This window comes from Scatophagus argus, chromosome 5, assembly GCF_020382885.2.
Source record: "Scatophagus argus isolate fScaArg1 chromosome 5, fScaArg1.pri, whole genome shotgun sequence".
NCBI lineage: Eukaryota > Metazoa > Chordata > Actinopteri > Scatophagidae > Scatophagus > Scatophagus argus.
Window position 1 is genome coordinate 13,061,383 of NC_058497.1, and position 144,179 is coordinate 13,205,561.

Here is a 144,179-nt window from a genome sequence, read left to right on the forward strand (position 1 = left end):
AACTTTGTGGCAACGGTTTGTGAAAGGCCCTTTTCTATTTCAGCATGACTGTGCCCCAATGCACAAAGCAAAGTCCATAAAGACATGGCTGGATGAGTTTGGTGTGGAAGAACTTGACTGGCCCACACAGAATCCTGACCTCAACCCCATCGAACACTTTTGGGATGACCTGGAACTGAGACTGTGAGCAAGACCTTTTCGTCCAACATCAGTGCTTGATCTCAGGAGAAACACTCCAAAATGTTGTGGAAAGTCTTTACAGAAGATTCCAAGCTGTTATAGCTGCAAAGCTGTCTATGTATTTAGAATGTGATGTCATTAAAGTCCCTCTTGATGTAATGGTCAGGTGACCCAGTACTTTTGTCTATATCATCTATGCATTGCGTGTGTATTTGCACGCTCAGCCTCTGCCATATTTCCATCAAGTAAACTCGAGCTCCCCTGCAGCAGAGCCGTTGTAGGCATCAACCCAAGAATTGGTGAGTGATGTCACTGTCATAGGGAAGTGCATGTATGTGTATGACGGTGGAGTCACTTACTGTTCCTTAGCAGTTTGAGCTCAGAAACAATTGAGATTTCTGCTGTGTAAATGTAGCATGTGTGGATGCTATCACTCTGCTTGACCAATAAAAGAGCTAAGCTACTGAAAAACGATTTGGTTCAGAAAGGACTGTCACTATCACCACGCTACTGAGACATATAGCTTACATTTTAATACTGGTACTTGTTGTGCTGCTGCTTTATTACAATACTGTATTGTGTTGAGTGAGTGACTTAAATCGGTTATTTTGAAATCTCAGAACAAGGTAGGATACCAAGGAAAAAACAAATACAATTGCCACCACAGACACTTTCAGCTTTGTTTTTTTTATTCCGCCAAGCCCTGAGAAAATAGGAGTTTACAATGCTGTCTGCCGCTGTGCGCTTTTGATACTAACGCTTTTACCAATTCTTCACACCGTGGCTTTAAAATACCTCATACTGATAGTAAAACCTACATAACAAGTGTTGTGAGGAAAACAACATCCAAAAGATTGACCTCAACACTGAGGAACTATACACTGCACTTTTTCAAGGCCAAATTTGTGACCACGTCCTCATATAATTATTGTCTTAGGACAAAGTTTGGATTTGCCATTTTTTGTGCACACAGCATTTTGTTTAATTTCACATCATCCTGACTTAAAGACATTGTGCGAGATAAGGCTTATGCAAAAAGATAATGACCGTCAGCTGGAAAGCACAGCTCTGTCTTCAAGCCAATCTGCGGTCCTCTAATGGATTTCTGTACATATATACATGCACACACTCAAACACACAAACAGATGCGCCTTACTAGCAGAGAACAGAAAAAGAGGGGAGGAGAGATGGATACAGTCTGAGAGCTGATCAGTGCCTCACTAATGGAGTTCTGCAGAGTCATAGCTCTCTGGTCTCCTAATTGACTTACTGTCATCTGCATATCATTTACATACTGTTACCCTGGGCAACGAGGTGCAGGAGAGCCTGACGTATGTGTGTGTGTGTGTGTGTGTGTGTGTGTGTGTGTATGTGCATGCTCTTGCATGTAGTTAAATGGAGATGAGTGCAGTGTAAACGCTGTTAGATAGACCCATTAATCATGTCCTTAACCTCATCGGGAACTCCACCGACACACACAGACACACACACGAACAGACATGTGCAAAGTGAGAAACAGTGAGAGAGAGAAATATAAAGACTGTCTATACTCCCCTGGGAGAAAGAGACTGAATGAGGAGAAAGCAGAAGACAGCTCAGTGACAGCTGTCAATAGTGGCAGTGTAGCTTAGGTGGTAGAGTGTGAGGGTAGCAAAAAGGCTCTACAAATAATTGAACTGAGTCAGCCAATAGATTTGCTGGTTCAGAAGCTCCACTGGCCTCATGGCAACATGGGGTTCGGTATTTTGCTCATCATATCGTGAGAATCTAAGTTGCTTGAAACCACTGTTGCTTGGAGATTTAACTGAAAATAAAAAATTTATGATCGAACCGCCTTTTGTCTCTTGAAAATACATTTTAATCTTTTTTAATGCAGTCTCATTTCAGATCCTCTTCAACACAAAAAAGTGAATGGAAGCAGGCTAAAAAACAGTACAAAATGAACATTAAATTACTCCAAACTGCTCACGGCAGCACAGTCAGAATAAATCCAGTGCATTATGTTCTCATTAACTTGAACATTTACTCAAGTAAGCAGACATCAGTTTCAACAGTTGTCAAAAATATTATGGGTATTTTGGGTAAAATGAACTCAAACGATCATAATTTCACCAATTAAAACAAAAGCAAATGAAAAGCTTGAATATTACATTTTTAGTTTAGTTTAGTTATAAGGGGAGGGGGAGGGAGGAGGCCCCGAGGAAGGACACACTGGAGGGACTATGTCACTCAGCTGGCCTGGGAACACCTTGGGGTCCACCCAGAAGAGCTGGACGAAGTGTCCGGGGAGAGGGAAGTCTGGGCATTCCTGCTCAGACTGGATGAATAGTTTAGTTTAAAAACAATGAAGGATAATTCTGGTCTTTAAAGACACTGATATATTCCCAGTGTATCTAAAGATACACTGAAAACAAAGGGCCTGTGGAGCAATTGAAAAAAAAAAAAGTTTTGGCTCCACAACAATTAGATTATGTTATTATTTTCTTCTTTATTTGGAATGCTTTCAATCAACTTTTCTGTTGTTTTGGAGAAGGCTGACATTGGATATTTCATATAGTTCAAAGAAAGTTATAAGAGTTTTAAGAAATCACAAATGTTCCCCCAGAAATGGTAAGTATGAGATTGTTATTACGTGTGTGAGCTGTGTGTTTTAAGCTAACGGGACGTATCGCCAGTGCAGACATCTCATTTACAAAAAAGACACGAGTTGGGCGAGAAGAGAGGCATGAGGGGGTGATGGGAGGGCAACAAGGGAGAGAGAAGTGTGATGAATACCAAAAAGATGGAGAGACATTCATCATAAAAGAGCAACAGAGAAACATGGAGAGAGAGAGAGAAGAAAGAAGCAGGGTAAAGTGAGGTAAGCGATGCAAAATTGCTTGAGGAACTTGTTCTCCATATCCTGAAAAAGAAACTAAATCCAGCCTGATCCCATTCCTGTGTTAATCTGCCAGTAAAGCTAAGATGATGGAAAGAATAATGAGATTAACAAACAATCGGACACCACACACCTAGAAATACAGACGTGGTAGACCCTGCTTCTCAGCTGGGGGCCCCAAAGAAATAACTCAGTATTAAGACATCTGCGGTTGATAATTACTGAACACAAGTGACTGTGCTGTCAATGTTGTCCCATGTATACAAAACAAACCGAACATCGAACCATCCAAGAAGAAAATGCTAATCACATTAGTTTACATACATAAATTCAAATCAGCATACAACACTTGAGGAATAATTAGAGATTAAAATTCTGATTTGACAGTAAAGACAAATACATATTTCTACTGTGTATATTCTCATATTATATTCTTCTAATTGTATCCACTGCAGTATCCTGCAATGTCATGTTCTGTTTCTCATCCTTTGTCCCACATATCTTCCTCTGTGAATCCCTGCTGTCAGTCATCGCTACACTTCACTGACACACACTCGGAAGCACCCTGATGGTGTGGTGACGAAACGGCAGTCAACTGGGAAACAGTCCTTTACTTCTTTGCTGTACTCAATCCTGTATGACATCGACCATTAATCCTGTTCAAGTGTCCTTCAGCAAAAACACTGAATTCCATCCAAGTCAGCTCTTCCAGTATCGATCTGAAATATCACCAACACTACAAGAATGGAGCACACTCAGTCTTTTCTGCCCTTGTGTGCGTAGTGTGTAGATATAACATGACTATGAACATGACATACATGACCCTGTATTTAACCGCTGTGTAATGCAAATGCAGCCATGACTTCATATATCAACCTTGTGCATGTGTGTGTACAACTGGCATCTGATCAATGGGGATGTTGTTAATGTGTGTGCATGCATAGCATGGGGTGCTGTGTTATATTGAAATCTTCATCTGATAAAAGGTGTTTTTAGCATGTAATGACAAGATTACCGTGCAGGGACTCAGCAGGAGTTTGAGAGAGACAGAGAGAGAAGCTTAAGAAAAAGCGTGTTTGTGTGTCTGTGTGTGTGCCGATCTAGTGGGAGATGAGAGGGGAGGCTAAAAGAAAGATGAAAGACAACCTGGAGAAAAGCTGGAAGTGGTTCTGTGAGATTGAGAGGGAACAAGAGGCTGGAACAGAGAGAGTGGAGCAAACAGAGGCAGGAGAAAACGAGAGATGGTTGTTAGAGAGGTCTAACCTGAAGTGCTCCAATAAAAGAAACGCTAATTGGGAGATAAATAGAGCAAGAGTTTAGAGACAGGAAGGGGGTTAGAAGACAACAGATGTTGAAGCTGGATAGATCTGATTCAGCTGGGTTTAGCCTTGGTGAGGTGCTGTGCACAAACACACCAAAGTTACCAGAGAGAGAAGAACATTGAGATTTAGGTATAATATATGCAAGACAACACACACTCTGCAGAGTGTGGTATGCAAACTTGTGTTTGCATGTATGTTTGACAGGTTATGCAATGTGAGGCACTGAAAGGGAAGTAAAATAAAAATATCAAAATCTTAGAACAGGCAGGGAAATAATAAAACAAAATGATATGAGCACAAAAATATATACATATAGATTATATAATTAGTAAATTCATGATAGGCAAGTATAGTCAGTGGTTGAATCAGTATAAGTATAGTCAGCTGAGAGGCTGTAAATGCTTTAAATCCTGACATCAGCATGTTGACAGCATCCGTCATGATAATAACATGCTTACAGTACCCATGTTTCTTAGCATAATAACGGTTTCTGATTATTGAACATTAAAGTAAACCTGAGGATGATGTCATTAGTTTCTAAATTCATGAACAAAAGTATTAGATGAACAGAAATATTAATGGGAAAAAAATGTTGCTGGATGAAAAGTAAACTCATCACCAAATACCTGATAAGATTTCATTCATGCATTCATGTCTCATCAAGCGGACACGCCCAAATTTGTGGCAGTTCACCAAGTCAAGGAAAAGTCAAGGGATCCCCAAAGTCAGGAGGCTTTTTTCTCTGGGGATGATGAACATCTGCAGAAAACTTTCATCACCATTCATGGAAGTCAGTGCCTCAATGCTTAAAGTCATGCTGTGATCATGGCTAAAACAGCATATACAATATTTACATATTTTATTGTGGGCAAGCAAGTATATATCCAGTATTTTTTAACAAAATTATGCTGTTAGTTTCATTTGTTTTCCAAAACTAACAAGTCTCACTGGTCTGTTGTTGAATGAGAATCACCTGCTTTCTCACCATCCATTTTGACATATCTGCCTCAATGTTTGTCATTCTGTCTGCCGGGTTATAGGTCTGTCTGTATGGCCCCTGTCTGTCTCTCTTTCTGCCTTGGGTGTCATTTTCTTTCTCCTTCACTGGTACTGTAAATACGTGTCATTCAAACACTATAGACAGCATGAAGTGAGCTTGATGTATTTGTTTGTTTTTTCATGGAGTGCACTGCAAGAATATCATGATGTGAGAACTTTATAATATTCCTAATATGGTACAGTATATGGAGTCAGGGTTCATCGATTGTTTGCAAATTAACACACACACACACACATGCAATAAGAGAGCAAGACAAATTGAATTCTATTGGTGCTCAACACTCATGCGTGCACACACGCACACACACACACACACACACACACACACACACACACACACACAAAACAGAGTCAGTGAGGCATATTAAATGCCTTCATATCAAAAGCACACAGTTCTCACACTTCAAAGAGGAGCAGAGACCTGAGGCACACAACACAGCACAACTCAGAGCCCAGTGTTGCGGCTTACTTGCACTCTCACACACACACACAAACACACACATACATACATACATTCACTTGCATTAAACTTGACCCTCACCATTACACACACAACACACACAGCATAATTAGAAGAACATGTTCAAAGCATCATGTGGCGTATTGATTCGTTTTGTTTAAACAAGTGTGAATATTACACTGTATGTATTCATGCTCATAGATAGACAAACACACACAGAGGTACATATACCATGCAACACAAACTACAGCAGCCCTTAACATTATATTTATACCAGTCTTACAAAAACACACATGGATATGGTCCTTCTCTTTAGAACTCATGTGAGCTAATAGCTTCCGACGCAGAGAAGAAAGGAGGACAGAGTCTGTCATTCACCTCAGTGATTCTCTCTATTCGCTAAAGGAACATTGCATATTACTGACAGGTCAAATCACACAGCACTTTGGTCACGGGAGAGCAGAGAAGAGTGATGCTAGACTGCTGACCATATGGTGTGCTGTGGAGCTTTGATTTTACTACAGTGTATTGCATCACCTCGGTGGGCCATCATGTCAAGGTTATTACCATCACCACTAAAGGTAATAACCCCAAAATGATTGGAGCACCACATTTATTTTCCTTTCTTTTTTTGTTTTTAATGGTTGTTGTTGTGTAGTTAACTTGAAGAAAGAAAGAGTGAATCATTGTTGTCATACCATAAATTCCAACTGGAGAAACCAACAAGAGTAAAGTAGATTTTGAAAGTTTGCTGGCCAGTTGTGAGATATGTTACTTTCCACAAGCTTCCTTAACTTTTTTAGTCAACTAAATGTACATATAAACAAATATGTTAATTATCCCAAACACAAGCAAAATATATATTCCAAGTGTACCTCCGTCTGATGTCTACCAGTTCTGTTTCATGGTTTGGACTGCTCAACAATACAGACTTTGTCATAGTGAGCCACAGTTCTTGACTGTACTGCTGCCTTTAATCTATGAACAAACACATTTTTAAACATTGACAGGAGAGATATTTACTGTTTACTGTTTCTTCATAACTTATACAACTTATAATAATTACAAATATAAAACATGGCCATCATTTTGATCCTTGTTTCAACATTAAAACAGTGAGGCAAGAATATGCTTCAAGACAGGAAGAGAACAGTTTGACTGCCACAAAGCTCTGGAGACGTGCTCTGTCTGTCTGTCAGTGTGCCAAACTGACGCTTACACCAAGCACAAAACATACACTATGTTATATTGTATGTTGTAGCATTGTGTGTGTATGTGTGTGCGTCTTGGTTGTTATTTTGCTCTCTCTCCTATGTCTTCAGGTATTGCTCTCCCCCTCCTGCAGTGACTGATCACAGTACTGACTTGCTCATCAAGGACTGGAAGACCGGAGAGAGCAGTCAGTGGACCTTTCGGCAGCTTGTGTGCCCTTTAGTGTTGCTGTGTACAGATAGTGGCCACTTCACTCCCCTCATATGGAGGAAGTGAGGACAGACTTTTTTAGTGTCTTGTAGTTCTTTGTTGAAAGAATATTCATCTTTATCTTAAGTAGTTATTTCAATCAGGAGAGACAAATAAGAGAGAAAAGTGAAAGAGATCATTTGAGTCAAATGAATTTATTGTGAAGAGCAAAATAGACTTTGGTGCTTAGACCCTGGCAGGAAGTAGATCACCATGGGAACCCCCCCAAAAAAGAAGGTATATCTGACCTTGCAGTGCTAGGCCAGCAGAGAGAGAAAGCACAATTAAAAGCATTTATGAACAATAAAACATTATAGGCTAACAATGAAGACAGTAAGAATGAAAGCAACATCAGGGAATAAGGCCAAGAGCAAACTAAAAGCTGAGGAAATAGGAGTGCTAACCAGGGAAGCAACAACAAAATCATACAGGGAAATGCAAATAATGATGCAGGGATGAAAAGTTAACCAGAAAACCAGGGAAGATTAGAGTAGGAGAAGCAATATGTGGCAAAGAGATGTGGCTTTTAATGCAGGTGAATAGCCATTTGTTGCAGAAAGGAGCAAATGCTGATGCAGGGTTAGAACTTGGTGATGCAGGGGAACAGCAAGAGACAAATGGCTGTTAACGCAGAGGAATAGCCATATATTGCAGACGGGGGTAAATGTTGATGCAGGATTAGAGCTGAATGATGCAGGGGAATAGCCATATTTTGCAGAAAGGGGCAAATGCTGGTGCAAGATGTGGTATACAATGTTAACAAGGATCACAGAATGGAAAAAAAGATATATTCAGACAAAAGGAGAAGCTAAGAATAGAGACAAGATACTAGAAATGCAAGAGAGACCACCACAAGTTACATGCTAGATTTATGGGATTATTCAAATTTGTTAAATTTGCTGTTATAACAAAGGATGTACAATTTTATAGCATAGCATGGATGGAATAGATTGAATCAGTGAGGTGATAATGAATGGACAACGACTGTTGAGTTCGGAATGTTTAAGGAATAAATATAATGGCTAGGCTGGAAAGTGAAAATCATGAAATGAAATTCTGGCAGCACTAAATTAATTAGATTATCATAAATAGGGAGAGGAGCACATCTGGCCACAGGCTGCAGTAACTGTCCTGCTCTGCAGAGAGGTGAGGAGGTCATTTGCTCCCGAGTCTAAACTGTTGCAATTCTGTTATTTTTTATATATCTTATATAATAGTATGTTACAATACAAGTGCAATACTGTCCCTACCTGCACTTTTTGGCTGTCTCAAGCATTCTATAGTGGCCATTCTTGGCTCTATTATTACTGTTACAACCTTATTTAATGGTTATAGCACAGTATATAATCTGTATTTTTATACTCCTTTATACTTATTTATACCCCTGATATACAGGGAAAACAGGCCATAGAAAGAACAGTTGTTAAACATACAACATAATGGGTAGGGCGTCTGTTAACAGGTATGGAAAGGAAGCATTTAGAAATTGGAAGTTGGAATAGTCATGAGACCAGGAATGGTGGGATCTGATTAAGACATTAATCTAAACCCTTAAAGCACCTATCAATATACTCGGACTTGAATTAATGGACAACTTCAATAGATGCTGAAGGAACGAATGGGTTCAAAGAGAATGGGTTTTGGGAAAATTAGGAAGTATGAAGCACTGCAAAAGTAACCCAAGCAAAAATCTTTAGCCTTTGTAGTAGAAGTTACTAAATCTTTCTTCTTAGAACCTAACAACATTAAATACATGTGTAGTGGCCTTGTGCTAAACAGAGTTGGCTCCTTGCGAGGACGGAAGGTTGAGGATGTGAGCTGACCTCTCGACAATTTATTTTTATTTATCATAGAAATAGAAAAGCTATTCCACTGATCTAATGACAGTGACCTAAAAAGATCAGATTGGCTAACAACAACCAGTATTAACCATTCAGACTGAAACATACAAGGCCAGGTCGACCAAAAGCAATTCTAACTGCCATAATAATGATTTATGTGATGATATGTTATTTGCTAATACGCATGCAGGGAGATAGCCATGTGTTGCAGAAAGGGGTAAATGCTGATGCACTGTAGAGCTGAATGGTGCAGCAAAAACGCAAAAGTATGGAGCAGGAGAGTAGAAGTTTTACTCCACTTCAATGTTAAGGGCTGCAAAGTGACTGATCTGAAGATTTTGTGCCTCCTCAAGTGGTCTCACTCCCTTTTGGTTGGTGCAGCCAACCAATCTGTACATATCTGCACCTTGTACATTATGTGAAAAGAGATTAATTGTCCTGTGTTTAAGAGTTCGATGGTGGTTTTGGTGACAAAGTGTGATTAAGATGAAAAGAAAGCGCCCATGAAGTACAGGCGTTTTCATAAAATTGATGCATATGAGTGGATTAAACCTCAGTGCCACGCTGTCAGCCATAGTGCGCAGAAATGGGAGGCCTAATATTACCGCAGGTGGCACATGTTCCTGCCTTAACTCAGAATGAATCACCGATCAGAGCTAAAACTGCACATCGGTCAAGAGAGTGAAACAGATTACAACTCCATAGCTTTACTCATGGCAGAAAAAACGGAGAGATGGAAAGTCTCTTATCGCGTTCTTGTGAAGGGGAGAATGAGGGGATTTTTATTTTTTTAAACCAGGAAGAGATGATACAGCCAAAAGAGTGAAAAGCTTACCTAAACTGATTGAACTGAGGAGCAGAGGAGCTGCAGGGGCTGAAACATTTTAGAGCATCTGGAGACGGTAATCTGTGTCTTGAAGGGAACTCGTCAGACTTCAGGTGGTTAGGAAATGTCAGGTGTGCCTTGGCTGGTGTGACAGGTGCGACGGGAGCTGCAGCTGGCATGGCTGGCATGCAGTTCAGCTGACGATGCTGACGAGTCACAATCTGACATGCTATCATCAAGACGAGCAGGGAAAGACAATATCATTGAAAAGGCTTTGAACGCCAAACGATGAAGCAGCAATGCAAATATTCACGGGGCTGAACAAACAGCTGAATGACAGTGGAGAGTTAGAACACTTTCTAAAATTTGACAGCTTGATAGCAATTGGCTGTAGGAGAAACGTGACAAGTTGCGATTGGAAAATGGAAGAATGACATTGTGGAAGTAAAGAGGTAATCTTCCTGAATGAACTTTAGCTTAGCCGTGTTAGTAGGTGTATAGGTGAGGAACTTTTTTCTTTTCAGTCATCATTTCTTTATGATTCTGTTGTGAGTACACTTCTTTTTTATTTAAGGCTCTTGGTTTTGTACCCATATTTCAGTCTCCCTTATAGCTTTTGTCCTGGGTTAATTGGTACTGCTACACTCCTTTTTCCAAAGACATTGTGGGTAGGTAACACACCTATTAAAGGCAAGAGGAGCAGATGGAATTATAAACAAACTCATACACTCACAGACCGATGCTGCCATCTCCACAGGACCCAACTTCTCACACACCTATACTAAGAGAAGTAGGTACACAATTACACACACACATGGGCACTGCAGGAGGTGGTAAACACTCTCTAATTGGAGTGCTAACAAGCTGCCTGTCAATCAAAATCATGCTCACTTCACTTTGGTATTCTGCTCATTCTGGTCCAACTCTGCAGCACTTTACTCAGCCACATTTGGGACTGGAAGTTTTCTTCCTGCACTGTCTTTGGTACGTTGATATCAGTGCATGTTTCACAGTGAAGAGTTGGAAGTAAACACTGGAGTTGTAGGGTTTGAATTTGCTCATGTGTTTTTGTTAAGTTCACGGCATGTATTACCAATCACCAAGATGTAGTCGGAATGCATTGCAGCAAGAATAAGTAGCCACCTGAAACCTTTATTATCCAAATTATTACAGTTTGCCTAGAAGTGACTATTTTACAAAATGGAGGGGATTTAGTGACATCTAGGTTACAGACTGCAACCAACTGAAAATCATTTGCCTGTATGTACAACAAGCTTATAAATTAATAGATACATGCTCTTGAATTAGACTCTTAGAATGCTCTCACAGTCACAAGAATGTACAATAGTATAGACTGTTGGTGGGTCAGGGTAACTTTTGTGTGACAGTGTAGACATGTACCTACACTGTCATACAAACACACAGCATGTTCAACAAGCCTCCTTGAAAGGCCTTACATTCAAATTTTTTCCATGACTTCTGTAATTTTGTATACCATGTGCTATCATTTGTCACAATATTAAACATCACAGCACATTTAAGATAAATGTTCTAAAGGTATTTCTGCTTTATTTTATAATTTAATTCTTTGGATCATTGTATTGAAGATCATTGAATTCCAGTATTAATCCATATTTCCTGGATTTTCTGGTTGAACAAATATGTATTTTAAGTCCACGGATTTGCTTAATTTTGGAAACTGACTGCAGGCCAGGCTTCCAAGGTGGTATTAAATAGGCTTTGCGGGCATGTGCAGTTCATACTCATTCAACCTGCCATCATGTATTAAGCTGATGAACACAGCATGTTGTGAAATGCAAAACATAGTCATGTTAACTTTAAATATTCACATTCCAAAAGATAAATGTTTTAAATTTAAACTCTGTTTTCAACATAGAAGTAATTAGAGCTTTAAATGTAAATAAATCACAGGTTATGCAGCAACTGCCAACTCAAAGAATGATGGTTAGTGATACTCATCTGCATGTGGTCCTGTGCAGATCTTTGTTGTAGCTATTTACCTTTCTTGGTACATAGGTGAGCTCACCATATTTCTTTTGGCATTCAAAAATCAGATTGTGGTTAATTTCTGTTTAGCCACAAGTTCACTGGATATGCCTTAATAGAAAGAAAGACAAAAGAAAAAAAAAACATTTGCGCTTGTTTAAATTGTGACTTAGGAATCTTTTCAAAGTGTCTGGCTGCCAGCAAATTATTAGACTGCATCTGAAATTAAGAAGCTTCACTAATGTAAGCCTTTGTTATATTCCTAGTGAGTTCAATGATGTGGTGATAATATGCAAAAGCCAAATCTTATTGAAGTGGCAAACTGCCAGCTAACAGCCCAGCTGTATTAAGAAATTAGGGGCTTAGCTAATCGTCAGTTTTTGTGATATTGCAGTCTCTGAATTCCTAATGAGTGCAATGATAGGGTGATCCTATCTGTGTTGCAAGCTTCCAGTGAAGACAGAATGCCAGCAAACTACACAGCTGAAGAGCTTGAGAGAGAGAGAGAGAGAGAGAGAGCATAGCATCTTTTGCTTTTTATTTCTGCCTTCACCTATTGGGTTCTTTTTGTACAGTTCTACAAAAGTCTTTGAAACAGTTTGCCTGTTAATGTGTTTCATAGAGCAATGGCTGGTTTTACCAAGGGAAAAGCAAGATGTCTACATTTAAATAGCATATTCCTGAAAAAAAACCAAAACATCGATATGCTTAATGTTTTGTACACTAAATACTAAGAACATAATATTTTCTTCTTGGAAAACATAATTTACATTGCACCCAAATGTAAGTAAAAATCTACTTTGGTGAATAAAATAAATGAGGTCTTTAAGTGATTCCATCAGGCTCAATTATCAGTTACTGGTAACCAAGCTGGGTACCACAAAGGAGAATTTCGCCTGCAAGTGTGCAGCGGCACATTGCAGGAGCACATCAGTGTAAAAAGGAGAAATGCAGAGCATGGTGGAAATGAAAGTTAACCAAAAATTTACAGTGACGCAAAGGTGATGCTTCTTTGACTTTTTTTTTTTTTTTTTAATTATTGGCAGCATTTGCAGCGAGTCCTAAGGACGTATGACCTCTGCTTGTTTGTGTTTTTAATGACATTGTATCCTATGGTGTTTTGTGTTTTGTTAAAAAATATTTTGGCAGGTGATTTTTTCAGGTTACCAGCCAGACAGATTAAAAAATTAATTCTAGACCTTAATTTTATTATCATTTTGTAGTTGTAGATATATGTGGGTTGACAATGGCCTATTTCAATTTTAAGCAATAATAGAATAAACCCACATGGATTGTACATTTTCTCAGACATGAATAACGTGAATTTTACACTCATCAGAAGTAGTGATGGCCCATCCAAACCCTGTGTTCACATGCACACAATGTCAGTGATATTTGTACATAACCCACTTTCGGTGTTATTTGGTATGTATTACATGTATGTATTGAATTTCTCTCAGGATCACTTGAAATTCCTTCAGGATAAATAAAGTATCTATCTATCTATCTATCTATTACATACAAAATTACTGCTTTCTAGTGCCAGCATTCCTCATCTGTTTCTTATCTCTTACCTGTCATCAAGATATTAAAGGATTCTAGGTGATTTCCAGGTTTGTTCATTTTTACATCTACAGCACAGGTTTGTGCAATGAAATGCAAGCTGCATTCCCTTTTCGCTATACACAAAACAAACAAATAAAAATATATATATTTTTTTATGGTGGAGTGGAAAGGATTAAATGAGTCACATGGCCTGAGGAAAGAAGCTGTTCTGGAGGCTGGTGATACGACAGCAGATACTTCTGTGCTGCTTGCCAGACCGCAGCAGGGTGGAAAGACTGTGTCTGGATAGGTATTGTCTTTGAGTATCCTGCTCTGCGCAAGTGTAGAAGATAGAATAAATGTACTCATTTTCGGCGTTGGGTTTCCAGCTTTCGCTCAGTGGCTGTTAGCCACTCTAACCATGCTGTCAGCCCACGAACGGTTGTGAACTGTAGCTTTGTTAAACATGAGATGTCTGTACTCGTGGGCCAAAGCGAAGTGTAGCTACTGTTTTGTTTGAAATTTGAGTTGAGGTCTATTGATAAGACACAAGTCAACACTATGAATTTTGTGTAACGCTGTACTTGTTATTTCATGGAGTATATAGAGGTTTAGCAAAAATTTGTGCTGACACCTTGTTTATTCTAATGAGTTATTGTACAAACTGAATACATGTACAAACTGAAAGAAGTTGTGTACATGCATTGTTTACATAATATCCCTCCATTTTAGAGTGATTACACAGGCATTTTACCTCACTTCATTGATATCGCTCGTACACAGTAGATAGGTAACAATCCCACATCCCAAGCCAATTTGTAATGTTTCCAGTCAGGATGGTTTTTATCCTTTTCTATGAATGTTAGCAAGAATTACTATTTCCTTTTCTTATCTCCTTATCTTTTAACTTTTTCACTTTTTTCTTTCTTTCTTGAAGCCACCTGCAGATGGCAGACAAGAGGAGAAAAAGAAACAAACAGGATGTAGAGAGAGCCAGAGCAGAGAAAAAAGGAAGGCTTTCTTTTCTTAACGTCTGTGTGTTCAGCCATGTGAGGGAAGAACTGGGATGCAGGCCAGCCAAAAGACTATCAAAGAAAACATGCTGCACTTTGAAAGTGTAACACACTGTTACACACACACACACACACACACACACACACACAACTGACTTATTGGCAAAAGGAAGGGGAGAAGATGAGGCAAGTGAATAATGAGAGGGCAAGGGAATAAGAGGAGAGAGAGAGGAGGGAGATGATGAAACTAGTGTTCAGGAGGGATTGGAGAAAGGAATGTGGGATTAAAAGAAGCAGAAGATGGTAAAGTATAAGGGGAGAAGAGTTGGAGGAGAAAGGGTGAGATGTACAGCTGATATGAAGGCCAACAGCAATGTTGGGCAAACTACCTGGAAAGTGTAGTGAAGAATAAAGATTTCTGACTCCCTGAATCACTTCATCTCTGTCCTCACTTTCTGCCTATCTGCCATAAACCTAACTCACATGTCTGTACTCCCCTGCAGCAGAGACGTCCTTGGCATCAGCCCAAGGTTTAGTGACTGATGTCGCTGTCATATGAAAGTGTTTCTGTTAGCTACATATTCAACAGAAAACTCTGCTGTGCTCGAGCTTCAGAAATGCTTTGGAAGTTGTTCGATCAATAAAAGAGATGAGCTACTAAAAAGCTATTTGTTTCAGAAAAGAGTGATGCTACCGCTACGTTCTTCAAAAATGTAGTTGAACTACTATAGCACCACTACTCCCGTCACTGGTTAATGGAGGAAAAGATGGTAAGATAAGTGATTCATTTTTTTTTTCCCCCCCACTGCATCTTGTCATTAACTTACAGCAGACAGGACACCCGCTTTGAGACAGTAAGGCAGAGTCAGGGACAGAGGGTAAAAGAGACGTATACAGAGACACATACAGATATACAGACAAAGATAAGAAGGGATTTACTCAGAAACACGGACAAAAGTAAGAAATAGAGATGCGTGAGAGAGAAAAGTTTAACCATTATTACGATCCATCTGTGTATGCGTGTGTGTGTGTGTGTGTTCAGGCAGATAAGGCAGCGCTAACATCCGATTGCCATCCTCCCTGCCCTCCTCCTTAGCAGGTACTCCGCCTCTCCTTTCCTCCACCCCTCCTCTATCACTTCATTCCCTCTTTCATCTTCTGTGGATTTTATCTGTTGTGTTAAAAAAAAAAAAAGTCATGTTTCCAAATGCAGGGAGAAGAGCAAAGTGAAAAGTGATCAGCAAGTTCATGCAGCATACAGCAGCACAGCCAGAGTCTATTTACAGTACCGGTCAATTTATATGTTAAACAAAGGTATGTTTAGTGAAAGGGACAGTTAGAATTCAGGTGACACCTCACCACAACTTAGACTAAAGCTGAAAATGTTCAGTTTTCATCTTTACTGCAACTTCCTGGATGCTACCAGTCGAGATGTGGGTGGACACACTAATGTCGGTATCAGTGTCATTGTTATTGTGCTGTGTTGTGTCAGTATCAGTATTAAGGCCATTCTTGTGCATACCCTTTCACATCCTGCAGCTGACACACTCAGTCTTCCTGTCATGAAGCTTCTCTAACATATAACGCTGGTTTGGTTAAGTTTGGGCATAAAAACTATTATGTTTATGTTCAGGAAACAATTGGTCAATCCACTCTCCTGAGTGTGTCATGTGCGTGACCCACTACTCACCCTGACTTCAACCCATGCCTCGGTTCCAGGATTAACACTCAATTTCCAAACCAGTTAGGTGTATCTTGACTAAACCTTGAATAACAGTATCTCTAGTTTTAGACTGAGTCCTGTTTTGTTCCCCTTCTCTTCTTCCTTTCTATTTTTTAGCTATTTTCATTTTCACAGATTTTCAACAGAACTTGAATCAAGGTTTTCCACTTGTTATTTAGGAGTTTTAAAAAGAAAAATTTCAAAAATATTGTTACTGTACTTCATAAAAAATAGCAGTGTCTTGTTATTGAATGAAACTTTCCATTACCCTAAAATCTGATCCTCAGTTCTCTCACTGCCACCTCAGTTACTCTTTGCACCCTTCCAGATTTTGAGTGAATACAGCCAAAGTGCAGGTTTTATCCCTCCCCTGTGTGCCTTTGCTCAGGCTGCCTGTGCAGCAATGTGTGTCTCACACAAATGCAAACATGCAACACTGCAGACAGAGAGGCAGTGATAGCATGCTTGTTTGCTATGTTTTTCTAGAGTCCCAACCTCATTGTCATAGGCTGCAGGGGTTACACAGTGCCGCACAAAGGATGATGCCCAGAGTTGTCCCAACACAACAAAGTACAAAGACAATAAAGGAATACAGACAGAGGACAGATCTCTGCAGATACAGATACACCACACATTTCTAAAGGGTTATAAGTGGTGGTTGAGAGAAACTACTTTTGTATGAGCCTATGCATTGTTCTTTTAGGAGATTAGAAAAAATCATGTGCTTGGGAACGCTTGGCTTTATGTTCACAAACTTGTATATGCAGCAGATTATCAGGTTCTACATGAACAACTGCATGTCACACAACCTGGAAGTAAGTTTCCCTCACGAATCCTGAGGGAGAATATCATGAAGTTCCTTAAACTTTGATCATTTTCTCCCAAACTTTCTGAACGCTTTGTTTATGCTATCAAAGTCATGAGACACAAGAAATCAAAACGGCTGCACAGAGCAATGCCAGTATGTTATTAATCAGCATCCCTTGTGTAAAGTTGTTACATTAAACTCAGACATTCTTCTTTTGAATTCAGGAGCATGTTCGCTGCTCCATGGATTATACAGGAACGATTCAATGATTCAATCATTTTTAATTTATTTTTTTATTACTCTCCCATTTTTCTCAGAACAGCAGAATCCTCCCCTGGAAGCTCAACACTTTAAAATACACGGACACACACACACACACTTATAATGCATTCCAATCTTCTCTTTGAATCACAAGTACCTCTCCCTAATGTGTTTGTTGTCAAAGCAAAATATATTTCATATTGTTCTCAATACGTTTGTCCTTTACCTTCACATTTTTCACATACTTTTGCCATCACAGGCGTATTTTAATGTTTATTTTATTTTTCAAAATAAGTTTTCTCACACTCTTTGTGACATTATAATTTGAGCATATAATATTGTTCCATGCAGTCAGTTAATTTCAACATTTTTTTTCACACATCTTTCACTTGTTTCTGAAACCTTGGTTTCTCCAGTGAAGAGTGATATAATCACCAAGGCAACCTAATCTTTATCAGCGAGAGCTTCGTGTTCTGTTTTTTTTTTTTTTCCTTTCTATTCAATGTGGATAAGCATCCTTGAAGTCAAGGTAGCCTCAGTGTTTCTCTCTGTAATTTCCCGGGCCCTATATTCTTCTCCTCTTTTCCAACTCTCCACCTCTATCTCTCAGATGACCACTTAACCTGCCACTTACTCTTTGTGCCCCCCTTCTTCAAATCACAGAAATTGTTTCTTTACAACACTGTTTTTGACTTTCATTTTCTCTCCAACCTTCTCCTTCTTTATTTTTTTGTTCTATATAATTTTCATTTTTTCTTAATTGCTCTGTCTAATACAGTACCTAATATCTGACATAAAATAAATGGTATATGCAGCTTTCGCTTAGACAATGAAATATGAACAGATAAATGTACTGAAATTCTGACACCAAGACTGCACACCGGTTTGTAATACTGACAGACAGGAATGTTTTCAGATCAACAACTTTGTCATCTTTCTGCACAACAATTCCAGTTCATGTTATCTACCAGGAATATGCATTTGTATGTATTTCACCGCAGCACCTCTAAGATGACTTTTCAGCAAAAAAATGTTTTCCATAAGAGCCCCCTTTATCAGATCCCCATGGCTTTATCATACAGGGCCAATGACAGTCTGAATGTGGCCTCAAGTATGGCTAAATATGTGAAAATCCTCTGATTTCATTCAGTCGTAGCTCATTTATATCAGAGAAGCCATAGGAACCAAGGTGTTCAAGTTATCATAACTCAAGATAAAATTGTTATATAGCCTGAAGAAAATTCTAAGAACCATTGGACAAATATTGTGTTCTTGGAAAACAAATCCAAAGCTTCAGTGCAGCAGTGTGTCAATGCAATATCAACACCTACTGAATCCCAGAGGAATCTGAGTCAGTATTAGCACTGAAGGTAGCTAAAGGATTCCACATCTATTTTATGTTGAGGCTAACAAGTTGTAACTGTATTCAGATACAACGCACCTTTAGAAATGTGTCTCACACAATACTATGCTAATTTGTGAGACTTCCACTTCTCAGTGTAATGCCTGAACTTTGAAGAATGAAAAAAAAGACAGAATGACATATAAAAAAAAAAAAAAAAAAAAAAAAGAGCTCAGGCTGCTCCTTGCCACCAGAGAGTTGCTGACCCAGACAGCGGCAGATGCTCAGACCACAGCAGGTGGAAAATGTCACTGATATGGCTGATGTCTCTCTAGAATCTGAAGGTAACCGCAGCCAAAGACACACCATAGATGTCTTATCAGAGAGAACAATCGCTGTAATGCAGTAGCGACTCAGACAACACCAGGTTTATTGAACACACAACATTCTGTCTCCCCTTTGAAAATGATCAGACTGTGTCCAATTGTCATTACTTACTAGTGTTTTTGTTTTATTCAGTGCTCTACTAATGTAGTAAAATAAAAAAAAATGTTGTGACTGTTCAATTGTACTATTTTGGTGGAGAAAATCGTACTTTTTTGACCTAAGATTTGCTTCTGCATTGATAAAGATGAAGTTTTGGCAAACATTTCGTCCTGACCCCAAAATGTCATTCTATTCAATAGTCAAATTGTGATAATAGGTCATTTTGACCAAGAACAAAATGAAATGAAATCCATGATCAATAGAGTGTAACACAAAACAAATCACCTTCTGTGCTTTAGCTATATTAAACTCCATGGTGATACGTTCAGTTGTGAATAGCTTTGTTGAGTGTGTACTAACGTCTTTTACAGGTTAAGGATATGGATAACAAGAATGAAATGAGGACATGACAGTGTTTTGCATCAAGAACAGAAAAAAATGCTGAATATGCCCTCATGCTTATGATAGCAAAAAAAGATTCCATCCAAGTACCAAAAAGATACTTGTAAGTCAGGTTCTTTAAAGTTCAAGTTCAGCCCTGAACTTTAAAGAATTTCCAGAACACTTCAGGACCATAGCTGGACTTCACCATGAGTAAATGCTATAATAGGCATAGCAATGCCATTTTAAATTGATAAAAAGGCCAATTTAAGAGTTGGCCAAGAAGTTCCTCAAGTCGATTTATTTTATTCAGTCTGACACAAGAGATTCCAAGAGATTGCTTATCTGAATTAAATGCAGCAAGTTTACACAATGAAGATGGGTTACTTGCTTTTTCTGCAGTAATCAATCAGCTGCACCCAGGGAGGACTGGTGGAGTGCACTATTTAGAGATGGTGGTTGTTTGTGGATTGTCAATTTCCATGTTTGGGCAGAGAGCAGAGAGCCACAGCCCAGAAAATCAAGGTCGAGACACATGGGTGAAAGTCTACAATTGGTAAATAACATTGCTGATGGAAATAATTAGGGAAGGAGCTGCTTATCAAAGGAATTATTCATGCAGCTCAGCAAATGCAGTTGTCAGTGACACACAGCACTCAAATTAAATAGTTCATATTACAGTGCACACTAAATGGAGGTCTGTGCAATTTGCACATTTTCACACACTAGCATATCAACAGCTGTAAGCCAGCAAGTTTGAGGAGAAAATGGTGAAAGGGTTCATTGGTCCAGGGAAATGATTCTCGTTTTTCTTTTTTCTTTTTTTTAGCTTTCCTGAACTTCTTACTAATTTCTCTGTAATATCAGACTTTAGTCTTCCCCGTGTGACTCTAAGCTTTGCATTTGCACAGTAAATATCATTGAAGAACACTCTGTAAGATGATACAGTAAGATTTTAAAAGAAATCTGGGGGCAGCCAATATTGAAAGAAATAAAACTGTAAATCTGTATTCAAAAATACAGTCAGTAATTGATTAATGTTGTTGATTTCACACAAAGAATGTTTTAGATCTAAGATGAAACTGACAGAAGGGTGTGACTCATAAAGAGAGAGAGAAAAAATTCAAACAGGTCTAGTGAAAGATCTTGACTGGTCCACACAGAGTCCTGACCTCAACCCCATCCAACATCGTTGGGCTGAACTAGAACAGAGATTGTGAGCCAGGCCTTTTCATCCAACATCAGTGTCTGATCTCACTATAACTACTGCATGAATGGGCACAAATTCCCACAGAAACATGGAAAGTCTTCCCAGAAGAGTGTAAGCTGTTATTGCTGCTAAGCTGTTTGTGTATTGAGAATGTGATGTCCCTGCTGGTGTAATGCTCTGATGTCCCAAAACTTGACTATATAGTGCGATCAAGAAGAATGAACAAGAGTCATTGCGTTCTTGATTAGAAGCTTTGTTCTTTATGTCTACTTTTCTCTTTTGATGGTGCTGATGCAAAAATATGGCTGAGTAGCATCACATATGATGATTTACACAAATGCACAGTTGGCTGAGCTGCTAGTTAGCATATTAGTGACTTCAAAGGGAGGTGGATAAGGATGGAAGGTTAACAAGTGGGACAAATTGTAGTCAATTTGCTAAGGAGGAGGTTGGTGTCTCACCCCCCCCTACTGCACAGACAAACAAACTCACTAACCAAAAAGACTCTTGGGGTCTTCAGAAGGGGGTGAGACGTTTGTTTATGTTCATTGTTCAGTATGCACATAACACAACACAGAGTGAGTGATCAGCATTCTGAATCTTTCTGTTTGTTTTGGGAATAATCTCATTATTTTGATTACAAACTTAGCATTAGTAAATTCAACGCTTCTCTAAAGACTTTCCTGGTGCGCCAGCTCCTCTGCTTTGCTGACACATAACAGCTCATTTGAGTGGGAGTGGAGAAGAGCGTCTGTTCGGTACACAATTCACAAAATGCAACTTAGCAGAGCTTTGCAGCAAAATACAGTATGCATCCTCACAGGGAGGCTTCTTTGTTGTCTTATCTAAAACTGGATATCTTGGTTACAGAGAGCATCTGTACAATATATATACATATATATATATATATATATAGTCAAGATTCTTTACAGCATCATGGCTTCCCACACTTGAAAAAGGAAGGAGTTGACCAGACTTCAAGATTTCACTCATTATTTCCTTTATTTGAACCGGTACTTAAGAAGTAGGAGAGGTGAAAAACCTATAGTCACAAACAAATAAATAATTTAGACACATAAACAAATCCAATGTAAAATAAAATTCAGCATTTTCAATCAACCAAGGTATTTAATTAAGCATTGAAAAAAAGTTCAGCACTCTAGAAACTTAATCTTTAATCAAACCATTTTTCTTTTTCTTTTTTTTTTTACCTTGTACATTAGCTTGATTTATTTTATACAGAGTCATAGTCATGCATTTATCATGATTTTAACTAAATCCGTGAAAACCAACCAACTTTCATGAAACCGAATTACACAAAACAAGTATTTTAGTCGCTTTCAATAACAGTCAGTACTACCGGCTTTCACACTTTTAGAGTCCAATGACAAGCACGTTTACCGGTAGCCCTTCTTTGATAAAGTCTTTTTCCCATGCGCACAGATCTGTTTGTGACAATGTGAGGAGATTCTTCTGCGTCTGCTACTGCCGTCTCAGTTCTCTTTTTTTTTCTTTTCCAAAATGGCCGATGCGCCGCTTTTATTGTTCAGATGCACGCTGCTGATTAGTCTGGATTGCATCCATCTGCTGAGGCGCGCTGCAGAGCCACACGCTCGCCGTTACACGCACGTTGTGGCACGCACTCAGCCACACCTCCAGGCAGACAGCCGCAACACCTCCCACTCAATCTTTGCGCAGTACTATGTGGAAAGATCGAACCCGTCAGGTGAGCTGGACTTCTAATTGAACTTCCGCTGGGATGAGGACGACGGATGCTGGACGTCCCGATGCAGTATGGTGCTACGGGAATCCTTCTCCATCAACCCAGACTCTTTAGCGGCAAATTTTGGAGTCTTCACCAGAACACATCCAGTCGGAGAGACTTTCATGTGAACATCCCGGACGATGCCTCCGGAATCTGGATTCACAGCAACTACTCTTGCTTACTTGAATTGCCCCCTCAGTGCATTTTGATCGCAGAGCCAAACTATATCTCCAATGTCAATTTTAATTCAAAAATAGTTAATTTGTGTTTGTATTTCTTGAAGCCTTTAGAAGGGGCAGGTGGTGTAGTCAAATGTCTTGATATGTCTTGATCCGCTCTGTGTGGCTCGATCAAGCAACAGGGTGTTTGGAGTGATGTACTCAATGCGGTCTTCACGGCTCTGGACTCGATAGGTCTCTTGTTGGCTAGGTTGGCAGCCAGCTTGAGCGCCGTCAGGAATTTGCTGAATGTAAAGCTTTCTCCTCTACCAAGACTCTGGAGAGCTCTTTTGGTGATCTTGACAGCAGCTTCGGCTGCACCATTTCGGTGAGGCAAATTGACTGGAAGGATTCTCCATGTCCAATAGGTCCCCATTTCTGGCAGCATATTCTTCAAGTGACACTTTGTTCTGTTCACTCAGATCGATGTACATATCTTCCAGTACAGGTTTTGATCCCCGAAAGTTCATACTTGGATGAGGACAGCCTTTCTGGGGATAGTCTTGGACAGAAGTGGACCTCTGGTCAGCAACTAGACAGCTCTGTTGATAGTGTGTTTGCCAGTTCGACATGGATGGCTCGGCTTGACATACAGCAGAAAAGCACGCCCCATGCCTTCATGCTCACTCTCCTCTTGACATCATCCCTTACTTGGTAAGGCCCGAACAGGTTGACAGATGTGAATTGCAATGGGGCAGCCGGACTCAATCTCTCTTCAGGCAAGTTTCCGATCATTTGCTGACAGGTTCTTGTCTTTGCCTTTTTGCAGACCACACACTTGTCAATGACTCTTTGGGCAATAATCCTTCCTTTGATGACCCATGCTTTCTTTCGCATCCGCAGCAAAGTTCCTGCCACTCCGTCATGTCCCTCACTGTGTGCTGTTTTGGCTAGAAGGGTGGAGATCCAGGTCTGGAAAGGTAGCAAGGAAACAGCTCCATGGTCCTCCCTGAAGGTCTGAATACTACCACCACACATCAGGAGACCAGTAGTTCCATCGCTGCAGATAATCAGTCTATCAGTTGTTGTATTTGGAAAGTGTACACCCTCTTGTGCTGCCAAGCATAAATCTTGGAACACATCCTCTCTGTTGTCGACCGTAATGACACCGGATGAAGGTACTGCCTCCCACTTTTCTTTATCTCCAATCTTGGCACACAGGAACTTTTTTGCTGCTCTCCAAGTTCACGCTATCGTCCCGACCAGCCGTCTTAAATTGCTAAATCGCCTTTCGTCCACTAGCTTGTGGACTGCTGCTACCGCAGGTGGTCTTCTGGACTTGGATTTTGCCTTCTGTATTCTGATTGGGGCTTGCTCTTTCAGTTGTCTTCGGGTGACTACTGCAACAAATGTTTTCTTTTGTATTTTTGTGATATTGTCTATTGCGTGTGAAGCGACATCTTTGTCGGATTTCTTTGGCCACTCACTCTCACAGAGTCAAAGGAACTTTGGACCTGACAGCCACTCGGACTCCTCAGTTAGGTCATCAGGACGGGCCCCTCAGGTGATGATATCCGCGATGTTTACCAGCCCTGGAATCCACAACCAATCTTGGCCCCCTCAGTGCATTTTGATCGCAGAGTCAAACTATATCTCCACTGGCAACATCTCTTCTGGCAGTATGCCACTTGTTGCGGACAAACAGGTTGGGACCTGCAAGTTGACTCCAGGACTTCCAAAAATAGTTAACTTGTGTTTGTATTTCTTGAAGCCTTATGAAGGGGTAGGTGATGTAGTCAAATGTCTTGAAATCTCTGCTCTGTGTGGCTCGATCAAGCGACAGGGTGTTTGGAGTGATGTACTTGATGCAGTCTTCATGGCTCTGGACTCTGGCATGGATAGGTCTCTTGTTGGCTAGGTTGGCAGCTAGCCTTCTCCTCTACCAAGACTCTGGAGAGCTCTTTTGATGATCTTGACAGCAGCTTCAGCTGCACCATTTTGGTGAGGCAAATTGGCTGGAAGGATTCTCCATGTCCAATAGGTCCCCATTTTTGGCAGCATATTCTTCCAGTGACACTTTGTTCCGTTCACTCAGATAGGTGCCCCGCTAAAGTTCGTACTTGGATCGGACCAGACTTTCTGAGGATGGCCTCGGATAGAAGTGGAGCTCTGGTCAGTAAGTAGAAAGCTCTCTGTCAATAGTGTGTTTGCCAGTTCGACATGGATGGCTCGGCTTGACATACAGCAGAAAAGCACGCCCCATGCTTTCATGCTCACTCTCCTCTTGACATCTTCCCTTACTTGGTAAGGCCCGAACAGGTTGACAGACGTGAATTGCAATGGGGCAGCTGGACTTGAACTCTCTTCAGGCAAGTTTCCGATCATTTGCTGACAGGTTCTTGCCTTTGCCTTTTTGCAGACCACACACTTGTCAACGATTCTTTGGGCAATAATCCTTCCTTTGATGACCCCTGCTTTCTTTCGCATCTGCAGCAAAGTTCCTGCCACTCCGTCGTGTCACTGTGTGCTGTTCTGGCTAGAAGGGTGGAGATCCAGTCGAAGGAACTTTGGAACCGACTGCCACTCGGACTCCTCAGTTAGGTCATCAGGACTGGCCCCTCTGGTGATGATGTTTACCGGCCCTGGAACCCACCACCAGTCTCGGATGTCGGTGCTGTTCTGGATCTCGCCAACTCGGTTCGTGAAAAGGTCTGGTAGCCGTAACTCTCTCGCCGTATGGCGCCCAAGATGGTCTGATTGTCTACGAGATAATGCCACCTCTTGACTTTGATTCGGCAGCGTTTCCAGAAATAGTTCTTGAGTCGGGCTGCATTGACTGCTCCACACATTTTTGCCTTCACAGGATCACCCTTGTGGTTGAGAGGAGTCAGTTTGGCCTTGGACACAACCAGCCTTACGACGACACCATGGCTGCAGCTCCAACGTAGGTACAGCACAGCGCTGTATGCGTGCTCACTGCCATCAGAAAAGGTTATGCCACTTGGTCTTGCACATAGATCTGGTGGAGTGAGGGGTCAGATGAATCTGAGTTGGCTCAGGTCAGCATACTCTTCGAGGAGTTCTATGGCGTCGTCTCTGAGCTCTTTGGACAAGGCAGCATCCCAGGTGTCTCTTCGGTAGAAAATTACTTTTGCTTCTTGAAAAGCTCTTCGCACCAGGATGGCTCCCTTCTGCTTTGCAGGAGCCACGAGATTGAGCGGATCATAGAGACCAGAGACTTGGTTCAACAGTTCCCTTCTGGGGAGTGGATCTGGGATTTGGTGTCTTACTTCTTCTCTCAGTAAGTTCTGACCAAGTCGCATTTTCTTCTTTTTCTTAGAAAAGTTCACAGCAACCACGACATGTAGCTTGTCACCTTCAATGGTGCAACCCAGGCCGAGGGCTTTGTTATCCTCTTCAGTGAGCTGGTTTGGCAGGATCACCGTTTTTAACTCCATGTGTCTACCACTTGGGGGGCTTCATAAAGAATCCTCCAGCTTTAAGGATCTGCTCAACGTTGGAGGTGAGGAGTTTCAGGTGGTTGAGGTTGCTGTGTGAGGTCAGGATGTAATCGACATAGACGTCTTCCTCCAACATACATTTCTCTTCTTTGAAGTGTCTGAATGGAGGCAAGTTGGCGGTCTCCTGCATAGCAACTTGAGCTATGCAACCAGCTGGTTTGTCTCTAATATTCACTCTTTTTATGGCAAAATCTTCTGTTTCAGTATCTTCAGTGTCATGCCACAGGAACCTGTGCAAATGGACCTCTCTCTTCTCCAACCAGACGGAGTTGTACATCTTGCAGATGTCACCAAGGGCAGCAAAGACACCAGCTGTGAATCTCGGCAGGACAGCTTTGATTGGATTTAGTACACCAGGGTCTTTGATCAGTATATCGTTCAAGCTCAGTCCTCTGTACCTCTGGCTGCCGTTCCACACTAGTCTCACTGGGGTGGAGACAGAATGTGGATTTGGTGCAATCAGGTGACTTATGTACCACACCGTCCAGCTCTGCAGAACTTCTTTGGACAGCTTCACTGCAGCTTTGCGATTAACCATTTCGTGGACTTGTGAAGAATAGGCCATCCTCTGCTCGGATTCCTTCGCCAGCTCTTTTTTCGTTCTGAGGAATGTGGCTCCAGCTGCTCTCCTGTTGTTGGGTAGAGATGCTGGATCTTCTGTCCACAGATACTTGGCGTGTCAGTGTGGTTCAGGGCTGTGGTGATCTCTGTTCACATACGTCAAGCCATTTCTCACCATCTCCATCTCTCTTTCTTCAGCCAGTGTCATTTCTTTCCCTCCAGGTTGGCAGTTCCGACAGCGACATCCTCCGCATTTTGGCTCACAGGTGACTCTGATGCTTTCCCACTCCCAGAACTTCAGAAAGTCTCTGTTGCTAGTGGCTGTATTGGACTGGATGCTGGGATGGTCAGGAGGCCGGGAGGAGACTGGATCTTTACAGGTGAGTTCACTGCACTTGACTGCTGCAGTTCTCATGGATCTTGCAAGATGTGTTTTTGACGTATGGGCCATTAAGCTAACTTCTTCGAAGAGGTCCGGATGCGTGCCTCCAATGGTCTTGCCAAGTGGACCGCCCCAGGGTACCAGGTCACCGACAGAATGAATTTTCTGAGGTACTAATTGGCCTTCTTTGTGGTTGATTAGGAGTTGTATTTCTCTGGGTCTTGTGAGGTCTTTGAGGGGAACATCCAGGAAAATATTCTGTAACTTAGTGGCTGGAACATGTCTGCTATTTCGTCAAGTCCATAACAGATCAGTTGATGTGACTTGAGAGTCCCTCTTGGGGCATTGACACGTATCTTGAGGAGGTAACGTTTAGTTGCAACAGACAGCTTCATCCCTCCGATGCCATGGACCATCAGGGTCACGTCTTCAGTTTGGTTGCAGCTCTATGTGTGATGTAGTTTGTGTCTGATGCCAGATTAATGAGAGTCCCAATCATTTGTCCATCATTGGCTGTGACGTCAAGGAGCATCAGGATGACTGGGTGAGCAGTTCTTCTCGAAAAGACTTCTTCCAGCTGCAGTGGAGATGTATGCTCTGGACCAGATGTTGCAGAAGGCTTTTCGACACTGCTGTGCCAGCTCAGGTGGAAGTTTGGAGAGGAACTCTTCTTGGGCTTCAGTGTATCTTTTGCCCTCAGCTTTCACTGGACTGGATTTGGGTGTTGTTTGGGACTGGGGTCTGGCAGCTAGACAGAGAAGATAGTGGTGCTGTGCACTCTGGATTCCCGCACAGATAAGTGGTCTTTCTGCAGTAGCTGCAGTCTTGGACTTCGAGGCACCTCTTGCAGGCACCGTGTTGTTGTGCTGCGGTCCTCTTCTCCAACAGCTTTAGGTTGGTCCTGAAACTTCTGCAGAAATACAGTCTCTTTCTGTGCTTTGTGTCACTGCTGGACGTGGTTGTCTTTGTTCTGGCATACTTTAGGAACTTGGTTTTCTCCTTGGGGGGGGTTCAACGACGTCTCTTAGTTGATCTAATTGATCATATATGGATTCTTGTGATCTCAGGAATGTGATGAGCTTGTCGAAGCAGTTCTGGTGGTTAACAGCATTTCCCTCTTCTGCAGTATAGGTGAGCCAGTCCTTTATCAGAGTTTCTGGAAGCTTGCTCTCAATGAATATAGTCACTAGTGGGTTCTTTATAGCATCTGCATTTCCCCAGTTTATTTAAATCATGCAAGGCTTTTTCCACAGTTTGGATGAGCTCTATGAAACTTCTTGGCAGGCCGCTCCTGACTGGTGGAAATGCTTGTAGCTCATCGTTGACCTCGAGAGTAATTGTGACTTGGTTCTGTACGTCGACAAGCGAAGATCTTTGGCCACACTCTCGTCAAGGCTATCGAGTAATTGAAATTTCTTTACTTCTTTGGAGCCGGTAGGTTCACCTTGCTTCTGCAGAGCCTCCCATTCTTTTCTCCATCTGTAGTAGTCTCGCTTGCTGCCGGCAAACATCAGTAGGGCTGTGGCTTTCAGCTTTATTGCTGCTACTGGAGCTAAGCAGCAAACCGAGATGGGTTCTTGTTCAGCATGCACCTTTATACTTGCTGCTGTGATGAAGGAAGCCTTCCACGGCACCAGCCTGGGAAGGTATGCCTCGAGCCCTCTTACACTGCGGTCGAAATCTTTTTGCTCAGCTGGTAGAGCCCAGCAGTTCTAGTTGTGGTGCGCTTCTTTTGCCTTGTGCACCAACTTGTCTAAGTGGGTCAACATAAACTCCATTTGCATCCTGCTGAGTGGAGGAGATGTTCTCACACTCAGCCTCCACAACTTGTAGAGCCAGGGACAGTTCTTTTTCTCCATATATGGCCCACAGTGTCTCTTGGATCAGGAGTTTAATTTCTCTAGTCTTTTGCTCACATTCTTTCTCCATCTTCTCTATGTCGGCTCTCTGTAGGTCGCTCAGCTCCTCTGTAGTAGCTGCCTTGCACTCTGCCATGTAAGTGGCCTTCACGTCTTCATTTGCCTCCATAACTCTGGAGCTTGCTACTGTAAGCTTCTTGAAGTTCTCTTGTAACTCCTCCATAGACGTCTCCATGTGGGTTTTCGTAAGGCTATTGGCAAGATGGGAGAAAAGTCTCTTAACTGTGGTCCTCTCTTCTTTCAGTTCCTCAAGTGACTTCCACTCGGCCATTTTGTCCTCCAGGCCCCAGGTGGAGTCCCTTCCCTCTCAGTTGTGGCCACAAGTGGAGTTTTCACTGGTCACTGGTCACGGCCGTTTTTTTTTACTGTCAAGTTTCTTTGCAGCATCATGGCTTCCCACACTTGAAAAAGGAAGGAGTTGACCAGACTTCAGGATTTCACTCGTTATTTCCTTTATTTGAACCGGTACACAGGAAGCAGGGAAGGTGAAAAACCTGTAGTCACAAACAAATAAATAATTTAGATACATAAATAAATCCAATGTAAAATAATATTCAGCATTTTCAACAACCAAGCTATTTAATGAAGCATTGGGAAATAAAGTTCAGCACTCTACTTTATCTTTAATCAAACCATTTTTTTTAAAATTGTTAATTGTTAGTTTAAAGTATAATTATAGTTATAGTTAAAAGTGAATTACACAAAACAAGTATTTTAGTTGATTTTACTATAGGTTTTAACCTTACTACTTTTAAAAAGAGCTATTTAAATATTTTTATGTGCATTTTAATAAAGCAAAATTCGCTGTACTTTAACTAATAATATTTATATACTTTGTCTACTTAATCCAAATGACCCCAACACAAACTAATTTCAAAATAAGCAAGGTAAATAACCCGAAGAAATGAAACATAAACGCAATTTACGCTTTCAATAACAATCAGTACTACCGGCTTTCACACTTTCGGCATAGAGTCCAATGACGAGCACGCTTACCGGTAGCCTCTCTTTGATAAAGTCCTTTTCCCATGCGTTCAGATGTGTTTGTGACAATGTGAGGAGATTCTTCTGCGTCTGCTACTGCCGTCTCAGTTCTCTTTTTTTTCAAAATGGCCGGTACGCCGCTTTTATTGTTCGGATGCGCGCTGTTGATTAGTCCGGATTGCATCCACCTGCTGAGGCGCGCCGCGGAGACACACGCTCGCTGTTACGCGCACGTTGCGGCGCGCACTCAGCCACACCTCCAGGCAGACAGCCGCACACTCGACCGTCTGCGTTTTCATTTGATTGGAGCAAAACATTTAGACATTACACCTTATAATGCAATCTATTAATACTATGGTGTCGAATCCAGGCCAGATGTTTTTAATTTACAGAAGAAAATATAAATGAAAAGTTAAAATTTGAAACTGAAAGTCATTTCCTTTTGGTTTTTCTTCTTGCTTTTTATTTTAATATCATGATATTTTCTCAGGATACAATATCGATGCATTTGACCAACATTTGTCTTGATACAGCATCACTCACCTCAAACAAAACTGAACTAATATATTTAAAATATGATGGCTTTGATTTCAGCTGTATATTCAAAGTCTGTCATGTAATTTTTTTCATCAGTTAAAAACATAAAAAAGAAGCATCCCATCATATCCAAAAATCAGCAGTACCCATTTATTCCAAAATCTATTTTTAAGTTTTCGTTTTTGTAAACTTTTTTAACTGCCCCTCTGGCAACAGTTAATTCCATTATGCACTTGAGTGAAGCCTATGCTTGTTGATTATAGGCATGTGTGGTAGAAAAAAGAGAAAATCCTGAATCAGACCTTCAAAGCAAAAACAGTTCAAAGGCAATGTAACAACTTATTTCCACAATAAAACACATTTAAGTTAGGGACTTCTCTTTCTCTTCAAAGATCTTGGGAATTATAGTGATAGCAGGACAGATTTGGTCCATTTTATATAAAAATAGAAATATCAGGGTGCATAGCGATAAGGGATGATGGTCTGCACTGGGTGCAAACACACATATGCACTGGACTGAGATGAGTTCAGCCACAGGCAGTTACGTCTCAATCAAGTCCCTCCACATAGTCCAATCTCTGCTCTGATTGGCTGAAAAGATTGTTTATCTTTGATCATGATCATTCTGATAAAACTGTCCTCTAACTAGACTCTGATGACTGAAATTTTCAGTCTCCTCTCTGTTTTGGTTTTCTTGTGTTTTTCATAGTGTTGGCACTGGACACAGCCAGGTGGAAGCATTTGCACACAGCAATCAAACTAATTAATGAATCAGTTCAGCTTTTAACCTCATGTATATTCATTAGCTGTTTTCAAACAGAGGAGAAATAATACTCAAGTTAAACGCCAGACATATCAATGAGCTGTTTGTTTGTCCATTTTCATTATCTCCTGAAAAACTGTGTTGTGTTTTATTATTTTTTTATTGTTAATATTGTTTTAGAAACTCTTTCTGCCCTTCTGCTCTATACTTTCCATTAACAATAAATGGACTGGGCTCTTACTGTCAGAAACCACTATGACCAAAATCATACATCATCTCTCTGAATGCCTGACCAGCTTCTCACAACGTTAAGTTAAAAACACACTCGGCTGACACGGTAAAACAGTGGCTGAGTCATAGGATGTTTCTCATCTTTCTACAAAACTGCATCCACTTCATGTCATTTATTTTGGTCAGGCACAGACTTACATAGAAGCCTTACTTGGATGTGAAAGGGAAGGCTTGGTTGTGTTATTTAAGTAATTCAGCTGAGAATGTCCCATTTGTTCCTGTCTCAGTTAGTGCTTCATTTTTTCCCTCCTAAAGTCCTCCTAAGTTTTTCCCTCCTTTTTTATTCTATTTAGTTTTTGGTGGATTGATTTGTACCTTATATATTTGTACCAGTGTACTAAATGTGAGCTTCAGATGCATCAACCTACTATCAGAAATGTAGATTTTTATTCCTACTGTATGCAGTTAACCTCTTCTACAGCGTGCTGACATCCACCTTGCTTTGGTCCCCACGGACAATTTCAGCAATATATTTTCATTTTCAAAAATTGCTGAAACATTGGTGGTTATTTCAAACCTCTCCCAGCATGCAATGGGCAAAAGGCAGGGAAACAGCCTGGACATGCTGTGAATCTTTCTCAGGGTTGTCATACAGCACAGACACACATTTACAGGTTTAGTTTGCCTAAACTAATCCCTCTGTTTACTTACTCTGTGCTGAAACAGCCGCATCTGAAGGAAAAACTCATTTTCACCCATATCACTAATGCACCAAAAGAAATTACAGATAGCTGCTGGTGGTAAATAAATCAAATAAATAACTGTCTTTTATTTCTGTCTCATACAGCCACACACACACAGAGAGAGAGAGAGAGTCCATGATGGCAGTTGTTTTATGTAGGTTGTTTTAGGACATGTTCTGTTGTGCAGGTGTTACATCTGATGCAATATATAAAGTCCCAGCACAGTGATGGAAGGTATGTGACATGAATCAGCATGTTGCACTGGTTGGAACAGGTTGCCATGCTGTTCCTGTTTGATACAGATTCAGATCACTGCAAGTCCCCTGCTACTTCCTGCCAAATGTGGACAAACACCACTTGCTTTGACAAGGTCTAGCCCCAATTAAGAAGTTCCATGCATAGATATTCAGAAAAATATTTCTTTGGAATCCAACTATGATGTGTTTCCTTTGTGGCTTCCTCACAGCAGTTCCCTCATCTGGAAAATTTGGGCTGTGAGAGGACGGTAACTTTGGGTTTAATTAGTTGAACTAAACTTGATGAGATCTTGTGGTGCGCATCCAGCCTAAGCTTAAAACCAGGGGAGAGCAGAGATTTTCAGTTATCTCTCAGTGTGAGCTGTCCTCATTAAAACACATGTGACGGTTGTCTGCGGAAGATTAAACGAAAACACCATGAGGTGCCGTTATTATAAATACTGAGCCTTACTGATTACAAACAATTTAAAGAAACAATGAACAAATAAAAGTCCATCCAGTCACCCCTTATGCATGGGGTTATATTGCCTGTTGTAAATAGAGACTGAGTAACCAGAAGTGCAGGAAGCATTTCACTTCTTTTGACTCTTTAACTGCAGTGTAGCTTAGTTGTCAAAAAGAACACAAACAAAACCACAAATCTAGTGTTGATTCGTTCAAGAAATAAATGAACAGACTCAGTCAGGTGAAATGTAGGCAGGTAGTTGGGAATGCATTATTTCATTCAGTGAGTCATTCGTTCCTTGTGCAAGTTGGAGTCATTATGAAACACAAGGACGCCTGGTGGCTCAGACATGTGCTGACATTAGCTGAACTTCATTTCAGAAGCGCTAACTTCACTCCACAATGAGAGGCAGGCTATGTGTGATATGCGTCATGTTGAGGGACAGTGGCATGGAGGGGCGAAGAGGGGGAGTGAAGTGATATTGAAACAGAAATAGAGCAGTGTGAACCCCTCACCATTTCATCATCTTTTAGATGTTCTCTCCGAGTGTCTTCACAGTCTGTTAAAAAGCACCGACCACCTCAAGCCTCTGTCAAAGGGACAGTCATTTGTCAGAATCTGCTTATGTGACCCCTTTCGCACATCATGCATCACATCAGGCGCCTTACGCACATCAAATCTATAAAAAAAAAAAGAAAGAAAAAAAAGCGTAAGTGCATCCAAGAAGCATTCACGCTAGACGGAGATCTGGAGAGGTGATTATCCAGTGTGGTTGAGAGTGAGGCGTAAGGCGTGAGTGACAGCCCATCGAGTTAAAAAAACACTTCTCGCCTTGTCGTTGATAAATCCTCTCATTCGTGTGTGTGTGTGTCTTAGTTTAAGGATAGTTGTTGGATAGCTAGCAGCTGAGCTAACTTTTTAATGTTTTGTTTAGTTTTTTTTTAATTAAACTTCCCAAATGCACAGGTTATTCTTCTTTCTCTGATTAGCATGTAGCCTGGGAAAACCAAAAGAAATTGTAGCTTTCTGATCTGGCCAACAGAGATGCTCACATGCTCGGGCTCTGACCAAACAAAAGTGTTAAATTATATTTGGATTTTATCTGGATTTAGGAGACTGAACATGGAGTCATGACAGTTGCTGCCCCCCTTGTGTGTATGAACATTTAGTCAAATCAAGCTAAAGCTGCTCACATTTGAAGACAGTTTTATCTCCATTTACGTCTGCCATCCATCAAAACCATTTCTCACCTTAAAATTGCAAGGAATTGCAAGAAATTTAAATCAAGTTGGCCTGCCTCCACCTGAGTAGACGGCATCAGAGAGAAGGCAGTTCTCAAAGGCATAACACATATGGGCGTAGCAGGAGACTCTCCTGAGTGTGAATGAGGAGGAGAACGTTAAACACTTGCAAATGAGATTCAGCTAGACATCCTGGGTTTAAATCTGTCTTACGACGTTGGTTGTATGGCTTCCAATGCTCTCTTTTCCAGTTTTTTTCCTATATCCGTTCACTGAGAATATACCAAGAGGCTAGAAAGTATCTTGAAAAAGAAACAGAAAACAAACAGTCACTGTTGGTGAGGCACAGGCAGGAAATTGAAGTTTGGAGAAAAAAAAAAGATTTCACTTAGACACTGTTCAGAAATAAATCATTCAGTCACCCAAGAAGCAGCCAGACAAGTAATAATGGCAAATACTGAAGAAGTTACTCAAGCATGGTGGAAGTCAGTTACTTCAGCTCAATCTCTGTGGAGAAACTTCAGCATGTTTCAAACCTAATTCCTCCTGCAAACCTTTACGTTCACATGCAAATCTCTGTGTCCCTGTGGAGGTTTTCTGTGTGAATGTGTGTACATCTATGTAGCACTGTCTGTGTTAGCGTGCATCCGAGGGTGGTAGCAAGGATATCAGAATGGGAGAATGTGGGGTGTATTAGATATGGACTTTTCAAGGCTTTTCAATCCACAAGCTTCTTAAACAAATAAAAGCCAGCCCTCCTGTCTGTCCAATCAGGCACAATCTCAAAGGCCTTGTGGTTAATCTACTAACCAGTTAAAATGATTTTTTTCCTCCTGACTTCAAGGTTTGGATTTAACAAGCAGCATAACAAATGTTAATTTCAAGCATGCGGATAATTCAGAGTGAGAACAGTCAAGGACACTTGGACAAAAAGTGTTTGTGGTCTTTGTATTTCTTTTTAATAACGCCGTGCTGACATTTGTCTATCTGTGTGAACACTGACTCGAGAACAATACATGACAGGAATTTAATACATATGCTGCAGTTGCCCCAGAAGATGGTCTGATTAAATTTGGAGCACCTTGCTGCCTAGATTTACATTCTGATGAGCAGGAAATAATTGCCCACAAATTCTCACTGCTGTAAGATAGAGTTCCTATCAATATCATGCAAAGTGTGTTGACATAAATATTTGTCTTAATTAATGAATTCAGTAGCATAACTGATTATTTTTAATCCAGTATCGTGTTGATTTTGAAGGGAAGTTGTCAGCTTAAATGCCTCTTGTTTTATTCATTCTCTTGTAAGAAAACTTTTAAGCATGTACACATACAAAGGTGACAGTTTCATAAGTAATTCCCACTTATAATAATTACTCATCATGATACTGTCAATTCTGTTTTCTTATCCACTGCCTTGATTTTATGTTATAATTATATTCGGTGCCTGCTATAGAACTCAAAGAGTGAAATATGAATCAAAATTTGATATTAAGATCTTTCTCAAAATGAGACCCCAGGTGTCACATTTTCTACAGCTGCTGATAGCTCATGGGATGACTGTGTTCAGCCTTTTTCCATTTCTTTTTCTGTCTTTGCAGGGCTGCTATAATGTTGGAGCAGTCATTTCTTTTTTCAGCTTCTGTTAGGAAAGACATATTTTACTTTCCCTTTCATTATACCTCATCCACTTGAATTCTTTCATGTGTAGGAAAAAAAAACACGAAGGGAAAGGAAACAGGGTTAACAGGTGGTGATGAGAGTAAAGGAGAAAGAGGAGACAGAAATTTTGAGGAGCTGATCCGGTGCTGGCTGTCTGCCAAGAACTAAGGAGCAGAGAACTGAGGAATGGAGTAGATCTGGGGAGCAGAATGGAAATGTGTACAGCAGATTGGGTATTAAAGTTGAGAGGCAAAAACGGAGCAGAAGAGAGATTGAGAGATGAGGAGATTGGAGGTTAGGAGAAGAATCGGGGTGAAAATCTGAGTGGGATGGATGAGGGGAGGAGCGGGGTAATAGGAGGAGATAATAGGAGAGGAGAGAAGGGAGGGAGCAGACACATTTAGGTTATGTTCACAGGAAACATTAACAACTGGGTGTGGGAAACAAGAAGAAGACCTTTCAAAGGTACTACAGCACAACGAAAACAGGGCTTTATGTAAGGGTTCCATCTGCCACATTTTCAGCCAGAGCAACATTAATCTACCGCAGGGTCGTATGGATTTTAAGGTAAAATAACTAAGCACAAATATTACAGGGTTTGCTGTACTGATTTTCCAGTTCCAGTTTAAATCCAAAACTCAGTTAGTGATGCACACAGACAGTAATGTGCAGGAAGGCTTCATGTCGATGTCTCAGACAGATCATTTGATCCATGTCATTCTGGCCTTTGATAACTAATTTCACATAACGCATTAACAAACCATAAATTTCAGCGGAGACAGATTAAAAAGAAAGAGAAAGAAACAATGCAGTCAGTCTCGGAGAAAATCATCCATTTTTTTCTTTATTTTATTAGAAAATTTCCACACACCATAAAAATTACATGTACAAAACTATAAGATTTGAATTGCTTTATGTACACATACAAAAGATAAAGCCCAAAGAAAAAAGTAAGGGGAACACAGAAGGAGAAAAGTGAAGACAAAGTGTTTGTGTTTGTCTGCAATGGGTCAAAAGGTCTGAGGTTTTCTTTCTCTTTGTTCTTCTGCCAGCTCTGCAAGGAAACGTGACAATCATGATGATAATGATGACAACGGCGAAAGGATGTCAGTGCAACTATGTGCGCACACATATGGTTAGATACAAATTTGAGATGGCACCTGTGTACCACATATCCCATTTACAACAATCAGCATGGTGTCTGGGTCAAAGCCTGGCAACGATGAAAGAGATGCTAGCATAGATCACATGTTCTGATGATTAATATAAAGGGATAAGTGTCAGACACATATGAAACTTTAATTCCTTAGAAATGGACCATTAAGTGCGATGTTATCAGTGATGCTGTGTGCACATAACTGCACTTCACGGTAATCATCAAGGTGTGATTATGAAGATTGAGGACAACTATGATGTTAACAATGCAGGTGGTGCAGTCATATTCTGTGATAAAGTGTTTTTTCGTCACATTAAAGGATTTTTAGTTTCGATGTAGAACCGTGGACCTGTGAGCATATTCAGGGATCACGGGGATGATGAGTTAGATAGGAAAACGTTGGATGATATCAGTGAGGATGAATGGTGAAACTGATTTGGCTAACTGATATCCCAACAACTTTTTTTTTTCTGTTTATCTGATTCCTTCTTGACTTCAGATATGTGTGTTTCCACCTGATCACTGGGTCTGAAAGAAAGACAAAAGAGACAGGGATTAGCTTGCATTTTACTGTGGTTTACTTGAAAAGCTTTCAATTTATTTGTTTTGTTGTTGTCTCAAAAGAAACCATAAAAACGTATGTCATGTCTAATGGCTAAAGGAGTATGGCGTGTAGAAAAAAAAAATCTGAGATGTATTTTTCAAAATGTGGAGAATAAATCAACTATATCATATTTTAATGCAAAAATTAATTGATGGAAATGTCCATTCACACAACAGGGTTTAGCAACACCCACTAGCTACAGCTGTACCATATTGTGAGCCTTGGGCAAAAATAGCTGGAAGAGATGTGCTGTTTGTTTGGATAACATTTGTGCTTTGTGTATCATGGGGGAAAAAAGCTGTAAGCATGTGTGTGTGTGTGTGTATTTTTGTGTTTTCTTTTTCTAAACAAGACCACGAAGGCAGAGGCAGTTTGCATCTCTGTGGAGTAGAGAACCAAATCAGCAGCTGATTATACTTCAGATTATGAAGAGCACTTCATCCACCTTAACTTGCAGAGGGATGGCCCTGACAGACAGCTACTTTCTCAGCTACTTTCTGATGAGAGAACATCTACAGTCTATGCTTTTTAGTCACATTTGTCTTATTCCTTATTTGCAAAGACTAACACATAGACAGTCGGTCCAAACGCAAACAAAATGCTGACTAACTCGCGCAGATGTTCTCCTGCAGATACTGCAGCTAACTGAAAGCCTTGAATCCATATTACCAGCAAAACCACATGATGTCGGCTGTTGATCCCTCCATTAAAACAAATTATTTAATGCATTCTGCTAAGTGACTACAGAGTTATGGGAAAATTGTGAAGGAAAGCAAATGGTCAGCCTGCCGTCCTCCTTGTTAAACAAACACACCAACAATTCTCCCACTGTTGGCCCCATTAGTAGTGTAATGTGAGCATGCTAAAATGATTAGCTGTCACAGTGTAAGTAGTCCTCTTGGGGGAAACCTGGTGTTATTCTCAAATTGCTCATTGAGTGGTTGGCAGGAGTAGAGTATGGTTAAATGGCACCGAGTCTAGCAAACATCATAATCCATCATAATATTGATTTACACACCCAAATAAGTTTTAAGATAATGGCAACAAGTTGGCGGAGTGTGTTGACAATGTGTGACATTAATGGAAAAGAGAGGGACAGGCGATGGCAAATTGGACAGTAATATAAATTATTGAACAGAGAGGAGTATTTCAAAATAGCAATGGTATTTTTAGCACAAAGTTCAAACTTGGGCCACAGCCACACATGGTTGTCACCAAGTAAATGAACAAGGGCAAAAACCCTAACACTGTGGGTGCAATCTGGAAAAGTGGCAGAATACATACTCCTGGCAGTTAGGAGAATACACAGCGTGTGTAGGTGGAGAGATGGCCTTCAATGGTCGGTCAAATTGACAAAAACATTGCGTACGAAACAAGATTGTGACTGGTGCTCGCACAAGTCTATGGATTGAGAAACACATGCAGATTATTCGTATCAGACTAACAATCGTCACTTTTTGTGTGGCACTACAATTGTGTAACAACACCTGTTCACCATAGTTTGGAAAATGCAATACTGAAGGCTGCTAAGGTTCTGCAGAAGCCAAGTTAATCTTTTGCAAAGGAACAGTCATCACTTAGAGATTTTGCTCTGTGAACAGCTTCCTAATGACTCTGGAGTCAAGGCTGGTTCTCCTCAGGGAAAATCACTTCTATTTGCATGGCACTAATGTATCCCTTTTTAAGCTGGATTACATTTGTTGTGCAGAGCTGGGACTGAGAATCTGCGGAGTTTGGCCAATGCACACCCAACCCACCTCCAAGACATGCCTTGCTGCTGGGGATGGAAGTTTAATTTCTCTCTGGTGGAGGTAGTTCAACACCAGATCACGAGAAAAGCCAGAGATTCCACACAATTTTAACATATTGATTCAGTCTCCGGGAACCAACATGGGTCCTGAAGCCTCTCTGAGGACTTCACAGAGTCTTGTAGAGCATTGAAAATGCAACACCATTTGCACCAAAAGTGTGAAAAATAATAAACACAGTTCTTGTAGATGATGTAGTAATGACATCATTGTAATTCCTCTGGTGTACTTTATTGTGACACCGGTAGCCTAACTGAAGTAAGACAACCCCCACTAATCCTCTTATCTTTGGACTGAACACCCAGTGAGCATCTGAATGGCCTGGTAGGTCCCTCTATTAAGAGTCTGCAGTTTAAATCACTCCCTGTCACAGCTGGCACGCAAGTATTTTGTGTTACAGTGAGACAGATTATCAACCGCGACAACTGGTCCTATTTAATAAGTGATTCATGACAGATAAATTAATTAGCCATCATACCTTAGGACTGCCCACCCAGTTCTTCCATTTTTCCATGTAACACAGTGCAGAATAGTGACATTCTAGCAGCATATCAACCTTGCTCATAACACTTAAACTAGATGTGAGGGGTTTGAGCAGATTGAGTAATGCTGGCATTCTTAATGACATGCACTCTCACTAACAGGCTAAAAATTCCACCAAATGTTGGTCCAAGTGATGAAGCCACTGCCAGCCCTTACTAATACACTGCAACATGCACATGAATTGTACTGACAAAGAGACATAAAAGCGCTCTCTGATTACTGCCTACATGTTAAAGTGAAATGCAACTTCTGACATATATTTTAATCATACTTGAAATTTTTCTTATAATTATTTAAAACATGTCTCATCCTATCTGGATAAGGATAAAATGGCATTAGCATGACTTCAAAAAAAGTTAAAGCAAATGTCTATATCTCAGACTGCATTCCCCTGAGTATGTGGCCAATATAAAGCAATATTTAGCATTACACGGAGCTCTCTGGTCCATGATGTTTTACTTTTATTGAAAACAGCAGGAAGAAGTATGTATTATTTAAAATGTAAAGGAGTAATGCATTTAGTATTCAAATTGCAATGCATATAAACAAAACAGCCCTGGGATTTGTGACAAATAAGAGCAGACTATGAAAGACTAATCCCCTGAGAACCTGTGTCAAATCTAACATCTAATGCAGAATAAACATTCACCACATCTATAAACCTTTACCCATAAACCCAATTAAACAAGACACCAAGCCCTACTTTTTACTGCAGCATTGTAACAATCTGAACATTTAGCAGCAACAAAAACACAGATTAACTGCACTGTTTTCAGCTTGACATTTTAAAACAAAATATTCTTCTTTATTCTCTATTCTTTCTTCTATATTCTTTATTACTGACGACACTATTTGTGTAAAGCGTTGAATCAACCAGTAAAGCAGCAGGACACCACTAAGCACTTTATGCTTCCAAAAGAATCTTTTGGATGATTTCATTCTCCCTTCCCCAAATAAAGTGCATCAGCATTTTTGTGGTAAAGCTGCCATTATAACAACCAAAAGGGCTGATCTGAAGCCGAAACCTTAAACCTACACATGATTTTAATCCAACAGCAGTCCCATTTTTTCTCCCGCCAGCAGAAGGAAATGGGTTTCTACTGGAAGAGGTAGACGGAGGGGCTCTATATTCGATAGATGTGTGAATACTTGCACTGTCCTTGATATAGTGGATATTTCATCAACACTTAACATTGCATGTCAATTGTGACCCATGGCAGCAATTTAAGACAAGCATATTGTTCTGAGACTTTAAAAAGTGAAAAGTATACGATAAACCACTGGATACATTTTTTGGAAAGAGTGAGTGATGTTGTTTGGAATTAAAAGTTAAATTAAAGGTTAATTCATGTCATGTGAGTAGTGTGAAAGTGATGTAAAATGTCAATAAACTCACTCACTGCAGTGCAGCAGTGCATCCAAGTATACTATAATTTCTATCCCTGTGCTACACTGTATACTGGGCTCCTGCTGCAAAGTACAGTACACAGGGCAGTAACAACCTTGGAAATTTTTAGCCCTGAAATAGATTTTTAAGTTAACACACTGCGATTTTCTGTCCGATTTTGTAACCTGCTGAATAATGCTACCCCATTTCTTTCTTTTTCCATTTGTTTGCATCTGCATCCTGAAGAGGCATCATACATCAAACAGTTCCAGTTCTGTGCCACTGATAAGATGCAGTAAAGCTAGTGTAGGGCAGAAAGCAGAGAAAGAGGGAGAGAGAGAGCTTCATGAATGTTATACATCAACTAATGCGAAGTGGTATCCAATTATAGCTTCTCTTTGTGCAGCCACTGCTGTACAGATCCCTCTGTGTGTGTGTGTGTGTGTGTGTGTTGCAACACAATTGACTTTAACAGGATTGTGTATCATTAAATGTCAGCCAGTTGCTATCGTGTTTAATTTTTTAAAATGGTTATAAATATAATCGCTGCTCCCTCATTTGCATCCCAGACTCTCAGTGCCAATCAACAATTATTCTGCTGTCCTGAACCAGAAATTTTAATCACTTTCGGTGCTGCAATAGATGGATGTATCTGACAGATCATTACTGCCTGGGTGCAAAAGAAAATATTCACAGCCAATGAAACCATCCAGTAGATTCAGCGCTGTTTCAACATTTAAGTGTTTAAGTGTTTCATTGTTCAGAAATGGTGCCACTATGCTGAGATCAGTGTAAAAGCATTGGTACACTGTAATATCCAAAAGTGGAAGTCATAAGAGCTAATGTTTTTCCTCTTTAAATTTCATATTGTGAAGTCGCTGTATTTGATCGGATCAGAACAGTGGGCTGTAAACTCCTATTGAATACACAAATGGAGAGCAGCACTTTTAAACAGCTGAATGTGCTGTGCCGCTGACCTTCATAAACTCACACTGGACCAAGGAGAGCAAGATGTTTTGCTTAACAAATCCCAGCGGTGCTCGCATTTTACTTCTGAACCCTGCCCAAAAAGCTACCTTTTTTATTTTTCCTTTTGAGGCTACTTCACAGCAGTTTAGTATTCACAGCTTTCTGGATGCTTCCTTGGTGGGCAACTGACAGAACTTTTTCAGTATGACTGACACATGAATTCATCTGCTGAATAACTCGCACATTTGAAGAGGGACACTGTCGTTCGCACTGAAGCATCAACACAAGCTCCTTCCTCACAATCATACGTGTATCGTTGGAAGGTCGTTGGATCTTTCCACGGAAATCTCTTCTGCCTTGCTGAATATGTCGTGTGTTGATGTACTTGTTCGGCTTAGTGCATCATTTGTCACGCTGTACAGATCTTTTCTTCCCAAAAAGGGGAAAAGGGGGTCACACAATGAACACACAAAGAAATAAAGATCCACTATGTGCATGTATGTTGTGTCATCTATTATTCATAGTACCGTGGGACCACAGACAGCACAATTCAGCTGCAGCTGGATACATGTTAAGCCATCCTCCACACATCCTACTCCCTCACTCTGCTCTCTTTCCGTTTCCCCTCTATTCCTCTTCTCATCCTGTTCCCCGACCTCTCCTCCTCCTCCTTTACTATTTTCCGTCATCTTCATGTCTCATCTCTTTATTCTCCTCCTCCTCCTTTTCTTTGATCCTTGTCTTTTCCCTTCATCTTTTACCTCCTCTTATTTAGGAACCTGATTATCTCATACAGCTTCTTCCTCCCATTTTTCTCCCCTCCCTATTACAGTTAAGTCCATACGTAACAGAAGACCCTATCCACCTACAATGAACAAGTGTGTTTTTGCTAATTGAATTATGCCACTGAGTCCTCCTCTGTTACATTTTCTCCACGATGGAATCTATTTTTAACATTTCTTACTGATATTTTCACTTCATCCCTGTTGCCCTTCCCTGTATGTCTGAACCTGTTTCCTTTCTCCACTTTCTGTCTTCCTTCCAGACTTCCTTCCCACTTTATCTGTTCTCTTAGTTTCCTTTTTCTCTCCTCTCTTTCTTACCACAGGCATCATCCACCTTGTCATGTTCTTGTATGACACTCACATTACATGACCACAGGTCAAACAACACTGGGGTGCACTCACACAGCACAAAGACACGTTCCCTCCTTTTCTCTGCCTATAGGCTTATATGTGTTCTCTCCTTGCTCTGAGTCTTTCTCACTCAGAAAGCCCTGTGTAACGAATACACAATCCAGCAGGTAGGGCTGAGTGTGTGTGTGAGAGAGAGAGAGAGAGAGAGAGAGGGAGAGACAACGTTTTATTCAAATGCAGTAATGTATGCATGGCCACATCAGGGTACATCACTGCCACATCAGTCACCAGATGTGACATGCTGTTTAAATTGAAGTCATAGTATGGCTCATCAGCCCAAATGTATGAAGCACACACTATCTCTTATACATTAAGCTTGTAATAACAACGGCAGTCTGTGTTTCTCACTGTGGCCATCTTAGTCCCTGTAAACGAAGTAAACTGAACGAATGCTTGCAGGGAGTCATAAATGCTGCTGCAAAATGGCCACAGATGGAAGCTGTCACATTAAGTGAAACAAGGCCACACTGTGGTTCACATGCAATTTTTGACTGAAGATACATGGAGCAATAGAAAACACTTCTGGCTGATATCAAGATATTACCACTAAAGAAAAAATAAAAATGTGTGACAGAGTGTTTTAATTAAGTGTTTTAATTGAGCATCCATCCATCCATTTTCTATACCGCTTATCCGTCAGGGTCGCGGAGGAGCTATCCCAGCTGACTACGGGCGAGAGGCGGGGTACACCCTGGACTGGTCGCCAGTCAATCGCAGGGCCAACACACAGAGACAAACAACCACACACTCTCACACTCACACCTTGGGGCAATTTAGAGTAGCCAATTAACCTAATGTGCATGTTTTTGGTATTGTGGGAGGAAGCCAGAGTACACGGAGAAAACCCGGTAGAACATGCAAACTCCACATAGAAGGGCCCAGACTGGGATTCGAACCTGGAACCCTCTTGCTATGAGGCAACAGTGCTAACCACAGCACCACCATGCTGCCCCTTATTGAGCATATTTGAATGAATAACATAGCATTTTGAGAAATATCCTTATTTAATCCTCTCACTCTCATATTTGTCAATTAAATATGTGAAAAAAACGAGAAATGCATAATGACTTACAGCAAGTCAGGCAATAGTCCTGTTTTCCCTATTTAATGTTTCAACCTTTGCATAAATGTTATCTGTTTCCCCTGTTTCCAATATTAAATTAAGCTAAGCTAAGTCGCTGCTGCAACTGGCTATGTGGGCGCAATCATTCTTCTTATCTATCTCTAGACAAAATCTAATTAGGACATTTCCAAAATATTAAACTGTTCCTTTAAACATTTTCCCAACCAGAGCCAAGTGTATAAAGAAAACGAATCACACTAACCGAAATTTTGATGAAAGAAATTTCCTGTAGACCTATTTGTAATCATATTAAGAAAACATGCTTCAATTCATACAATAAGCACTTGATGGGTACACTTTAGAGAGGAGGAAACAGCATGAACAGTGTCAGGGAGGAGGAATCAACATCTATCAGTCATTCATCATCAAGGTGTCTGCAGAGCGCCTATCAAGCTTCATTCACTTTTATGACTGAGAAAAATAGGGAAATAACACCAGGATTTATCACGACTCAAACAGGGTGACATCATGTTAAAAAACAAAGAAATGCTGTAATGGAGTGTCCCCTGTAAGTCAACGTCTCAGAGGTCGTTGAAGCCATAATTTCGCCTCTATCTACATCTGTCAGTCTGGAGGAACAACTTATACATCAGCATAATCTGGCTAATAATTAGTTAATAATAATATAATAATAATAATAGTTATAATATAGTATAGTTAATATAGTTATAGTTAATAATAGTTAATATCAGATGGCATGCCAGAGAAAGTTTTACTTTGTCAAAGTTGGAGTACAATAAATTCATTTGTCCCTGGCAATGCAATCATATTGATCCTAACAAAGGAGATCACAATAATCAAAGATCCTTTAACTGTTTTCCCATTGTCACCTCAGCCCTCTGGTGAAATAAAATATGTCATTGTTTTGGGATGATGAGTTAGATACTGTAAATCAGTACAAGCTAAAAACTTTTATTACATCACAATATCTTCCCACTATGAAGTAGTGTTGTTTATGCTGTTGTTTATGAAAACAACAGCAAATGCAACCAGCGTATCTAGAGACAAAGATAAAGATAGGAGATTGACCGGTTTTCTCCTTCAACTCTGAAACACAACTGAGGGCACTTTATGGAGCTATTTTCTTTTTCATATCTCTCTATTTTTATACCAGGCTTTTAGTTTGTCTACTTATGCTCTCTCTCTCTCTCTCTCTCTCTCTCTCTCTCTCTCTGTCCTTCTGTCCGTCTGTCTGCCTCTCTTTCTAGCACGTGTGCTGGTATGTGGAAAAGATGGCTCAAACAATCACAAGTAACAACAGAGAGAGGAAATGTTTGTTTGTGTAAACAGCTTCTGGTGTCTGACATCTGCAATCATACTCACACTGTTCATGCTGTCCTGAGAGGACGCACACACACACACACACACACAGTTACAGAGTCATAGGTGTATAAAAGAGATAACTATGACACAAATGCCCTCAATAGCCACTCGGGTTGTTGTATTTGTGTACAGGACCAGAAAGACTGACTGATTCATTGTTATTATTACTGAATAAACCATGAAAATGCTTGTTTCACTTTGATATTGAAATGTAAACTAAAACTGTAGACAGCTGGGAGACAGCTGTCATCACTGGTGGCCCATGCGGCATCTTGTAACCGTCACTTTCTGGAGAAAACATGCAATTGACTGTCTAGTCACAACACAGCAAAAATCACTGTTGTATCACTATTTTATCTGCACTTTGAATGTTATAGATTTTACAGTAACATAGCAGGATTTTGTGCATGAGTCCACTGATGACAGATATAAAAATGAGATCACAAGCATAAAACAGTAGGTTGTGACTCCTGAAACAGGTAACCTGGATCCTCATCATCGCGTCTTCTTATGTCTTCTTTTCCTTTTCTCATTCATTAAACATCCTCTTAACACTTTGTTTATGTGGCTGTGTATTCATGAGTGTCAGGTTGAGTAAATTATCTTCGGCCAAAAAGAAATTTATCTGAAACTGTCAAGTAATATTGGGGTTAGAAAATCGATTAAATGTACTCTACTGCTCAACACCACTACACAAACTGTTTGTTTGTGTTACACCGAAGGCTGCAATTAAGGCAAACACATCCAAGCATAGTGAGAGTAATTCATGATAATTATATTCAGCAGTAATTACTTTATGTTGTCCGAAAATCTCATTACTATACTTAACTTGCAAATAAGATAGTTTCATTATTTATTATATGTCTGAACAAATACATGGATGTAAAATCAATTCAAGCCCAAGAGAGATCACTTTCATCTGTAGTTGATATGTTGCTGTTGATATGCTGCTGTACACCAGTAAGATAACATGGGGCATCAGATTGTTGCCTGTTAAACTACCGCTTTGCTGTTTTTGTTTACAGCCTCATTCAGGTAGGAATGGAACAGCTACCATTTTTTTTCTCTATTTACAGCCTAAATAGTTATATAACTCAGGCAATTCTCTAGTCGGTGGGGAGCCAAAGTATACTGCTGAAATCTGATGTCTACTTAACAGAATACACTATTCATTACCTCTAATACATGTGACATTTCAACTTGACAGTGAAAATCTGTAGTCTGGGGAGTTCTGCAGTTCTGCAATATCAAACAACAGCCTCTGTCAGTGACTAAAGATATTGCTGACCCCCACAGGTAAAGGACATCCCTGAGGCTGTGGTGTTAGTTCATAACCATATATTATATTTTTCACCAGTCTTCGATCACTGCCTCCGGCAGGCAGGAGACAGAGAAAAAAGACAATCTGATGAACAGAGAGGGAGAGCGGACTGGGACATAAGGAAACAAGAAACCACCACCAAACAGGAGGGGGGATGCATTTCTTGTTGTCTGTTGTGATATTGTCAGTGGAGAGTAGTAACGAATTGGATCATTTAGCCAAGGTGGCTCTCTAATTGTCTAGCTGACAGCAATTAGATGGTACTCGTTAAAGCTCTGCCCTCATTATGTTAGACCACTCGTGGCAGGAGGAGACACTGCAAAGTGCAAGTGTGTCTTAAACTATGGGGCAAGCCCCAGAATTGGGGGACAGCCAAGGTGACTGCTGGTGGGTTACCATATGTCACACTAATTAATGGGCCCGGATCTTTGGGTGAGAAAGCTTCTTCATTTGGCAGATTGTCTGGTTAGGTTCATGGGCTAATCAGCAGATTACTCACCTGTTTAAATGGGCCTGGAGAGATGTGAGGGAGGTTGACAAAGGTCCACAAGGTCCTCACCAGACTCGTCCAGTCAAGAGCAGTGGATATTGGACCGGAGTGGTGAAATACACAGACAAGACCAATAGATAACAGGCCTGTCTAGTCTTGTCCAGGTTTAGTCTGCATCAGATCACTGCACAGTCTGACTCCTTCAGCAATGCACAACATAACTTCAGGCTCCACAAGGAGGAGGAGTTCAGGTCTATCCAGGTCAAACCAGTTCATTAAAGTTCCCTAATATACTGTGCATGCTTTCAGAAACAGACATCTGACTGGGAGATAATAGGGTCCGGTCAAGGTTAAGATCCAGCTTCAGTTCAGCCCGGATAGGATCAGCTCAGTACAGTTCAGCAGGATTGCATTATTCCACAATGATTAATAAAGTGTATCCATTTAGAGTCCTTTATGTTCAGTTGCAGAAACCAGAGTGAGCCATTATTGTTTGAGTGTTTAGCACATGGTCACATCCAAAACCAGACCCATCCAGGTTCTTTTCTGTGCGATAATATTCCCTTTCTGCTTGTGCAGTCTAATGCATTGTATATCCAATTTGAATGTGATTATCTATGCATCCAACTCATACTGTTTGGTATCTCTTTGTGTATGTTGATGCCACTCCGGATGGTGAGAAGTTCATTCATATGTTCTGTCCATTTTTATTTTAAGACATGTTCATTTGCCTCTTTGTGTTGCACTTTAAACGATCTACGTCCACTGTCTCCACTTCCACACTGACACGGATGTTTCAAAGTGGAAAATTCAATGATGATCACACCAACATGCTGGATCCTGCAGCAACTGGCCAATCAACAGCTAAAAAGACACCGGAACTTCACAGGGTTTGTCCAATCCAGACACGAGAACCAAGATAAGCAGTTAAAAGTAAACCAGACAGTACAGGTCTATGACGTCATGATATCCATGGAAACAAAATAATGGGTACAATAAAGAGGAGATACGGGAGAGGAGCTATAGGGCCTTTTTTTCCTTCAGTGTTTTCACCAGCTTCTCCCTGTTGGTGACGTTCATTCTCCACATCTGCCACTCAGAACAACAACATCAGGGTTCTACAAAAGAAGAGAGCAAGAAGCGTAAGGTTTGAAAGTAGAACATCAAAAAGTTTACAGTTTAGGTAAGAAAGAAAGGGACATGTGGGGCAAGGGTAAAATCTGCGCTCTAAAAGGGAATATTTACAACAAGGAGGTTAAAAAGACCTGTTCTGTTCTGGAGTAGAACATTAGGTCTTGAGAAAAGGACAGAAAACCAATGTTTCAGGAACAAAATGTTTGAAACAACAAAGGTTTAAGAGACACAATTTAGCACCCGTGTAAAACACCAATTAGAATGGTAATAACACAGAACATTAAGAACATCACTTCCTTCAACATGTGTCGGGAAAGCACAATTAAACTTTAAGCGCTTCCGTTGTTCGGTGTCGCGAGTTCAATTAGAGTTGATTCCACTGCAGGCCTGATTTATAAAGGGCTTTTGTTTCACTTGTTTTCATAACTTCAGTCATGGCCTGAAACTTTATGAAAAGCTTATGTTCACAGAGAAACCTTCTCTCTGGTGATCTCTGGTGATTATATTACCTTCACAGGGAAGAAAATGAAACAAATGAAACTGGAGGAAGGAAAGGTTAAAATGTCATGTTTTTTCTGGACCTTGTTGTAACATCAGACTTGTCTCAGATAAACAAATGAAAAGGACACGGTCAGTAGATTTTGACTTATTTTGTCTTTTTTTCCATTTCTTTTTAGGTTTTAAAGCTGAAATGATGGGTTTGACTTCATATCAAAATGCCACAGAAAGCGCAGAGATACAACAAATTCCTGCACAGTCGGGACATGCTGACAAGGGAAAGCAAGGAAGTGCGGTCGCTTGGAGAGTGATGAAGCTGTACTTGCTGTGGTGGTATATTGCCGCAGCTGTTATTTGTAATGTGCATGTTTGTCAGGAGAGCATTTCTTAAATGTATTTGTCAGGAGGAATATTTCTTGACTGCATTTATAAACAGCAAGTGCTTATTGTGTCAGTTTAAGAATGAAGCGGATTCTTCTTAATGCCTTAGACCGTATTCATCCATCACAACCACTGCACATCTCCTCTGTCTTCTCCTCCATCACTCTTCATACCATGCTGATGGATGAAGGAGATGGGCTGGTACAGAAAGGAGAGAGGAGAGGGTGGTACAGGAAGACAATAACACAGTGTGAGTGTTGAGGAGATGGATGGAGAGGACATCAGAAATAAAAGATAACTACACAGACAATGGTGTTATGGATTGAATACAAGGGAAGGAAAGGCATTACAGGATTAAAAAACAAACCCTATATCTGCAAACAGAGCATTGGAGAAAATAGGCTGAGCCAGCAGAAAGGAGACAAAGGCAGGGTTGTTAAGAGAGGAAAAAGAATGGAACAAACAAGTGTGAGATTAGATAAGAAGAAAAACAATACAATACAAACATACAAATAAAAGGAAGACCAGGGAAAAATAGAAATAAAGGTCCAGATGAAAGAAAATGCAGAGGAAATCACAGAATAACATGAGATATAACTAGATAACCAATAGAGGTGGAAAGTAATAAGGAAAGAGAGGGAAAGTTGGAGTACAAATAAAACAGACTGTAAAAGAGGAACAAACAGGAAGGAAATTAAGTCTCAATCACCCACATTACAAAAAAGTCACTTCCTGTATAGTGGTGTATAGCCATGCAGAATGTTCTGTCCCACAGGTGGGTTTATGTTGCTCAGATATGGTTACTTGTAGCTGAGGGAGTCAAGCAGGTTGTCCAGCAGTCTTGGGGTTGACAGTTTGGTCACCAGCTGTTCCCGTGCTCGTGCCAAACAGTCCTCACACAAGACATTGAACCCTGACTAGCTGACTAGCCAGCACCTTGCATGGCTGCTTTGTTGTCAATTAGTTTATGAGTGTGTGAACGAGATGCCATTTTCACATACTGAGATTCCTGCCTGAAATTATTTTTAAAAAAAAACGTTTACTGTGAGGGATGTTGTCAGTCCTTCAAAAATGATGTCCTTCATCAATCAATCAGCTGATGTCACATATATGACAAAGAAAAACATCAAAACCTCATACATAAGATGCTGGAATCAGGGATGACTTTTGCTTCTCTGTTGATCGACTCATCAATTAATCATCCAGTTGTTACAGCTCTTGAAAGAAATGCTACTGTTAAAATTTTTGATACTGTGAGCAACGTAGATGAAATTCCATATTGCTTCATTCCTTCATTGCATTACGATGGAGGCAGGGATCTCAATGATTGATATCTCAAAAAAAAAATCACTTGAGGAAAGTAATAAAATGTGTTGTGAAATGTGTTTTTTAATTTGTGTGAACTAACCCAGCCAAAAATCGAGAAACAACCAAAAGAAAGGGTCAGGTGGCAGCACAGGACACAGGAGTGAGGCTGCAGAAGGGGCAGTCAGGTGAGGAGTAGTAACACAGGGTGAGAGAAAGGGAGAAACTACTAGAAAGTAGGAAGACTATAGGAAAACAAATCCAGGGAGTGCTCAAGTTTTAAGTGTCACTCATTACTCTTTGTGTGTAGTGTTGGTGCGTTCTCTCTGTGAGGCCAAGAGACCTTCAGATCTTAAAGTCTCTCCATTCGACGCTATGAGGCCGTCTGACGTCTGCTGCTGGAGGCATCCAAGAGACAGAAAGAGAGAGAGAGTGAGGGGGGGGGACAAGGGATGGAGAAAGAGAGACAGAAACACAGCAAGAAACACCAAGAGAGACATAGAGAGAAACAATAAGACACAGTGAAAAGCACTGACACAGATGCAGCAAAACAGCACCAAAAAACTGGGGAGCTGAGAGGAAGCAAAAAACTGTCAGGCCAGTCAGAAGGCTGGTAAAGAAGAAAGACAAGGGGACGTGACAGAGAGAGCTTGAGAAACACAGCAGGGAGGGGAAGAGAGAGAGAGAAATTCCAAGAGATGAATTCGGAGAGACAGATGGCGGTGAAGAATGAGGCCGAGCATACGGGATGACACTGAAAGGAGTGATGATAGATTAAAATACACAGAGGACAGACAGGCTACAGGGTCACGGATGGGCCATGGGGAGAACATACACTTGCACTTCACACAAAGCTCAGAAGACGTCCTTGTGTTATCCTCGACTTTTTTCTATCTGACCTAACCTTGTGGGAGCGTTTACACTGGCTCAAGGCAGTTAAACCTCGTACATAACAACACACAAATGCATGTACAGATCTGCGGGGATTTAGTGGCTGGCCCTGATCTTACAAACACTTGTTTTGTGTCACTGTGAGGACACTGTATTGACTTGTCCTAAAAATAGCATAAATGTAATCCCTAACCCCTTGAAATGAATGGTTTACCTGGAGGGGGAGCTCACAATGTGACTGTGTAAAGAGATTCTTGTCCTTACACTGCAATTAATAAATTGAGCGCGCACACACTCATATTCAACGTTTTGTTGGCTGTTCTTGAACTAATAGCACTTTGCTTGACATAATCACAATATGTTTGTGTCAAGCATATAATTACTGCTAATCCTGGTAGGAAATTCCCCACTTAGTATTCAGGTTAAAGAGCTACTTATGAATCTGAATTCACATGCAGCATCCTGTCATGAGCTAGATCTCAAGCTCCAAGGCGACGGCATGAGTCAGAAAATATTCTCTACTGTGCATTTGATTTATTTATTTTTAATTAAGGGATAAGCTCTCATTTTGTCAAGTCTATGATGATACAATTATGAGTTATTGCTATATTCACATCCAATTCTCTCCAAGTGAGACCGACAAAATCCACTGTCCTCCATCTGTGCAAAAAAGTATTAAAAGGTTCAGCAGAAGATCAAGCCTCTATCTCCCAAAGTCACTGTCATTTTATTAGGATTCCCTCTCTGTGCTTCTGTGTACAGGGTCTTCTTGCTGAGTCATAGCACAGGGATACTTTAGAAAGTGCAACTCTGGAAGATCCCTGCTTGATTTGTCTAACTTAGATGGCTGAAAAGTCAGGGTTACTTCAACGGGAGAGTGAGGAATGTGGATCTTGTCCTGTATTTCCTGCATTGATTTGAGGAAGGCATCACTTCAGCACCAGTAGGAATGATTACAGAAACCATAAACTATTTTAATATGTCCATCTTATTAAGGTGGACTTGAAAGTATTACCATATCTGAGGCCAATTTCCATTTTTTTTTATTATGTAACTTGAAGAAGACCTATTTTTCATTAAATAAGAAAAAAAATCCCAAAAGAACTGTTTGAAATTGAATTGAACCATGGTATTTAAACAAAACAAGCAAGCAAACAAACTAACTAACAAAAAAAAATTCAAATTATGTATCCATGGTTCGAAACTGCCACCCACAATGTGCCTATTTTTCATGTCGGGTCGCACTTTTGACAACTGAGGGCCTTTAATGGGGTCTCTCTGTGTATCTGTCAGTTGCTCTGTTCCTCAGGCGCTCTGACTCACTGCGGCTCGCTCTGATCAGATCAATGTTGCCTTTCTCTGCAATGCAGCAACCAGTGAAACACATCACAGACACAGCTACACCCTGAGAAACCCCAACAGCCTTTGTGCAAACACATGAGCATTATCCCTCATCGTGGGCTGCCCTCAAAGTGCCAACGATCCTGGAATCAAAGAGAGGAAACAAAGAACACAAGGCCAGCGGTAACTTCTTCCTCCCTGTGTAAAGCGGAAGAAGAAAAACTCTGATAATTGTCTTGTTTGTCAATCATGTTGTACTCTGGGATGCTCTTTGGGAGCTCCTTCGACTGACACACTTCAGTCAGACCGGGTGAGATGAGGTAAGACCTGTTAATTAGAACTACTGGGAAAATATTAATGTCTGTGCATTTGGTGTCACCTCAGTGCCACAACAAAGTTAAAAGTTCTTGATCCCAGTTTGCAAAGATCCAGCCTGTAGCAACAATAATGAGCACATATAAACATCTCTCCTTTCAAATTCCAATCTGGTCATCAACCTCTCAGAACGCTCGCTGAAGTATGTGCAGAGATTTCCCCACATTCACAGGAGAGAAACACAACTAAAAGCAATTGTTCTACAAGTTCTTGATATGCATGGCAGCCTCTCGGTTTGTTAGCGTCACACCTGACGCCATCAAAAATATGTGCAACTCTTCCTGAATGCAGTAATTATATAATGTGATGTGAGCAAATGTCCAGGCAGTCTACCAAACCAGTACATGAAGTTGAAAACTTTCCCTGAACTTACCGGCTAATCTGCAAGGCTCTGCACAGATCTCCTGTCTGTTCTCTGCTATCAACGCGAGTCTCAATGACACCTCATTTCAACACATTCACAGAGGCCAATTGAATGACATATTAGCTGCTGATAAAGTATTTCGACTCAGCTGTTTAAGCCACTCATATGAAATGGTGTCTCCATTTATTCGTTCTAATGAAAGCCCAATTTCCTGAGTGGATTAGTGTTAAAGGGGAAGTGCACTGGAGTGGTTTAGCACAGGGAAAATCTACCCAAAAGGAAAAATGTGGATTCTTACTTTTATAGCGCTATTCAGCATTTCAAGCAGTCTTAGTGAGCATGTACAAGTCACTTCAGCAGTCTGAATCAAGAGAACTAGGGCCTGATTACATGAAAAATAGGCTTTATCTAATAGTCTTTGCTGGCAATGACTGAGTTACATAAAAAGCAATTTTCCATCAGTATGTTACATGTTAAGGAAGAAGTGTACCATCATATTACAATCATGTAACATTGTCCTTTGAATTTCCCTCGGGATCAATAAAGTATCTATCTATCTATCTTTCACTGTCAGGGTTTTTGCACAATGCCATTCCTAATGAAATTATTTCAATCTTTGTGGAGAAAATATATGTTTTTAAACACTGTACTGATTTTTGTTTCTGTTTTACCAAATGTCCTCCAGCTTTCTGACAGCTATTCTCTGTTAGGCAGCCAGTGGCCAGTAAAATAAAAAAGATACTTTATTCAAGCTGGAACTAGAGATTGATCCATGAGCAAGGCAAAAGATCGAGAGACAACGACTGGAAAAAGCCTAAAGTTCAAGTAGTACTAATAGTTCTGAAGCGGGAAAGTAACCAACGTCAGTGCAGCAAATTGGGTTGTGAGTGTGCTTGACTTTAGCCTGTCATTTACACTCACTGGAAGATCTTTTAATATTAGTTTTTGGTAGAAGTGCAGATTTTCTAATTTCTTGGTGTCAGAGAGGCAAGTTTTCATAACAAATCTTATCTATGCTGTCCAAGGTCATTTGGCCTTTTGCTGTAGACATCCTTAACAAAAAATAAAATGAAACTTTATTGATGCTTTCCTTGCTTTCTTTTTTCTTGTTCCTTATTGGTATTTTTGCTTTTCTTAACAGTTTGAAAAATAAACTTTATATAAATACACTCAATACACTGTGTTAAGTGCAGTTGTATAAATACACTAAGAAATACACTTTTGCTTGTTCTTGCTCGCTTGCTACTGTCAGTTGCAGTCTTCTCACCCCAAAAGCACCGTATTTACTGATCGTTATTATTTCTCCCTCCGCTACCACAGCCTTGTCTTCTTATAGCTTCCCACACTGCAGTATACACATTAATGAATGAATGTTATCGACTGTTTTTCTCTAACCTTGCTGTTTTTGTTCCTGCTTGCATGTCTCTCCATCTGTGTGTTTGTCTGTTTCTCCTCACTGTGACAGTGCTGTTGTCCTCCTCTACGTCCTGTCCTCTTTCAAAGTCTATGCTGAGGTCTCCGTTGTCCTCCCGGATCCGATTCTTCACTCATAGTTTACCGTTGGCATTTTGTGATGGTAAGTGTCTATACTATGGCTTTTCTGTTCTGAATCTAAGTCAGTCCTGAGAGAGGAATGCCTCCACTTTTGCTCTTCTTCAGGTTTCTTCCTTTATTTTTTCCCGCTATTAGTATTATTAGTACTTTCCTCTTTGAAGCCGGGTCTCGTATGCTGTACATATTGTGAAGCCCCTTGAGGTAAATTGTGATTGGCAGACTTTATAAATAAAATTTATTGGACTTGACTGCATCAGCTGTTCTGTGCATAAATACATAGGAGATTCCTTTTAAATGTTAGGACTGCTGGATTCTGCCATATTACGCTTGAAGAGGTTCAGTTACACGCCAGCTGAATCTTAAGCAAGTCACTTTGATTTATATAGAAAAAGCACCCAAGGGGCACAGTCGCAATTGCATGTATGTTTGTGTGTATACAGCTGTATAAACATTCATGCACCAGTTAAGGTTTAAGTTTATGTTGAGAATGGCTGAACAGCTTAAGGTGGTTTCATAATGTGTTGTTATTAGATTTTTGTTTGTTTTATTCATGCGTTTTTTTAAAGGGGAAAATATATAAAAAGAATATTCACAGAGTAGATGCATTTTAGTTAATGCGTAGTTGCTTTATAAGTCCCTCCTGAGGCGTTACAGTGTCTCCTAGACTGTGTAATAAATGTTTGTTGTACTAAGACACATAGATGGCGAATTTTTAATTTCTTAGGATATCTGAACTTTTTATAAAAGGGAAATCAGGGTCTTGGGTTTCTTCTGGCCTGGTATATAAATATACTGAATTGGACTGAATTGAACTGGTACTGATTTAAGCTAATCTTCAACAGCTTTTCTTTTGTACTGAAGAAACTTTCCTTTTCCACTCTTCTATGCGGTCTGTTTTCATCATTCCAAATGGAAAACCAACCTTTCCAACGTGTTTAAAGTCCAGCAGTTTGTAACACTCTAATGGAGGACACACAAGAAGTGCTAACCTGAATAATGTTAGCTGTGGTGAGATGGATGATCGCACCTGCATTACCAGTTCCTTCTCTAACAGCAACCCAAAAAGATTTATTTCGATGCCGACATACTCTTAATAACGCACTGGAAAAACCCCCAAAATGTGCAGTTTCTGGCAATAAGGTTGTATCATCAAGCATAACTTACTTGGGTAAAACAAAATAAACAAAATAGTTAACTCCTTAAGTCTATGAGTTACCATTTTTCATTGTTCAGAAATCAGGTCTGGTAATTGGAAAGAGCAGAAAACAAGAATCAATGAGCTTGAGCAAGATAACATTATAGGAAAAAGAAAAACTCTCTTACACAGTGTGAGATAAGCTGTGGCCTGATTTGTCAACAGTCATAAAGAAGAGACTTAACTACAACTTCAGTACTTCTGCTCTACAGACACCCTCTGTCTCTCTTACTATCTTCCCAGTACACGAGGATAGCATCTCTCTTATTCATTCTCTTGTTCACACTCACTCAGTTTCTTACTGTTCCCCTCTCTGTTATTGTCCTGCTCAATTTAACACCCTCAATTTCACATTGCCTATTTCGCATCTCCCATCTCTTTCTGTTTCACCGTTTTTTCTTATGTCTCCCACCCACAATTTCTCTGTCAACTTCTTTTAGTCTTCCTTTCCACCTCTTTGAAAGGCTTCTTCCCTGCTCTGCTGCTTGTCTACCTCTTCTCCCCAAACTCTCTCTCTACTACCTGCCAGTTCCTTGGGGGAGGTGGGCTCTTTGGCGACAGATGGCGGTCTGCTTTTCATCTCGATGGCGACCCTGGAGGAGAAACGCCCCTTGGTGGGTGAGAGCAACTCCTCATTGACCAAGGAGTCAGTCCTTGTCATTAAGCTCCGTCCACTGCTCTCCTCCTCGACCAATGCCACAGTGTCTCTCAGAGTGTTGCTAGGCGACATGGCCCTGGACGGCGCTATTGCTTGGTCGTCCTGACTGTCAGGCATTTTTGAGGCAGAGCGAGGGAGGACCTGGACCTGTCCTCCTCCTCCTTGTCCGTTGCTCTGCGGTCTTGCTGCAGTTGCTGCAATGGCTGCTTTTCCGTGGCCTGCCCCTTGGTTGCTGTAAACTTTGTATCGTATCATTAGGATAATAATAAAAACCAGCACAGAAGCAACAATGATCCCTCCAATGATGATGATCATTGTACCACCCAGGAAGTGGCTGTGCAGTGCCTGGCACTGGCTGAACTCCGTGTCTGTGGTGAATGACAGACAGCCCAAAGGACGTGTTGCAGTCAGTGAGGTGATGACATCGTCAAACACAGCCAGGACACAAAGATCGTAGCTGCGTCCGGCGGCCAGGTCCCGGACCAGGAAGTCATTGCTACTGGATGGAATCATCCTACAAAAGAAAAAGACAAGAAAGATGAACGTGTTAGTGTAAGGAAAAGTAATAACTTTACACTTATGTTGTTAGCACAAAAATGAATGAAGACCTATACAAATGTATCAGGACAGTCAAAAATAGGTTTGTTTGTCCAAATCGTTTGTGCAAATTATAAATAAAACAAATAAAAGAGTTTTGAGATACCACAAGAGGTTAAATTGTCCCTTTAAACACTTGGAAAGCCTGATATAATGGACTATAGACCACAGCACCTTACTTTAGTGAAGCTTTTCGATTCATACATCATTATGTCTAAATCTGTGATGCATGTCAACTTTTCATTGACAAATCACCTACTCAACACTCAAGTGTTTCCTCTCTTTGATATTTCTTTTGAGGTTCTTCATCAGCAATTCCTGACAAACGAAGTGATACACAGGGTTTAAATGAACAAAACTCAGTCTTATGTCTTAGTCTTAAAAGTCACAACACAACAAGCAGGCTAAAAAGCAAGTCTCATGTGTACGTCTACCTGTACGTGTACAGCACCTTTATGTCACAGCAACAAGATAGGAGGTTATACCTCTGGACCTCGTAGTTGTGTTACATTCAAAGCCAAAAAATTACGATAAGGGCATTATGTTGCCTTCCAAATTATTGCACAATATCTTACAACAATGCTCTCAATGACATTTCACGGTGGCGCCGCTCAGATGAAAGCTAACAACTAGTGTAGAGCTAAATCAGAATGCCAAACTAGCTGCCAATACAAACCCATTTTGTCCAGCTTTGAGTGTCCATCCACTGCTACACTGTACCAATCAAACACGTGATGGCCATAGTGACTTTCGACTACATCCACTTGTACTGCTCTCTTGTATTCTGTTGTATCCTGTACTATGACAGCTGCAGCGGTGACACATGCACTATCATCATATATTTCCATGTGGTGTTGCCTGTGGCACAACAGCCACCTCGTCGCTCATTTCCCCACAGAGTTCGAATTCATAAGCCTGTGATCCGGCAAACACTCACTCAGATCCCCCACCCCCCACACCCCCCCTCAGCTGCAGAAATCTTTCTTTGATTAAATGCATTCTTGATTTTTACCATCGTTGACTTCTATCTCGGTCTTTCCCAAGGTAAACACTGTACCTCCAGATTGTTCTTGTCAGTGTACTTTCCTGAGGGAAATCCATGGGAACAATACCACCCAGGTAAACAAGAGGCAATGCTTCTTATGTGCTTACCATAGTTTTGCTCTCACTTTGTCTCTCTGCTTGTCGCTTTGCTTTCTCTAGAGGTCTTCAGTCTTTTAGCTACGTAAATTGCTAAACACCCATATGTCACTACTACATTTAATCTAAACTGTATTTCCCTTCTGCTTTATTCACATTTTTCCCAATGTACTCCAAGTCCTTCAGCTTATGCCATCCCTCCCCCATAAATGTATTTACACCTCTGCACTGAGACAGACAGGCTTTGTGGTACAGTGAGAGAGAAAAAACAAAACGACTGACACACACGTTTGTGTGTGTGTGTGTGTTTGTGAGAGCCTGTGGGCAGCAGGGTCTGGTCTCAGTGCCAAGCTCATCGATGGCACTGAACCTCCACCAGGAAGTATATCTTGGCAGATAGCTCTGTATGTATTTCTGTGTGTTTGTGTGAGTGTGACCTTGTGTGGTTGTGAAATCTTGTGTAAAAGGGCTGAGTTCTTAATAAGAATCGAACCAGGAAACTTTAACTGCCCTGATGTCTTGCCGAAAGGCAGTTAAAGTTGATTTGAGAGCAGAGCTGGACTGGGGTTCCTGTTAGTAATTTCAAAAGAGGTACTGAAAGAGGAAAGTCACAAAAAACAGCAACACACTCCATCTTATTAAACTTAAAAAAATACAGACTGGGAAGCCTCCTAACTGTGTTTTAACAAAATGATACCATAGTTGTTTGTCTCTCTTCTCATCTTTGCACTGTGACAAACTAAATCACAGATTATTTTGGGAATAACTTTGGGGAAATGCAGCAACAAGCAAGGACTGGTCCTTCAGTGACATCCTTAAAGCACATGTGAGTTTCTAATCCAATATCTGTGGTGTGTCACACTGTTTTCCATTTTAACAAGCAACTTATTGCTTAAACTTACACCATGTTTTTGCTGTTTGTGATAACACGACCTGTGATTCTCATCACGCAGAGTGAGGTGTGCAGAAGTGTTCTTAGGAGCTGAATAATCTGACTCAAAACACATTCTGAACAAGTCGTGACTGCTGATAATGAAATTGTCATGGAGACAGAGAGAGCCTCTCTCAACATCGATCATCACTTCGAGCAATATGCATACAGTCTTTGGTAATTAAGGAAAATAACAAATTGTCTCATAAAGTACATGAGTCCAATAGCAAAACATTCACGTTTTCGTGCAGTTTCTTTAAAATAAACACAGGGCACCAATGATGGGATTCTACTTCCATCATTTTAGAAAGTGAGAGTCCACCACAAAGGGTCGCATGAGGTATTATTATTGTTACTATTGCACACATGTTCTTAATCAGTCCTTGACATTTTCCACTGCTTTCGTTTTAGTGACCTCTGTTGATTTGATTAACTTTATTCTATGGCATAATGACGAGGATGCGCTGAATGAAGTATGACAATTACATCCTTCTGAAGGCACAAAAGAACAGCCATCAATAAACCTGCTAATTAATTTGAGGTGCAAGAACAAAGTGTTAAATGCATTAAAAGTGGTAAAATAAGAATCTGGGTAATGCTATGAATACAGTTACTAAGGACTAAGCATACACAGAGCCCAATGTGAGGGTTTGCTAACCCTTCACCTCTTTTCCTTGCAAACACTGGCAACGAGAGTCTACTCTTGGCATAATTTGAAAACCCCACACACCACTGGACTTGATCAGTGCAGATGTCAGGTCATAAATATCAATTAAGTTATCATTGAAGCGACTCAAATCAATCTAATCTGATCAAATGGTTCGAGACCGAATCACTGAACCCCATAAAGCTACCCAGATAATCTTTGCCAGGCATCAGCATCTCCTGCAAAGACAATTCCTCCTATGACTGTCAAGCAGAGCAAATCTGGTTGAAATCAGCTCGAAAATCCCCCAGTGTGTCCCCCTCTGCGTTCTGTTCTTAATAGGAACCAAACCAGGAAACTTCCACTGGTCCAAAGCTTTGCTAGAAGGCAGTTGCACACGAACCGAGAAGTGAGTGGGAGGGATGAGGTGGAGGAAATTCTTGGGGGGATGTTATTAAAAGATGAAATACCATCGTCATCTGTCTTCCTAAACTTGTTTTTTTTTCTTTCCCTAAGTGTTCTGAACAGTTATCAAATTAATGTTTTAAAGTCCACTCATAGGTGTAGATGTATTTTTCTTATTGTTCTATTTCTTTCGTATTTTGCACAGATTTACTTCACTCACAGAACAACCTTGAAGCAATGAAGAAATTAATGTTTTGGTCGAGGACACTTCAGCAGGTTTTCTTGTTTACCCCCCTATTCTGTTGCCAGATGTAAGAAAGAAAAAAAAATAGTCACAGCAACTTTAATTATTTCTGATTAAATCAGCATATGGCATTTAATTTGCTCATTGGCTGGCATCTGTTTTGTACATGGACAGTTAGGCAGATCTGTGAGGACTGATGTCATGTGATCAATAATTAGCTGTGGCTCAACTTTGGGGTCTTTTGCACTTCTGTGTCGTGACTTTAGAAAAAGGACTAGGGCTGCTGAGCAGAAATGGTTTAACAAGCCCATTTGGCACCGCTATCACAGTGGATGATTTATTCAGTTAATGGTTTCAATCATGGCCACACACACACACACACACACACACACACACACACACACACTCAAAAAGAGTTAAACAATTTAATGGAATCTGGTGCTCTCTCACACAACACAACACACAAACAGATCAGCAGTCAGTTACGTTTTTTTTTTTGTTTTTTTTTCACTCCTCGGTTTTTCCTCACACCCACAGGCACACGTGCAAACACACACGTACGCACAAACGTGAGCCCACACACAACTAAAAGACTGCAGGACTCATTCAAAAACACAAACAGATCTCACTGTTTGAATTGAACAGATTAACACTCGCCATGTGATCTGACTCAGTGTACACATGCACAGAAATGCTGCAAGCATGACAAAAGCCTGATTAATGTGTTTAAATGATTTCTTAAGCTCACAACTCCTCAAAATAATCCATTTTCCTCCACAATGTATTTATATCTTTAACATCAGTAAGGCTGTCTCCACGTGATCAGCTGGCAAAAGCTTTCAATTTGGATGAACCATTGTTTTCCTACGAGCGATAACAACAAACACTGCTCAGATTTTACACCTTGCTGCTGTAGCAAATTATTCAAAATTTAATCTCATTTGCTGCTGACCTTTTAAAAAGGATGTCTAATCAGATAATGCAGACCCATATGCTAAAAAACTTTTCTTTTTTTTTAAAATCAACACCAGGTTTTCCAGTCGCAGTATGGATATCCATTTATGTTGCAGAAGGAGGCAAACATTTGCGCATGAGTATTCCAGTACTGTATGAACTATGCATTGCACATGGGTAAACTGTAACTTAAAATTGCAGATTTCACACTGGATAAGGTGGATAATGGAAAATGCAGCTGTCCAGTTGCCTTAGGACATTTATGGGAATTCAATAAAATCGAAGCTAAAACCTAAGCTACTGTGGATCTGCAAGAGGAACTCCTTGAAACAGTATAGCACACGTGTTTTTCTACCTTCATAAAAACATGATTCAATAAATATTACAAGTGTATAAATGCCGTAAGCGGGCTACTCATCTTTCGTGCTGGAGCGTAAACATTTCACTGACATTGTTTCTAACAATGTTTAAAGTGTTCATATTGATTTTTACCTCAACCAGCTTCTTCCTTTGATTGCTGCATTTCTGCATTTATTGACATATTTCCACAGTCCAAATGTTGATCAGTGAACTAAGGGACACACTCATGCCTCTTCTGTAATATTAGCTGGTTTACATTAACTCTTCCTTTCTAATTATTTCACTGGTTCATTTTTTCTGGGCATGTTAAAAATGGTACGCCAACGTCGTCATATAACAATTACGCCCATTTTGCAATGTATTTCGAATTTTTCAAACCTGAGATTCTGGTCACGTGTTGTGGCAGAGAGCAATCTGTCACAGCACATGCATCATCCTCAGCACTGAAAAGCTTGGAAATGTTGCCATCCCTGCCATCTTTTTTTAGATGTGATCTGGTTCAGTCAACACTGGAGACATCATTCTCCTGTCAGTGTGTTTTGATACCATCAGGTCTATTTTCTAATGTATTTCTACATTTTAACAGAATTTATATTGACATGCTTCCCTTACCCTCCCATTCAACTCTCCTTTTCTTGGCTTTTCATCTCTAACTGCTTTCAACGCCATTGCAATCGAAGGCTGGTAATTACTGTCTGACTGTCATTTCCCCAGGTTATTCCTTGTCTGTGAGCCTCAAAGCACAACTTAACTGTGCGATTCACCATTTAACTGCTTGGTAACTGCGATGGAAAACCCCAGAGAGTATACAACAGAATTTCCACACATTCTTCTCCAACTTTTGATCAGTCAGAACACATTTTTCTCAAATTAAATTCAAGAAAATCCTACATAGCGAGATAGATAGCAAGACAGATAGCTAGATAGATAGATTCATTCTTAGAACACCAATGTAAGTGTTTGGTAACATGTATGAAAAGGGCTGAGGGCAGCTTAACAAGATTGTTAAGCATGTGTTCAGTATTATAAGCAGACAGGTGCCACAAGAGATCTTTGCAAACTGCTGCAGAAAGAGGACACAGGGTATAATCAAGGGCACAACCCACCCAAGTAATGAATTATTCACACCGTTACCATCAGTGTTGCGTTACCGTAGTATCAAAACAGGCACTACTCCACTCAGGGAGAGTTTTTATCCAGAGGCAGTTGGACTGTTTGACAGTTAGAAGCTTACTGGTGGCTATGAATGAGCGACTGAACTTAATAGACTGTTTCAAGTTATGCAGCTGTTATTAAATTTTGTATTTTGTATCATCAAAGGCATGTTTGACTGTATGTGTGTGGACATTAGGATGTCTGTATAAAGGTACATGTGCATTCAGACATTGTTCTTTAAATAATGCAAGCACATCTGAAATATCAGGTCATGGTTATCTCAAGGAAATTCAATCGAATGCAACTGGACTTAGTTATTTGTCTTTGAAGATGTTTCACCTCTCATCCAAGAGGCTTCATCAGTTCATGCCCGCTTCAAGCGAGCATGAACTGATGAACCATGACCTGGATGAATGAGAATATTCACAGGCCCTTCCCACATCTGAAATAATAATAAAAAATATATATATTAAATATCTCAGCAATAGAATGAAGGGATAATGTAGTTTTGCAACAATATTCCAAATCCCAGTCCTGTCAGACCAGCATACACACACACACACACACACACGCACAGGAGGCTCAGATGTCAAAGTTACATGTTTTTGTAACTGCGAGTGTGTTCTTCAGGGTGACACAATGACACAGAGTAGAAGTCAAAACATCTCTGGTCTACTATAAACTAAATTGTTCTCCATTACTTTTAGAAACCCGGCAGTTATATCCTGTATTAACGAATGAATAGCAACACAAAACCATATACACTTGCATATACCAAGTGACAACTTTTGTAGCTAATGGTTTTTTTCATAGTTTTTGTTCTCTTCTACATTATTCTACCGTCTATGACTGTATTCACAGAAACAAGCTTGGGGAGGCACGTGACACATTAAAAAACACAGTCTTTGGTTTGAAACTTGTTAGATGATATTTAAAGAGTGTAGTTTCACCTTGTGCACTTTTATATGATGAAAATGAAATAAAGTTGTGGGCAAACAGTGTCTGTAGATGGGTAGTCAGTCCGAAGCTCACGAAAGCCTGGGTGTCTGCGGTCAGATGACATTAACAAATGCTAATAGACTTGTTACCAGCAGCTCTACTTTATTAGCATGCCATTATTGTCTTGTCTCAGACGAGAACAGTAACAGGTTCGTTAGAGACACTTGTTACAACAATGGACTGATGAGGAGCTGTTGTGTGTGCTGTGTGTGTTCACAAGTGAGCGTGTCCAGTCTGAGCGTGGCTGACATTTCCATACCCTCTGTGGATATGTACACTCACGTGCACGTATGTGCACGTGCATGAGCCTGACATTTTCATGCTGTCTGCATTCAGTTATGTTGACTGACGGGAGGACGTTTTGTTTGTAAATGCTGTCCATCAATCAGCCCTTGGGCACTCAAAAGGCTTGCACACACACTCTCACACACACACACACACACACAAGATGTCATGAAGTCACATCCAGAGTCCTGGGTTCTGACTGTTGATCTAAGCAGAACGTCAAGAGAATATTTATGAAAATGTGCTCTGGCTGTTTTTAAATAATTTAACGTGCCAATTATTCGTCCAGTGCAGGCAGTGCAGAACAGAGGAGGGCAAAGGGTTGACAGCAAAGTCCCTGCAGCACACACATCCTGTCCGTCCCGCTAGACATGCTGCAAAAAATCATGCAAAACATGTCACTGAACTGAATATGGATGGATGGATTGATGGATGGTTGTGCAGAACTACATTAAAAAAAAGTGGTTTTTTTTTGTTGAAATAAATCATAATTGGTGAATTTTTAAATTAAAAAAAAAAAAAAATCACTTTCAGAGCTTGTCATTTCTTACAGAACACACTAGTCATTTGGCATTCACAGGACCCAGAGGACAAAATTTAATATTACAAGCTTTAATTATGAAAATAAGTGTCACATAATTAATCATTCTGCGTGGACTTCCCGTTTGAGACGTTGTGAGCTGAGGGCTCTGTCCTGTCGCCCCCTCTTAGGAGGTGAGTTGTCCTCCTTCGCTTTCCCCTGGGGAACTGAGTCAGTATTTTTAAGGTTCCACTGTACAATTTTCACTCCACCAGTGTTTTGACATAACCCCTTCCTTTCTTTTTTTCATCATAGCATCTCACTCCTCCTGCATGGCTTGTCTTCATTCTCTGAGTTTTTCTCTTTTGTAAGCCTCTGTCAGCCTTCTCCTGCTTAATTTTTCCCGTCACCTCCAATAACTCTGCCTCCCTATCTGTATAATTTCTATTCATTTTCTCTCTCTCACCCACATCCAGACAGATCAGATTTCAGAGCAGTGAGACAACCTTGCAAGAGCATTTGCACTTAAATCACTTTTATAGCAGATGGAACTGGTGGTTAAATCACAGATATTTTTCCTATTAACAGTGACAAAAATCTAGCACCCAGCTGCATGAACGTGGATTAATACTTAGTTTTTTAAGTATAGCTCAGACGCTGACAGCATAAGAATTTAAATAAAGACAGCCATAAAAACATTTTCTTTATCCGACAATATGATTTCAGGTGTTGTGTAACTTTCAACATTTCAGTGGACTATTGTATGTCTTCAAAATAAGAGCTTTCTTTACATTTGAGAATTTATGTTAAAAATGCAATCATTATTTCTTAATCAGAAAATTTTACTACTATATAACTATATTAAATAATTTAGAATGAGGCAAATGGATGAGGTCAAAATAACCAAATGAGGGACTTAAAGAGTGACTTATGCAATGTATAATTTAAATTATTTACATAGTTATTATTCCTACATATAACAGCAATTATGTTAAGCATCTGGAGTTGTAAAAGTAATTTATCCTGACAGTGATGAAATATTAATTGGACTTGATTAGTTACATCAATGAATAAATCAAGGATAGATGATGTTCAAGAACTACACTGCGATAGACATCGCACCTTTTGGAGGAAAGCCTGTCTTTCTTAATGCATGCTTTATAGCAGTTTTTGTATATAAATAAATAAAAAATTGTAGAATATAACAAGCACCTCATAGTCCGTTCGCACGTTCGTTATTAAAAGTGTGTTTTCAGCTGTTCTCATTTTTGAACCTCTTTTTCTACAGCAGACATGAAAAAAATGAGCTACAGAGAATTCCTCAGTCAGGCCACACGACTACGTGGCTGTTCAGCGTCAGTTAATATGCTTGCAGTTATTTGGCCGTTTGGCTGGTCATATATGTTAATATTTCTATCCGATGAAAAATCAAAGGTATTTGCAGTATAAGTGTTTACCTCCTCTTTACTCACATTCACCCTTCCTTCCCTCTTTCATCCTTCACCCCTTTTAACAATTAACCGTCTACTGCTTTTGCTTTGCCTCCCTCTGTCCTTTGTCCTACATGGACAAAACAATAATATTCCAGGATGACAATTAATGCTCCAGCATGTTTTTACAAGGCCATCAAACTCTTGTATGAATGTTCAGCCCTGGATTGCTGTTAACGAGGAAACAAAAGGGCACGGGCAAAGTGAGAGTTAGCCTTCAGGGTGAATTTTTTTTATCTATTCTTTTTTATCTTGCTTTTATTCGTTCTGTTATTGTTTTCAAAAATTCACTGAGTGCATTGGAATATCAAGAATATAGGCTACTGTACTGTATAATTCAGAAGAATTTATTTTACACTGAAAGCAACTCAGAGGTCACATGATGCTTTTCAGGGGACCAAAGAACTGACAAAAGAAGCAGATTTCATTACATGGCAGCTGTAATTGAAGAGGCTTCATTGATGAGGGTGAACTCCAGCTGTCCCTTGGACTGAACCTATAGAGTGCAAGCAAATATAGAGCTGGATCAATAATGAAAGGGAGAGAATGATGACAACTAAATCCAAATTATAGATCCTTACAGTGGAAGAGGCTTACTGATTTGTTTTGCACTCCACATGCCTGTTTTAAATCAATTTAGTATTTTCTTAATGTTTTTAGAAGAGGAGTTTTATCGATTAACTCAGGGTCAAAGAAAAATGACACAAAATTGACAGAATCCTTCCTTTGCAAATGATTTGTCCATTGTTGAGTTCTTGTTATAGACTGTTACAACTTATGATCTCATTATGGCGACTCAGTTTTGAAAATGATTTAGTATATAACACAATAGATCATTTATTTAAAATTATAATCTAATTCAGTATGTTGATAAATGGAAATATGTAAATTCTGGTAAAATGCCAGGATTTTGTGTACATATACTAGCACTTTCCTGTGAGATCTCAAAGTCTTCTTTTACCTGTATGATATGAAAATGACAAACTAATGACCACACAGTTGTTACTGTATGGATAAGGAAGAATATAGCGAGATCAAATCTGTACATACAGTATATGACACACAGCAGGGCGCACAAGTCCCCCTCTGAAGCTACAACCAGGTAACATCATCTGTCTTTTGCTGATTGCCTGTTTGAAAGATAAGCCAAAAGCAGGCAGCCAGTGGCACGTCTCAAGAGCAAGCAGCTGAGGGTTAATCAGAGTCCACTGCTGACTTCAGCACTATGACTGTGACAGAAAGAGAGCACACTCTCTGACACACATTCATGAACACGGATAATAAAAACTGCAGTAACAAACTTTGAGTAATTCAAACATACAATTTAGCTTACCGGATGAGGAAGAATATTTTAAATGCATTCACTCTGGAGAAAATGTATTGTATTGTCTAATTTTCCCTTATTCTTAATTTCTCTTATCCCCAGTAAACTCTGTCATCTCTTTTCTAAGCACGTTTGTAATCTAGCTGTTCCCATACCTCTGACCCAAAGAGAATCCAATCAGCCCAGTTTCTCATCAGAAATATTCCAAACCTGGATTCATTAGTCCATGCAATAAAAATCTCCAGATGTCAGAAGAATCTCGGAGAACTGTGATCACATTTGCAACTTTATTTATTTATTTTTAACTTTTCATCATCGAGACATACTTCGTAGATATTTTATAACTTGGGATTTTGGAGGTAAATCCTTGTGACGGTTTCTCAGTGAAGCGAAGGAAAGAGAAAAGATTTCCCATTTTACCTCCTTCTGAGCATTTCCTATCATTTTTGTTTCTGCAGTTCCAGTGTGTCCTTTATTGTTATTTTTTTCTGCAGCAGTATTTGCTGATCATAATTTAGACTTTGATACTATAACTGTTTCACTCCTTTTTGAATTTTAGTGTGGGATGTGGATTTAACACTCATACAAACCTGAAATATCACCTACTTAATTACTACTGCATTGTGAATACTTAACTGGCACCTCTTCTAAAATTGCTGAGGTGCCACATGCTAGAGGTGCAAAACATGACATTTTCATGTACCAGAAAACTCTATTGTCCAATACCCCTTGTAAATAACAATTTGTCACATCACAGGTATCATGTTTATGTAGAACAGAGTACCCTGCAGGTTCTTTTCCTTCTGCCAACATTAATTTAATTTCCAATTGCTATGTTCAGGCTGAGGGCGTATCTCTTTCTATAAATAGGACTTTTATGATTGCCAACACAAAAATAGTCCCCATCATATCTGGGAAACTTGTGCAAATTTAGATGGGCTCTTGAAATGCCGTGGGGTAATCCCCATTATTGCTCTTCATCAAACTTTTAAGTTCACAGATTCTGTTTAAGAGGCTTAGACGCTTTGTGCACTATACACAAGCTGCAGTGACATTTTATCACACATAACTTGTATTCAAATGAGATATAACAGAAAGAAGATAATATCCTTGATGGAATACTGTTTAAAGATGGATGAAAAATAAATGGCTGATAATCATGTTAATTTGTTCCCCTGTTATCATTTTTAAAACCGGCTAGAATTGGGATTTTTGAGAACAGTATGGTCACTTTTCATTTGTGACTTACCGCAAAAAAGAAGGAGTAATAATTTACATTATCTTTTTTGAAGACTAAAATACAGTGATATTTTATGTTGCTGGCTGCCAAAGAAGATGAAGCAATTACAGCAAGCGTGAGGCCTCCAACATGTGTTGTGAGCATGTGGCACAGCAGGCTCTGTGGTGAGATATTTGGTGCTTTTTGACAGTGTGCAGTGGGCACGGATAGGAAATGAAAGCAGAGCTGAAGTCTGAGAGTTTCCAGTTCTGTGACATTATGATGGCATTTCCGTCCCCAAATGATGTTTGCCTTTTGCTTAACAGACTGTGATTTCCTGTGTGCAGGGGGGCATTTTTCGCTGCTCTATGGTTGCCTTTCAAAAAAAGGGTCATGAGATGATCTGCTGGCCAGATGAAGTTGCTACATAATCATTCTTTATTTACTAATCAGTTTTACTTTTGACCTGTGATCAAGGACTTTGGATAGTGACCAAAGGAATATGAATATGGATTCCAAAAGCCAAAATGAGGTTTACCCTCATGCTGACTGGGCTTGGTATCTGGGACAGAGCAAGGACTCAGGCAGTCCAAAGGGGTCCTGAGTTAAGCTCCAGCTCCTGTGCATTTCAGAGAAGCCAGCTGAGGTTGGCACTTGGTAGGAAATGCCAACCCCTCATGTGTGCTCCTTTGTGCAGACCCAGGACATAGTGTGTGTCTCAAACATGAAGTGAAGAAAGAAAAGAAGGGTGTAAAATGACGTACCACAAATGTTACCTGATTATTGTAATTGAAATAATATCTGATCACAGAGTCATTTCTTTTTATCTGATCAGTGAATCCAGCATCTTCAGGTTTCCACACCATAGACATTGCTTTCAAACTTTTGAACTTGAAATTTAGGAGGATGAAAGAAAAATCCTGTTGAGGCCTGGTACAAAACACTAACATTTAACATAATCATTGAAAATACTTAGTCCAAAAAAGCATGGCCATTATGTTCAGTGGTTTAATTATTAATAGACTGTGGCTGAGGCTTCCAGGTAACTCTCTCGTCACAGCTAAGATGGCTGCCATAAAATTTTAACAACAGTACCACAGCAATAAGCAGTGAGCAAGAACATTTGAAGCATGTGTATTTCAAAATATGTACATTCCACAAATAGGAGCCTTTTCTTTGATAAATGTATTGTTTATGTCTGTTAATACTAATAATGAATAATCAGTAATTCTACATTACCTTAATTACATTCAAGCATATTTATATGAATATAGATGTCCCTTCTGCCCACAGTATTTTATAACCCCCCCCACACACACACACACACACACAGACACAGTGTGTCTTGAATATGGAATGAATGCAGCAAGGAAAACACGTCCCTCTGTGGTAGACAGAGGTTGAACATGACATTGTACTACTCAATATGGAACAGACCTCAGGGGGCAGGTTGTTAGTGGGATGCACAATGCAAAGTGAGTGAGGGATTGAGGGAAAGTGGTTGCATAAGTGTGGACTGGAACTGTCTTTCTGATGGTCGTTGGTGCTGGCTGACGTACAGTACATATGTCCAATGGAAGCACACTGATGGCCTACAAATGGCCTGTGTGAGTGCCATATAAGTAGGTCAGTTGATTTAATGGTGCTCTCCACCTGAAGTTTCTATAAATCTCCAAATGCCATACTTGCAGCGTGCTCTAATATACTGCAAAGCGCATAGGTACTGTCACTGTGTTCTCTGCTTGAACAAAGCTAATCTTCACGATTAACACCGTGCCCTTAAAGAGAGAACAGGTCAATATTACTCTCTGGCAGACATATGATTCAATACTAAGCGATACATGACCTTTACTTTCATTGAGTCAGAGGGTAGAGGACAACCAGTATGGGATAAATTCAGCGTTAATCCCCTGTGTTACTATTGTCTATCGCAGCAAGCTAAGACTCAACATTCAGATTAAACACTTTATATAACGCAGGCTGCTAGACATAGCCCTTTGTCCAGTATGAGATAAACATAGAAGTAATCTTTTGAAAAAAAGTGCAGATATATAGGATTTACCTATGGCTTAACCCTGTGTCTGAGGAGAAACAATGTCCTTTATGAGAAAATACAAATGTGATTCACTGAGTTAATAATCTGGAATGTCCATCCATTTTCTATACCGCTTATCTGTCAAGGTCGCGGGGGGCTGGAGCCTATCCCAGCTGACTACGGGCGAGAGGCGAGGTACACCCTGGACTGGCTGCCAGTCAATGACAGTGCTGACACACAAAGACAGACAACCACACACTCTCACACTCACAGCTAGGGGCAATTTAGAGTAGCCAATTAACCTAATGTGCATGTTTTTGGGATTGTGGGAGGAAGCTGGAGTACCTGGAGAAAACCCATGAACATGCAAACTCCACACAGAAGGGGCCAGACCAGGATTTGAACCTGGAACCCTCTTGCTATGAGGTGACAATGCTGACCACCAATCTGGAATGTCCTTTGGGATAATATAATGACACATGACATGAAGATAAATAAATGTTTGAGTTGAATTTAATGAAATCAGAATAGAGGTTTGCTTTTGATGGCAGATTTTATCAATACATTTAATGAACAGTTACATGTGTTTTGAGATTTCATTTTTATATTGATCTTTGCTTTCATTTCTTTTTTCTAATTCGTACTATGGTACACTCTTAACCCAAATTAGTTGACTTTACTAGAACAACGCGTGGAAACCGATTGCCTTAAATGGTTTAAGTTTTTACACAGTGGTTAAACTAGGGATTTTAAGTTGTATTAACTTAACACGTTAATTAAATGCAATAGTCTTTACTTAAAATACTTAGCTCACATGACTAATTTGTTTCTTTTTTGAGTCTGTAAAAAATTACTATTTTAAATTCAACATACATATATATATATATCAAAAAACCTAATATGTATTATTTCTCATTACTTAAAATGATTTTTAAAGTAATTTTTAGTAGTTTTTTATTATTGTATTTTATACAATAAAATAAGAAAGAAATAATAATCCAGAACATCAATTCATTGGATTCAACATGTTTTATTTTCTAAATAATTGGCTGCAACATTAACTTGTCACATTTGTAAAAACAGGTTAAAAAGAGGCATTAAAACGGTTTAACTGTCTGGACTCAAAGGAACAGTGAATACAGTGGCACAAGTTTACAGTGGACAAAAAAAAATCAAAACTTTTTTTTCCTGTCTTAGTAAAGTTTAAAGGTTGAGGCCAGGTTGTTGGTTTAATGGTCAAGACAGGTAAGTTCTTCAATACAATACTGGGAACATCATTTCTTGATGCTTTTTTGCATTATTTCAAACAAACTGTTTATATGAAAACAGAAGAATTTCTCTGGTCTTTCATAGAATATCAGAATACAAATGATTAAACATGAAAGAATAATATAAACAATCATCAGCTGGAGATATGCCTGCATCAGATCTAATAGAATGCAGAATAAAGAGCAGTAAAAGCATTGCATTCATTATTGTTTTTAACAAAATAGTGGTCAGAACAAATATTTGCACCTCAATACAGGGAGACCAAACAGGTACAACTTGAGGCTTTCTGATATGGCCCTGTATATATTTTTCCTTTAAATTGTCAGCTGGTTTGTAATGTAATGTAATCTAGGTTTCAGGTCAGTATGGCCCAACATCAGGAGCACCTGCTGGATGAAGTGGAAGGTGTTTTTCATGGACTTGGGATAGTTAAGGTGTAATGCGTACATCAGTCCAAACAGGATGCACACAGCCTTTGGCAAGTCCTGAAGACTGTCCACAACAGGTTCTCCCTCAATGACAATCTTAAAGGATGATGGACTGTAATTGAGGGGAGGCGACAGCACGGTACCTTCGTGTTCAACAATGAGGATCCCAATGTCAACTTGGTGGAGCGAGTCACCATCATCACCCTAACAAAAGATAAAATCATATTCTTATTAAACAATTATTGATATTGTTGGAAAATACAATAGAATTAATAAGAATTAATAGAATACAATAGAATTTTGTCAAATCATCAGAGTTAGACAACACATCTGAGTGAACCTAAGCAGAAGCTGGACGAAAAGATTGTACAAAAGATAACTGGATAAAAGGCCATTTTGTGCTGTATTTGACGGGTCTAAATGTAAAAGGTACAAGGAAAAAAGCAAAAAATAATCATCATTTTCATAACTATCAAAAATGAGACTTATTGAATAATGGTAATTTAACAGATATTGAGAGGATACTTACAATGCATGTTTTGTAGAAGTCTGTAGGCTTGTCACCAAGCAGAAGAGGAAGTCCTCTGAGCACCAGTGTGCAGATGTCAGCTGGTTCATTAGTCTTAGGGAGTAATATGACAGTACATGTTAGAATAGAATATGTTAGAATATGTTGCCCTTCTTTTAGTGGTTGATAAGGGGCCATCTTTGCCAAAAAAATTTGTTATGACATTACTTTCTGAGACAGCCCTGACTATTTTTCGAACAGCTACTTACAGTTCCACAGCATCATTGAAAATCATAAACTAAAACAGGTGAAGTGAAAAAAGCTTTCGACCGTTCTTTTAAAATATCGACACAAGCACGTATTAACCATTAAGTGCTCTCTGTTTAGCTAAACAGTGGCTCGACAAAACAATAATAATAATAATAACCTAAACGCTAACTTTTTCGTTCGACATTGCCTCAGCAGAAACGTTACCCTGAATGCTAACGTTGTAGCACAACAATGGCTTGAACTTGGATGCTACAAAACAATTAATTAACATTATTAACATTAGCATTAACATTAATGCTAACCTTAGTTAAACTGAAATGCTGAGAGCTACAAAGACTTCAATATAGAGCTAACTCGTGCGTTTAGGTAAGCTGCTGTCACTCCACCGGTCTTTCGAATAAACATCTTTCCCAAGAAGATACGGGAGTGTACTAAAACACTCACCTGTCACTTGGCATGAAGTCGCACTCCAAAAGCCCTCCGTTCCAGAAAAATCCTCTGTCTCAGTTGGTTTCAGCGCGCAGCAGCCACAGGACGGTTGACACTAACAGCGATGTTCAAATTTCGAATAAACTCCTCCCCTCGCATAAACATAACATAGCGTGTAATGTTTACTAAACATGATCGTTGGATTAAACATTTCACTTAAATAATTGCAATCAACGAATTGTATTTTGTAATGAGACCCACTTTTTACTAAACACAAAAGATTAACTAATGACTACTAAAAAGCTTAATTAAAACTAAAATCTGGGTTTACAGTGTATGTTGGTGCGTATATTGAATTTTATAAATCTGTGCTTTTGTGTGCCAAACTTTGAATATAATCACTCATGCACATTTTGTTGAATAGCCTCACATACAGCACATTGTACAATCTGCCTAGCTCTTTAAAACCATTACTCTTTCACGGTTCACAACGGTGAGACATTTTAATAATCTACCGAGGAAAAACGCCTCTCCACATGCCTTCCCACCACACAGAGATCAGAGGTCATGGTCAGCTACAGACCTGGCAGGAAGTGTCTTAATAAAGGGCATCTCAGCGGGAAGGACTGTAAACACCAAGTCCTGTGGTGGTCTCTTTATCCAAGCTGCTTCCAGAAAACTAGAATTACCTCCTCCTGGTTGCATGCCTCAAACAAGCAGTGAAATTGTAGTTTACATCCATGTCTGTCCTTAGAATATGTGTTATGTCCAGATTTTAAGAGATTTAATAAAACATATTTACTGTGATTTTGGCAAAATGTGTGATTCCAGTCAATAATTTCCAGTGACAAACTTGCTGTCTTCACCTAAAGAGTACAGAGGACTGATATACTGATAGCTTCATCACAGGGTGCAACAACAATATTAGCAAAAAACCAATGAGCTTGTGGTGGACTACCACTACCAAAGAAACAGGAGGTTGCCATCCAGGGTGAGGAAGTAAAGACAGTGGACTCAAACGAGTATCTTAGGCTCCTAATCAATAATAAAAATGAACTTGACTCACAATACTGAAGTTCTGTTTAGTAGGAGACAAGAGCAAACTGTTCTTCATAAGGAGACTCAGGATACAAAACTCATTTGACTTGACTTGACTGTATTAAGCTTTGTTGTTTTTGTTCTACTGTGAACACATTCGACTCAGACTCAATTTTTAAAATGTGGATGCTTCAAACATATCTTCATCCTGGGAGGACGGAGGTCTATACAATCAAAATAGTTTTTAGATAGGCACCCAAGACTCTTGCTGTCAATTCATGAGTACCACAGTAATCTCCTCTCCTGCATGACCTTACACCTGCATTTGAGGACAATGGATGACCTTTACGGGATAAATACGTGACATCTTTCATATTAATACTGTACTTAAGTAATGGCCTATGTTGTAACATCACACTGTAAATCAACATATTGACCCTGAACCTGCTTTAATCCTGACTCCCGGTGAGGAGGCAACACAGGACAGCTGAAATGGTAATACGTGCTCAAAACACATAACATATTAGCATTTGCTTGACTGATGCCAAACATGCTGGTATAAAAGTTTTTCACAGGACTGTTTTTTCTTTATTTCATGATTTAGTCTGGATTTTTCTACCTTATAGCACTGTTATATATTCTGACGTGGAGAACCAAACTCCGCTCAGCTCAGCCAATCACAAATCTGGAAAGATCCATCAGCATTTTGATTGCATCCCTGTGGTTAGCGTACTGAAGGTAAAATATATGAGACCAAGAAATGCAATTACTTTGGAATTGATTTACATTTCATGAATGCATTTCTCAGTTTCATGTATTGTGTGCATTTGCATTTTACCCATGTAATTATTATCAAACTGAAAACTTATCAGCTTTGGTTTTGAAAATGTCCTTGTAATGTCTGCTACACATACAGTAAAAAAAGAAAGAAATAATCAAATTTAAAATCCACACAGGTACATTTAGTCTAAGTAAAGTTTGAGTCTATCAAGTTAAAAAAAGGGGGAAAAAGCAGCTTGTTGATGGAATATTTCCAATGATACCTTTCAGCATGGTCTGCTATCTAAAATAATTGGAGAAGCAACAGTTGTTTGATAAACTCTGTTCTTTCACAGAGCTGTTAAATACAAGGACTCACTAAATGCACCATATTGCAAGGATGACAGTTTCTCACAACAACAAACTCTGCAACTCTTGTGAAAAATGTCAGACTCTTTTAACCTGCTGTTCATAAGACATTTTTCTATGAAACTGGAGAAGTTATTGACCCCGTAACTCTAATCTCTCCTGCTCTCGTCCTATCTCCCACTGTGCCGCTTCCCATTCCATCACTCCAGCAAACAGGAAGAGATTATCTGGCGGGGGGGGGGGGATTATTGTGCGATTAGTTGTGTCTGCTGTATGTTGTGTGTATGTACTCTGTTGGGGTAGCTAGATTCATGGTCGACACATAGGCAGATGGAAAAAGCGAAGAACGGATGCAGGGATGGACTGAAGGAAGATAAAGAGACAGGTGGGCAGATTCACAGTCAAACACAGACAGATAGTCAGGCTGACAGAAAACGCAAAATGAAGAGACTGGAAGGCTCAAGACAGACAGTGACATGTGGCTCTGCCTGAATAGGGCTAAGAGGTTGTCAAGTTGGCTGACTACTATTTAAATATAAATGGCTGCCAGCCAAGCAGTTATTTTTGACATGCGCTATGACCCCACGGTTGCTCTAAAAGTCAGCTATTAGCCTTCTAGAGGCAATGCATGATGCTCACTGACCCTTCATCTTGTCATTTCCTGTATATTTGTATTTCTATAGAAAGCACAAACCATACAATAAATATGTTGAATATTTTATAAAGGTTGTACTCCATACGTCAGTTTATAGTGTTAAGACGGTGTCAGCTGACTTGAATAAGCCCCATTCACGTAAGAATCACAGTAAAAGCATGTTATATGGTAAAGGTCAAATAGCTGGAATAGAAGAGGTGCCAGTATAGATCATGTAAAGCTGAGTGCATTGGCCATAATGGAACCAGTCCACATTAGGCTGCATACAGTTTCTTTGTCAACATCATTGTGAATGTTTCATGTTTCTGCTTTTAGTCATAGTTCATTCTGTCACCACTGGTTGCCAATTCTTTTTTTTTTTTCAGTTATTTTACATAAAAAAAAAAAAATTCAAAGAAGTGGCACACCTTCAGTGAGTATTTGGTTTCAGCAGAAATCCCTGTGTTTTAGAGTCTGAATCAGTATCTAGAGATAAAAAGTTGGATTTTTGCATTCTTAGTTCACTCTGTCTTTGATACAGCAGGACAGTTTGGCTCATACCGTTGTGAAATAATATTCCCTGGTCCCTGGTTGAGGAGAAATCGATTGTTGTTCATTGTTTTTTCTTTACTTCAGAGCCTGAAAACTCGTGCTCATGAATTTCTCCTTCTCTGTGACACAGATGAAGAAACATTTTTGTTTCACAACAAAATTTTCTGCAATTTTTTTTTCCTTTTATATCAACTGTTAAACTACTGACATTTCCAGGTTGCATATCAGTCAAAACATTGTGTTTTCTCGCTCTCTCTTGCTGTGTGTGTGTACGCAGGCAGGTATGTGTGTTTTCTCCACTGCCAATCTGTGTGTGTGTCAATCTCATATCGTCTGAAAGGGCAGCAAAAAGGGCTTGGAGTGTCTGGACTGAAGTGAATGCAATACATCAACTGCTGACATGCAATGAAATAAAAATGATGTAGGTGCTGTTGACACTTTGGTAAAATGTTCCCTTAGCCATAATGATAGACAGCCAGATAAAGTTAGACAAAGAATATATATATATATATATATATGTGAAGTAGCTGTGTCAGAACACTTTTTCACTGAGGACTTTGGCCAGTCCTAATCTCATTTTTCATTGGGGTGATAACTACTAAGCAAATCAAATAAATATTTTACCAAGACATTTAGATTATTGTTTAAGTCAAAATTACGCTATTTAATGTGTAACTAGAACCCTGCAGTGAGACTGCAGAGACCCTGCATGTGCATGTATTTTCCTCTTATTCTTCTTCTTATTATGATTAATGTTATTTTGCTGTGGGAACATTTCAGGGCATCAGTCTCTGAGTTTGGGGCTTGTAGCCCCCAGGCAGCAACAGTGTGTGGGGTCAGACTATAGACTAAAAACATCACTGTCTCTCTTCTCTGTTTCACTTTATCTGAATTCACACAAAATCCAACTGCGTAGTGTCTGGGTGAACGTATTCCTATCACCTGTCAGTGGTTTTAAGGTTTTGGTTGGTTGGTGGTGCTTGCTGGCATTTCAGTCAATAATTTTTATTGCTAATTATTTCTCAATACTTCTGACCATGATCACGATCACACACACAGACACACATACACACGGGTTCCTGCAGCTCTAAGTAAATAATGTCCAAGGACAAACACACACGTATAGTCACTCGCACTGTGACAGCCATAACCATGCAGGGGGGAAATGTCAGTCTCTTTGTCAAGCAGAAGAGCCTGACAGAATCAATTAGCAGGCAGGGAGAATAGAGAATACTGGATTCAATTAAACTGACAGCTTTCCCCATAGGCACACCGCTCGCTGGGCCATTATTCCACCAAACTGTGTGTGTTTGTGTGTATTTGAATGCGAGGGAGGGAAAGAGAGGCAGACTGAGAAGTATGTGTGTGGGTGTGTTTCTATGTATTGGAGGAAGTATCTATGTGTGTTTATCTTGAGGATGAACTCATTTCTCTCCATCCGCCCCGAGGTCAGCCAGCTCTGTTAGGGATTTAGACCCACACAAACACAGTAAAATCTAATCCCTCCTTCAGCCATCCCCACCAAGCCACACACCCAGTCAATAGTTCAAAGAGCAGCTTTGGTATCAATACAGCAGAATCACAGGCCGCATTAGCATTGGTAGGAGAATGGCTTTTCAACGCTGAGAGCTCCAACAAGGGGAGATGTTTCTATCAGTCTTGATTCAAGCCAGAATTACAGTCGCCAGCAGGGAAGATGGTGTAGCTTAGTACTTACAGAGACAAAACCAGATACATTCTCCCCGGGAAGAAAAAGTTCACATTTCAAAATCAATAAGGTGAAAATAGCTGCGAATATACATAATGTATGTTTAAATGAAACAGCACAGTAGCTGGGTCTGGGTGGGCGTGCAGAGATTGGGCTTGTTTATTGTTATTATTGAATGCTTAGTGTTTTATTCAATCCATCTGAAATATAAGGTGCCTCATTATGCTTCAGTGCTTCATTTTTACAGTAATTTCACTATAATAGAAAAATATCTTTGTTGCCATGGGGTTTTTTTTCTTTCTTTTTCTTTTTTGGCCATGTCCATAAGCACTAGCAGTGAAGTAAAGTACCAACAGTTTGCTTGCACCTGCAGTGGATTATAATCTGAAGTCTGGCGTATCTGTTGCCATCTCTGTCATTCTGTCCGTTCTGAATTATAAAAAACAAAGTCTGTCCTCTTATCCTTTTTCATCATTGTCTTTGTCTCATCTGTTATTCAGTTCAGTTTGTACCGCAGATAAACAGAGAGAGAAAGAGTTATGAATGAATTTATAAAACATAATGTTCAGCAGGTCAAACAATTAAAGCTGAATGGGACAATGAACCCGACATGATCCTTTCTTAGTAACTATCAGTGAGCAACTGCAGTCACGAGAGATGTTTTGGTTACTGTAATCCCGTATTATGTCCACTGCAGTAAAACAGAGCAAATCTTTTCAAATATTTGAACTGCATAATACAACAATAGAAAGTTTAGCTTATTTCAATGTGAACAAATAACACGCTGTGCAAATGGCATCCCAGTACGATCAGCACATATGCAAAGAAATTTTTCAAAGTTTTAAGGTAACTGCAATTTGAAAACTTTCGTTCTTTTCCATCCAGTTCCATTTCATCCTTTGGTTAACTCCCAAAAACTTCTGATAAAGAAATTTCAACATCCAGTTCTAGTATTTTATGTCTACAAAAGTAGAAGGAGGAAGCACAGAGGAAGAGAAGGATCTCTTAACTGTGGCTGGTGGTCTCTGATTAAAGACGATGATACAATATGGTGCTGATCGCTGCACTGCCAAAAATTGACGTGAAAATCACAGCTGCAATGAGGGTTGAGATGAGATCATAATTCAATTCTGGGCAACACAATCCATTAACAATCAAACGAGGACATTAAGAGTGTTTTCTGATTGCGCTGAAATGCTGTTTGAGTCAATTTACTCGTGATTCTCAAAACAGAGTGACTAAAGTCATGTAGCTGTAAAGGGTTTGTCAACAGCGCTGTCCATGGTGCTGAAGAGAGTGAGTGAGAGAGAGAGAGAGAGACAGTGAATGAAAGAAAGAACGTAGCAGTTATCACGGACAAAGCAGTGATTCAGAGGAATGCAACATTATTTTCTGATTGTTAAAGTACAAATAAACACACCCACACCTCTACACAACCCTCCGCATTTTGTGTGAATACAGTCACCTCGACTGCAGGCTTCTTCCTTTCCCTGCATGCTCCTGCTCAGCCCGCCTGCGTGTGTGTGTGTGTGTGTGTGTGTGTGTGTGACTCACACAGATGTGCCTTCCATTTCTTTATGACATACGGAGAAACGGAGACAGCGAATTTGGTTGCCAAGTTCTTTTTACATCAGAGTCCCAAGACCTTGTGCTGTTATATGCTGGAGGCTACATTTTGCTGCACAAAGACTGACACCAAGAAACATCCTGACACAGCAAAGTATTTAGAAAATATGGAAATATGGACACACACACACACACAAACACAACACTAGAGGGTCCTAAGTGATGATTGAGAGAAACTACTTTGGTAAAAGTCTCGTCTATACACTTGTTCTTTTAGGAAACTGCACTGCTACATATCATGCCTTCAACTGTTTGGAAGCAAGACACTGTTATTTAACCACATTAACAAGTCTGTTGTCTACACAACAGTCTTTGCTTATGGATGACAGTTTTGTAACTGCATTACTGAAAGTTACTTATGTATTCCTTGCATTACTTCTGTTACATATACAATATCAACTGAAATATTATCTGATACTTGTAAAATGTATATTTAATAGCCAACCCTCACAAACATCAAGATTATATTATTGGGGCTATTCTGTACACTTTACACACTCTGCATTTTGTTTAATATCACAGATTGATCGCGATTGATTTACAGACATACTTTAAAAGCTGTCCTGCTGTTCTTCTCTTTGGCCTTCCAATGAGTCACCACGTACATTCAGAAGCTCTGCCACCCAATAACGGACTTCAGAGTTTTTAAATGGATACAGTCATGGTGCTCTCTTTCCTACACAGACAATGTACAACTATACTGCAGAGGTGTGAAGATCCAGCTACCGTCGGGTCTCAAATCTACTTTGCACTCATGCTGTTTTAAATAAGTCGCACAAATAAATGCAAGGCAGGTACTGGGCTGACAGGAAGAAACGTTAGAGAAAAAACTGCTGATGTCCAGAGTTGTATTTTATACAACAGGTGCTGTCTCAATGTTAGTTATAATTATGCCTTAATTCCATAATTGTAACTAACATTGAGCCAATGATCTGTGCTTTTTCTCCATCTAACTTTGTCTGTCCATCTCTCTGTCTCCCCCTCCATATCCAATTCACTTTGCAGGGTCTTTTTTTCACAAAGAGCCGTACAGCTTGTTGCTATTTTGTGACCTTGAAGCACACGAGATTGAAGCACAAAATGGGAGCTGCATGCAAATAAGGCAGCATGCGGCAAGGTGCAGGTACATTCTGTGAAGTAATTGCAAAGACCACGTCTCATCTTTTATAATTTGGTGATTTTGCCTGCTATGTATCCCATCTCTCAACCGGCTCACAGCTGAACAGCCATATAATACTGCCTGTCTGTCTGCTTTCCTTCCTGTCTGTCTCTGCTGATCTGTAAGTAATTTTGGCACACACACACACACACTTAACTGGTTTGCTCCTAAACCAGCTGTAATAGGTTAGATTTTCTAGAGCCATTGCCAGATTTCCTCTCATTTATCAAAACTATTGATCCACAAACCGCCCATGGCCCATCAACCACAGAGACAGAGAGAGAGAGTGGGAGAGAGAGAGAGAGAGAGAGAGAGAGGGAGGGAGAAGGGGCAAAAGAGAGAGAAAGAGACACAAAGGCAGCAAGACAGAGAGAAAGGAGATTAAATTCATTTAAAGTGTAGTTGACTTGACAGTGGGGGACGCACTAAATATAGAATATCTATCATAGATGAAATACAGAAAGGGAGAGAAGAAATACGATAAACAGAAGAAGTGATAGAGGGGGAAGAAAGTGTGAACGTTAATGTCGAAGCGAATGAGAGAGAGAAATGAAATATTATGGAATGAGCGGTGTTGACACTGGGGAGCATGTACTTAGTTCAGCTGGCGGATTAAAGCCCAATTTTACATCCATCTAAGTGGGCCATAGGGGGAGAGAGCAGGGCTGAGGCTGATGCTTGTTAATGGCTTAAGAGTCTTGTAAGGGCCGGGATAGACTTTGAGTTCAATGACAAGTTGTACTTGATACACGCTGGAGGTTTTAGGGGCTCAAGAAAAACATGTTTTCTGTTCAGTACAGTCAAGCAGACGATCCAGGCCTGTTAAACTCTTCACTTTTAATGTTGTGCTGGTGCTAAATAAAAACTGCCTAATACTAGTTTCGATAATGTTTTGCTTTCTCATTCTAATTGAATGCAATGTCCCCCTGGTGCTGAGTAAAGTTCATCAGCTGAGGCCCTGCGAAAATAACCACGAACGTCAGCTGTGATAAACTGGCACTAAATGTATTCGCTCACATGTACATTGTTTGGAAGTTTTTAGAACAGAGCGACTGGCTGTGTCTTGGAATAGCTGCATTGCTGCATAGAAGCACATACTGGACATTTATGAAGTTCCATTTTATTATTTAGATAATCTGTTCTTGCCCTGTTTTATAGTACATTCATTGGAACAAAGTGAATTCAGAGGAACTGACTGCCTGTAAATATGCATAAGACAAAAAAAGCAAGTAGTACAGAGGAGACTGAGACACACTGCAGAGCTGTTTAGAGAGAAAGCATGGACAAACAGTGTAACAGCAGAAACTAAGAGTGTGAAGTAAAAGTGAAGGAGAAGGGAATCACAGTTTCCTGGCTGCCTGAATAGAAACTGGCTTGGTTATAAACAACACATCCTCAAACGCAATTGGTACACTTTAGATAATTAATAAATATTTCATCTGTTTTTATATGCGCACTCATACATGAAGGAGCCCCTGCAGGCATGTACACAAGATCATACGTTATTTGGCTGCATGCAGTTCTGTGTGTAAAGCACATAGAGGCATAAAAATAATACAAGCAAGGATGAGTGTCTCCATCTCCTTGTTTATGAGCCTCATAATAAGCACTCACACCTTTCCATGTGTTCCTCTATGACAGTGTGTGAGCTGAATAACTGTGTGAGAGTGTGTGGCGATTATTTAAGAGCCGGTCATTACTGTAGCTTCCTGCTGTGTAGAAGCAAAGAGGTAGACATAAGACACAGATGAGAGAGGAGGTGGAGACTTACAGACAGAGTAGAGGAAAGAGTGACAGCTGATGAATGAGAAAGGACGCAGTCGGACAGCGACACAAGGCTAATGCATGAGGGACACTGAGACAGGAATTTTTATGACTAACTTCAGTAATAAATGGCACACCCACACATGAGCATTTGTGATCTTATATGTGCACTTGCTCACGCACACATACAGTACACACCCCAGAGGAGTATAACAAACTGAAAAGGGCCAATTAAACAAGACCACCACTGAGACATCGGCCTATTAGCAAGGACGGGACGCTGGTTTTAACAATTAACAGTGATTGCTCAGTGCCCACGTGAGGCACTTAGCTCAGGACACAAGAGAGACATAAACTGCTTATCTTTGAACAACACAATCAAAATCAACTTGTAGATTACCCGACCTTTTAACTCAAACTGTTCATGTCCACTGGTGCGCTACTCAGAAGCAGTACCAAAAGATGTGCCTTTTCAGACAGAGTCTACAAACAATTAGGGTCTTTAGTTATGAACAGCTGCTATGCACAATGATGTGGTAAATTGCAGTCTGCCTTTGAACCAATAGAAGCTGAAACATTTAAGGAGCCATCCTGTCATGCAGAAAGTGCAGAATATACTCATTTATCTTGTGCTAAAAAAGTAACAGGTTGTTCAAAGCTTGGCAGAACATCACTCAAAAAAAAAAAAAAATGGTGACGTCTTGTAACATAATATATTATCATATTTTGTGTTAATATTTCATGTGCAGTGTGGTCCAAACAGAGACAGATTATATTTTCCCAGCATACTACTACATGTTTCATATAAAAGCCAATTAATCAAATCAAGTGTTGGAATGAAGAAAGAATGAAAAGAAAATCTAACATTAAAGGATTAATTATGACGGACATGTTCCTGCATAAACATTTACCATGTTTCCAACATTTTTTTACACTATTTAAAGTTCCCCACCAGTCAAATATGATTTCCCTCTTGTTCCTATAGTTGAATGTCTGAGCTCCACAGTGCAGAATAATGTATATGTGGAGGCTGTTCTCTCATTCAGTGCTGAAAGGGTACATTTACGTTGTGTTCACTGAAAATCTGATGTGTGATACCACAAACAGTTCAGAATCGTGATGTGGAAACTTAAAGCGTCTGAGACTTCAAGTGTTCATATCAAATAAACAAATTTTAAAAAATGGCATTGTACAATTTATAATTTCATTAAGAATGAGTGAGTATATTTTAAGAATTTGTGGTAATATTTTTTTTCTGCAAAAACCATGTCAGACACACGTGTTAGTGTTTATTAACACATGTGGAGGGGACCAGCTGGCTGGTGTATTTCCCATCTTTGGGGCAGCAAGCTCTGACCTTAAGTTGGCATCACCCTCTTTTAAATTATGTATTCTGATGTACAAAGTTGTTTTTGTTTTTCAAACCTAATGTATTTCCAGGCACAAAGAAACTGTTTGAGCCTGAGACAGCCAGTTGTCTGGGCTTCCTTCCAGACTCATGCAAGCCAGCTCCGTGATACTGTTGGTCACCCAGAAGTGCATCGTAGCCCCCTTGTTTACCAATACTCAGACGTGTTCATTTATTTCAGCTGGAGAAAACCTGGATCAAGTCCACATTTCACCACATAGCCGTGGCACAAAAGCACAACACAGCAATACACAGATTCCACTGAGATGCACTGAAATTCAAGTGCTGAGGAAAAACTGAACTTCTCATCATATTTTCATTGTTTCCCTGTGGCAGCACTCTGACCAGGTATGTGTCTTCTAAAGTTCTAAGTATGTTGTCTGAGAGAGAAGAATAAGAGGGTGTGTTTCCAGGCGGTTGGTGACTCAGTTGTCTCTTGAAGGCCGTTCAGTGGGAGCTTTGACACAGGCCCTCAGTGCAGAGCTGAACCTGGTCTCACTCCTAATGAGGCATCGTTTCCCTCCTCCTACCCTCCCCTCTTTGTTCTCCTTTGGTCCTTTATTTCATCTTTCTTTTATCCTTCACTCTCCTTCCTCCCTTTGCCTCCCCCCTTGCCCACTCCCCCCCTCTTTTCATCTTGCTCCTTGCCCTGCCACACTTCTTCACTGCTTCCTTTTTGTTTTCCCTTACTTGCTCTTCTTCTTCCTTCCTCCTTTCCTCCTTCTACCCACCTCCCCTCTCTTCTCTTTCATCTGTCCTCATCTCTAACCTGTAACTCCTCCCTGTGTTTCTTGCATCTCGTTCCTCATAGTCCCCTCCTTACGTACATCTCACTCTTCCCTCTGCCCTATTTTTCCTCTCTCTGCCTTGCATCTCAGTAATATGAAAATAAATGAATAGAAGTGAAATGAAAATGAATGTATGCACCTCTTTGAAGTTATTGTAAGTCCCTCCTGATAAGAGCATCAGGCAAATGCATAAAAAATGTTTATGTAAAGGAGGATCAAAGAACACTGAAAGCTCGGCCTGTATTTGTTTGCTGAATGCCATTTGGACAGAAGAGAGACAATGTTCATGGAAATTACTGGAAATTAAATATTGTTGATTATCTGTATTTAATTCTCTAAGTAATGTAAAAGCTCAACTATCTGAACTGCAGAGCTGAAGAAGATATTTCAGGTCTTTCCCTAAGGGAGGTGATATGTCGGGTTGCTAAACTGCTGGTTTTAGCAGGTAGGTTACTGAACTTCATTTTCAATGTAATGAATAAAGCAAAAGCAGTGAATTTTATGATAAGAAAGCATCAATAAATAAACAAGAAGTATCACAACAAGTTTGTTTCAGTCACATTTAACACACTGACATATGAGCTAATAAAAAAACCCCAAAAAAACCCAACAAAACAACCAACTAAACACAGGTGACTAACTGAGAGTGTGTAGGTTTGTGCTGGAGACACGACACTGCAGAATCTCCTCAGCAACACCATCCTTCACTCACATTTAGAAAGTGTACAGGCTCCTCTTGGTAAAAACAATTCACTGCCTATGGCAACCTTAATCTCCATGTACTTGTGTCTTAGGCAGATGTTATAAATAACTGATCAGTGCTCTGTAATAATGTACAGTAATTATTCAACATACCAATAAAACATTCATATCAAGGTTGCTAGGTGGTTTCTTATTAAGGAACTGCTAAAACATTTCAGATGCTTTCTTATCATCAACCATGTATGGAAATTTATCATTGATTAGATGTAAAAGACCCATCTAAAGCACTTTAACCCTGTGGGAAAATGTGCCTTTGTGGTTCACACCTGTTTGTTTGTTTGTTTGCTGATGTATTTTCGGAGTTATGTAATTTAAAACAAACATCAACATAAAGAAGTTCTTATGTAACATAATGTAATGTGACATTAAGTCACTGGTGCCATGCCTATGTCGAGTTAGCATAGCATTTAAATGGGACAACACAAAGAGAAAGAAAGAAACATTGCTAACACATTTCCTGCAATAAAAAGGTGAACAAATATTTCATTTAAAGCTATACTGATAAATGAACTAAGACCTATTAACCTATTGGGCGCCTATAATCTCTGAGTAATTTCTGAATAAGTGTGTGTGTGTGTGAGTATGTGTGTGTGATCCATTTGTGTGTGTATGTGCATTTTCTGTTGTGGATTTTCTGAAGATTTGGTTAGAATTTGCACCACTGTTGAACTGGCCAGCCTCTTGGTCTACATTATGTATACATTTTTAAACTTACATGCATGTTTTTTTCCTACACAGGATAAATAGCTGTTTTGTTTTGTCACTATATCTTCTTCCCACTACACACATGCATCAGGCACATACTCCTGGGATTTTTGAATGGCTTGGAAATGCAGAGAGTCACTAATGACACATGATAAATATTTACTGCTCCACATGAACTGTTAAATAAATTAGTGGGATGATACAGGCTTTTCTAATGGACAAGGCATATTTCAAATAACTTTGAAGTAAATAGCAATTATTCAAATCAAATAAAACATGACTGATATGTATTTATAAACTGACTTGTCTACAGGGAGATCCCAAAAAAAGTCCCCAGCATCTTTAGGGCAGAGTGTTAAATGTACAACTAATTTGGATACTGATTCTATTTCTGTGCTCTAATAATATGAGGTAAAATACAGAGCGATTTACTGATCAAACTCAACAAATGAGCAAAATGGATTAAAAAAGCATTAGATAGGGAGGGACACAGACTGACAGATCGAGTGAAAGGCTCTTGATGCAGACAATAGCTGCTCGCAACCAATTCAGGAGGTCAATGTAACCAGGGACGGATTATGGATTTGCGATGCCTATCAACAATATATTTTTACCTGTCTACTTCAGAGGGCCTCCACTCTCTAGGATCCTTTGACTACCAGGGTCTCTGACCCTGTTATAGGGCCTCTAATGAAAACAGGGAGGGACGGGAGCCCTCTGACATTTGGCTACCAAGGGCCCTTGCGTGTGGGCTACCAGAAGCAATGCTGATTATGCTGATTATCTCCTGATATCTCTTGATGGATTTCCGCAAACGCTTTGCCCAGGGACCCACACGACCCTTAATCTGTCCCTGAATGTAACAGTGTACACCGTTTGAAAAACAGAAAAGTGTGACCCACTACAGGATTACTGTACACTCTGCTTACTTGCCGAGGAAGCCTTGGATTAGATGATAAGAGGAAATAAAAGAAGACACTGGATAAAGGCATGAGAGGATGGAGGGATAAATAATGGAGTAATCATGCAGGAGAATGACAGGGAGGGAGGAGAAAAGACAGAAAGAATACTGAGAAAGAAAGGGCAGTCAGAGTGTTATATTTCAAGTCTATAACAACAGGAAAAGCACGGTACTTTACATGAGATCCCATAGATCCACAGAGCATAACATCAATACTTCTGTTGCAATCATGTTTCACATGACCTGCGAACAGACATGTTCCTCATTATTGATTCATATGTTGTGTCCTTGTACCATATCAAACAGTCACACAGCCACACACTCAAAATGCTGAAGAACAAAAACAGCTTATTTAGAGTGAGGCTGTCTCTACTCTAAACAAGTTAATCTAATTGTTTTTAAAGTCCACTGTTGTTCTTTGTTTAGCAGGAGAAAGGCCGTTTGATCTATGAGAGCAAGTACAAGGAGGAAGCAAATCAAGGTCACAATGATAGTGAAGAAGTGACTAAAAATGTGATGAAAATTTGATACAAAAAAACAGAAGAAATGAAAGATTCTTCTTTATTCATAAATGGCTATTAAGGCATGCAAAAGGTTTCATGTCTTTCTTTAGAGATTCTTCTACTTTCCTTAATATTAAGGATTTATTTATTTATTTTCCATTTTAGGGCAGAATAGCCAAACTTATACAAAAAGATATTTGCAATTGGATACCTCTGAGCATCCTTAATCTCAAAATACACAGACACCACCTGGTGTTTGGGGTGAAAGTTCTGCCATTTAATAACTACAGTTTCAAGTTTGAGAAAATGTAAATATACTGTATTTCAGTTTAGAATTAATACTTATAATGCATTTTAGATTCTGACATGATGTATTTCATACTATTGCTGCACAGTACTGCATGAAGGTTCCCTTTCTTCTATATTATCAAGCTGGTTATCATCGCTCTTTGTCTTGTTTTTGAAAATTCCACGATAAGACATTTTTATTAAATCTTGATGACATTGAATTGATTTGCCACTAACTCTCTGGATCCATCTGGATCTCCCCATAATCCTAAACATAGCCCTAATATCCCTTAACCTTAACCATTACTCCCGCCCCAGTGGATGAAGGATAACAGGATAAGACTTCAATCAGGATGGGGAGTGAAAAGTAATCAACGTAAATATCATGATTCCCAAAGAGATTTTAAAAAAGTAAACAAATGATAGCAATGAAACTGTAATGTCACTATAATACGTGTACATTTTATATTCACAGGCATTACCACCAAGTCAGTTAAAATGCAGATGCAAAGAGGACAAGGACAAAAACGCGAAATACTTTGTTATTTTCATCCTGGCTTAATGCTGAACGGAGTTCGACTGCAATACTCAATATATTGGATTCACTGAAAATTGCTTAGACTTGTCTTGTTTACTATTGATCCTCGTCTTGATGATATGTCTGATGTTCCATTTGATGTTCTCAGGCTGTGTTTTTCAGGCTGGTTTTTCTTTAGTATTATTATTATTTATTTAATACCCCTTTCAGGGTTATATGACACAAAGTATGATAGTGTGGTGGAAAATCAGAAGGGATAATATGGCTGAAAATAATTATTATTCTTCCTAGCAGTCTGTGAGCACAGTTCCTAAACTATCCTACATGAATTAACAAATTAAAAATAAAATAGTCAGTTAATATCCTTGAAGAATAGTAACTGTATATTAATACAATATATTGTACAATGGCTATAATCAATAGTATATTAAACAATACATTTCCAAACTAGCTATAGAGTCAGTATCACTTTTGGTTTAAAATGTTTATGAAAAACCCGCAACCAGATACAAAAACATTTTACAACTAAAATTACTGCCAATAACAGGCAAGAGAAAATGGAAAGTAAACCCACTGGCTCTGTCACACGGCTATACAAAATCCCACTTACATGGAGATAGAGAATTTATAGTTTTTTTAATCTAAAAGACATGCAATGTTCATGTGGGAACGCATTCAAGTGAGGAAGTGGAGAGTGCAAACATAATGTGCGAATTAAATACTTTATGGAGCCACTTCCTTAGTCACAACAACAGTTTGCACTTTTTAGGTGCTAACTGAAGCTTAAGTTTTTAAATGTCATCGGCTTTGTTCATTTTAGTCATGCACTGCCCTGACCTCACATTTACATCAGAGCACTGGGAACATACTAGTGACTCTTTTATTTATAAGTTAAACCCGTGTTATGAATTCCTATTGATCTGAGTAATCATTTGAGAGTGCCTGAAAATAATAATGTTGAGGAGTCAATGACTACAAAAATGACTAAATAAATGAAAACCTTTTCTTAAATATTGATTGATTTGACATTATGGACTATGTTAGGATACTGTCACCTCTCACAGCTGCTGTCACATCAGGAAATCTGAAGGCAGCTTAAAACAGATAAACCATACTTGAATATTAAGCTTGTGCAAGCACATGATGGAAACTCAATCATTAATGAAGAGTTTGTTTACTCATATTTCACTGAGTGTTGTAGGATGCAATCCATCTAACCGTCTCTCGTCTCTTATCCCTACTTACCATCCAAATCCCCTCTTCTCCTTTACCCTCATCCTCTCCAATTTCTCTTAGCTCTGCTCCACCCCTTCCTGCCCCACAGTCTAGATGCCTAACCCACTGCCTCTTTCCTTTCATCCTCTCCCCTCCTGCTTTACTCCTTCTTTCTTCTCCTCTCATTTACTACTCTTCTCCCCCCTCCTCTCACTGCCCTTCCCTCACTGTGTGTTATGTGTTTTTTTAATTACTCCTCCCTGCATCCATAAAGATCTACCATGTTGGTGTGGGGCTGTAGAGGGAAGAGGGTAGTAGACGAATGACACGGGGAGAAGAGGGGGTTTATTCGGGGCATGTCAGAGGATAATTAAACATCGATTTGGGACAATGATGAAAATGGCAACTAGACGCCAAACAAGGGGATTATGGGTCAGGTTGCCGTTGGCATTTTGCTGAGCTCTGCAAATATCCAGGGAAGAAGAGAGGAAAGGGATGTAGCACAGGAAAGAAAAAAAGGGAAGGCAGAAACATGGAGGGCGAAGACATACAATGAGCAAAAGAGAGTTGAAATGAGGTAACAAAAAAATCAGGGACAGTGCAAAAACAAAAAGAAAAAGAGAATTTGGGATATTTGAAAGTGATACAGATTGAATAAGGGAGTAAAAAAAATATACATAAAATATAAAATGGAGAACCAAAAATACTGTAGACTTAGGAGAAACGTCGTGAAGAGAGAGGAAAGAATCAGGCCGACATTAAAGAAAGAAAGAAGACATGAAACAGACCATGTCTTCAGTGTCTTTGAACTTAACCTCTCTGATCTGTCTCATTAGTTCAGCAGTTAATTGGCACAAATACAGCAGGTACCAGTGATGCAAGGGTGTTTATGTGTGTGTGTGTGTGTGTGTGTGCGTGCATGCGTGCATGTGGACAGTCATTTGTCATTAGGCCCTTAAGCTCATTAGTAAGTATGCAGTGAATAATTCAATTAAATAAAAACGACCTACAGCAAAACTAACTTCTCACTGTTACCATGTGGGTGCGGAAACATGCACACGAGCATGCATGACTGTGTGTGTGTCTGTTATGACTGGGTACAGATACATCACTTTGGTGGTTTCGTAAGTAACGCTAGAATAGATATACCCTGTTTGATACAGTACTCAATGAATACTTCACTCATTACACAATTTGTAATATTCTACTTCATGCGCACAATTGAGTAATATTTTTAAATGTAGTAAATATAAATATAGTATAACAGTAGGGACATCCTAGGACTCAGATAGTGATTCAACACGAATGTTTTGTCCACCGGAGGAACTAGATGCTGCTCACATCTGGAAGTGAAATCATCAGCGCAAAACAACCACTATGACCAGCTTTAGTCTTAACATGCTGGTATCAGCAGCGGCCTTCAGAAGTCCATCTAACAGGCCTCTTCTGCATGTGTATAAGAGCATGTAAGCCAACACCATGACAGCTTCTAAAAATCAGTGCATGTCAGTGTCCAACGCACTAATCGGAAGCTTAAACCTACTGAATTCTTCGAAGTTGTTACTGCGTGAAGTTGGAAGTGCAAGGTGCTACCGCACACTACGGCACAGAGCGATGGTTTATGGTTTATCTTTATGAGCGTTAGGCTGATAATATATTCTTTCCAATACCAAGGTCAAAAACATGAGGCCAGGGCTCACTCATTAAATTGTAATTTGGTGCACAACGGGGCTAACCAAGACTAACTCATTATCCATAGCACTCCATTTACCACAGAAGGTTTCTGTGATGTGTTCATCCCGTTTTAAGCACAGCTGATTTACCAGCTAAACTGCAGCAGTTAAAAACTGACAGGTGATGTTTCTTTAAGTTGTAAATGTGTCCATTTGACAATAAAGCCTAACACAGAATCGTACAAGCATTGATCATTTTTTTCCAGTGAAGCAAAAAATTAACAATTACATAGAATAAAACATCTGTGCTTATAGTATCTTTCTATCTTTTGCACTTGAACACATGCACGCGTTCATCCTCACACACTCTAATAACAAGACGTAGGTAATGAGCTATGAACACAGTTACAACCTACCATTACATATCCTGTATATTTCCCTGCTGTATTTACATATTTAGCTGGAAAAATTAAATTATATTTAGTTATTGTGCAGTAGGCGTTATTTTCATACAATATGTGAAAAATAATGCCTGACAGTACACTTAAAATGTGAGCACATTTTCAGTGGAAGTAAAATCTCACATACTTTTAGTGTAATACTATCAAAATACTATAATAAATAATAATATAATAAAAAAAAAAGCTGAACAAAGGAGTCTAAAATATTAGTAAGTGCTTCATGGAAAATAAAGATGGAAAATGGAATATAAAGATTTAAGTAATATAAACGGAACTGCTTGACATTTTCTTCAACTATAAAAAGCTGTTCTCTGTTGTTTCTAGTAGTATCTAACACACCCGTATTAAGCTTATAAGCACTTACACTTCACATGCTGTCTGTTGTGCAACCACAGAACATTTACAGCCTTGTTCACCATAAGTAATCACATATTTAATAAATATGTGGGGAAAAAAAATCTTCATTACTAACATCACTGATTTCCTCATCATTCTTGTGGAATTACATAAAATGCATGAAATGTACAGCTGCTCATTAAAGGCAGATTTATGCTTATTTACACATTTTTTTTTCAACAATTTCACAGCTTTTATTTGGACCTATGAAGTGAGGCCTTTACTCTATATGCACATTATGCATGCTCAAAAATGAACAGATGCACATAACACACAAACAAGCTTTGTGGTGCATCATTCGAAAAATATATGTAAGCTATATGTACACACCTGCTCACAACACTCACACACACGTGCACACTCACACACTCTCTTTTCCTCTTCCTCTTACTCGAAACAGAGTCGCCCACAGGCAGAACACACCGCGGCTCACCCAACTTTGCTCCAGATGCTCCCATCACCTGCTCCAATGCTCTCACTCCACAATACCCTTAAACGACCCACTAAATGGCAAAAACACACACACACACACACACACAAATAAATAACATTTGTATGCCTATACTTTAGTCAGTTTAATGATGCTTGACAATTTTCTATTGCTATCATACCAAGTAATATGATGGGTTTCAGCATTCTATATTGCATGTGTAATGTCTGTCATATTCGTTCAGAGATAATACTCTACAGTATTAAAAAACAGACAATATTGTGGAAGAAAAATAGCTCTGTCTCTCAGGGCTAGAACAGTGATGACTGAGTTGGACAAACACTAAGACATGAGTGTCAAAGCTTGTCATCATCCATGTAATGATAGAGTACAAAGACTGCATCTGCATTTGCTAAAGCACCTTAAAAGGAGAATAGCTAAACGGCATTAGAGCAGTCGTCTATTGCTGCTGATCTAGGCATTATTAATGCATGTTTCCAGTCACTGCATCCTGAGTTTGCTGGCCTGTGTAGATTTTTATACGTCTATGAGTCCATTATCCAAAGAACTGCAAACCATGGATGATGCAGAAAAGGTACACAGACGAGAGGGAGAGAGAGTTAGGTCACAGGTAGTGATCGGCAGTGTGTGTGTTGTGTTTCTGTGGGTGTATATGAGTTTCCGTGTGATTGAAAAAAGGAACATATTGACCTCTTTCTGCCCTCGCGTGGTGAGGAAAATGTGAGGCGAGCAAAATTCTTTGGGTCAACCAGGTCACACACAAACACTGCCACAAAACAAACACACTTCACACACTCAGAAAGTGTATCCCACGTACACTCAACAATGTAGTCACTCATACCCAGACAAAGTGGTTTGAATTTAGGGAGGAATCGAGAGGTGTGAGTTTAAAAGTAGGTTTTGAAGAGATATCCATTTACAGGAAGCATTTGTCTGTGTGTGTCATTGTGGGCTTATGTGTGTATGATGCCTTGTATTGATGGCAAAAGGTTAATGCACTGTAAAGGCATCTTAGAATCCACACAAGAATTTGCTGTAAGTGTGGATTTCATGTAGAAGGGCTACATGAAATCTAGTACTGTATGTCTGAAGACACAGCACACTGTAAAAAGCTCAGTGTGACTAACTGAACATGTTAATTTTGTATTTTGTTCAAGCCAAAACATGATTTTAGTGATGCTTATTTCAATGACATTAAACAAGTGGAAACAAGAGAGCAGTCACACCACTAGCAGATGATATACATGAGGCTTTAAGGATCAATGAGACCAAGTGACTTGAGCATTTTTTTTTTTTTTGCAGTACAGTAGAAAAATATTACACACTTACTGCAAATGGTAAGACTGTTGCAATATTCACTAAAGTTTGAATCCTTCTAAACAGGATGCTTTGATTGACAGATCTTAACACTGCCAAGTCAGACTCTGCTCACATTGCACTATGTTGAGCCTGACCACATCCATTAGGTGGTGGATTCTGCTTTATGATTATGACTTTGCATATCTCTGATATGCCCTAAAGTCACAAGTTAAGTCCACATAACCTTAAGCTGCAGAAACACAGAGCCTCTTGTCAAGTCAGCGGATCCTGTTCATTTTCTATGTACAGCAGGAGAGCTGGCCGTGCAATGCATGATAGACAGGCCAGTTGACGTACCAGTCGGCATATCTGAATTTGCTTAGTCACAACTCAACCTCAACTGTTTGCAAATAAGTCAATCCAGCACGAAGCACCTGGCTTGCAAAACTGTAAAAGCTGGTTGGTTCTGATAGTTTGTTATCCAGCTGCCATGCCAGAAGCACACAATCCAAAACCAACTCCACCCAACAATAGCGGTACATCTATCCAGTGAATTGCAATGTTTATGTGGTAAGTTGGTGGTCATTAATGTCATTAATTGGCTGTACCTCTGGAGAGTTCAGCCGCCACTCGTAAAACGAATGGTGAAATTTACACTGTTTCAGCTATCAAAGTGAGAAATAAACAGAGGTACAGGTTTGGTTGATCATTGTTGTACACATATATTTGCATTCAACAAAAGGTTGAATTGCTGTGTTATAAAAGTCTGAAAAGAAAGTCTATAAAAGTCTACCAAATTTGCACACATGTCTGGTTGGTTGAGTCGCTCATGTGAGTAAAAATCATTTTCTGAAGCTGCAGAAGGGGCCACTTTTGATCCGTGTTAAGCATCACCATGGTTACAGGCGTCACTCACAGCAAGAGGTGGACTGGTGACGAAGATGGACACTATCTACCTGGTCATACGCACTGTGCTCATTTTGTGCTGTCTTGTGTAATTCATACAACGCATCAAGAGTCACTCTCAACTGAAAACATAACTGTCATTTCCAAACACTGACAGAATGAACTGAATGAATGTTGCCCAAGATAGGCAGAGAGGGAAAATGTAATGCGTGTATTGGGGCGGTTGGACCACATAACAGCCAAATATGAACACTTGGCGATACATCACCTTGGGTCTCTCTGACAGAAAGTCGTAAATCATACTGAAATGAGAAAAGTACTTTCAGTCTTTCAGGCAAATATAGCTCTGGATTGGGTTTACTCTGTTCACAGAGTGCAAACCCAGCTAAGACAGGCTTGTTTGGCTAGATAAGGTGTTATCCCTGGTGAGCCCTGTGGTAGAATCCTTCCAGACTTCCAATGACAGATCAGTATACAGTATGTAATATAGAAAAACAGAAAATAAAACAGGAAATATGACAAATTTGAAGAAAAGCAGACGTAAACTGCTGTGCAAATGAAAATTTTGTCGCAAAGAGGCTTTGTAAGTTCCTGATGTGTGTCTGAAGGTTGAATCCAACCTAAGCCAAAAAAGACAAATTACGTCTGAAACATACTTCATACTTCATGGTTTCAGAGAGAAACTTGCAATTGGTGCTCTTGGTACATTAACAAAAGTATTTAATGACAATTTAATAACAATTTATAAAAATTCCCACTACCCCCTGTCAGCCAACAGTACTCAAAGTTTGGTTTCAGTTTGGCAGTGAACAAAAAATAAAACAGGTTAGGAAGAACGTGCAATTTTGTCAATTTTTCATTTTAGTTTTAGAAAACAGCGGCTGATTTCTTTTGGCGATGGCTTGAAAACATCAATGAATAAAGAAAAGCACTAAAGAAATTACTTTTATGCCTTGTTAGTCTCTGCCTTTTGACATAATTTTGTATCTATGCAGGAGCGTTCAAAGTATGGCAGAGGCTCATGGGTCACTGTGTAGTCTCACTTTAGAGAACATGAACACACACACACACACACACACACACAATCTCACCCAGGCTCTCTCTATTTCTGGCAGAGGAGACGTAAGGAGGAGGAGAAGCCTCATGCTGAGCTCTCTTACAAGTGATGGCTCTAAAACTGACATTGGGTTGTTGGTTAATACACGGCTGCCAGCTGGTTCACTGTGCACACGCATAAACACTGATGAAACATGCTCAGGTGCACACAAACACACTCTTGAATAGCCATTGATTATATTAGTCAGGTGGTTTGAAGAACATGTCTCAGACACAGGGTTAACCAAATCACTGCCAACCAATGGTTTCCAAGTACATACACACAAGGGTACACGCACACACACTCACACACACTTGGAGCTATAATGGCATTGATCGTAAGTAGTCAGGGGGTTTTGAGACTGCGTCAGAGAGCCCTCTATATGCTCTGAACTCCTCAGAAAAGACTATACTCTAGACTATTGGTCGTCTCGCTGAAGTGGAAATGGTTCTAAATTGAGCTGACTGCTAAAATAGAAGTTAAATAAAAAGGACACCAAGGACAGTGCATAGATCAGAAGATGCTCTGATCTGGATCCTCTGACCAGAGTAATTTACTCAGTGAGAAAAAGAGGAAGAAGACGACATAGAAGAAAAAAAAAAGATTTGTGGCAGTCATTATGCCATAAATTTAGAATGTATTCTTTGTGTCTAAACAGCTGGAAATGAATTAAAATGTTGATTAAAACAGTGTGTGACAGATAAATAAGTACAAATAAACACTATATTGAGACCACCTTTAATGGTAGTGTATAAGAACAGTTTTTCTTCGAAGGACATAAGAGATATCTTTTCTGAATGTGTGTTCGAAAACATGGTTCAAATGCAGCAACATGTCAACTAAATCACATGTCGAGCAAATGTGTCAGCAAGCAGGTCTAAAATAGAAGCCAACAAAAGCCATTCTCAGCCCCACATCCATGTTCTATCCTCTGTAGAGGTTCCCACCAGTGCATGTGGCGAAGCAAACCATTTCCACTTTCTGATGACGAGGAAGGCACACTATTAGATTTTTTTCTATCTGCTCAGTTTATTTGTATTTATGAAGCTTTAAAAAGTGTGATGCAGATCTGTTACAAAGGTATGCTGCTTGACAAAACAGCCATAAATGGAAATGACCGATATAGAGCTAAATAAGTGTATTAAGTTCAAATGACCTCTCCTTGCCTCACCAATACGCTCCCGCACACACACAAATCTCTGCTCCTCAGCACTTTGTAGCCTTCCACACCCGTTCTTCCCCATCTCTTCTCTTTTCATGGCATTTTGCCTGAACCCTCCTAATGGATATTGACCAAAGAAAGACAGAAGAGAACTGTACACACACACACACACACACACACACACACACACACACACTCAGGGCTGTTTTATTTATTTATTTTCACTCAGAAGAGAGCTGGTGCAATGACGATGCCTTCTAATGGATGTTAATCTTTCAGGATTCATGAAGATCAGCCATGATCTTATGTGATTAAGTAAGATTGCAACTAATAATACTCGTGACATATTTTCAACATAAAATATGTTTCTTCGTAACAAAAAACTGATGTTGTTTGCTCATGATGGAAATAAAATAGTTCATCAATTTAAATATTCATCAATGTATAGTAAATGTACATTCTTTCAACCTGGATGCCTATTTATTAACCAAGATTGTCACAACTTTATTGGACAGTGTTGGTGATTGTCAGTCTGCATCATCAGGACCCAAAAAAATAAGTAAATAAATAAAAAAAATTTTGTGACTGACAAAGAAATAACTAATTGTAAGAAACAGTAGTGTTATTAGACTGCAAATCAACCGAATGTTATAGAGACTAACAGGCAGAGACACAGCAAAAAGGAGGCATCTCGTACAGCAGTTTGGGGCTTCTTACTGTGGGATTGCTGTCACACATGTTTTAAAGGACTTTAATGTACTGACAAAGTAGGCTTAGGATGCAAGCACAGCAGTATTAACAGCTTTTAACCCTATTAATCTGGGCAAATACCTGTGCTAATGTGCTAATGTGTTTCCATGTCTTATACAGATCAATTAGCTAGGAAATTGCTTCCTGAACAGATTTCATGATCAGCAGATGGATCAGTTAGCACTTAGTTTAGCTTTTTTAGCTGTTGCTCGGTTCATTGACTTTCACACCAAAAACAAACCTCTCCACGATTCGACTACAAGCATGCTAGAAACCAACCTTCCTTGGCAATTTTGACCCACTTGTTTGTTCCCACACCTGAAAGCAATTACTGTATTTTTATATGCTGAAATGAACCGATCCTGAAGGGAAAACCCTCCTGGTTTTGATACATGTTTACATGCCTTGACCATAAAAGAGTATGCTTGTACCTGTGGAGCCGCTGTGCCCACTAACTGCATCCAGCCCTGTAGATGGATGGCTGCCACGCTTAGAATTATAAGAAGCTGCTTGTCTGACATAGTTAGCTGAACTGTCTGAATAAACAGATGTCCTTTCTAGCTCAGAAGTAACATAATAATCGTTTTCCAGCAGAGACCCCCCATTTCCCTATGACACTGTCGACTTTTCACGAATTAAGAGGAAATGTCTGGTTGTCCTGTGAGCATGGATGAAGTTGCCATATTCAATCACAGGATCGTCTGTCACAAAAAACAACAAAATAAAACAAAATAAGAGACCATTTCAGCTGATCAACAGCAAAAGGCCAAGAAAAGCTAACTTGTTCATCAGAACGTTCTGTCAGGCAGTTTTAATTTATAGACATATGTGATTTACTGCTGTAATCACAGAAGACAGAGGGACATATTGGGCCATTTTATTTGGACCTCTGAAATAATGAAATAAATAAGTATTTTGCTGTACTCAGCTGTGATAATATTAAAGCCACCTGTCACTCATCGAGGAGGTTTTCCCAACCTGTTGCCATGACAACTCCACAAAATATGAAAAACTAAAAATAAACAGGGATTTACCAGATTTTCTGAGGCAATAATGTTGCCAATGCTTTTGGGGTTGCACAGTCTCATGCATAGGTCAACAAAAATGACTAAAACACTTACTTTAGTTGTGTGACATGACTTACCACAAATCTAGAATTGAATGGCTACAATCACACTACTTAAAATAATAATAATAATAATAACAATAAAAGATACCATCCTTTGAACTGTTCTTTTCATCCATGGGAATTCTTTGTGCGTTCACTGGCATTTATTTTACATATGGGGTGACAGCATAGTGCATGTTCAGTAACATGGCGTGCACACAAAGCAGATTTGGTTCAGACAGCTATTAAATTAGACCTTTCTTTCTTTCTCCATTAAAATATTTACATTGCACTAAATGTTTTAATGGTTTGATAGTCACTAGTTTAAGAAGTGGCAGTCTGTCAAAATCTAACAAAGTCATCAGAAAGAGTGAAGAAATTCTCTTGTCAATCCTAACACAAAATATCATATTTATAGAGCCTTAACATGAATTCCATCAATTAATTAATACTGCAACAACATCAGACCATCAGTGCAGCAACAAAACAAGCTGTCAGACAAGCATTAAGACTTGTTCAACAGCTATACTTGTCACATTTGGCCCAGGCTTTCTTGCGTTCACCGAACCCCAATGGCTCTGTTCCACTGCAGATGTCTTCATCATTTCAGTTGATTAGACTTTTACGACTGGATGACTGACTAATCTCCACTTGTATCATCTATCATCTGCTCTCATCATCATAGCAGCGGCTGATGTCTTATGATTAACTTACGCACAACTGCATGTGCACATACACACACACACACACACACACACACACAGAAAGACATGCACAGTCATGTTTCCATCACTTTTGGGGACATTACACAGGCTTACATTAATTTCCTGGATGCTTAACCACCACCTAACCATAACAATAAACATTACTTGCCTAATCCCAACCCTAACCTTAACCTAACCTTAAAGCAAGTTTTCACCCTAATATTTAATGATTTATGTTGTGGGGACTTGCATTTTGTTCCCATAAGTAAGGTGGGTCCTCACACACAACCTGACTGTGTAAACAGAATTTTGTCCCCACATCTACAGGAATATGCCTCCACAGACACACACACACACACACACACACACACACACACACATACAGGTACAGACATGTTTTTTCATCAATTTCACAGACAGAGACAACATAAATTGATAGTGTAGACAGACATACCTGTAAACCAGAGTGTCATCCCCAGAGCTGTTGTACTGGACCTGGAACATCCTGACTCCAGATGTTGGAGTCTGACTGTTCCACCTAATGAGGGCAGAGTTTCCCGTCAGTTCCACCAATGAGACCCTCCGGTCTGTCCCTCTTGTCTCGTTGTTCGGCAGCGCAACCTTTGAGGAGGTAAGGATGTCAGAGGGGGCAGGTTCTGAAGACGGGTCTCGGCTGCGGCTTGTGCTGTTAGCCAGATGGGGCATTGGAGTGACAACTAGCTCCACCCTTCCTGTGGATTCACCTGCTGCATTGGAGGCGATGCAGGTGAAGTTGCCTGAATCCTTGAGGGATGTTGCATTGATCTCCAGGCTTCCATTAGGGAAAACCAAAGTTCTGGAACAAATTAAGATATATAATAATATAGTAAAATCAATCAATAAATATAAAAAATGTGTGACAAAATAACAAACATGAAAGGGGATCTATAAAAACGTTCAGGCAGAAACCTTTCTTTCATTCCTAATTCCTTTCCCGCTAGTCCTTTATATTTATTTATTTATTTTCCCCTTCCGAGTCACCCCTGCTGGCACCTAAACATTTAGATCCAACTGCAATTCTCAGCAGTGGAAACCTGGGTTGGCATAGCCAGAACCTCATGTTAAAATGAGTCAGGTACTTTTCCTCTCCATTCATTTCATTGAAGGAATGAGAAAAACATAATCTATCATTATTTTGTAAGTTTAAATTTATGAAGTAATTCCCTTATGGTTCATACCACCCAATCAGGTAAGACACCCAATTGTCAACCGCAGAGGAGTAAATTACTAACCATTGTTCTTCTTACTAACCTATTTAGTCACAACTGTACTTTGATGTCTGCAGTACGTGATTCTGATGACAACTTCTACCATCAGCATCCATCCAGACTCTATCCAGAATCAATATATTGACTGACATGCTGAGGGGATCTGCTGCTGGGATCCTTCATCCCTGTGATTTCAGGCAAATTCAAGTCTTCATTTTAATGAGTTTTGTCAGTGTAAAATTATGTCAAGTGTGTGAGAAAGGAATTAAAGGGCTGTGACAGTATATTTCAAAATATTATCAATGAATTTATAACCGATGTTGTACGTTGTATATGCAACAACATAACTAAAACCCACAGATCTGACACGTATGAGACCAGATGGAAATGTGAGAAAGGTTTAACCTTAACAGCTACCTTCAAAACCTGATTCAGAGTTGGCCCACACGAGTCATATGCCTACGCCTTACCACTAGCACAGCCAAGATAAAAATTATGTGAGACACGCTGTCTTTTTGACTCTGTTGCACATTGGCACATAGCTCTGAGTTGGAGCAGTGCAGGGAAGGAATATTCAAACAGTCCCACTCTTGCACCTCCCGACTAGGTTGCCAGGTTTCTGACTTAAAGTGGAACAATGTTCTCAGAGGAGAAGTTATATTCCCTAAATTAACACTTTGCCTTTAGCTTTAAGAAAATGTACAATCTAGGCCTCTGGAGAAACATATTTTATTGTACAGTTAATCCAACATGATTATAAAACTGTATAGAAAGAGTATTAGTACCTGGATCCATTAGATATGAGTCGCCCTTCAGGGCTGATCCAGTGAACTTCAGGCTCTGGGTCGCCATTTGCTTTGCACTTCAGACTGGCAGGCTGCCCTTCCATGGCCACTGTATGAGGTGACTTGCGGGTCAGAACTGGTGGGTCACAAATAAATTCCTATAGGGCAAAAAAGAATAGGGTCATACTTAAGAGATTTTTTTTTTTTCAAAATCTGAACTATTTTCTGAGATATTAGGATTATTATTTCAGGTCTGTCTTGGTTGTAAGGTACTGTTCCAACTTTTTTATTAGTTTCCTGACTGACACAAATAAAAATTCAGAACGTCACCTCCTCAGGTATAGTCCAGAAGTACTTGGCACTGAGGTCAGGGGGAGAGGCGCATGTCTCCAGGTCATCTTCTCTGGTCAGTCTTCTCAACCACAGAAGTTCACAGTTGCAGTGAAGGGGGTTGCCACCAAAACTCAGTACCAGGGAAGAGAGGGGCGAGCCTTTGGACTTAGCATAAACCGGAATTCTCAGGAACAGCGGGTCTGGGGGAATTTTCTTCAGCTTGTTGGATGTCATGTCTAGCCTGTGAAAGGACAGGGGAGGAAGAAGTTAAGGGATGCACAAGAGGAGAGAGGGGAAAGAGAGAGCAACAGATATTACCACAAGATCAACAGCAGTTCATCTATATATTATCTCTCTCTACACATACCCCCATTCTCTCATTTTTTTACCTGGCCAGTTTGTGCAGGTTGGTGAAAACCCCTTGGGGAACATTTTCTATGAGGTTATGATCCATATTTAGGGTATTGACATTGGTTAGGCGCCCAATCGTGTCCCAGGGCACTTGAGCAAGGTTGTTGTAACTGAGGTCGAGATCTTCCAGTGTAGACAGGAAGTCATCAAAGGCATGAGGAGATATGGAGTGGAGTTGGTTGTTGGCCAAGATCAGATGACGAAGGTTGGTCAAGCCTTTGAAATGGTCATCCTAGTTGGTGCAAAAGTGAAAATGCTGTGAGTAGCATTACAATGATATAATTATGAAGATACTATATCTTTGCACAGCACTGTTAACTTTATCTTTACATAACTGCAGCTGTGTTGTTCAATTGTGAATATCCATTAGCCACCCATCCAACATTTAGCAGTGAGGCTTTAAGGCTTATAGGGCTGTTTATTAGTGCAATGATTGTGACTATTTATTCACATCTCACATCATTAATCCATCCATCCATCCATCTTACCTTAATCACAGTTAATCTATTTGAGTCCAGGTGGAGTGCTCTCAGCCGCCTCAGGTCACTGAAAGCTGAAGGGAGAATCTGACTGATGGTGTTTCTGGACAGGGTCAGATGTAGCAGGCTGGTCATGTTGGCAAAGTCCTTTCTTCGGACAGCTGGGAGCACAATAAACAATAAAGACTTCATCAAGTCCTAAGCGTCCAGGTGCATTACAACAGTAGGGTATCAAGGACAAATAGAAGTCAGGAGATACACATGCACTAAACAGATTTAAAAGTACAAATGTTTGCCTGTACACAGAAAGAGGCGTTTTAACAAAGATGGATGACTCAGATTTCCAATGTAATTTTATAAAATCTTTTTCCTGAGATGGACAGGGAGAACAAGTACAGGGAGAAATTAAGTATTTAGATAAATGTACTCAAATAATGTCTGTTTTTTCTTGCTGAGCACACTGCCATGATCACATTTGTCAAGGCAACCATTTCACTGATGTCACATGAAAACCATCCTGCTTTAAATTTAGACTGACCATGCCTATGATAGTCCATGCCTAATCTGCCACTAGCATTCAGACCTTTTACTCTATGATATCAAGCAGGCTATGCTTTTCATTAATTACCCTAAAAATTTTCTTTTTTGGCAACAAATACTAAGAACCTCAGTGGACAGCAGATCTTGTATCCTCTAAAATAAATCATGTTTTGCACATGGTAGTGCGAAACTGAAAATGATTTGGATGTGAATAATGTGACTTAAATAACTATAGCTGTGTGATTTGTTAATGTTGCATCAAACCGTCTTTCTGAATACTGAATACTTACTGAATACTTTTTTTTTTTTAACTTGTCTGTCTTTTGTTTTGGTGCAAGCCTGGAAAGATAAGGTGGCTGTCTTGGTTGGAGCTAATGGGAATCCAGATTAAAATGATAAAATGATAACGCAATACTTCAGTTCTTAAAAATAAGTGCATTTCAAAGTATCCAAGAGAACTCTTTGAAATAAGGAAGGGATGAACCATGAATGAGATTTGTTAGGCTGAACCACAAAATGATAAAGTTTGAAAGTATGGAAGTTAAAAAGAAATAACCAGACTCATAAGAAATATTACTTATTGTCTTGTAGAGACCAACAAAAAGAACCATGACTTGACATTTCCATACAGTACTTATACAATCCATTATTGTATGTTGATACATTCACATGTATCATACTCACTCTCAGTGTCCTTTTAATTCCAGCAGCATATTTAAACTGTCAGTTCACTGCTCATTCTTATGCTTATGCCTATGTTACTTTTTCAGTGTTTAGTATCCAAACGTTTTTGCTACAGCTCAGTATTATCAGGCCTATGTTAGTTCAGTGTCTACATACATCTGTAGACACTAAATGTAAGTTTTCATTTTGAGGAAATCATTTAAAACAGTGGTCGCTCATGATGAAAATACTGGACCAGACTGGCAGATGTGCTACCTGTGATGAAGTTCTCTTGCAGTCGTAGCTCCACGGTGCGTCGGTCAATAGCAGCGGGAACAAAGAGCAAACCTGTCTTGGAGCAGAGGATAGCGAGCGACGGAGAAAGGCTCTGGCACATACAACGTTTTGGACACGGCTGTCCCCTGCATACTGCTGCCAGCAACAGCAGAGAGAACCACAACCGTTCCATTATCCTCCACTGGGAACAGGGCAACTGGAAGACAGAAGGAAATGTGAGCAATGAATTAAGTAAATGCAAATGTAGCTTAACTCAAGACAAGGCAACTGGCAAAAAAGTGAATCACTGCTCAGTCACAAATTAGTGATTTCCTATAAGCATCTATGAATATGTAAAGTCATCTGCAGACTAAACAAAATGAGAACTTCTTTTTTTGATATTTCATAATTGCTTTTAATTTGAGGCATTTGCAGCACTTAAGTGACACAGAAGAGACTGTAAGTCACAGCAAGTGATTTAGAAGTACAAATTTCCTTTTGAAAGCAAGACTGCTAAATGTCTTGTTTGGGAAAACAACAATTTTCAAATTCTACCTTTGGTGGCATGATGGATAGGTTAACCTGCTAACGCCAGCACACTTAGCTTGTTAAACATACTGTAGCTCTGCTGCTGAGGTGACCAACAAAGGGCAGTGCTCTACAACAACCTCACTTCAGCCTTGATAAAAGCAAATGAGCTGATCTAAAATTGATATTGCACACACAGTTTTAAAAGTATCATATAACACCAAGCCAAGTTTGCTGAATCTTCATGCTGACCCTCAATGAAATGGTTCCCATCCATACCCTGTTTAATACTCGTGTCCCAAGCATGTATTCAAGACGTTACTTTTTCAAAACTGAAAACAAAATAGACAATTACCACTTTCAAGTACTGCCAAGACAGTCTGCAAATTACTGGACCAGGGTGTTATTTGTACACTTGTTTCAATGATTGTTCTGCAATACGATTTCAACTGCTGCAAATGTGGTTATTGAGTCATCATTATAATCATCACTGACAAAGACGTCAGGACCCAAAAGAAAAACACCAAGCAGGCAAGTAGAAAGAAAAGCAAGCTTCATTAACATAAAACTGAAATCCAGACTAAAAAAACTGAGAGACAACAATAACAGAACAAGTGAGCTCGAGCAAAACACAAAAAGAAAACCAAGTAACCACTGAAAGAGGGAAAACACATGTTCTCAATACAAAGAGGGCTAATCAGGGAACAGGTGAAACCAATCATGGCAATCAGAAAGATGAAATCAGACAAAGACAGGAGGTGAAAGGCAAAACATGAGAAATGAAGAGAGAAACCTTTAAATTAAGAAAGGAATTAACTAAACTGAGACTCACTGGGCTATGAAATTCAACCTGACATTTTCAAGGGGCTGTCATGCCCAGGAGGATTTGTGAATTTGGTCATTTTTGAGATCTAATCACAGGGGATCATCTTTCACATGCGCCTCATCAAAGAGGGTTTTCCTGAGCATCTTCAAAATGTTGGTGTCCAAAAACAGTCCAAGCTGAAACCCAACTTCTGCCGTTTGTTTTATCTTTAAGCCATCTTTATGCCATCTGTGTGTTACCAGAAGCACTGAGGATCAAATACCTGTCGTAATTTTTACCAGGCAGTGAAATATGGAACCATATCCACTTCTGAACATGACACAAAACTCATGGTGTGATACATATGTGCACTAATGGGCAGTGCTATATTAGTCCACCCAGTTTGACCACCAGGCTAATCAATAGCATTGAACTTGTATTCAACAGGAGGCCTGGGCACAGTACTACTTCTCCTTGCCCGATACTCCTAAGACCCACAACATTTTTTATCGAGGGATAGAAACGCTTATTGTCTAGTGAAACAATCTGCCAAACAAAGAAATAAATCTGAATCTGAATCTGCCAAACAAAGAAATTAAAGTGCAATCTCACAAGCCTGCTTAAAACTGATATGTCATTTGATACTCCTGTTCTCCATCCTCCCACAATGTAAAACAGTAGAGTAGAAAGACTGGTTTCTTCTGTCGATTCTTCTGTCTGCCTTTCGATTTCAATATTTTTCTCTATCGCTCTTGATAATTGATTCTTCCTTACGACATTCCTTCCCTTACCACGTATCATGTTATACACCATGTTTTCCCTCTTCAGTCTTTACTCACTTGTTCATCCCTACATTTATACCCATGTGCCATGTATCCATATACTAACAACCTGATGTAATTTGCTAGCAATTTCTCAATTATCTCATTATATCTATCAGTTTGCCCCTACCCTCCTGCATTTCACTTTTTATGATTAATTGTGTAGCTGTCCATCACTGTCTGTAATGGATTTTCTTTCAACCCAAGTCATGGCTGGGTTGGCTTCTTGACTTCTTCACTCTCAGCTCTTCTTCTCTTTTTCCTCCAATCTCGAACCTTTATTTACACAGCGTGTTTCTTACTGAGAATGTACGTCTCATTTCTAATAACCCCGACTCCAAGCTCTTACTTTCATTTTCACTCGCTTTCTTTTGTCATCTGTCTTGCAGCCACCTCCCTCAGTCTCCCCATGCTCACATCATGTCCCCCCGCTATCATCCTTCCCTCACCCCATCTCACACAGTTTTGTTATGACTTCATTGTACTAGATCTTTAATGTGTTTATGTTGCAGATATTGGTATCAAAGGTGATTTTAAATGCATACTAGCTTGGTTCACCCACTCCAGCTTGCATGTGTACAATCTACAAGTCTACAAAATAATGTCTATTTCATTCTAAACATTTAGACACACCTCACTTGGTTCTCCCACACATCCAGACTATATTTGTTTTTGAGGCTATTCAATTATGGCCATATGGGTTTTTCTGTGTAATTCACTGAGGATGATAGCGATCAGTCACCCACCATTACTCACTGCCATGCTTGTTCAGCTATGGAGAGTTAATAACACAAGAGAAAACAGATCCAAGCTGCCTGCCCTTGTTACCAGTCAGATTATGCCATTATAGTAGTTGGCAATCAATTGAATGACAGTCTAATGCTCTATAAATGCTAAGTGTTGAGACATCTTTGGTGCAGAGCTTGACAGTTCTGTCCTAACTCAGTGAAAGTCCACTTGGTTTCAGTTGTGGTAATGACTGGCTCTTTATACACCTACATGCTCAAACACTAATAGAGCATGATAGTCTGAATACTGGAGAGCTGAAAAATGAAAAATATGACTCAGCATAGATTAATCATGTGGCAGACCAGCAGGAATAACACTCCAAGAGATTCCAAGAACATCTAAACAAAGAAAGGTGACATGACTGTGGTGATGTTAGCTTTTTGTTGCTGTATTTGTCGATGGTGTAGCCATCTGAAAAAGGCTGTACCTAATTCTCACTTGAACTTGAAAAGCCACCAAGATTTGCCTGAAAGTTGCTTAATTAGCCAATTTAAATTTGCACAATTTCAGAACATTTCATTTTTTTGTAAGGAACATTTGTATCAGATGAGGAGTGCTGGTTAGAGCACAGTTTAAGCTTTGTCTTAGGAGCCTTTGATATAACTTGAGATCTTGATCATTACTCAGACTCTGTTGCAGTTAGATTGTGGTGTGTCTTGGACTAAACGTCAGTGGTCTTGACTGTGGTTTTCTTTGTGTTTTAGAATCAGGTCCCTTTCCCAGGGCCCATATGTTGATAGCATGCAGTGGCCTAGAGACAAACATGCTTCACATTAGTTACTATTGTCTCACAAAGTGGCAACACATGTCCTCCATGGCACTCATTGTGTAGCAAACCACACTGATGCATGACAGACCATGTAATTCCAATCATATGCAGAAGTAAATCCAGGGGTTGGAATTTGAGAATATTTCTGTTAACCATATTGCATTCATGCTCAATTTTGATTTCAATCAAGAAAACTATTAGTAAGGAAGAATGACAGGTGACTCAGTCTTAACAAAGCTCCTACGTTTGCAGGATAGAGGAAAACAGCAGAACTGTCCAATCTAGCTGTTAAAACAAACCACCACTGCAATCGCCCACCAAACGCCAAATGTTTAGACCATCACACCAAGTGTTATGATATGATCAAAATATATATTTCTGATACACTTTGAGACTCATTGTGCTCAGTGTCAGATTAAATAAAATTGGGTGTAATGTTTTTATTTTATGTCTGAAAGCCAGACGTAATAGACAAAACACATCCAGCATCATTTTTCAGTAATTACACTGGAGAGCTCGGCATTGATATTCATTCTTTACAAGTGACTGTAAAAGCTGTCAGAACAACATCGGGGATGTCTCCAGCAGTAACAAATGTTTATGTTTTTATGTTTTTTGCAAACACACACTGTCAGTGTCTTTGTTTTGCTTGACAGTACGATCTCGCTTTGCATTTGTAAATCAATCAGCTTCTCCCAGGCAGAGTATTATTCAATGTGTTTAGGGCAGATATTGCAGCAGAAAGGAATGCTACATTGCTAGAAAAGTGGAAGATACCCTTTTGAAGAGAATAGTCATTAGTTATGGGAGGAAAATGCAAGAGATGCATAAAGCACTTCAAACACGGTTATAGGTACCATTGCTATGGGGTAAATGAAAACACTGCCACAGTTTAAATTCTTTTTGGCTTCAGTAATAGTGAAGGGCTCTGCAGAAAGCAGTAATTACCAACCCATAGTGCAGAAACACCCCTCATGTCCATTTTCTAAATATCGACTCCACCGGTGAAGATTAAAGACAGCCTTTATTGTTACTTTCTCATACTGTGTTGTTCCTCTCTGTTTCACATCCAATCAGTGATAACAAGGAGGTGTCTTCAATAATGTGTTTATTGTAAATATTGCTGCACGTAATGCTGCAGTGGTTACCCTGTCTGAAGAAGTAATGAGCTTGAGTCATACCTCGATTAAAGCAGAATTTATTCTGATTAAGTGTGTGTTTCGTCAGTCAGAAGAACAAAATGTGATCAAAGTACCCAAAAGCTGGCTAACGCTCCTCTGTTTCACTGCATGCACAATGTACATACAGGATAATGGAAGACAAACAGAGAAGAGCATTCACATTAAAGAATGTGAGACCAAAAACCAGAATTTAGCTGTGGCCAGACTTGTCCAAATGGAGTAGTTGTAAAATCTAAAGCTAAACAATCTTATTACTGCCCTTTCTAAATCAAAGGAATCCAGTTAGAAAGGCATCGTGATCAGCAGAGGTGAGAGAAAGGAGGACAATAAACTAGAATGAGACATTAGAAAATACTTTGTAAGTCGCTCCACAGTGTTCACCTCAGACAAGCAAAAATATCTCCATGCAAGACATTCTTAGTCACTCGGTGACTTGGCCCACATGCTCTGCTAATACCCCAGACTGAGGGAATAATGAGGATCATTTTTCAAAATTAAATCATACCAGGAATGAGTTCAGATCCTGCCCCAAGTTTGCTATCTCTGTCTTAACAGGGTAAGTCATAATTTCAACCTCTGAGCAAGCAAATGTCATTTCATTTTTTTAATGAGATGACATTTTTTTCTTAATTGCTTATTGAAGGATACCTTTACAATGACATCCCTAAGTGTCTCCTCCCTAGTCTTGGATATGTGAATTTATGCCTTCATGAATTTCAAAAGAATCTAATTTACTGTAAGGGCCTCCAGTGACAAATTGTACTCTAACTGGCAACCTTTGATCTCACAATCAGTAAGGCTCAATCCCATTAAGTACCACTCAAGGTACATAAAAATAATATACTGCATGTGTCAAAAACATGCTACACAAGCTCCTGTAAAGTTGTATGTAAGTTGTTAGGGTGTAATACAATCCAATGCAATGGCCCTGAAACGAGATTATTACCATGACAATGTAAGTGTTTTCCTTTTCCAGGGGACGAAACAATAAATGAAAACATTAATAAGTGTCTCCACATGCAACCTTACTAAAGGTGTTTGAAGATTTGGAGTTGGCTGTGTGCCTGTCAGTGACAATATTGGTGTTTGCATATGAAGTCAGGTCAAACTGTGAGCGATAATTACTTCTGCAGATGTGTGATTTTTATACCCAGCAGTGTTGTGCTGTTGGGTATGAAATTGCCGCTGTAATATTTTGGGACTGTGAATGTCATTAAAACCAGTCATCATTAAAACTAAAGTACAGTGGATGATTTGCTGTCAAAATCTGCACTCGATACACAATAAATCAGTTGTTGGGGCCATAAACATTGATTTAGTGCACTTTTGGCTCAGCAACAGTTGATAGATTGTTGTTATATCACCTTCAGCCTACTTCTGCAAATCATTCATTAGACCATAATTGGAAATAATCCACTAATGTGATCTTTGCACTTGGTATCAGCAATTCATTAGTGTGTGCGTATGTGTGTGCATGCATGCTCTTGTGTCTTATGGGCGTGTGCATAATTCCAGCCCTTCACTTACGCTTTGTCCAGCCTGCTTTTCCAGAGTACACTGCACCTCACGACGATAATGGATTACCCTGTCAACTTTCTTGCAGAGCCACTGCAGTCATATGTGTATAATTTACTGTATCTGTACAAAAACATGCATTCGTGTCTCTATGTGCATACCAAGAGCTTATCATATTTGCCTCTGGATCTTTGAACATGCACTCATGCAGCTGGGTTCATGCACCCTGAAACTTCTGTGTATGTGTGAGAGTGTATAATACATACATTTGTGTGTGTGTGTGTGTGTGTGTAAATCTGTGATTGGATGTGTGAACATGTGCTCCTGTCTTTACTACATACAAGTGTTTGTAAGGGCTTGCTTGCTGCTGTGTATAAGTGCTTGCTTATGTATCCATGTTTACAAGAGAAGAGCTGCATATATTATGGATCTGTGTGTGTGTGTGTGTGTGTGTGTGCGAGCGCTATCTATTTCTGCAGAGTCTAGTCTTGCGAGAACACTGGGTTATTAACGACTTTGGAAGCAGCATCATCCATCTGCTGCATACACACACAAACATACTGCACTGTACACAGTCACTCACACACAAACATACACACTCCAAGTTCACTTGAATTGGACATGGTATGAGTGCTTGTTTAACAGAGTCAATGTGTATGGGTATGCGTGCATGTGTACTCATGTGTGAGGCTAAGTGCACAAAGCTGTACTACAGCTTAATCTGTGTAAAAAGCTATGGTGATTAATGGTCAAACAAATACATACAGTTTCTGCTTTTATGTCAACAATATCTTAACTGTCATTGAATCAAAACTACACCTTGTATACACACTTCATCAATGATTATGTTTTACTCCTTAAATGGATGGAGGTAAATAAATAAATAAATAAATAAAGGTAAATAGGGAGTGAAATTGGGAGAAAATGAATAAATTGCTAAATAATGAAAATGAAATCAAAGCATAGGAAGGCATGAAATCATAAGTGAACAGACAAGTGGAGACCAGGTTGAGGCAAAGTCATGAAAAGAGATAATTCTAATGCAAAAACAAAGTACTCTGTCAAAACCAGTGGTGAAGGAAAAGCTTTTATTGGCCACAAAAAAAAGCCAAAAAAAAAAAAAACAAAAAAAAAACTTGGTGGGGGCCTGTAACTTAGCAACAGCCAATGACACATGGATGGTAACAGTGAGGAGGTGGGAAGAGGGTGTGTGTGTATGTGTGTGTGTGTGCGTGTGGGTGGGTGTAGTGAGAATGTGTGTATGGGTTTGTGAGAAAGTGCAAGAATGGTCTGGAGATCTCACAAGCAATGAATCTGGAGTGTTGCCTTCAGAGAGGGTGAATGTGGGGGAGATTTAGAGAGAGAGAGAGAGAGAGAGAGACTGCACTTGCACTGCATAGAGATTGCAGTAACAGTGTGGAGGTCCACGGTTTATTTTTATCCAAGATGCACACTGCATCAAAGTGTCCTTGTATTATCATAAAAATAACAACATGTGCTGCATTTATTCACAAGAGCTCTAACTCAGAGGGAGATACCATGGGCCCATTAAAGTAAATTTTAATGAAATAAATACAACCATTAGTCTAATTTTAACTCTCCCAATAATTTGGGGAAACTCCCAAAGTGTATCCAGACTCTCTCCAGAGTCCCCCATCATAGGAGTGAAAGCATTTTGCTTTCTTATCATGCCAAACCTCATATCTGTGGGACCAGTGCTGCAGACTCTTCACTGCTCTCATGGAAAGTACCGTATTTAATAAATCCAATGAACTGAAAAACTAACATGATTGAAGTAAAGTGTGTGTCTTAAGAAGTAAGTTTAGCAACTCACTTAGAAGTGAGAAAAGAGTTTAGTGACATCTAGACCACAACAAAAACGGTCTCCCAGAGGTGGACTAAGCGACCTCAGTCTCCAACATTCATATTAACACAGATCGTTTGTTACTTTTGCATATGATTGAAATAATCATGTAACTTATTTTTAGCAAAGCCCTAACTGCTGCATGTTGCTGAAGCTGTAACTGCTGAAGTGGACAGCCTTTTCCTCCTCAAGCTTGTATGTCCATACAGCAAAAATATCTCCAGAAAGAAAAAAAAAGAAAATAGATGAATTAATGCCATGATAATCTGACACGTAATTTGACTGGAAAGTTTTCTTGACCTCTTGACCATGAAACACATCTGTTTTAGTTGCTTTAATGTAGTAGTTTTAGTTTAGTTTTAGTTGTTTCCATAGAAGTATAGAGGTTCTTTCAGTTTCAGTTGCGATAACAACTGCTACCTGCTATTACAGATTGCACCAGTTGTGTTTCCCCAGCTAGAATAGACTATTTTATATCCGTACATTCATGACATATAATGCCAGGGTTGGGGAAAAAAGACTCATTCTCACAAAAGCAATCCACCAGAAAACATCTAGGCGGGAGATAGGTTAGGACTAAATTTCTCTCAACTCTTGCAGAACCCCACCATAAATATTTGATAGTTATCTTTTAATCATTCCAACTGATGTTCTGTCCCACGCTTAGACCAGTCTTTAGCTGGAGGACAGGGGTACAAACCCCTGTAGCAGCAAAGATGTGCTCCGCTGCAGTGTCCTCAAACAGGAAACCAGACCTCTTTGCTCCAGCGGTGCTGCTCAGTAGCCGACCTTGAAGTAGAACAAGAGAGGAGCAACTTACTTAGAGGGGATCAGTGTTATTATCGAATGAGGTGCACTGCTTACCTTTTGAGATAAATGGGAAAAATGTTTGCTGGTTCACCTTACGATGGCAGCAACAGCCTCAGCTATAACTCCAGAAGGAGTGTTGTATTATACCTTTCAGAGCAAAGTACCACTGTTTGGGTTAAGTGGCACCTTATTCTAGTTTAATATTTTGTTTAATGTTTTCAGAAATTATTTGCTACTTGTAATCATACATACATGTTGCAAAGCTCGAGTGATCAGAATGTGAGGTTTTAAACTGAAAGTATGGATATGTGACCCTCCACAACCATTGCCATTAGACACATTATGTAGATCATGTGGGTCAACACAGATTCCATGTTTCATGTTGGTGTAAATGAGTCAGCAGGCATTATCCAACCTAGACCTGCAACCTTGATTTCAGCATAGGTTTGATACACAGGGGGAATGGGAAGGAGTAGCTCAGGAAGCACTCCAAAAGCTAGAACACTTTACATGGATCAGAAAGAAATGCAAACATAAGAAAACCAGCTTAGAAAAGTTACTAATTTCATAGCTGAAAGCACCCTTTGTTGTCTTTTCCAGTCATATTTGAGGAAAGGTTGGCCCCATTGTATGATGCTATCAGCCAGAAACATAAAGGTTTGGGCAAGCAATGTGCACTCACAGCATACAGGAGATCGTCTCGCTCACATGAGAAGGACTCTCAAGACAGGTTTCCAAAAACTGTAACTGCACCCAACATTAGCTTATTCTTAAAAAATTAAATACAAGGCAACCCCCAGGAAACAACTATAATGTCAGAAAAATACTGTTATTCTGTTGTCGTATTCCTTTTGTTATGACTGATGTTGCATCACCTGTCTTGTGGCTTGCATTGTGAATTTGTGATGTTGTTGTTGTTGTGGTAGTCATATCAGAGTCAGTGTTATTATTTTGTTGATTAGAAGGGCACCGTTGGCTGTCCTGCACACACACATAAACACACACACACAAACACACAGAGGTACAAACAAATACACATATGCACACAGGCTCTGGTACACAAAGTTACCCAGACAGACCGTCATCTCCGATGTAGACCTGATACACCTCTGGGATCTGAACCACACAGACTCACACACACACACACACACACACAGAGAGAGAGAGACAGAAGCTGTCTTTCAGAGATCTGAGCAGAGAAGGGAAACAGACGTTTGCTAATGGCTCTATTGTTACGTGACTCCTTCACTCTCCTCTCCTCTCTCTGTTTACTTCTGTTTCTTGCTGTTTCACAATCTGTCTCCAATTCTGTTTCTTTCGATCTATTAATCGAGCTTTTCTTTTATGTCATTGTCACTCTTTGTTTTTTTCTTTCTGAGTTCTTTTTCTCTGTCCCACTCTGTATCTTCTTTCTAACACTCTGTTCTCTATCTGTCAGTACAGCAGATAATGAGGTGATTGCGGCGGCTAGTGTAGTGCATCAATGCTTGTCGTGTGGCATTCCACTGTAATACTAACCACGGCCTCCGGTTTACTGCAATGCTAACCCAACACACACGCACACACACACAGACACAGACATGCCCCTGCTGTCACGTCTCTTTTCTCTGATACAATTCATCTCTTTTGCTTCCTCGCTTCCTTTTCTAGTGATTCGACATAATATTTTAATACATGCATACATACATCCCTCTCATCACTCACATGTTTCATTTGGGGCCATCTCTGTTAAATCATTCTTGCTTTTCTGCTTCAATCAGGCGATTGGATAACCTCCAGTAACAATTCCTGCCAGCCTCCGCCCTTGCAAGTGCCGTATTGTCAGCTCCGAACATCAATAATTCTTTTTTTGAACATACATAACATAAGGCTCTGCCTGTTGGGTTGTCTAGTTCCTACCTCCTGTCTGCCTAAGCATTATTTCAAAATGATTATAGCTTTTAAAAAGCATACAAACAGTATCTGCACTTTTTTGCACCCAACAAATGTCACCTTGTAGACCCAAACTGGGGACACTGTGGTTATAAACATGACATTGTCTGCTATTTGTCCTTCTCCATTTTGGGGGGTTTTCTAGTGCAGTGGAGGGAAATACCAGCGAGTTGAAGCACAGTATATGTCAATGTGGGTCTAAAAAGAGTGTAGTCACTTTTACTCACTTTTAAAGTTCAAGACGGGTAGCAAAGAGGTAATCATAGCACAGGGAAATTGCAAACCAGAGACAAACACAGCAACAGCATCAACATGACTGCGCTGGGAGAGCAACCAAGGCAGTCGAGTGAATATCAAAATCCAGAAGCTGTTTGATGATCAACTGTTTGATATGCTGGAACAAGCACAGTCAATTGACCTTGAACAAATTATAAACTGTACAAAGCTGACTGCACTATGTTAGCTTGTAGACTTGAATAAAGGTTGAGAAATGGGAAAAATCAACCGACGCATCCAAGTGGTCCGATATGGTGGCTTTGCTTTCACCTTCCTATGTGTGCTTTTTCCCGTTTAAACCTGCCATGAGCAGGTTTCTGATACTGTGGCCTTGAGGTTCAAGGTTTTCTCTCTTGCCTCCCTCCATCTATCCCATCTGTCTCGCTTACACACACATTCACATTCTTTTTTTACACAGCAAGATCTCTGCAGATCTCTCCACTACTGTAGCTAATAGGGCTCTGACATCAAACACATCCCAATCTGAAACACTGCTAAATATAGACCCTTTCTTTTCATCGAGTTTCATCGAGTTTCCCACTCTTGCTTTTTACTCCTTCTCCTTTTACTTCTTCTTCTTCATCTTTGTCTCTTTTTCCCTTCCTTCAGTCCTTTTATGGTTTCTTCCACCCTTTCCTTAGTTCTTTCCTGCCTTCCTTCCCTTCTTTCTTCTGCTCTTATTTACAAGCTTTTATGCAGTTTTTGCTATGACAGATGTGTCTCATTTTGCAAAAAAAAAAAAAACAGTAGCGGACATTTCTTTTTCTGTGATTATGGTGATTGTGGTGAAGTAATAAAAAAAGAAAAGGGCATGGGACAAGTCGAACTGATAAGGCACAAATAAGTAGAGGAGGTGTAAGAGAAGAGGGGACAAGAGAAACATTGGAAAGAAGAAGATCAGCATAAAATGACTGATGAGGGGGAAATAAAGTGGAACATAAAAGATAAGGGAAAGTAGAAAGGAAGAGAAAGGAGAGGAGAAAAGATGTTGGAGAGATGTGTGTGCCACTTGGTAGTCATCACAGAGAAGCTTTCTCCATTCAGGAATTCAGCGTGCAGCTGTCGCTTCAGGGAAGTGATCACACACACTCAGTCATAGATACAAACACACACATACACGCACGCACACACGCACAAACACACACATGCACATGCCTGAACACACACACACTACTATCTTTCTCTCTTTCACACACACATGCACTCATGCTTTGGGCTGTGCTTTGAACTGATCCCTGCCACTGGAGAGGCACTCACAGAGAGCTGGCTGATAATAATATTATCCTATGGCCTTCATATGGTAATATGGTTTTATTGCTATGAAGAAATATGAATATTATGGCTTTCAGAGGCAGCTTAGGGAATTACATGGCTGTCATGCTTCTCAGCTTCAATAGAATATTTAGATTCTCTATTTATCTAGGGTCTCTGGGTGGGAAATCTATTAAGTTATTTACCTTTGCCATGTTACGTGCTGGCATGTTGTATATTCATACCTATGAGAATGTTCAAAGGCAAGACGCAAGTCCCACCCTGAGGTGCCACTGAGTGAAGGTCACAGCTCAGCAGGGCAGACTGACACACATTTGGATAGAAAGGACCGTGTGATAGATTCTGTGGCGTGAGAAAAGAGCTGCTAAACTTGGTCACTCTTGCTCACAAGCAAGATAGTTTAGTCCAGCGTGATGCAGGAGCTGGTTTCTGCAAAATAAAGCTAGTGTAACAGACTGGGAGACTGTTGTCTGTTTAGTTACAGAGTTGTGTACTTCTGCAATGCTTTGTTGAGTTCTGACATTGATGTTGGTGATTGGCAGAAGTTAAGCAGACGGGGATTGTTTTCTGGTTCTGTGTGTGTGTATGGTGAAAGAGAGAGAATGCGAGAGTGTGCGTGAATCTTTTTTTTTGGTTTTGGAGAGTTGGCTGCGTTGGCGTAGGCTACAGCCGACAGCAGCCTGCGTAATTCTGAGGAATAAAGGAGAAACCCAGTGACCCCAAGAAGCCTTTTTTGTGCGACGCTACACTATGATAACCAAACTTCATTCTAGTTTTGCACAAGGACCAAGACAAAACCAAGACATTAAAGTACTGAGATCAAGTCAACACCAAAACCAGAACAGTGCAAATCAGAGCACTGACAGATTTATGTCAACTTTGTGAATGGCATTAAAACACAAATGTGGACACCAACACAATATTTAAAGAGCTATGGCTAAGTTTGTGAATAAGGATTTTATTATGGTATGACCTGGCCAAACTGATTTACTTAGGTAGATGTGTACCATGGAGTGTAATGTTATTGGCTGGAGGCGACAATTGGTAACGTTGATGTAACCTAAATTCATATACATTAGCTACATGACTTTGTGTGGCCTTACTCGCCATTTTTTATCACAGTGCAATCATCTTTATTGTCTAGTTACTCATTTCTTTGATTAAAGTCTGTCTAGGCATTATTTTGTCCTAGTGGTTGGGATACAAGATACAAGATAGGTTAAATTTGTCATACACACAATCATACACGGTACAATGTGCAGTGAAATTCTTTTTGTACTTGATACCAAATAATAGGTACGTAAAGTAGAAAGAGTAGAATTAAATACTGTAAAATAGAAACCTTATAAAACAATAAAATTAAAAATGTGAAAATGTGCAGTATTTACATGTACAGTATTTACATCTAGTGCAGGTGGGACTAGGATTGTCCAGATTAACGCTCACTGTTGAGCAGACGGATGGCCTGGGGGAAGAAGCTTTTTCTCATCCTCTCAGTGTTGGTTCTCAGGCAGCGGAACTGATGGCCTGATGGCAACAGGGAGAAGAGTGAGTGTCCGGGGTGATGGGGCTGCCTGAGGATCTTCTCAGCTCTCGACCTGCATCATTTGGTGTAAATGTCCTGCAGGTCGGGTAGAGTTGTTCTGATCGTCCGCTTAGCTGAGCTGACTACCCTCCTAAGGGCCGAGAGGTCCTGCTTTGTGCAGCTGCCCATCCATGTGGTGATGCTCCCATTCAAGATGCTCTCAGTGGTGCAGGTGGAAAAGTTCCTGAGCACCTTGAGGGGGAACCTGAAGTCTCTGAGGTGTCTGAGGTGGAACAGATGCTGCCTGGCCTTCTTAACAGTCCTGCTAACGTGCAGTGACCAGGACGGGTCCCGTGTGATGGTCACGTCGAGGTATTTAAAACTGTCCACCTTCTCCACCTCAGACCCACTGATGCAGAGTGGACGGATGTCCTTCTGCTGCTTCCTCCTGCAGTCCACAATCAGCTCCTTAGTTTTGCTGACGTTCAGCATGAGGTTATTCTCCTGGCACCAGCTCTCCAGGTGGGTGACCTCCTTCCTCCTTGTTGTGGGAGATTAACCCCACGATGGCTGTGTCGTCAGCAAACTTTATAATGATGTTGCTGTCTGATGTGGACACATAGTCATGTGTGTATGGGGAATACAGCAGGGGGACCACCTGTTGTCTGCTGGTTAGGAAGCTGTGGATCCACCTGCACAAGGAAGAGTTCAGTCCAAGATCACACAGCTTAGTGACCAGCCTGGAGGGGACTATGGAATTGAATGCTGAGCTGTAGTCCACAAACAGCACTCATATAGTGCTGTACTCACATAGTTCTCCATCCTAGTGTCCACGTGGGATTGAAGGTCAACAGTTTTCTTGATCAGCAGCGATGGATAAAGCACTCAGATTTATATAAAATATACAGCAAAATATTTATTTTATTTCTGCAGCAATACCACAGTGCAGAAAATACACTCTGTGAGTCATTTATGAGTCATTTATACCAGTAGAAAAAGTGTTCTAAAAAATTTTGATTTTGCTTGTGTGACTTTCTAAGGAAATGCTCTAACTAGCCATAGTTTCAAGGCAGTATGCTTAATTAGGACCAGCTATGACTGCAGTAATCACCAGCTTGGTTAAAAGGTGTAATATGCTTGCTTGGGCTTGTTAAATTATTTAGTTGAAGCCATGAGAGTACATTAGTCTATGCCTGTTGCTAATATGCACACGTCATTGTATCAATAGCAACTATGTACTGTATTTAAGTATTTGGTAATAAATTTCAACCTTGCGTATTATGTATATAGCTTTCAGTACACAGCTGAAAAGAAAGTGGAGACAAAGTGGACAGTGGAGTTTTGTTGAAGCACGCATCAACTATATGCATTGACTCTGTTAAGCTTAAGTGGAAATTCTTCCCCCCAAAAATTACACTGAGTTCAAAATGTTAGCTACAAAACTAGTATAAAATTCGGAATGTAGCCAACTTTAAATATCAAAATCAGAAATTCTCTTTATGCAGGATCAAAATGAGGCTTCATGCTACTTTGCACTACTTCAGTTACTGCTTATCTCTGAGAATAGATGTTGTTGTTTAGTGCTAATCCAAACAAAGATAAGAAATATAAAGTTAAGTCAGAAATTATGCATGTTGTGTGCTCACTGCACTTTGCTCCAGTTAAGTCACATTTCAACGACATGTCCCCTTTGCTTCCACTTGGACCAGCTGCAATCAAGAGTATCCAGCTGCAGAATCAATCTGCTTTGGGGGGATTTAGCAGTCTAATGAAGACATTCACAAACATACTGAAGCAGTGCAGCTGAAATCATGGTATCAGAGTTAGACAGGTTTTTGAGTTTTGTACATCACAAGGTCAAAACACAATAACAACAGCTGCATAATAGTCTTCCTGAACAAAAAAAAATATTTTGCTGACCATCTTTGCATTTATCATGAGAGGAAACACCATAATTAAATTATGATTATGGTGTGAAAATCAAAAAAAAAAAAAAAAAAAAAAAAAAAAAAATCACTCTTGACTCACAGAGAGAAGGTCCTGGGTCTGATTTCCCAGCTTGGGCTTGGTCTTTCCATGCAGAGTTTGTTTGAGTTCTCTGGTTTTCCCTCGCTATCAAAACACATACATTATGTTAATTTTTCAGCCTGTGCCCTTGAGCAGTATGAGTGATATTCCAGCATTTTTCTCTTAAAAATTGCTTTCAGAGCAACAATGATAAATGAGTAATGCTTTCTGCTGATCTGTACATTAATTTGGTCCTTCTGTTTCAGTTTCTGAGTTTTTGGAGAAAACTTGGGGGGTAAAAAAGCCCTTTAAAAGCGGGGCTACCTCCTCTCATGGCCACATCATGGTTTTGTTGACACTGTTAAGCAACTTTCATTTACCTCACTTTGATGATGTCCTGATGTGTGTGTGTGTGTGTCTAACTCGCAGTGTGATCGTAACATTTGTGTGAGTAACTGACGTCACACACTGGTGGTGTAAGAGTCATCAGGCACATGAATGGACAACACTGTACAGCCAGCTGCACCCTCATCTCTTTACTCAAGCAACATTACAGGTTTGTGAAGAGAAGAAGGCAACACATAAGAAATGCTCAAATCTCTTTTTTTCCCACTCATCTCAATACACTGTTGCCCTCAACTTGTCAAAATCCCACAGGGCGGTTTGTGGAAGTCCCACTGTACATCCACAGAGTTATGCAAGTTTACTTCCTAGTCAAGTTGATGTTCCTCTCATGACGTAAGAAACTACAGTGGACATTAAATGAACAGATATGAGCTGCAGTCATTTTTTAGGTGCAGTTTTAATGTGCAGGACAGTCTTGTTCCTCTTATGTTTGGTGTTGGGAAGGTTAATGTGGCTCTTAGCATGTTTAAAACTTTCACACTAAACCCAAATTAAATAGCAGTCAATCAGCAGTTTCAGGAACAACTCGGGGTCCAAAAGTCTGAACATATACTGTTTGTCCAACAACTGCAAAAGTACAAGCACAATAGATTGGAACAACGGCTCCACACAACACCAATGTGTCTGGGGACATGCTGACAATTGTTCTCTCTCAAACTCTATTTAAAAGAACTTCCCAAAGGTCTAACTTCACACAACCATCCACCCACACACATACACACACACACACACACACACACACACACACACACAAAGGAATCAGCCTGACCTATTCTAGTCTTTCTAGGCGTTGTGAACTTGTGCGTCTTTTGCTCCAGAGATATAGACTTCAAATATCCAATTCTCTCACATCAATCACTTTCAATTTCTGAGATAAGTAATCTTAGATAAGCTGGAACTTCTCTGATATCATATTGCATACTTTATTTGATTCAGATGTGTAATCTATGAAGATTTCACAGGAGGATAAATGAATAAAAATAGATGGATATCGCATAGTTCAAATGAGAGATCTCAAGTAATCTTAGAAACTATTTGGCAGATAAGAAGTTGGTAGACTGATTCGATGTTTCATTGTAAACTCTTAGAAAAGTTATTTTGATGTCAGAAACACCTCATCTGAAGTTGTGTCCATCAGTGTGAGATGAGTGACTAGTGGTGCCCTGCTGCTAGTATAAAACAAACATACTGAAATGTAAAATGTCCTGGAAGTTTTGGCCATTTAGGTCACTCTAAAAGACTGCCCATGGGTTTCTCCTGGGTGATGGCAGAAAATAAAACATCGTTGAGGAAGGCAGAGAAGGCTGCAAGCAAGAAGAAAAAGGAAAAGCTGTACAAACTGCAACCTCCGTAATGAAATCATTTTTCAAACCACTTCTAAAATGGTGTGTAAGCTGAACTTAATACACGTTTTAGGTTGGCTGGATAGCAGAATCACACTTCATAGAACCTCTCCTCACTCTAAAGTAGTTCATGGTTGTGTGTAGCTGAGGAATCAACAAACATCTCAGTCATCACTTCTGACCCACAAGTGTGTGCTGGACCCTGCATGTGCTGGTATTTTCTTCTTTCTTTCTTCTTTTAAATAATTTTATTTTGCTATGGTGGGAACACTTTTGTTCATCAGCCTTTGGGTGGTACAGGTTTAGCCCCCCAGCCAAATAACAGTAACACTACAGGTAAAAAAACATAGTGACCAGGTTACATTACGAACTGCCTCTCCTCTGCTTTGCTTCTGTCATGCATGTACTGTAGAAAGAACTGCAGGTGTGTGTGTGTGTGTGTGCATGCACGCACGTGTGTGTCTGTCTGATGTCTATCTATATTTATAGATATCTATATTTTATATTGACTGCTAACGCAGCTCGCTCTCTCTTCCTTCACTGTCTAGCTCACTCAACCCTGCTCGTAACCAAATCCGACCTCCATGAAAGTGAAAAACAATTTGTATCCCAGCCCTGTGATTCATATCAGGCTCAAAACTTAATCGCTACTTTTTGGGATCCATGCTCAACCCTTCCATCAGATGTCATAAAAATCAAGCTAGTAGTTTTTCTGTGATCCTGCTGACAACCTGACAAACAAATAAACAAACCACGCCGAAAACATGACCTGCTTGGTTCAGGTAATAAACCCAGGATACACTGACACAAGGACTAAAGGCACAGACCTCAAATGGTGCAAGTGCAATGCATAGAACCATCGTAAAAGGGGGATAAAAAGAAATAACAGAAAATGCTTTTCTGTCAAAATGTTGGAGAAAATTGCTCTCCTACACCGCCAGAAAATGTCCTGTATTACTGTGATGGCTTTGACTGATTGCCTGCCTTGTATCCATGACTGCTCATTGGATAGCTTCCAGCAGTCGCAAATAAAAGCCAGATAAAAAAAAAAGAAAAGAAAAAGTTCCTAACTTTCTTTCCTCCTCCAAAAAGTTGAAAGTAAAACTGGGGTAAAAGAGCATCTGGGTTTAAAATTTTCCAGATTTTGTAGGGATATTATACGCATATGCCCACCGGGACTTGAGGTCTACCATTTCTCTTGCTAGCATTCCCAAACCGATGGGTAGTACATGTTTGTCTCAGATATATTTTGTTGTTTCTGACGTTTGTGTCCGCTCTACAGGGTTAAGTCACACTGTGCTCACACAGATTCACTGCCAAGATCTCAAAAGTCTACAATCAATCTGATTTGTTACAAACCCAGCTTGTTTATAATATATATCTTTAAAGTTTGTTTGACTTCTAAGGTGTCTTTTTCTTTGCTTCTCTATATCGACAGAACAAAAGGAAAGCTGAAGAGATTGTTATTGCCGCAGGCAGTGCTGCGGTCTCACTTCTATGCAGAGTCTGAACACCCTGCCATTAGACTGTGTTGTATGTTGTAAAACTTAAAAATGTAATTTCATTTCAGACAACAGTTGGCACCTGTGACGACTGATGATTTGCCAGTGCTGTTTACCAGTGCTGTACAGTAACAGCTTATCTGATTCACACCATACATCCATCTATCCACCATCTACCCAGTATTAAAGGTAGTATTTCTGCTCTGCTTAGATGTCAGCCTGCAGACCTGTCTGGCTTCTGTGCTCTCACAGCCTTGCTAATATGTCTGTAACCGAGGCAGAGCACACCAGACAAAAGCACTGCTCTCATTAGACACACACACACACACACACACTCATCCGCAGAGAAACAGCATACACATACAGGAACACATTTACATTCAAATGTGAATAAGTGCACTCAACCTCTTATTGTTATTATGGTAGGTGACTGGGCACATGCCTACATTTTTACCCATTCACTGCCTCTCTCACACACACAGGTGCATGCATATGCAGTATGCATCACTTACACACAGTTAATTGATAAACTTAATACCATTTGTGAAACACACCTGCTAGACTAAATTCCACAGGTAAAAGCTAGCTTCAAATTAACAAAGCCAATGAGGTGAAACTATATATATATGTACTGTTTGAGATTTAATGATACAAATCAAAATATAATGTAATATCCTATACTTATTTCATAAAGGGTATCATTAAAAGTTTATTAAACTTCACTGGCAATAATAGTGTAAGCTCACTAACTAATTTTGAATCCCTCAGTTAACACCGTTATATATTCATATAGTGAAAAAAAAAAAAAAAAGATGTATCTGAACCGATGCCTACCTCTAGCTGGTATGCTGAGATTTATTTGGACTCAACATGAAGGTGCATTGTGCTGACTGGCAGATGGACTGAAACAAGAGAGATGACCCAGGGAGATCCAAGAGCTGAGAAAGAAAACAAAAATGAGTTAGTGCGTAACTGCGTGTGTTAATGTAGTGATATTAATTCTAGCAAGCATAATAGCTCATTGGTATATCGCTTGCATTGCACTCTTTCACTACTGAGATCAATTAAAACACAACCTTTTCTGATACATAGCATTACCTATCGAATTATGAATTAATATAAATAAATAAATACTTGCCTAAGATTTGATACATAAAAAGAATAAATAGACTTTGGAAGAATATAGACCAAATCAAAGTTAGTAGCTCTCCAATGTTAATAAACTGATGGTTAGCAGGTATAATATATTATTCACAATCTTAATTTGTCATGTTAGCAAGATAATATTTGCTTCTTTGACCTCATGATGATGTCAGCAAAAATGAGAGGAGATCACTTAGGGATTACAATTAATCCTGATAAGGACGTGAACGTGTGAACTGAATTTAACAGCAATCCTTCCAACAGCTGCAGAAACATGTCGGATTTCAGTTTAGGTGCTCCACACCCTGTGCCTGAAATGGGCCAGTGCTCCCCAGTAATGGCAGTTCTGATTTTTGCCCACAGGTAGAGGTACCCAATGAGATATCAGAGTACTGCCACCTCTTGGTGAATCTAGGCACTGAGCACCCAAACACCCACGTAACTTATTTTGTGAAACAGTTGGGTTTGCGAGAACCATGTGCCGAGTTTGGTTACGATGTCTCTGTGCTAACACGCAGATACTTAAACACTCAGAAAACGCTGCTGAAAGCATCTCAAAAGGGACCACACAAAAAAAAGGTATAAAATGCACTAACAGCAACCGCTTTCCTTGTCAGCTACCAACAAAAGGCGTAACACTTTACACCACAGTGTACCTGACTGCTAGGCAACGTCCAAGTTGATTATTTCTGCAAAAGAAATGAATGACTCATTTTGAGAGAAGCTTAAAGGGCAGAGTTCACAAATTACATCTTAGGGAGGACACTATGGACAAAGCCTACTGTTGCTAACTGAATGGTATGAGTGTGTGGTGGCTCGCAGTATATTCTGTTTCTGTTTCCTGCAACAAATTGAATTCAGCCTAACTTTGGATTCTTTCTCTTATCTGCTTGAAGTTATCTTGAAGGAAATCCGTGCTGAAAGCTCTCTAAAATAAGATGTCAAGACCCTAGTTATGTTTATGGCACACAGAAACCTAGAAGTCAGAACATAATATAAATTTTCAATGCCAAGATTGAAAATAATCTTGACACCACAAAATGTGGGCGCTGATGCAAAAATTATGTCAGTTTTTTTAACAATTCATCCACTGTGGATGAAAGTACTATCAAATTGAAACTGACAGTCTGTACTTTTGTGTTTTAGAGAAGAGTACACATTGACACACACACACACACGCACATCAAATATGATGCCAACTTCGCCAGTCAGTTTTCCAGGCAGCTAAGCTAACAAGCTGCAGGTTGTTAGAAAATCATTACTCACATGAGAGGCCCAAAGGCGTCTCATCACTGCGACATGAAACAGCAAAGTGACTGAACAGCGGGACAGCTGATCAGCCCAACGTGGCGCTCTGCACATAGATGGATGTACACAGATTCTCCCAAGCTGTTAATGACGATTATAAAGGTGATGTTTCAAATTTATTACACACGCACACACACAGACACACACTCATCCTGACAACTCTTCAAAACGAGCAGTGACTGCAGCACTTGTATGGCAGATTTTTCTGTATGCTTGTTTAGATCAGCGATCGCAATGTGCACATGTGCTGTAGTTCACGCAAACAAACAAGGGGGGTGGGGTGGGAGGAGTTTTAATTATCTTCATCAAACCTGCCACTGCCACCTTTCCCTCAAAAAGATACAAGCATAAAACACATGTACTCTCTCTCTTGCTCTCTCTCTCTCTCACACACACACAGCCTTTCTAAAAGTGACAGCATCATGAAAAGTATATATTTTTTTCATTGTCTGTCTTTCTGTTTATGAGGGCCTTTTCAGCTCACTGCTTTGTTCTGTACGCCGCTATCAAAGCAGTGAAACAAAAGAGAATATTTTATGGCATGACACCTTGGTACTGCAGCTATCTTTAAGTCCCTTGTGACAGGTGCTGTTGGCTTTGATGAGGACATTAGAACAAACTTTTGCAGAGTGACTTTTATGAACCACTGTTATGAATGTCTTATAATATTGTGTGTCATTGTGTGGGAAAAAAGCATAAAAATTCCCACGTGTAGTTGAACAATCTATTCAGCCTTGTAAGTCTTAGGGGAGCAAAAAATAATTTGTAGTAATAATGATTTGTACCATATATTTATAATTTTCAACCTGGAATTATTTAATTCATCTTCTTGATTTAATTAAATGATGGTGAATTGTGTGCCTGATGAATTGCTAAATTATGCTCTGCAATTATTTGATATGTGTTCTCCTTTTTCTTTTGACCAGGGGCACATTTGCCCTTTTTATGCACAGCCCAACCACTCCAAAATCTTGAAGGTTAAATTTTAATTACTTGATGACATCTGTAGCTTCTTTTTTTATTTATTGTGAAACTGTTATAACTCAAAATATGTATAAGACAATTGTTCACACGGCATTGTGTTTATGAAATTCGTGCAGTCCATTTAGATTCTATGACCAATGAAATTACAGCGTTTATTTTGCACAGAATTACTTAGCAGCGTGTGTGCAAAAACAGCCTTGAGCTAAACTGCAGGAGTAAACAAAGAATGATGAAACAAACAGCCAACGTAGCATCAAAACTGTGTTAGAAAGAGTGTGGATGGGACCAGAAAAAATGGAATGAAAGACAGTGATATTAATTTATTAATTTATTTATAAAATCAACCCCGGCTTTGCTTGGTTTTGCTGATGCAGAGCAGTGGGTTGTTCTTTACTTGCTGCAGTGGGTTGTTCTTTACTTGCTACTCTGCAAGACAGTTGATTTTCTCCTGATAGTAATTGTTATTGTTGTTTGCAATCTGGCCAGTGATAGAGCTCATATAGTATATATAATACAGATATTGCTAACCCTCACACAACCAGCTCTGCTAATCATACAGCTAGGGCAAAGTTACATTATTATTCATTCACTTTATGCACTCATTAGCAACACTAATACCTGACATAATACAATGCCTGACAGTGTACTATGTAAATGTTTGGGGTTGTTTTTAATGTAAAGAGGATTTTTAAAATTGTATTCAACTGTTCAGCATAGTTTTGACAAAAAATTTTTTAACATCATTTCACTCCATTCAGCTGTGATACTTCTCCAAGCTATAGCAACAGCCCCAATTAATTTAGACCTGTTCAAGACTTAATTATATAACACCTCCCATTAACCACCTTCAGTCCTTGAACCTCTCTTTGAAAAACAGTGCCTTATTGCCACCATGTGAACTGTTCCACTGCTTGTCTGTATTGTATGATCTTGAAAATCGTTGGTATTCTGCTCACTTCGCCTCTATATTTAGCATCTGTTCTCTCCACTCAGCTATGTTAGATTGTGGTGAAATGACCTGTCAGGGAGCTTGGTGTGTGTATGTGTGCTTTTGTGCATGTGCATGAATACAAAAGAAAGAGGGAGAAAATGTGTGTGTGTGTGTGTGTGTGTGTGAGTATAATACAGAAAGAACTCTGTCAGGTGTGTGTGTGTGTGTGTGTGTGTGTGTGTGTGTGTGTGTGTGTGTATTTGATATCTTTTTACTGACAACCTCACTGAAAGTCTCGCTTTGAACATAAAAGTAAAAGAAGAAACAAAGGAGTTTTGTGGAAAAAAAACAACCTCAGAGGTCTAAATGATTAAAATAAAGAGGGCAGAAGCCCCCACAGCAAAGTGCACAAATGCACACACACACACACACACACAGCAGTGAGTTTGCAGTTTTGACCTGTTGTTCTCACTTTATGTGACAAAGGCAGTAACTTTCTTCCCCACATACATCTATTCTCCAAAATTGACATCTACATAACTGATCTTTTCCTCTTTGCTTTATTTGTTGTTTCGTTTTCCATCTTACCTTTGTTTCCATTTTCTTATTTACGAGCACATGTTTACCAATCAGCTTTGTAGCAGCTAAACTGAGTAAGCAGGGCTTTAATTTATCTCAAGTGCAGAGGGTAGCTAAAGCATCTGCGTACTTTCATGAGCATTTTTTTGTTGTTGTTGTTGTTGTTGTTGTTGTTGTTGTTGTTGTTGTTGTTTTTCTGTTGTCCTGCACAACATACAAATCTTAATGCTTCAGCACACCAAGACATTTTGGACAATGCTGTGCCTCCAACTTTGTGGCAACAGTTTAGGGAAGGTCTGTGTCCCAGGGCACAAAGCAAAGTCCATGCAGACATGGTTGGATGAGTTTGGTGTGGAAGAACTTGACTGGCCCACACAGAGTCCTGACCTCAACCCCATCCAACACCTTTGGGATGAACTGGAATGGAGACTGCGAATCAGGTCTTTCCATCCAATATCAGTGCTTGACCTCACTATTGCTTTACTGCAGGAATGGGCAAAAATTCCCACAGAAACACTCCAAAACCTTGTGGAAATCCTTTCCAGAAGAGTGGAAGCTGTTAAAGCTGCAAAGCTGTGTATTTAGAATGTAAAGTCCCTGCTCTGCCCTCTATGGAATTTTCTCAATGATATTATAATATTTAGCCTCAGCTTCAGTGTCACCTGATGTACATGTGTGGTGTTGAATATTTCCAGTGACAGACAGTGTTACTGCCTGCCAGGACTTTAAGCAGACACTAAGTGTAAAAGGACAAACAGGGCTGGTGCACAGAGGAGGTAGCTCAGCCATGAGTCTGTGTGAACTTTGCATGGGCAGCAACTTTAATAAAACAAAGTGTATCCATTCTGAGAGAGTTACAAGTTCAAAACATGCCCGTACCCACTACTATTTCTAGTATAAATGTTCTTTAAGTCCATTACCTTGAACAGAATAGGTCAGCATGAAAAAGAGAAATGTACTTGTGGTTACATAACTCCAAGTAAGACCTTTACAGGCCATGAGCTTACATTGCAGATATTTCCTCAGAAGATATTTAAAGATTTTTTAAATGGACTTTGAGCATCATCCCATCCTCTTCTCTCCCCATTTCTCGTGATATGCTGAATTCAGCTCTTCTTAATCCCTCTTTGTGTACAGACACTCCCTTTTCTCTCATGCATTTCACTCTCTATTTGATCCATCCCACCACTCTCCCAGCGCCTTCCTCCCTCCTTCAGATGGAGTATAATTATCTGGTCATCATTATCAGAATAGTTCTGCTTCCTCATTATAAACCCATCTGCTCTGCTCTGCTTTGCAGTCCAACCAACAGGACATAAACACACAGCCATATGGATACTGAAGCACACATCGCACACAGTCTCTCTCTCTCTCTCACACACACACACACCTTTCTCTCTCTCTCTCTCTCTTTTTGTCCCTTTACTGTCTCATCACTGGAGCCACTTGACTGACTGAAAACACTGAGTAACTGCTGTGAAGTAATTATGTTGAGAGTGAGGTAAAGATGTTGAATCCATGGAGTAATGAAAAAGTGGTGAGTACCTTCTCTTTCTGTAGTCTTGATGTACCAGAAGAAAAAGAAGAAGTCTTGGAAGCTTTTATGGTTATACTGTTGTTCAGTTCACTGGCGTTTCAGCCACACATTATGTTTTTGGGTTGTCCGTCCAGAAGTATGTGCATCTCATACTTGTGAACATGATATCTCAAGAGGGCTCTGAGTGAACAAAGGTCCACTTGGAACCAAGGATGACCCCATTAGCAAAAAAAGTGAAGGTCACTGTGGCCCCACAAATTACCTTTTTATCCATAACTGTAAACTGCACCTTGAACTGATTGCAGTATTTCTGCCAATGAGTGCCTCATTAAAATATTCATAGAAATGAGGATAGATGGAGACACAATTAGCAGGACAATGCTTGTTAATTTGAATTCTCTGACACTCAGGGACAATCAGAATGCGTAGCTGTCAACAGCTACTCTCAACAATGAATGAACATTTAAAATGACCTTTTGCACTTAGAATACTGTAATGTTCATTGGGCTAATTTTAACCTTCTTGGGGGAATAATTTCGGTTTCATTGAGGTACTCGGGGCTATAATTTCCTAATCAGGCAAAAAATAAATAAGCAGATAGTGCGAGAAGAACATATTACAACACCCTGTGACTTTAATTACATGCGGTGGCACAGAAATTCAAAAGCATAATGCAATGTACAAAAGATGAACTTGACAGTCACATAACACATTCTTTGAACATAAAAGCAGAAAAAAAATGCAAAAATCTCAGAAAATTTTTTCAGTGGAGTCCATTTGTCAAATGTATTTGCATAATCAGAGTGTGAATGAAATGTCTGCCAAATGCAAAAGCATTAATGAATCGAATGAACTCGAAATTACAAGGTAGATTAGTGAAGTGCAAAAATGTCTATTACAGAGCATTTCATGGGTAAAAACGTCGCTGTGATGACCTCTAAATGCTCGAGTCTCACAGCCAAGCCTTTTAGCACCACTCCCACAACCTCGCAGTATGTGCCTACGTTTTTGTTTTGTTTTTTTTTTTTTGTGGAAGCTTATGCATGTGTGTGTGTGTGTGTGTGTGTGTGTGTGTGTGCGCGCACGCGTGTTTGTCTGTATGTAAGTGTGTAAACCAATGCATGTGGTGATCTGGACGTAGTGTAACATTTGATCTTTAGCTCTGACATTGTGTCACACATATGTGCCCAGTGCACTTAAAAACACTAATGCTTGTACCTACAAGGGCACACACACACACACACAGGATCAGAACTAGCACATGTGATTGTGTTGGTGATTGTTGAACAAAGAAGGAAAGCTCCAAAATGTAATGACAAACATGTGAGAAACTAATATTTATTTAGATCAATAACAAGTAAAACAAACGATGAATGAGTGACCAGATATATCAGCAACACGGATTCTCCAACTACTGCTGTTATACATGTGTACGTTAGACACCGTAATGGCACTGCATCATTGTCAGTGGTGAACTTTTCTGGAGTCTTACTACAGGTAAAAGTGTTCAGTCATTCAATTATGTCAGTAAAAATCACAGATATCACACCAAATACACAGAGGATAGCCTCAAAAAATGATTCCTATTTATTCATAAAACAAAAACATTGTCAACTGTTTCATAAGTCGGAGTCGACTCTCTAAAGGTCTGTCTGAATTCTACAAAAGTGTATTTTTCTAACACACTAAACTGCTGATTAAGCCCAATATATCCGTGAAAAGTGCATTGCCAAAATTGATGTTTCTCTGTTGTGGAGGACTGACAAATCTCATAGGATGGATTGCCTTGGCCAGCCTTGGCCTTCACTCTGAATAAGATTAGGCCACAGTAGAAGAGGTTCATATAAATTGGGTTAATGATGTGGTATACTATCACTTAATAAAATAAAGCGTCTTTATTGTGCCAAGGGTTGGAAATCGTGTCATTTTTACACTCAATAGCCCATGCTAGAAAATTCTGTTGAAAAGTCACAGTTCACCTTACAAACCTATTTTCTCCTTCTACATCATACGCATGCACATGCACACACATACACACACACACACACACACACACACACACAGTGTCCCAGCTTTGTGAGGGATTAGAGATTAGGAGAGAGGAAGATGATGAATCTATCTAAACACATCCGTCCATAACTTTACCGCACAGATACATCTCCAAGCATTTATCATACATATGAGATACACAGACAACGTACACTTTAGGATTGCTCACATTCATGCTTGCATTATGAATCTGCTTTGTGCTGTATACGGAAGAAGAAACTCTTTACAGCTTCATCAATAAACAATTGCAACCCCAAACTGTGTATGAGTCTGCTGATAATGTCACCCCTGTTTTGCTGATATAGTACCTCCAATCAGATTTCCTCTACAATTTATCTATTATTCACATGCTTCATTTGTTACACTACTCTCCATTTGTGCTATTGTTTTAAACACAGCAACTCTGCAAAGCAGCAGTATTATGTGATCTGTTTGATGTTTTAATTTGCTCTGCCAATTCTGAATCTGAAACAGCAGTGTATTGTTCCGCAGAGTGAAATCCATTGAAGGGAAATAAAATGTAGAATGACAACAAAGATGACATGAATTATTTCTAATGGACAGCACAAGTTCTGGGGAAGATCTTTGTTACCAAACTAGGCAGGGCCATTAATGAATACAATATCTGTATTTTGACTGAAGGAGGATTTTGCCTGAGGGTGGGATAGCTTTATTGAAACCATGGTAAGTAATTTTACTTTAATTATGAAAGCAGGGGAATGACTAATTCATGTAATGAAACCTGGCAGTCAGCCATCATGTGTTCTCTGCTGCAAAAACAGGGTGAATTGTGTAAAATAGGGGACAGAAATTTTAATTTAATTCCTAGAGATGACAAGGAGAGAAGAGGAGAAGAAGAAAAACATAGAGGGAAATAATAAATGGTCGAAGACAGGAAAAAGGAGAGAGCTGACAAAGAGACTTTGGATAATACAGAATATAAGAGAGACTTTGCTGCATAAAAAAAATACCCCACTATTTCTGTCTGTTTGTGGGGTCTCTTGGGTATTCGGTGTTAAGCAATCTGTCTATCAGGAAGTCTGATGGAGAGAAGCCAAATCCATTCTTATTCAGAATGAAATGATCCTTAAAACGCCTTCTGTCATGAAGCCATCACAATGTCAACATTCTTCAAATAAACAGTGCAGTTCACCAAACAGAAAATTAGATTTTTGTAGGAGAAAGCTTAAGATAAACCCTCATTAAATGTAACTTATATCTACAGTCAACTGTCAGGCAAAGTTTGGGGTTAATTTGGGGTAAATTACCAGTGATGCTCAGCATGTAAACACATTTGGGTATGTGTCCATGTGCAGGTGGTGTCTGGAGTAATCACGCCACTCCGCCTCCAGGACACATGGCTGATGATGACTGACACCTGCCTTTGGTGTCCTCTCTTCTCTGTCCCTTTTTTTTTTCACCTTATTATCTCCTGTCATTCTAGTCTGCCTCCTTTCATTCTTCTCATAGAGCCTTCAAAGTCAGAAGCTTGTATGTCTGAATAAATCTGGAAAAATTTGGTGTACTAGCATACTGCGGCGTGGCAAATAGAAGAGCAGGAGCAAATACTAAAAAGGGAACTTCTCCAATTTTCAATCTCAGGAATCATCTGATCGTCACAGAGATTACTACACAGCCTGTGGTGGTTATATATTAGATGGTCTACTGTGGCTGACGAGCTTGTGGGGTTCAGTATTTTGCCCAAGGACACTTGGACATGCAGCCAGAGCTGGGGATCAAACCATCGGCCTTCAGATTAGATGACCCGCTGTACTGCCTGAGCCACAGCCACCAAGAGCATTAAAATTGCTCTCATGCATGCGTTATAACATGGTACTGAGAGAATCCTAAGAGACATTTGGCAAGCACGTGATAAAGACATTGCTGAGATTTGTATCTAGGGTCTCCTGTTTAGGAGGAAGGCACTTTAACCAACTAATCCACAGTGCCTACCCTTTACCATAGCATGTAAAGTTAGCAGTGTTTCTTGGGTCATGCAAATAAACGTCCTCAGGCCACATGCATTTAGAAGACATCAAAAATAACATTGCAGTAGTGATATGTTTGTCAGACATGAACACACCTGCCTACACACTAATGTAAACTAACCGGTATCTTCTGTCCCAGGCATAACTAAATAAAAATCTGCCACACTAAAGATTCTACAATCTGATGCATGCCATCTAGCCTGTGTAGAATAAAGCATAGCTACTTCTAGGGTATTCAACATATGTCTTACCAGCACTTCTTTATCTATTTGCAAACAGGTTTGGCATTGATTAGTTTAGCGGTATGTTATCACTTTAAACAGGCTCCTGTGATGCATTATGAAATTATGCCCGGCCATAATGGTGCATCACAGAACACCATATGTGCCCCAGTGGTAACAAATAAAGGGAACTGCTATGAAAAAGCAGAGACAAAGGTGTGACAGTCCAGCTAGGAGCAGAATTGGGAAAAAGGCAGCTCGTGTGCTGATAGGAAACAGGAGGAGCAAGCAACCAAATTACCTGATATCTAAACAAGAACAGGGAGAAGACCAAGAAGCAAACATCCAGCACTCTATCCAAACAAGTGTAGCAACCAACCCCCAAAGCTAGCATCAAGCTAATATTAGATGACTGATACTGAGTTAAATATGTTTTAAACATGTTAAGTCCCATAGGGCCTTACGTTAACTTACACATTACCAACTACCTCACTATGAAATTTGTGTGAAGTTATTATAGCATAAGGTTATGACAAATGCCTCGTGTGCCAAATGCCACCATGGTGTTATTACGGCATCGTCTCTGCTGCATGAGGGAATGACATTCAGTTCAATGCACCAAAAAACACCAGATAAAGATGTCACACCGCGGTGAGGTATTGTCTTGTTTAGGGTTTTTGTCTCGTCATTTCCTGTTTTTTTTTGAAGAGTAACTCTCCTGTCATTTCAGGTCACTTGCCCTTCCTCGTGTCTCCAGTCTGATTGTCTCCCTGATTACCTGATTGTTTCCACCTGTTTCCCATTACCCTCATGTGTTCAAATAGTCTGCGTTTCCCTTGTCTTGTGCCAGTGTGTTTTGTCCTCAATGATCACGCCAGCACTCCTTGTCACAGCCATAGAATTCTGTCTTGTAAACTCATTATCACATCCTCTTTGAGAGTGATTTTTTTTGTTGTACCTTCTATAGTTCAGTTTAGTCTTCCTGTTAGAATGAGTCATAGTTTTCTCCTCTTTTTTAGAGTGATTTTTGGTTGTAGATATTATCGTTTTGTTAGTTTAAATTTTCCTCCATATGGAGTGATTTTTTTGTTCTTAGTGTTATTTCATTAGATTGTAGAATTATTCCTCCTCTGTGAGCGTCTTTAGTTTCATAAAGTTTTATAGCCAGACGCTGCTTTCTTTTCCTCTCTTATTATCATTAATGTTTCATAGTCGAGGGAAGAACACACGTTAGGTTACTTTCATAGCCACATTGTTTTATTTTCACTCTGTCAAGAGGTTATCACAGATGTCTTTAATAAAGTCTGAACTTTTGACCATCGAGTCTCTGCATCTGAGTCCTGCTCCGAGCCCTAGCCTGACAAAAGATTGTTCACACGTTCCAAATCTCAAGTCCAAATCAAGTCTCAAATAACTTTGTTGTTTGTCAACAATATTATTATGGCATTTTGTGTTATTTAGTGTTACGTTTTGTTGAGTAGTAGAATATGTGCCAACTGTGAATAAAACCATATACACATATCATAGTATGTTTTGTACTGTTATCTGTACAATGTTTTTGCTGTGTTTTGGTGAGTTTTGTGGCTACTTTGTGCTTGACAGTAACCTATGAGAATGTGAATTATTTCAAGTAGCTGAATACTGTGATCTATTACTGTTCCAATATTGTATCTTGAACAGGGTATGTACACTCTACTGTCATGTAACTGTTTAACTGGACTGTTGTAGGCCTGATGTTTTTGTGAAAATTATCCAACTAGAGTTGCAGCTGAGGAAATACCATCTTGTCACTTAGTGATTATATCTCCCCATTTTCCAAGGGCATAACAAAAAAAAAAAAACTTCAACAGACCATTTTTTGAAGTAGTTTGTGTCAGCTTGTCTCAGTGGTAGCCTGTCTATGGCTGTGACCAAATCAGCGGGTAAATCACAGGAAGGTTTTCAACTGTATACAAAGTAATATGATACACTTTCTCCCATTGGTTACATGGAGTCCATCTCCCCTCTAACATACACAGAAGCATTCAGTGGTAAAAGCACACACACACACACACAAGCACACACCAGCTTCTCTCATCTGAAACAATTTCTTCATTCCCTCCCTCTCTCCTTCTCCCAACCACTTACAGCACCACTATTTCTCTCTATTTAGCCTGTCCACATCACCGGGGATGCACTGTGTGTGTGTGTGTGTGTGTGTGTGTGTGTGTGTGTGTGCATGTGCGAGTGAGTTGATAGGTTGTGATAGGTCTCAGGGAGAAAGCCAGACCACAGCAGTTAACACTGACCTCTCCATTGCTTTCTCTCCACCTCCCACATAACAACACCACCTCTTTCTCTGTCTCTCTCTCACTGCGTCTCTCTGTCCCTCTGGCATTGTCTGTCCCTCACATATCTGTCAGTAATGTATATCACAACTCCTGGTCCCAATTTCCTTGTTCTCTTTGCTCTCCTTTACACTATACACCCTACTCTTCTTTTTACCACTGACCCTGGTCCCTCTATTTTCCTATTTTTTTTTTCCTGACCAGATAAAAACAGGTTCATATTATGTCCCCAGCTCTGCACTCTCCTGCCATATTTTGCTCCCACTGCATTGTCCCTTTCTTCCTTCCCTCCACCTCCTTTTGTTCGCCTTAAGGTCCCTCCACACTGTGTGATAACATCAGTCTTGCAGGTTCACTGTATGATGGGTCTAGTAAAGTTTTGGTCACAATCTGTCCCACTGTGTCTGCGTGATATCAATTTTGAAGCATGTCAGATTGTGCGAATGAACACCTGGTGAGCACATCTGCAGTTGAAAGCGTCTGTTGCAACTCTGACCGCAACCCACATCACTGCAAGGTGTGGTTGGTTGTGGTCAGAGGCATATACCTGTGACCACAACAAACAGTGATGTCACAGTGTACTCACTGTGGTGTATATTCATATATTGAACTTAAATCTCTTGATTTTCGTCTGTGGTCCTTGGCTGGAGGTGATTTTTAACCGAGGATGACTAGTCGGCATTATAGTGATGCACAGATTGCAGTCCATGGCAGACCAGGTCATAAAAATGATTATTCTGATTAATGGCAGATGGGCTGTGTTTGAATAAAAAAAAAAAAAAAAAAAAAAAAAAAACATCATTAATGAGGAAAATATTAATCACATTACCAGCAGCGATGGCCCTGCAGCAGAAACAATGAGTGCCTCTACCCATTAAGTGAGATGCTGTGCACACAGGGCACGACAGCTTAACTTCCGTGAATATTTATTTTATTTAAATCTGCCAGACAGGATCATTCAGAATCTAATGTTAATGTTATGTGCTCTTCTACACATCTATAAGGCCACACAGAGCCCAGGTAATTAAATGTCTCATGATATTTGTTGCAGTGACATTACTGCATGCGTGGAAATGTTTAAAATACTGAAAGCACCCTGCCTAAGCCTCTTAATGCGGATTTGGCTGATGTCAGAGCCGATCGGTGCATCACTAGTGCGTAACAACATAGCATCTTACTCTCTGAATAATGTGCACTTTAAATAGCAGGAAAAAGTCAAGATAGCAATGCTCCAGAACACACCTATTTTTTAAGACCAACAAACCCACAGCGCACAGTTCATGTATATTTGTTACGAGAGAGTCTAAAGCAATGTTAGGGGATGGGGTTAGTATGCGTTCATGTAGACATCTGCTAAATAATTTATAGGCTACATGTAGGCTGTTGGGAATGCCATTCATTTTGCACATATTTAATCCTAAATCAGAGCGTTAGAAAAACTGTTGATCAAATGATGGCACTGGATGAAAAGACAGCGGCTCACCAAACTTGATGATTTGAGTCATCCATATGTCATGGTAGATCATTCATTAAATCTTGTGGTAGCACTAGACAGAAAGTTAGTGGATCACCAAAGTCGTTACGAGACATCACCAGGGAGCCTTCGAATGTTGTGCCACTCCATCCAACAGATGGTGAGACTTTCGCTTGTGAACTGAAAACTTAAACCTGCCGGTAGGGCTAAAGGACAGCTCATTTTCTATGACTGTATCACTGTCCAAATTTGGATGCAAGATACGTTTGTTCCCCAAACTCTAAATGGACCAATGGTGGACACACATCTCCCTGAGAAAAAGAGTTTGACTGATAACCAAAGATTTCACCACAGTCCTCATAGATTTTTCGCATACCGTAACTAACTATAGGTTTGATGAACAGCAGTTTGACTTTGTCTCAAAACTGTGCCTCCATCACTGTCACCACCCTGCCCTCCATCCTGGCAATCCTTTTATTTTATATCCTCTCAATATCCAATCTCTGCATTCGGTCATGTTTCCCTCCATCTGTTTCCCCTCCTCTACATTTGTCACCCTCTCACTCTGTTTTCCTCGTTTGATCACTGCCTTCCTCAAATTGCCTGCCCTCCATTCCTCCGCTTCCTTCTCTATCCATTACCTCCTCATTTGTGCATTCCACACTTTCTTATCTCTCTGAATTCATTCTGAACTCTTCTTACAATTACTGTCTAAATTTAAACTTAATTTTAACAAGCTTCATTCGCCCTCTCCCCATATTTCTTCATTGCCTTCTCTTGTACTTTTTGAAAAACTTTTTCTGTCCTCCCTCCCTCCATGTCACGAATGTAATTTCTCCTTCCTCCCACTCCTCTATCTGCTGGCCTCCCCCCGTTCCCTCGCTCTCTCCCTCCCACCTGTTCCTCATTGCCTTCCTCCACTGTGCAGTGGTCAGCACTCATTCATTTATCTGTTTATCCACCCCATGTTGGTGCATGTGTGTGTCTGTGCAGTGATAATGAGGGGGCTGGCTGATCTAAACTTGCAATATGACCCAATCAGCCCTTGCTAATAAAAAAACTTCACTACACACTCTCTCTCACACACACACACATACACACACTTACTGCAGCAGTAAGCCATGGTCACTGTGACACACCATACATCCTGTGGATCCGTTCCTCAACACTTGGTTTCCCCCGAACCTCATTACTGTGCAATTTAACAGGGGAGTTTGGTCTTTTGCTGTTTCATCTAATGTCTCCTGTTCATTTTTCACCCTCCACCTCTTCACACCCTTTCTTTTTTATCCTTGTCAGCTCGGCTTGTTTGTCTCTTTCCTTTTTCTGCCTCAACCCTCTATATTTTTCCATTTAAAAACACTGACTACACCGTTTATCAGAATTGTCAAAAACACTGCCAGCACTGCAATGGGTGACAATAAAATCAGAATACTTCAGAGAAATGGTTGCCTCCTTTGGTGGATCATATATCAGCTGGCAAGTTATTTTCTAATACTAAAATTTAATTTAGATGAAGCTACAATGATTCTTTGTATCATTCAGATACAAGCAGGATGTGCCTGGCAAATATGACCTGCTTGTTCTTGTCCTTTTTTCTCCGACAAATTTAATCCTCTGTCAAACCCTCCTCCATGTCTCTACTTACATGGCAGTCTGTCTCTATCTCTGTTTCTCCATTTCTTTCTCTGCACTCACTCTCCCTCTCTTTATGGCCCTTTCAACTTTTAATTAATTCACTGAAAGCTTTCTGGCACGACATGTAGATCCCGTATTTTGCCAATGAAGGAAATGAATGCATTGACTAAGCTCACATTCAGGGTTGCGATAAGCACACATAATAGGAATTTATCTGCAAAATTGTGGCCGCTGGCTTTCAGATATAAGCGCTTGTGAGACACTTCTGAAGCTGCTACATGTGTCGGATGCAGTGTCTCCAAAGAGCAGCATTGACTTAAAAACTTCCAGTATTTACTGGTCCATGATGTCTGCTTAGTAGAAAAAAATGTGTGCGTTTTTGATTAGATCCCTATTCAATACCCATTATAAAGACAACAACTTCATTTAATTTATCCCAAGTGATATTACGTTCAGCACAGGAAACATCTTAAGCCTCAAGCCATTTCCAAATTAGAGCAGTGGATAATGCCATCCACTTAAAAAAAAGAAGAAAAAAAAGCAGTATATTGTGGGGCTAATCAAGAAGAATACAATGAAGATGAAACCATGCTATTCATCTGTACTACTTTTTAATGCCTATTTAATATATCTTTTTATACCAGCGTCCAGTTTCTTTAAAAAAGCCACTTTAAGAAGTTGATTGTTTTGCCTGCCCAGTTTTCAATTTTTGCTGATTTGGTCATTGTTCCTTGATTTTGTGCTTCGATCATGCAAGTAAGATGCCTAGTTAAATTGTATCTTGTCTGTTTTGATGTGACATACGATTTGGTGTGCGCGCAAGGTGTTTTACTTTGAAAGCTGACCAGATTTCCTGTGTGAGTTCAAAATCAGATTATGAGAGCTGCTCTGTGATGCCCTGATGGAATCAGAATCTCTGTCTGAGCTGAATGTGATCAGCTAAAGTAGCAGCGCTGCAGTTAGTGAGACAGGACCATGCCCGGTGGAATCAAAGAGCAGGGTGTTTGGAGAATTTATAAGAGGGACGATATAAAAATAATTAGTGGGAAGGAACAGGTAAACAGCCACTTTAATTACATTTTCTGGTAGTAGCTTGCTGATTATTTTATGATTGCTTATCTACAACCCCTTTGAGCAACTCCCCCTTCTCCTTCATCCTGACTGCTGTGATGACCTGACCAGGCAAAACTTCAGTCATTTGATAAATTAGGTGTCAATTGGTCACCATTAGTTACCATTTTCTTATTCCAAAGAAAATATGAATAATACTCATGTGGGCTTTGCCTTTTAATAACATTCATTATTAAATTTGAACCCTCTCTCCTTGATGTTTTTATTTTGCGCATATTAGTTGAGAAAATGCCAGTTTTCTGATAACAGTTTTGTGGCAGCCTACTTCTACTCAGTATTCATGCTCATGAATTTCAGATCTGATGTATGCAATCTTCTGTCATGAATGATCATGCATTCACAAACCCAGTTAGTCTAGACACAAAGCATAATATTTACATGATACAAGCCTGTAAACAAACTTATCCTCAAAATGTTTTAAATACAATTTAAAACTGACATTTTTCAATAATAATAACGAAACAAGAGTTGATTAGAGTGTGCAGGGCTGCAGGGCTAATTTTTTCTTTTTTTCTTTTTTTTTTCAATTCGCCCTGGCTCTCATGTACCAGAGTGTCCATACTTCTCAACATTATTTCTTCAGCTCTTATTTTACTTTCTAAATTTGCCCATATGTTAGATCAAAGAGTGTGTCTGAGAGCTTTTCCTGATCAATGTCGGGCTGCCACCCACTGCGCTCCGTTTGCTACCACCAGAGGCTCAGTCAAAAATCCAGAAAGAGACAGCTCAGAAATGGAGACAAGGTTGAGAAAATGAGCAAAGTGTCTCTGTTGTGTGGCAGTATGAGGTCATCTGATGAATGTACAGTATGTGTTTACATATCTTTCCCTCTGAAATTAGTTTGCAGCTCAGCGTCCTGTCGGTCAAACTGAACTCAAGCCGGTTTTGCTAATAGCCACTGCTGCATGTGAGGATTTATTTCTATGTCCAGATTGACACCACAGATTTCATTTTGTTTCACAAGTGAAATAGACCAACTGCTCTGATGTGAGGGTGTTTCAGAGCCAGTAACAAGTGGGAACCATCGCGTACGGTTTTTAAACCTTTGACACTGCAGAGACATGAATGTGTCCATGGATTAAAGAGGACTGCAAAACATGATAACCCTTTTGAATTTTTAACAGAAAGTGATAAGTGCTTGTGCCCTTCATGAATTATTGCCTGTCATTCATGCACTTTTCATATTTTGTGTAGCTTTTCAACCAGGGCTTTC

At 39.8% G+C, this 144,179-nt stretch overlaps 1 protein-coding gene across 2 annotated transcripts; it reads right to left on the minus strand.

Moving 5' to 3' along the window:
- Positions 1-36,809: 36,809 nt before the first annotated feature.
- Positions 36,810-106,731, minus strand: zgc:172282 (leucine-rich repeat and fibronectin type III domain-containing protein 1-like protein). 2 transcript variants are annotated; one of them, XM_046389634.1, is made up of 9 exons: positions 106,313-106,731; positions 104,843-104,994; positions 104,333-104,586; positions 103,941-104,184; positions 103,611-103,768; positions 102,033-102,413; positions 57,452-58,101; positions 47,901-49,009; positions 36,810-37,655 (listed from the first exon to the last, which is right to left on the minus strand). In XM_046389634.1, exons 1-8 carry the CDS (start codon positions 106,503-106,505, stop codon positions 49,002-49,004), a joined length of 2,040 nt encoding a protein of 679 aa, XP_046245590.1. In that variant the 5' UTR covers positions 106,506-106,731; the 3' UTR covers positions 36,810-37,655; positions 47,901-49,001. The 2 variants fall into 2 exon arrangements, with proteins under 2 accessions (XP_046245590.1, XP_046245589.1); XM_046389633.1 differs by lacking the exons at positions 36,810-37,655; positions 47,901-49,009 and having other exon boundaries at positions 56,610-58,101.
- Positions 106,732-144,179: the final 37,448 nt, after the last annotated feature.

Coding starts and splice junctions, on each gene's coding strand:
- zgc:172282 (XM_046389633.1), bottom strand. CDS start 106,505: ATGGAACGGTTGTGGTTCTCTCTGCTGTTGCTGGCAGCAGTATGCAGG. Junction 104,995..106,312: donor GCAAGAGAACTTCATCACAG/GTAGCACATCTG, acceptor TTGTGCTCCCAG/CTGTCCGAAGAAAGGACTTT. Junction 103,769..103,940: donor TCTGGACTATACCTGAGGAG/GTGACGTTCTGA, acceptor TTTGCCCTATAG/GAATTTATTTGTGACCCACC.